Below are 144,179 nucleotides of genomic sequence, written 5' to 3' on the forward strand. Positions count from 1 at the left end.
TTCCCAAATTTCCAAGTAAGCAGGAGAAGTGTTTATCATGATTTGGTTTGAAAAATTACACATGAAGTAGTTGCCTCCTTAATAGGGGCAAATCTCATAGGTTGGTTCACTTACCATCTATTCACAACAATGCTCTCCTCAATCACAAGGGTAGAAGGAGCCAAATACTTGATTTTCTGGGTCAGCTTATGAGAGAGAAATAAAGTCTTCTGGAAAGAGTTCCCCTTCCTAAATAAAAAGACAAAGTCCATTTGGTACCAATATTTGTTCTTTTAATGTCATTCTCCAAAGAAAGGGACCAGGGAACCTTAAAGAAATGGCTCATTCTAGAGAACATACAAGGTGAGGAGGGAGCACATTGCCAGAAAGAAAGGAAGGGCTCAAAACAAAAACAATGGGTGTATATCAAAGGGACCCAGGAGTCAACTGAAAAAGTTCCCAACAGCCAAAACTGAAACCACATCAACAACAAAATAAATAAAGTAGTATTGGGTAATAATCCAAAGCATAAAATAAATTTTCATGAATACACACACACACACACAAACACACCTGTGTGTGCGCGCACACACATGGCATATATACTTATATTAGAGACAGGATCTTTCTGTGTTGCCCATGCTAGAATGAAGTGGCACGATTATAACTCACTGTAACCTCAAACTCCTCGGCTCAAGTGATCCTCCTGCCCTCAGCCTCCTGAGTAGCTAAGACTATAAGCCTGCACCAAACACCTGACTAATTTTTAAAAAAAATTTTTTTTGTAGAGACAGGTGTTCTATGTTGCCCGGGTTGGTCTCAAACTCCTGGTCTCAAGCAATCCTCTTGCCTCAGCCTCCCAAAGAGACTGGATTAGAGGCACGAGTCACCATGCCCACCCTATAGAGATATTAATAAAGGATTGCCCATATAAATAAACTGAAGAAACACACCTCTTGTGCAGAATTTCAGTTAACACTGCATGTGCCTTCAGAGATGGCCTTATATTCCATAAGTATCTGTGGATTATTATTTATGACAATAACAATGGTGCAGGACTGAGACTGGCCCCTGTTTGAGCTTGAGATTTCTCAGATTGTATCTGCTCTGCTCTGACCATATCACAGTTTCAGGGACTTTTCCTTCCATACATTCTCCACCTCTTAATCTCTTAATAACCAGGACCCACCTTCTCTTTTGTTGGTGAAGGACGAAGGCAGTGAGGGTGGTTGTTCCACAGGGTAAACAAGGCAAGGACAAAGCAAAGGCCTAAGGCAGACATGGGAACCACTCCTGCCCAACAGTTCACAGGCGATGTCCGGCTGTGCTATGGACACTAGTGATGGCATCATCAGTGCAGCCCCTCAAGATGCAACAAGAACAGCACTCACTCATGAGAAGCCGAGCTCTCTTTGGCTGCTTACTCTACTTCTCCAAGACAGTCTGCTCAGTTCTGGTCCCTCAATTGGGGCCACACATTCCCCTCAACCTTTGCACATTCTACTCCCTCCTTCCCCTCAACGAAGCCTGGGGAAATTATCTGGTCTCATTATAGAAGCCTTTCTCTTGTCTTCACATATTCCAGTTTTATTCTTTAGGCCTTGGATTTTTATTTATTGGCAACTAAGTTTTAAGATCTTGAATCTCAAAACCATTTCAATGCTGCCATATCCTTTATTGGAGGCACTTAATGAACAGTTTAAAGAGAACTAAATGATGACAGAATTGGGAAAAAATAAAAGTTAACATTTTGAAAATATTCTACTTCATTCTCTCTCCTTTTTCTCCTCCTCTCCCTCCAGTCCTGAAGCATCCATGTATTCCAGTCATTATATGCAATGTAGAATTTCCCCAGTGTTTTACAACACGTATGGATAAGATGAAGAGGCACATGAGAGAGTATGGTCAGCTTGTAGATAAGCCTTGAAGGATGGGGAGCTAGGCACACAGGAAGTGGGAAAGGGCATTCTTGGAAGAAAAGGCAGCCTGGAACTAAGCAGGCAGCAGAGGAGGGCCCATTTGTAGCAAGAATAGCTTGGCAGTTTGTTTGAAGCACAGGCTTATAATGCCAGGAAAGCTAATTTGTACTTTGCACCCATGTTAGGACATCTTGGAGTCTTGAGAGGAGGGGAGGGGAGGGGTATGGTAGGAACAGGGCCGAGTAAGACATACTGCTGATCATCTGACAGGCAGATGGACAAGAATAGAAAATAGAAACAAAGTCTGGTCCAACAACTTTTATAACTATCAGCTGAGAGATAACAAGGGCCCAATCTGGAAAACAGCAATGAAGAGGATGAATAGTACAACCAACACAGGACCACAAAACAGTCAGAGCTCATCCAGCACCCGCCACTCTATGCCAGACACAGGGCCTCAGGTTTCACCAGGATTACTTCATTCAATCCTTACTGCAGGTCAATGAAAGTTACCTTATTATTACCCATATTTTACAGAAAAGGAGACTGAGAGTGGGGTTGGATGGCAGTCCCTGGGGTAATCCTGGGTTATGTATTTTTTTCCTAATGTAATTATTGAAGTAGCTCCCCTCTGTGAGCACCACCACCAACTCCTTTCCTCTTGTATGAAAGTATCATTCTCCCATCAGGAAGCATTGTCTATTCATCCTGTGGACGCCAGGCTGTCTTTTGGTCAATATAATTTTGTGGAAGTGATACTGTGCCAGTTCCAGGCATCACTTTTGGAGGACTTGTGATTTTCACCTGTGCCTCTTATAGAGAATGCTTGTTGGTACGGATATCCTTTCTCAGAGCCCAGTGCCACGCTGTGGTTAATCCAAGCCACACAAAGAGGTCACACATAGGTGCTTAGTCCCAGTTGACAGCCAACACCAACTTCCTGTCATATGAGAGGGTCATTATAGAGATATAATCCAGGTGAGTCTTCAGAAGATACTGTGTCCGGAATTGGTAGGTTCTTGGTCTCTCTGACTTCAAGCATGAAGCCACACACCCTCGCAGTCAGTGTTACAGTTCTTAAAGAGGGTGTGTCTGGAGTCTGTTCCTTCAGATGTTCAGATGTGTCTGCAATTTCTTTCTTCTGGTGGGTTCATGGTCTCACTAACTTCAGGAGTGAAGCTGTAGACCTTCCTGGTGAGTGTTATAGTTCTTACAGGTGGTGGGTCTGGAGTTGTTCATTCTTCCCAGCGAGTTCGTGGTCTTGCTGGCTTCAGAAGTAAAGCTGCAGACCTTCGTGGTGAGTGTGACAGCTCATACAGGCAGCGTGGACCTAAATAGTGAGCAGCAGCAAGATTTATTGTAAAGAACAAAAAAACAAGGCTACCACAATCCGGAAGTGGACCCCAGCAGATTGCCACTGCTGGCTCCAGCACCCTGCTTTTATTCCCTTATCTGACCCCACCCACATCCTGCTGCTTGGTCCATTTTACAGAGAGCTGATTGGTCTATTTTACAGAGAGCTGATTGGTCCATTTTGACAGAGTGCTGATTGGTGCATTTACAATCCTGTAGCTAGACACAGTGGTAGAAAAGTTCTCCAAGTCCCCACTAGGTTAGCCAGATACAGAGTACTGATTGGTGTATTTACAAACCTTGAGCTAGACAAAAAGTACTGATTGGTGTGTTTACAATCCCTGAGCTAGACACAGAGTGCTGATTGGTGTATTTACAATACCTTAGCTAGACATAAAGGTTCTCCAAGTCCACTAGACTCAGGAGCCCAGGTGGCTTCACCTAGTGGATCCCGCACCAGGGCTGGGGGAGCTGCCCGCCAGTCCCATGCCCTGCGAGCCCGCACTCCTCAGCCCTTGGGCAGTCGATGGGACTGGACGCTGCAGCGCACGGGGGGCACTGGTCAGGGAGGCTCAGGCAGCGCAGGAGGCCACGGTGGGGAGGGGGTGGAGTGCGAGACTCAGGCATGGCGGGCCCTGCCCCACGGGGAGGCAGCTGAGGCCTGGCGAAAATTGGAGCGCAGCTCTCCAGGCCTGCACTGCTGGGGGATCTGGCACACCCTCTGCAGTTGCTGGCCCAGGTGCTAAGTCCCTCACTGCCCACAGCCAGCGGCCACGGCCGGCTGCTCCCAGTGTGGGGTCTACCGAGCCCACGACCACATGGAACTCGGGCTGGTGCAGCCTTGGTTCCCACCTGCGCCTCTCCCTCCACACCTCACCGCAAGCAGAGGGAGACTGCTGCGGCCTCGGCCAGCCCAGAGAGGGTCTCCCACAGTGCCATGGCGGGCTGAAGGGCTCCTCAAACACTGCCAGAGGGGATGCCAAGACCAAGGAGGCACGGAGAGTGAGGGCTGCTAGCATGTTGTCACCTCTCAATACCACTCCCAGCCAACAACCACACAAAAGAAGACGAGTGAGAACCACCCCTTGAGCCAAGCCTGATGAACACAGAGAGAATCATAGGTGATAATAATAATGCCTGTTTTAAGCCACTAAGTTTTGGAGTCTTTTTCCACAGCAATAGGTAACAAAAGCAATTATTAATAATGTTCTCTTTGTCTCTCAAAATAAGTCTGCTGTGGACAATATATTACATGACTTACCTAGCTAAGTAAGTGTTGAATAAGTATAAATGTTGAATTAAAATGTTTAAGTGAATAATTAAATAAATGAATGGGTTTAATGGATACATTAGGGTCGACTGCCCTTAGTTTGTTTAATGATTGGGGAGGCACTTCTCCACATTGGCCAGCAGCACCATTTGCAGAAAAAGAGACAGTGGATGCACTTACCAGGTCACAGCATGGCCTCATTGCCTGTTCTTAGCCTAATCTTTAACCACCATGGGGAAGTAAGGGTGGCGGGGGAGCGGGGGTGCAGGGGGAAACCTAAGTATGAGACAAAGTCTATTATGAGGTCTTAATAAACTCTAGCATGGACACTTTAAAAAATGATCTAACTTTTTTTCTAGAATAGAAATTCTGTCTAGCTTTTATAATGGCTCAGGCTTTCCTCAAGCACTTTTCCCATAAATTTTAACATTAGCATCCGTGGTAATGCTTAACTGCAGGTAATATATTTTTTAAACCATATTTTTCTCCTAGAGCTCATTAAAAGCACTCACTCTGCTAATGATTTCTGAGCCTCAAGTTAGACTTAGTAGTGCACAAGGAGCAATAGATGCCTAAATGTCAGGCCTGTTTACCAGATCAAAGTGTGGTTGCTGTGGTGGCATTTGTCTCTTGTGGGACATGCTGACTGTAGTTAGTTCACTCTATTTTTTTCCTGGTGGGAAATGATCGTGAATCCAAAGCTGTTTCGTTCAACCAAACTTCAGCACAGAGAATTACACTCTGAATCAGCATCTTGCCAGTGTGGATTTAACTGAAGGAGTTATTGCTGATGCTGCCTTGGAGTCTTCCCTGCCTTCTGGGCAAACTCTAAACCTGCAATTTTATTTATCCTTTTGTTAGTAATGCTTGTTATAGTGCCTAGAGCGAATATCCAAACCAATAAATGTTTGTCTGCCTTAGTTTTGCCTCTTTTTCCTTCTTTCTGTATAATCTGCTTCTATTTGATCAATGTTTAAAAATTTTAGATTCAACCTCCTTAATAATTCTCAAACCCAACCCCTCTCAACTCCATTCTTTCACTTGTTACCTGAGTCCAAGGCTACATCATCCCTCAACTGGAATCTTGTGCAGTCTTCTAATACCTCCTCCTCCATCCATTCTCCACATTGATGCCAAAATGACAGTGAGCTTTGCTCCATTCATACTTAAAGCACCTCAGTGACTCCTCGTCGTCCATCTCTTATCACAAGAAAAATTCAAACTAATCTTGGTACGTAGTCAAGGTCCTTTTGATCTATTCTTTCTGTGAGCCCAGAAAATTTGAGACAGGTCTCAGTTAATCTGGAAAGTTTATTTTGCTAAGGTTGAGGATGCACACTCATGACAGCCTCAGGAGGTCCTGACGACATGTGTCCAAGGTGGTCAGAGCACACAGCTTGATTTTACACATTCTAGGGAGACATGAGACATCAATCAACATATGTAAAATGAACACTGGTTTGGTCCAAAAAGGCAGGACAACTGGAAGCAAAAGCAGGACAACTTGAAGCGGGGAAGGGGCTTCCAGGTCACAGGTAAGTGACAGACAAGTGGCTACATTATTTTGAGTTTCTGATTAGTCTTTCCAAAGGAAGCGTCACATACACATTTATCTCAGCAGAGGGGTGACCTTGAATAGAATGGGAGGCAGGTTACCCTAAGCAGTTCCCAACCTGAATTTTTCTTTTAGCTTAGTGATTTTGGGGCTTAAGATATTTTCCTTTCATGTCCCAATATGTTCTAGCTTCATTTCTTGCTCAACATATCTAGGCAAACTCTGGCTCAATCAAGCCAGACTCCTCATTCTCATAATATTTCATGCACTTTTCTTCATTTTGTTATATTGTATGGTTTTCTTCCGGAGCCTAGAATATTCTTCCTGAGCCTAGAATATTCTTCCTGCTGTCTCAGCAGGTCAAAATTTATGTTTTCTTTACAACCTAGTGAAAATGCTTTCAACACCCTCAAATTCTTTTCTACCACTTTCTTAAGACCCTCACGTTTAAATATAATTACTCCCTTCTCTGTCACCTCCACAACCTCCCACACTCACATCCTGTTTGTGCTATTGAAACTCAGCAGGAAGGCAGCAGAGGATAGGGGTGACAACTCAAATTTGGAGGTTGCCTGCTGGGTTTAAACCAAAGCTCTGCTGCTCACTGGCCTTGTTACCTTGAGCAAATTATTTTATCTCTCTCAGTTTCCTCAACAATAAAATGGGAATAAGGATGGTGTCAAATTATAGCATTGCTATGATAATTAAATGACTTTATTATCTGATCCATTGAAAGTGCTGTGTAAGCATTCTTCAATAAAATAAAATTCTCCTAAATCACTGATCAGAGGTTCTCCAAGCATGTCTAGCAGCATCAGTCTCACCTAGGAAAGTACTAGAAATTCAAATTATCAGGTCTCATGTCCAGGCTACTGAATCAGAAACTCTGAGCATGGGACCCAGCAGCGTAACAACCTCTCAGAATAATACTGATGCACCATCGAGTTTGAGAACCACTCTACAGATGATCTCTAAGAAGTCTTTCAGCTCTCACCACCTATGGATTGATTACAATCCTCCTGTTCAGTCATTGAAAACTGGAATATCCCATCTGAAGGCAATTTTAAATGATTGGAAAGGGAAGTAAGAAATTAAGTAAAGAAATTAAAAGTGAAAAGGGAAACAACATATCCATTTGCAGGAAGGAACAAATGAGGCAAGAGGAAAAATAACACTTAAAGGGGAAAAAAAGCCAAGGGTGTTTTTTCTTAGTTCTTTCTTTTCTCATAAAAGCAAGAAGCCTCACATAGACTACTGATCTAAAGATTTATTGATAACTTTTTTTTTTATTTCTATACTCACATTAGCAAAACTCTCTTTCCTTCTTAACTTTTCTTGACTTGGGAATTGTATCTTTGGGGCAAGAACACTGAAAAAACTTGTTTAAAAATGCAACCAACTTAGTGTTTATCACTAGACATAAATATGTGTGAAAAACTAAAATAAGACACAAGATGGGTTGCACATAGCACCAACCAGCAAAATAGTTCTTTGCAAGGCTGAAGTCATGCAGCAGAAACTGTTGCCAAAAGAAAAGGCATTCTGAAATATTTTAGACATACAAAAAGGTACAAAATATATATCTGTGCATCTAACAAGAAGCTGAAGAACCTTCATGCACCCAGATATTCCTACAATTGGTTTTCAAAGGATGAAAAAACATTTATGTATTTAAAATGGTGTGTGGCTATTAAAAGTAATTTTAAAAGCATAGCACAGGGCTTATCACAATAAATGTCCACTCCCTCCTTGTGACCCCTCCTCTCAAAATGTGCAAGCAAGTTGTCTGGCAGTGGGACTTCCAGACTGAAATATGCCTTTGTGGGTAAATTTTGGGATGGTGAAATTGTTACAAGTGAATAAAAACAATTACTGCTGTTGTATTCTCCAAATGAAATAATGTATTCTTACAGGAGGTGTATTTTACCCTTTAATAAATAAAGATTTGTGCTAAAAATGCTTTGGAAAACTCCTAGGGAGAATTCCACTATTCATGTGAAATATTACAGATTCTGAGGGTGAAAAAATCAATGCTATTTAACTCTGATGATTGTGAATGTTTTTGTAAGCAGGAGGGAAAAATATGGCCATGAAAGCCTACAGAGAAATTACACAAACATGTAAAATCAACTAAATATAACTTCTACGTGCTCTTTATTGATTCCCCTGGAACTCTGGCTTGCTAAGATAAAACAGAAAATGTAAAAGGTTATCTGGATTTTCTCCCTTCTTTTATTGGTTCATCTTACTATTCGTCTATCAATTTTATCTTTTCTCAGCAAAATCGGCATACAAAGGACATACCTCAATGTAATAAAAGCCATCTATCACAAAACCACAGCCAACATAATACTGAATGGGGAAAAGTTGAAAGCATTCCCTCTGGGTACTGGAACAAGACAAGGATGCCCACTCTCACCACTCCTCTTCAACATAGTACTGAAAGTCCTAGCCAGAGCAATCAGACACAAGAAAGAAATAAAGGACATCCAAATCGGTAAAGAGGAAGTCAAACTGTCACTGCTGACAATATGGTCGTTTACCTTGAAAACCCTAAAGACTCCTCCAGAAAGCGCCTAGAACTGATAAAAGAATTCAGCGAAGTTTCTGGATACAAGATTAATGTATACAAATCAGTAGGTCTTCTATATACCAGTAGCAACCAAGCAGAGAATCAAATCAAGAACTCAACCCTTTTTACAATAGCTGCAAAAATAATACAATACTTGGGAATATACCTAACCAAGGAGGCAAAAGACCTCTACAAAGAAAACTACAAAACACTGCTGAGAGAAATAATAGATGACACAAATAAATGGAAACACATCCCATGCTCATGGATGGGTAGAATCAATATTGTGAAGGTGACCATACTGCCAAAAGCAATCTACAAATTCAATGCAATCCACATCAAAACACCACCATCATTCTTCACAGAATTGAAAAATACACACACACACACAATTCTGAAATTAATATGGAACCAAGAAAGAGCCTGCATAGCCAAAGCAATACTAAGCAAAAAGAACAAATCTGGAGGTATCACACTACCTGATTTCTAACTACACTGTAAGGCCACAGTCACCAAAATAACATGGCCCTGGTATTAAAATACGCACATAGACCAATGGAACAGAATAGAGAACACAGAAATAAACCCAAATTCAGCCAACTGATCTTTGCCAAAGCAAACAAAAACATAAAGTGGGAAAAAAACACCCTGTTCAACAAATGGTGCTGGGATAATTGGCTAGCCACATGTAGGAGAATGAAAGTGGATCTTCATCTCTCACTTACACAAAAACCAACTCAAGATAAATTAAGGACTTAAATCTAAGACCTGAAACTATAAAAATTCTAGAAGATAGCACTGGAAAATGCCTTCTAGACATTGGCTTAGGCAAGGATTACATGACCAAGAACCCAAAAGCAAATGCAATAAAAACAAAGATAAATAATTGCGACCTAACTAAACTAAAGAGCTTTTGCAAAAGGAACAGTCAGCAAAGTAAACAGACAACCCACAGAGTGGGAGAAAATCTTCACAATTCTCCCATTCTGACAAAGGACTAATATCCAGAATCTGCAATGAACTCAAACAAATCAGTAAGAAAAAACAAACAATCCCATCAAAAAGTGGGCTAAGGACATGAATACACAATTCTCAAAAGAAGATATACAAATGGTCAACAAACACATGAAAAAATACTCAACATTACTAATGATCAGGGAAATGCAAATTAAAACCACAATGAGATACCATCTTACTCCTGCAAGAATGATCAGAATCAAAAAAATAAAAAACAGTAGATGCTTGCATGAATGTGGTGATCAGGGAACACTACTACACTGCTGGTAGGAACGTAAACTAGTACAGCCACTGTGGAAAACAGTGTGGAGATTCCTTAAAGAACTAAAAGTAGAACTGCCATTTGATCCAGCAATCCCATTACTGGATATCTATCCAAAGGAAAAAACGTCATTTTTTGAAAAAGATACTTGCACACGCATAGTTTATAGGAACACAATTCGCATTTGCAAAATTGTGGAACCAGCCCATATGCCCATCAGTCAATGAGTGGATAAAGAAATTGTGGTATGTATACATGATGGAATACTGTTCAGCATAAAAAGGAATGAATTAACAGCACTTGCAGCGACCTGGATGAGACTGGAGACTATTATTCTAAGTGAAGTAACTCAGGGATGGAAAACCAAACATTGTATGTTCTCACTGATATGTGGGAGCTAAGCTACGAGGACGCAAAAGCATAAGAACGATACAGTGGACTTTGGGGACTTGCAGGGAAGGATGGGAGGGGGTGAGGGATAAAAGACTACAAATAGGGTGCAGTGTATACTGCTTGTGTGATGGATGCACCAAAATCTCACAAATCACCACTAAAGAACTTACTCATGTAACCAAATACCACCCGTACCCCAATAACTTAAGGAAAAATAAAAGTAAATAAATAAACAAGAAAACGTAAAAGAACATAATAATGTTTACTTTTAATGAGCAACTTTCAGATGAAATCATTGTGCTAAGTACTTTATAGATGCTAATTTGTTTAATCTTTATAATGATTCAAGTTGGTAGGTATTGTGAGGCACTTCTTCTAACTAAGGAAATCGGTCATAAGAGAAGTTACGTGACGTGTCCAGAGTCAATGTTAGGAAATGGAGGCGTTGGGGTCTAACTCCTGTATTTTAACCAGTAGCCACTCAGAGTATATTGCCAAAGACTGAGGACCCCTAGTCATTTAGGAAGCAGTTGACCAATAGATAACTCATTTAGTCCAATCTCTTCATCTCAAGGGTAAGGAAACTAAGGCTGCAATGGGAAAGGCACTTCTCCAAGGTTACAGAGCTGAGGCTAGCATGTAGGATTCCTAAATCTGTTACCCATTCTCACTGGTCCAAATGAAATGGATCTTCTTTCCCTTCAAAACCTGGTTATTTGTTCAGCCATATTCTAACTCCAGAAAGGAGTGTGTGTATTTGTGTGTGTACACATAACATGCACAATTTTAAAAGATCATACCTTCCAAACAAGAACCCACACTGAGACGCACACAGTAAATGCATGCATTTCTCCATCTAACAAACATTTACCCAACATCTGACTCAAACTGTTCCAGTTGTGTCTGACTGCACCACAAGGTCATTTGAGGAATTAAAAAAATACCAAAGCCAGAATACCACTCAAGAAATTTTTATATATTTTGGTCCAGGGTGGGGCCAGGACTCTACATTGCCTCAGTTTGTACATATTATAGGGTTCTGAAAACTAACATGGACACAATAGCTCCCTTCATTCTGTCTCCATAACTCAAAGAAACCCAAGTGAACCCTACTGGGATCCAAATCTTTTGCATCTCAGTAAATAGCACCACCAGGTTGCCCAGGCCAGAAACTAGCATTTATTCTTTATTCCTCTTTTCCTTGTCCATCTATGTCCAATCCGTCAGCTTGAGTCAGGTGTTGGGTAAATATTTGTTAGATGGAGAAATGCATGCATTTACTGTGTGCATCTCAGTGTGGGTTCTTGTTTGGAAGGTACAATCTTTTAAAATTACGCATGTGTACGCACACACATACACACACTTCCTTTTTGGACTGTTTCTCCTGTCATTCCTTCATGTGTTTGAGGGCTCGGAGCTCCTCTTTGAGTAGGTTGAGCTGCAGACAAATTATTGGACTGCTTTTTGAGCTCTCACATTTTTCAGTTATATTCTTCCCTTCTATGCTTCATGCTTTTCTCATAATTGGCCTATCTAAACAAGCATTTTTGTGGCCCTAGAGGAGAATGTTCTGCTCTGGAAAAAACTGATAAAGTTTCATTACTGTATAATCTCCATCACCTTTTAGCCAAACAAGAAATAAATAGTTTCAAGATTGAAACAAGCAGAGGCCTCTGATCGGTCATGAGTCCGATCTGTCTGGATTATACTGTCACAAAGAAAGGGTACCTCTTTGGCCTCCCATACCTTAGCCTCACTTGCAGTGGTGTGAACAGACCTCACATTCCAGGGCTGTGACCTCACATGTTGGGAAGAGTCAATGACCAATAACAATTTTAAAGTCGGAAAGCCATAGATGATTTTCTTCTTTCTGATGATCACACAGCAGGTAGAGTGCTTCAAAGTTTGGGCTTTGTATTTTAACCAAGAAACAAAAGTATTCTAGAGTAGTGCTGTCAAATAGAAATAAATATGAGCCAAATATGGATCTTGAAATTTCTAGCAGCCACATTAAAAATAGTAAGAACAGATGAGATTAGTTTTAATATTTTATTTGTCCTAATATATCAAAAATTATTACTTCTACATCTAATAAATATAAAAATTGTTAATGAGATATTTTACTATTTTTTCATACTGTCTTCAAAATCCAGTGAGCATTCTATGCTTATTGCACATCACAATTTGGATGCTAGGTTTATAATAGTTTAAGTAAAATTATACTTCTACCAAAGCAATAAAGTTATATTTAATGGAAAATAATTAAAATTAAAATTTAGTTTCTTGGTCACACTATCCACATTGCAAGTGCTTAATAGTGCTGGGTGGCTCATAGACACCATATTAGACAACTCACCTTCAGATGCTAGAATATGGCTTTTATGATTTTTTATTAATAGTATTAAGGACCTTGTAAAGTATCCAGTCTTTTTTAAATGTTATTGAATTCTTACTAATTGATAAAATTATTTTTAAAACCACTGAAACAAAAGAAAGAAAAATATTAAGTATGGAATCAGAAAGAAGGACAAGTTTGTTTTACATCTCACAACTCAAATGTCCTTATCTGTCAATGAAATGTTAAGTTCTTCAGTACTACCTAAAGCGTATCTGTGGACAAATGATTCAAGAGCAAGCAAATTTGGGAAATGCTGCATACAAATCCATCTCACCAGATATTCACACAACAGACTACTATTATCTTTTACATTCATGGATCAGAGATTCAGAGCAAGCTTTGTCTTATGCTGTGTGCTCATCTTTGGTCTACAACTATCTTTCTTCTCTCTCTCTCTGTTTCTTTTGTCAATGTAGTTAGCAAGTATGAGCCCAAAACAATATAGAAAATGCAGAACTTTAAAGTAGCTTACAACTTTGGCCTGAGGTAATCATTATTCCAGCCAAATCCTATGCTTATGATTAAGATTTCCTTACTTTCACTTGATAAATATTTATATCACATATGCTTTAGCAAAATGTGATATATAATTTATTACACACACAGTCATACTATAGTGAGTTATATTATATATAATTTTGAAACCTACTATACATTGAGTCAGATTGAAAAATCTATAAGATACCTCCTCAATCTTTGTTCAAGCCTCTGTCATCTCTAAATCTATCTCTAGACTATTTTATTAGTCTTTTAAATGCATTTTGCCTAACTTCAATCTTTTCTCTCTTCAGTTCATCATCCATACTACCTTCATAGTTACCTGTCTAAAACATAAACTTGACTATATAATTCCACTGTTTAATACCCTTTAGAGATGCCTCAATCATTAAAAGATAAAGTTCAAACTCCTTACAAGATTGTATTAGACTTTTTAAAATTTCCATAGTTTTCCTATTCCAGTAGACACTGGTATACTGCAATGTGACTTTGCCATTCCTGTCATCAGTCCTGGGACTCTTTCTCCATTCTCTTTAATCTGGGCTAGCTTTATAACTTGCTTTGATTAATAGAATGTGGCAAAAATGACAATTCAATTTTTTTTTTTTATTTTAAGTTCTGGGATAAAAATGTAGAATATGTAAGTTTGTTACATAAGTATATGTGTGCCATGGTGGTTTGCTGCATCTATCAACCGTCATCTATGTTTTAAGCCCTGCATGCATTAGCTGTATGTCCTAATGTTCTCCCTCCCCTCACCCGCTAACCCCCAACTGGCCCTGGTGTGTGTTTTTCCCCTCCCTGTGTCCATGTATTCTCATTGTTCAACTCCCACTTACCAGTGAGAACATGTGGTGTTTGGTTTTCTGTTCCTGTGCTAGTTTGCTGAGGATGATGGCTTCTAGTTCCATCCATGTCCCTGCAAAAGACATGATCTCATTCCTTTTTATGGCTGTACAGTATTCCATGGTATATATATACCACATTTTCTTTATCCAGCCTATCATTGATGGGCATTTGGATTGGTTCCATGTCTTTGCTATGGCAAAATAGTGCTGTAATAAACATATGTGTGCACGTATCTTTATGGCAGAATGATTTGTATTCCTTTGGGTATATGCCCAGCAATGGGATTACTGGGTCAAATAGTATTTTTGGTTCTAGATCCTTGAGGAATCACCACTGTCTTCCACAATGATTGAACTAATTTACATTCCCACCAACAGTGTAAAAGTGTTCCTATTTCTCCACAGTCTCGCCAGCATCTATCGTTTCTTGATTTTTTAATAATCACCCTTCTGACTGGCATGAAATGGTATCTCATTGGGATTTCAATTTGCATTTCTCTAAAGATCAGTGATGTTGAGCTATTTTTTATATGTTTGTTGGCTGCATACATGTCTTTTTTTTTTTTTGAGAAGTGTCTGTTCATATCCTTCGCTCACTTTTTGATGTGGTTTTTTTTTTTCTTGTAGATTTCTTTAAGTTACTTGTAGATATTAGACTACAATGGATATTAGACCTTTCTCAGATGGGCAGATTGCAAAAATTTTCTCCCATTCTGTAGGTTGCCTGTTCACTCTGATGATAGTTTATTTTGCTGTGCAGAAGCTCTTTAGTTTAAATAGATTCCATTTGTCAATTTTGGATTCTGTTGCCATTGCTTTTGGCATTTTTGTCATGAAGTCAGCCCACGCATATGTCCTGAATGGTATTGTCTAGGTTTTCTTTTAGAGTTTTTATGATTTGGGTTTTACATTTAAGTCTTTAATCTATCTTGAGTTAATTTTTGTATAAAGTGTAAGAGAAGGGTCCAGTTTGTTTTCTGCATATGGCTAGCCACTTTTCCTAGCACCATTTATTAAATAGGGAATCCTTTCCCCATTGCTCATTTTGGTCTGGTTTGTCGAAGATCAGATGGTTGTAGATGTGTGGTGTTATTTCTGAGGTTTCGGTTCTGTTCCATCGATCTACATGTCTGTTTTTGTACCAGTACCATGCTGTTTTGGTAACTAGCCTTGCATAGGTTGAAGTCGGGTAGCATGATTCCTCCACCTTTGTTCTTTTTGCTTATTATTGTCTTAGCTATACTGGCTCTTTTTTGGTTCCATATGAAATCTAAAGCAGTTTTTTCTCATTCTTCGAAGAATGTCAATGGTAGTTTGATGGGAATAGCATTGAATCTATAAATCACTTTAGGCAGTATGGCCATTTTTATAATATTGATTCTTCCTATCCATAAAGATGGAATGTTTTTCCATTTGATTGTGTCTTCTCTTATTTCCTTGAGCAGTGGTTTGTAGTTCTTTTTGAGGAGGTCCTTCACATCACTTGTTAGCTGTTTTCCTAGGTATTTTATTCTCTTTGTAGCAATTGTGAATGGGAGTTCATTCATGATGTGACTTTGCTCGTCTGTTGTTGGTGTATAAGAATGATTGTGATTTTTCACACAGATTTTCTATCCTGAGACTGCCTAAGTTGCTTATTAGCTTAAGGAGTTTTGGGGCTCAGACAATGGGGTGTTTTAAATATAGAATCATGTCATCTGCAAACAGAGACAATTTGTTTTCCTATTTGAATACCCTTTACTTCTTTTGCTTGCCTGATTTCCCTGGCCAGAACCTCCAATACTATGTTGAATAGGAGTGGTGAGAGAGGGCATCTCGTCCTGTGTTGTTTTTCAAAGGGAATGCTTCCAGCTTTTGCCCATTCAGTATGATATTGGCTGTGGATTTTTCATAAACAGTTCTTATTATTTTGAGATATGTTCCATCAATACCTGGCTTATTGAGAATTTTTAACATGAAGGGATGTTGAATTTTATCTAAGGCCTTTTCTGCATCTATTGAGATGATCATGTGGTTTTCATCATTGGTGCTATTTATGTGATGGATTAGGTTTATTGGGTTTGCATATGTTGAACCAGCCTTGCATCCCAGGGATGAAGCCAACTTGATCATGGTGGATAAGATTTTTGATGTGCTGCTGGGTTCAGTTTGCCAGTATTTTATTGACGATTTTTGTATTTATATTCATCAGGGATATTGGCCTGAAGTTTTTGTTGTTGTTGTTGTTGTGTCTGCCTGGTTTTGGTATCAGGATGATGCTGGCCATATAAAATGAGTTAGGGAGCAGTCCTTCCTTTATGGTTGTTTGGAATCGTTTCAGAAGGAATGGTACCAGCTCTTCTTTGTATCTCTGGTAGATTTGGGGTGTGAATCCATCTGGTCCTGGGCTGTTTTTGGTTGGTAGGCTCTTAATTGTCTCAATTTCAGAATTTGTTATTGGTTTATTCAGGGATTTAACTTTTTCCTGGTTTAGTATTGGGCAGGTATATGTGTCTAGTAATTTATCCATTTCTTCTAGAGTTTCTAGTTTATTTGCATAGAGGTGTTTATGCTATTCTCCAATGGTAGTTTGTATTTTTGTAGAGTCAGTGGTAATTAGCCTTTTATGATGTTTTTATTGTGTCTATTTGATTCTTCTCTCTTTTCTTCTTTACTGGTCTAGCTAGCTGTCTATTTTGTTAAGTAAAAAAAAAAAAAAAAAAAAAAAAAAACAGCTCCTGAATTCATTGATTTTTTGCAGGGTTGTTTTTTTTTTTTTTTTTTTTTTTTTTTTTTTTTTTTTTTTTTTTTTTTTTTTTTTTTGTCTCTATCTCCTTCAGTTCTGCTCTGATCTTAGTTATTTCTTGTCTCCCGAGAGCTTTTGGATTTGTTTGCTCTGCTTCTCTAGCTTTTTTAATTGTGATTTTAGGGTGTCAATTTGAGGTCTTTCTAGCTTTCTGATGTGAGCATTTAGTGCTATAAATTTCCCTCTTAACACTGCTTTAGCTGTGTCCCAGATATCCTAGTACAGTGTCTCTTTGTTCTCATTGGTTTCAAAGAACTTCTTGATTTCTGTCTTAATTTTGTTATTTGCCCAGGAGTCATTCAGGAGCAGATTGTTCAATTTCCATGTAGTTGTGTGGTTTTCAATGAGTTTCTTAATCCTGAGTTCTAATTTGATTGTACTGTGGTCTAAGAGACTCTTTGTTATGATTTCAGTTTTTTGCATTTTCTGAGGAGTGTTTTACTTCCAATTATGTGGTTGATTTTAGAATAAGTGCTATGTGGCACTGAGAAGAATATTTATTCTGTTGGTTTGGGGTGGAGAGTTCTGCAGATGTCTATTAGGTCTACTTGATCCAGAGCTGAGTTCAAATCTTGAATATCCTTGTGAATTTTCTGTCTCATTGATCTGTCTAATATTGACAGTGGGGTGTTAAAGTATCCCACTATTATTATGTGGGAATCTAAGTCTCTTCATAGGTCTCTAAGAACGTGTTATATGAATCTGGGTGCTCCTGTATTGACTGCATATATATGTAGGATAGTTAGCTCTTCTTGTTGAATTGATCCTTTTGTCAATATGTAATGCCCTTCTTTGACTTTTTTTATCTTTGTTGGTATAAAGTCTGTTTTGTCAGAGACTAGGATTGCTACCCCTGCTTTTTATTTTTTTTCCATTTGCTTGGTACATTTTCCACCATTCCTTTATTTTGAGCCTATGTGTGTCTTTGTACATGAGATGGGTCTCCTAAATACAGCACACCAATGGGTCTTGACTCTTTATCCAATTTGCCAGTCTGTGTTCTTTAATTGGGGTATTTAGTCCATTTACATTTAAGGTTAATATTGTTATGTGTTAATTTGATCCTCTCATAATGATGCTATCTGGTTATTTTGCACACTAGTTGATGCAGTTCCTTCATCATGTCATTGGTCTTTATATTTTGGTGTGTTTTTGCAGTGGCTGGTACCGGTTTTTCCTTTCCACATTTTGTGCTTCCTTCAGGAGCTTTTGCAAGGCAGGCTTGGTGGTGATGAAATCCCTCAGTATTTGCTTGACTGGAAAGGATTTTATTTCCGCTTCACTTATGAAGCTTAGTTTGTCTGGATATGAAATTCGGGTTGAAAATTCTTTTCTTTAAGAATGTTGAATATTGACTCCACCACTCTTTTGGCTGGCTTGTAGGTTTCTGCTGAGAGGTCCACTGTTAGTCTGATGGGCTTCCTTTTGTAGGTGACCTGGCCTTTCTCTCTGGCTGCCCTTAATATTTTTTCCTTCATTTTGATCTTGGAGAATCTGATGATTATGTGTCTTGGGGTTGATCCTCTCGTGGAGTACCTCAGTGGTATTCTCCGTGTTTCCTGAATTTGAATGTTGGCCTGTCTTGCTAGGTTGGGGAAGTTCTGGATGATATCCTGAAGTGTGTTTTCCAACTTGGTTCCATTCTCCCCATCTCTTTCAGGTACTCCAATCAATCATAGGTTCAATCTTTTTAAATAGTCCCATATTTCTTAGAGGTTTTGTTCATTCTTTTTCATTCTTTTTTCTCTAATCTTGACTGCATACCTTATTTCAGCAAGACGGTCTTCAAACTCTGATATCCCTTCTTCTCATTGGTCAATTTGGGTATTGATACTTGCGTATGCTTCATGAAGCTCTTGTGTTGTTTTTTTTTCAGCTCCATCAGGTCATTTCTGTTCCTCTATAAACTGGTTATTCTAGCTAGCAGTTCCTGTAACCTTTTATCAAGGTTCTTAGTTGCTTTGCATTGGGTTAGAACATGTTCCTTTAGCTCAGTGGAGTTTGTTATTACCCACTTTCTGAAGCCTACTTCTGTCAATTCGTCCATCTCATCCTCCGTCCAGTTCTGCACCCTTGCTGGAGAGACTTTGTGATCATTTGGAGGAGAAAAGGGATTCTGGCCTTTTGGGTTTTCAGTGTTTTTTCAATGATTCTTTCTCATCTTCATGAATTTGTCTGTATCAATCTTTGAGGCTGCTGACCTTTGGATGGGGTTTTTGTGGGGACTTTTTTTGCTGTTGATGCTATTGTTACTGCTTTCTGTTTGTTTCTCTTGCAACTGTCATGTCCCTTTTCTGTAGGGCTACAGAAGTTTGCTGGGGATTCACTTCAGGCCCTATTCATCTCATTCATTGCTGCTCCTGGAAATGTAACTTGAGGAGGCTGGAGAACAGTATAGATGGATGCATGCTCCATCCTCTGGGATCTCTGACCTCGAAGGGCACCAATCTGATGCCAGTAGGAATGCTTCTGTATAGGTTGTCTGACAACCCCTGTTGGAGGGTCTCACCTAGTTGGGTGGCACAGGGAGCAGGACCTGTTTAATGAAGCACTTTGACTATCCCTTGGGAGAGGGGATGTGCTTTACTGGGGAGAAACCCATTCATCTGGGTTGCTTGGATTCCTCATAACTAGCAGGAGAAAAGACTAAGTCTGCTAGTCTGCAGAGACCACAGCCACCCCTCCCACTAGGGGCTCAGGCCCAGGGAGGTCGTGAGCCCCTGGCTGGAGTTGTTTGAGTTCCTCTTGGGAGGCCCCACCTGGTGAGGAGAAATGGGTCAAGGTCAGGCCTGAAGAGGCACTCTGTCTGCAGTATGTCACAGCCAATGTGTTGGGCTGTGGGGGATACCTCTTGCGACCAAGTCATCCAGCCTTCCCAGCTCCAGCAGGGGAAAAGTGCAGACTGGAGCTATAGAGATGACTGCTGCCTTTCCCCACCCTGGGAGCTTAGTGTATTAGGAGACTATCAGTTCCAGTGTTGGCTGTCACCCCTCCCGCAAGGAGCTCAAACAGCTTAGGCAGCAGGCAGCTGCAGCTGTGGTGCTGGTCACCCCTCCCCATGGGAGCTTGGAAGGCTTAAGCAGATTCTATATCCGTGGCTATTGGGAATCTGCAGGGCTTCATGGTTGGGACCCTAGGCCCGGGTGGTGTGGGCTCACGAGTGGGATCTTCCGATCCATGGGTTGCACAGTTCCACGGAAAAAGCACGTTTTCCCAGGCTGAGTAGCACGCTCACTCACCACCTCCCTTGGTTTGGGGATGGGGGCTCCCCTGCCTCATGTGGCTCTCAGGTGGGCCGCTGCACCACACTGCTCTTCCTTCCTCTCCGTGGGTCACACCAGCCACCTAGTCAGTTCTGATGGCAGAACATGGATACCTCAATTGCTAATGCAGAATTCGTGTGCTCTTATGGTTCTTTTTGATGGAGCTTCTGATCGCTGCTGCTTCTAGTTGGCCATCTTGGCTGGCCCCCTTGAAAATGCAACTTTTGAGGTTAGGTTTAGGAGGCTTTGCATTTTCTGATTTTGTTCTCTTGTAACACTTCCCTGAGTCAGTCATGAAAATAATCTTAATTCACCTACTGAAAGATGACAGGCCATGTGGAGAAAAACCATGCTATCCCAGCCAAAGAACAGAATCAGTGGCCAGAAAGGTCATCTTGTACCTGCCAGTCTAGTCAAATCTCCAGCTATAATGAATCACATGAGTGAATCCAGGAAAAATCTGTACAAGACTCTCCTAATTGACCCATAAAATGATTAGAATTTTTTTAAAATAATGATTGCTTTAATTCACTAAGCTTTGAAATGATTCATTACATAGCAATGGATAACTACAAAACCCTTTATTAAGACTTTAGACATTGAAGACTGTGCCTCGTAGACCCTCTCAGACAAAAAGGACTTCTAATGATCTTTGCATTTTCACAGACAACAGAAGTAGATGGAGGCTTTACTTAAAAAATAATTATGGATATGTTTTTTGAGGCATAGGGAAAGTCGCCTATCAGATTCATGGAAAATTCACAGAGCTTTTAAGAGAATTTTCATCAGTAAAAATACTGGCAGTTTGAATTAAAAAGGACAAAGATAGCTTGAAAACGGTTCAAATTTACTGTATTCAGAAAGCAGGCAATCAAAAAGCTTAACACCTGCAAACATGGGTCATTTGTTTTCTTTTTTTTTTTAACAAGTATATTGAGATACAATTCACATACCATACAATTCATGCATTTAAAGTATATAATACTGTGGCTTTTAGTATATTCATATATTTTGAATCTATCATCACAGTTTTAGAAAATTTTTTTACCTCAAAAAAATTACGGTTTAGCTATCATTTCCCACACTACCCATTAATCCTTCCCATCTCTACGCAATTATTAACCTACTTTCTATACCTATAGATGATGAAATCTATAGGTTGCTTATTCTGGACATTTTATATAAATAGGTTATAAAATACATGGCCTTTTGTGATTGGCATCTTCACTTAACATAATGTAATCAAGGTTCATTCATGTTATAGCATGTATAACTACTTGATTTCTTTTATGGGCAAATAATATTCTACTATATAAATATATCACATTTTGTTTATTCACTCATCAGTTGATATGCATGCGGGTTGATTTCAACTTTTAGCTTTTATGAGTATTGAATATTAGAGCTGTAAACATTTGTTTACATTTTGTGTTTTTATTTCTCTTGACTATATACATAGGTGGGAAATTTCTGAGTCTTAGGGTAAATATATGTCTTATCATTTGAGGAAACTGCCAGATTGTTTTCCAAAGTTCTTGCACTATTTTACATTTCCAGCAACAGTCTATGAGGATTCAAATTTCTCCACCTTCTTGTCAACTCATATTATTATCTGATGTTTTGATTCTAACTGTCCTTGGGGGTATTGTGGGTATACTACTTTATCTCATTGTGGTTTGGATTTGTATTTACTTGATGAGTAGTGATGCCATGCATCTTTTTATATATGTGTTGGCCATTTATTTATCTCTCTTGAAAGAATGTGTCTTTAAATTATTTATCACTGATAAAATTAGGTTATTTGTCTTTTTTTATTATTGATTTGAGGAGTTCCTTATATATTCTACATACAAATTCCTTATCAGATATATGTCTTGCAAGTATCTCTATAGTCTGTTGGTTGTCTTTTGACTTTCTTGATAATATTCTTTGAAGCACAAAAGTTTTTAATTTTGATAAAGCTCGATTGCTAGATTTTTATTTTGCTGCTTGTGCTTTTGGTGTCATATCTAAAAATCTATTATCACATCTAAGGTCATGAAAATTTACTCCTATATTTTCTTCTAAGTTTTTATAGTTTGAGTTCTTATATTTAGATCTTCAGTCCATTTTGAATTTTTCAAAAAGATATTGTAAAGTAAGAATTCAACTTAATTATTTTGCTTTTGGCTATTCAGTTTCCCCAGAACCATTTGTTTAAAAGACTACTTTCCCCCTTGAATGATCTTGGCACCTTCATCAAAAATCAGTTGTCCACAAACACCTGTAGACATGAATCTTACTGGAGTCATGAGGAAAAGTAGACAGGAAGACTTATCTAAGTCGTATGAAGCAGGATGTTTTCACTGAAGTAAGTCTTTCTCAGGAACACAAACGATGGAGGGATTTCTTAATCATCAGTGTCACTGTTTTCCAGGAACACAGAGCTCAGGTAAAGTTCCACAGTGTCAGGCGCTTCTTTTGTCCAAGATGAACAAATATAATAGATTGCTGAGCAAATAAAAGACAATATAAACTTCCTGAGTGGGATGAAGCAGGATCTAATAAATAGTCTCTCCAGGGCTTTTGTTGGTGTTCCTCCTGTAAAATAAATTGAACCATCTGATGAGAAGTGTTAGAAAAGGTCAATTATTTTAGAATCCTGAAGTGCAAGTGTCTTAAACAAGCATTCCTGAAATGAAAAAGAGAAATGTTAATGTAAAAGATTGAATTAAAGCAAATAGCCAGGAGTCACACCCTGAGGGAGACAAGTCGAGTGGATTGAGTGGGTTGCAAGAGGTTGGTGAAAAAAAAATCTTTTGATACAAGCAGCACTGGTGTGAAATTACCAGCTAACCAGAGAGGTTACATATTTGGATTTCTATTTGTCTCTTTCAGATGGCAAGTATTTAGCCCATTGCCCTCAGAAAGTTGTTGAATTTAAAATTAGAATTACATAGTATCTGATCAATAGATTATAACAATTGAGTTTTTTTTTCTAGGAAAGGTGGATATTAGTAAAGTCACAGACTGATTTGTTTAAGATCGTTTTTCCATGAAGGTGCAAGTAGAAAAACTGTCAACTATAATTTCTTATGGTCTTATTTGATAAGGCAGGAATTTCCCAGAGGCTTTTGTAATAGGATCAGGAGATGAATAAAATATCTAGCCATCAGTATGACTAAGAGCAGTGATTACTGTTTGGGATAAACTAGGAACAACATTAGGATCAGTATCTTGTGACCTAACAATTATAATAAAGAGGATAGGTCTATTATGAGTAGATGACAAGCAATGGTCTATAGAAAATAAGAACAAAAATGATTATGAGCAAGTAGATAAACAAAACAGAAATTAGAAAGAGGTCTTGGTTCCAGCATCTTGAGCAGAATCTGTCCACTGTCTGAAATCATCTGCTTGTTCCAAAGGTGTTGGGTCAGTCATTGCTTTCAAAGATCAGCTGTATCTACAGGATCACCGAGCATCCTCATATTGAAGTCCCTGTTAGAGTAGTCTTCCAATTGTACAAAAATCTGAATCACCAAACATTGACTCACTACTGTTTTTATTGTTGACAATACCTGACAAGGTCTCTTCCAATGAGAACAAGAGAAGTTTTCCTCTGATGCCTCTTCCAATAGATGAAGTATACTGTTCGAAGATCAGAAAAAAATGTACTTTAGGAAAACGTTCTGCAAGGGTATCCTTAATCCTTTAGATAGGACAGAGTATAGTACGTGAGCCGCTTACAATATTTTGCCATGCCACCATGCAGTAGGAAGTCTAGCAACAGACGTAAAATCCCTAAATGCATAGGCCTTCCGGTTACCAATTCATAGGGAGATAACCAATGTGCTCCTGAGTGAGTGGTCTGTATGGCCGTGAGAGCTAGGGGGAGTATCTTTGGCCTAGGGAGCTTAAAGGTTTTAAAAAGTTTTGTAATTTTAATTTTAAAATGTAGTTAGTCTATTCAACCTTTCTAGAAGATTGTGGGTGGTAAAGACAGTATTGTTTTTTGAGTAAGAAATATTGTTTTACAGAGTTCTTTTATAATGGTTTTTGTTAAGGGAGGGCTCAATCACTTGATACAAAATTTGGGCTGTCCCAGTTTGAAAACACAAAATCCAGCAGCTTTTTTGGTGTCTATAAGGATTATAGCTTTTTAGCAAGGACATGCTATAGCCTCTCCTGAAAATAGATATACAAAAACTAAAACAATTTAAATCTCACAGAGGTTGTAAACTGGATAAAATTCGTTTGAAGATATTCAGAGTGAGACATTGGGTCCTGGCCATGTTTAATCTTTATAATTTTTTCCAGGATTATGTTGCTGACAGGTGACACATAACCTGAAAATAGCCTCAGCTTCTTTTTAAAGTTTTCTCACTAATGGTGATTAAAAATACTAACCGATTTTTATATTCCATGATGAGTAGTTTCATGAAGAAATTTAGTTAATATCCACTTGAAATGATCTGGTGCCATAAGCAACCACCTTGAGCATTTCAGAGATTATATCAATGAAGAGTACAACTAGAATTTTTCCACTCTTCGTTTTCACAGTTTCACCAGAGATTTATCCTTTGAGGGTTTAGCTTGTTGAGCATAATGATCTGCTTGAGTATTTCCTTTAAGTGGTCTCTCTTTCCATAAGTTCCAACATTTATAGTCATCTCTGTAGGTAGTAGGAGTGCATGTAAAAGTTACTTCACTTATTGTCCATTTTTAGAAAGGTCCAAGCAGAGATAAGAAACCCCCTTGTCATGAAAGCATACCAAAGTCATGTACTACTCCAAAAGCATTATCTGCTATCTATCCATCTATCCATCTATCTATTTATTTTCTCTCTGGAATTTAGCTAGTTGACAAACACTAGTAAGTGTAAGAAGTTCTGCAATATGGGATGATTTTAATTCTAGTAGAGGACTATATTCTAAAACCTATCTTCTTAAATTATTGATGGCACATCCTGTTTACTAACTTCTAGTTTCAGTTTTGAGATATGATTCACCAATTAGATCAGGTTTCCCAGGAGGATCTTTAATGTATCGGAGTGAGGCAAATAAAGTTCCCTAACCGAAATTAGACAATCATGATGTTGCACTTATTTCAGGTGGGGCAGGAGAGCAGTAGGACTCAGTGTGTCGGAGTGATAAATAGTAATGTGAGAGAAAGATAGAGTATTAGATGCTAGTAAATTGGCTAAAAAGTGTTACATATACTCAGTCAATAGTAATGTCTGTGCTGCATGAGGAACCATGAGGTCAAGCAGAGAGCCTAGAACTAGTTTAGCACAAGCATTGAAAAGTTTTGTAGCTGTTACCTGTTGTCTTAAGTCAAGAAGGATAAGCCACCACAGCTGAGTCAAAATTGAGGCTATGGTGATAAATAGGATTTTCATGAATCCCATGAAACTAAGCTAAAACCCTAAGGGCATGTCCATAACACTCATGCACAAATTAATGGAATGACTTTTTATATAATAGTTAGGGATGACTAAGGAAGGAGGCTGTTGAAGGGCTGTCTTCAGATTACAGAACACCTGCTCATGTTTGAGCTCCCACATCAGAGACCGGGATTTAGCCAATTTGTAAAGAGATATTGCAATCACAGAAAAAATTTGGTCCCCATTGTCTGCAATATCTAGTCATATCTAGAGGAGCTCTCTGTTGCCACCTTGAAAAGGGTCTAGAAAGAGTTTTGATAATCTAAAAGGAGATAATGCTTTTTCCTCCTTAAATGGGTCATGCCACAAATAATGGGCTGTGCTCTGGAAAATTTATAATATATCTTCGAAATATTATGTTATTTTTCTGCTAGGGCTGAGAGCAATTAAGTGGAATCCTTTTTATAGGTCTCCTTGTTTAGTGAACAAAGTAAGAGATCATCTACATATTGTATCAGAAGAGAATCACAAAAGAAATTTATGAATCATGTAAATTTGGATTGAGGATCTGGGGAAAACAGGAGGGGGCTTCAGTGAACCACTGAGGTATGAATGTCTAGGTATATTGTTGTTCTACTCAGAGGAAGGCAAAAGGGTATATCCTGATCTACAGTCTACAGGCACACTCAAGAAAGGCCAAACAAAGATCCACAACAGTGAAGCAAATGTTGTTAGGCAGAATGGATGACAAGATGGTAGTTGAGTTAGGAACTAAAACTCACTGGTCTCTGAAACTAGCACTAACAATAGTCTTAAAAGACCCATGCCAGTGTTCTACCCTGTGATTCTCCTTATGACAAACTACACTTTTAGGGAGCATAACACAAAAGAGTAACACAAATGAGGGCAAAAAAGGGATGAAAAGAAGGGCTTGGTTTTGCCAAAAATGCAAACAAATGGTAAGGAATAACAAAACCAGGAAATCAAACACAGAATAAATAGTCAAAGAACTCACCACAAAGAGAGTGGAGTTCAGACCTGGTGCTGACTCGACAACATCACTGTGGACTTGATAAGTGGCAAACAATAAGGCACAAGGGGTTCTGCCCCAGTTGAAGGCTAGGGTCTGTGGTGATAGGCAGAGCAGATCTTATCTTGATGGAATTTTAAAGAAAACTGTGAAATAAATAAAAATCACTCAAATGAGAACAAATGTTATTTATTCAGAGTTTGATAAACAAAAGAGTCACCAATCATTTATGTTTGGCAGAGACTAAAATGCAGGTAAAGTGACAGGAAAGCTGTACAGTGGAAAAAGGGAAGGTATTAGGTATGCCTAATTGGAGGCTGTTGGCATGGGGAAATTAGAAACAGGCTAATTAGAAGTGGATCATCCTATGTGATTTGTTAGGAGTGCATATTTGGCTTCCTATGATTGGTTCTAAGTTAGAAATACAAGCAAAAGGGAATCTGGCAATTATTGACCAGGTCCTTACTGATGTTGAAGAGGTTGTGGTTGGGCTTCATAGACTGGTTGTTACAGAAGTTATAGTCAAAGTTGTATTTTTACGTATGGCTTGGCAATTGTATATTCACTTTCCCACCACTTACTGAGTTTTTGAAGACAAGATGTTGATCATATTGGTAATGATGTCCACAGTGTTGGTTACTTCTCCAATAAGGGCGTGCATGACCTGAGCATTTTGCCAAACTTTCTAAGCAGTCCAAAAAGTGGCTTATCCAAAGAGATAGTTGGACCATGAATGTTTAGCTGGAATGGTAATAAGTTCTTCTAGGCTTATAACAAATCCTCAGACTTGAACTTGCAGTGATTCTTCAAATCCTAGGGGATAAAGACCAGCAACAGGGCAACCTAGAGTCCTAATAAGTATCTAGGCAGTCAGATTTTAGTTCTCAGTGACTACAAGTTTAGAGGAAGAAATAAAAATAGAATCGTTTTTAAGGCTGTTAGTTTGTAGCCAGATGCTGAAGGAAACTGGAATAATTGAAAATTTAGTAAAGGTTGACAATCTGTGCCAGGTTAACAATCTGTGCAAGGTAAATACCAAGCTGAAGTTTCCACAATGATAGAGAAAGCTTGGCTACAAAGTTTGCATATTGATGAGTTACTAGCAGTTTACAAAGTGGCACTAAATAGCTCAAACACAAATTAACAGGATCAGAATCTGATAATCCAGAAAGATGTGCTGTGATTTCCCATGGAAACACAAATTTTCTTTCTACAGTTACTCCTCCTGTTTTGATCAAAGACAATCTCAAAGAAAGATTATTCTTGATCACAAATTAAAGTTGGTCTCATGAGATTCGGCCTGGTTATTTGCATAGGTGCAGCAAGAGTGGCAATTTACATATAGATCATATTATAGTTGCTTTGCTGGAAGTTTTCATAAAGAATGTCAAATTGGACTTTTCAAAGCCTCTTGAGGATAAGAAGCCAAGCCAACAACTCACATCAGATTACGCATGCAGTACCTATCGATTTGGCAGGCATTCCTTTCTTCATGAGATCCCACAAATATCCTAAGATTCCAGAGCCTGCTGGGAAGTGATATTCCTTGCTCATCTACAAAGCTGCGAACCCTGCAAAACCAGGTTTCAAGCCAGTTTTCACAAGAGGAGCTTTGTAAGCATCGGCCCCATAAGGTCAACCTTAGTTCCTAAAAGTGTCTGGTCATATCTGATCAAATAAACGTCATTCTCAAATGTGACATCCAGGCAAAGCCTTGGTTGTATTACCAATGTTTTTGTGCCCTGTTAACAAAGAGGACAGACTCTTATGGAATCTATGCAAATAACCATATTGCCAGGAAGATTCAATGAGAGTTTCCAAATTGTGAATGGATGAGTCAGGGAAGAAAAGAAAGAAGTTTCATTTCTGTTTACAAGAAATTAGCATAGTTTATAAAATTGTTTGAGTGATAGCTTAAGAGAAAAAGAAAAGAAATTGTTATTTCCAGAAAATAGAACAATAAAACATCAACAATATTTCAAATAAAAATCATAACCATCTGCTCATTCAGTTCTATAAAATTAACTTTTCTTCCACCTGATCTTGTGTTACTTGTTTCATGAATGCATCCGCTTCTCAATTAGAAGTCTGCAACTCCTGACTCAGTCCAATGGTATGGTTTCATAATCATTTGAAAAATGCCATCAGAAATCTGTTCCCCAGAGTGTATGGCATGATCCTTTTCCACCAGACTCTAAGATTGTTCTTTTTTGCTGAAGATAGAAAACCTTAGCCTATAATTGATTGCAAGGATTTTATGGAAACATCAGTGTAAAACAGAACAAACAAAACTATCAGTAAATGACAAAAGTCTAAAAATGGCTATCATGTACATATTATTGATAATTTTCTTTATTTATTTTATTTATTATTTTTTTTTTTTGAGACGGAATCTTGCTCTATCGCCCAGGCTGGAGTGCAGTGGCGCGATCTCAGCTCACTGCAAGCTCCGCCTCCCGGGTTCACGCCATTCTCCTGCCTCAGCCTCCCGAGTAGCTGGGACTACAGGCGCCTGCCACCAGGCCCGGCTAAGTTTTTGTATTTTTAGTAGAGACGAGGTTTCACGGTGTTAGCCAGGATGGTCTCGATCTCCTGACCTCGTGATCCGCCCACCTCGGCTTCCCTAAGTGCTGGGATTACAGGCGTGAGCCACCGCGCCTGGCCTATTGATAATTTTCAAAAGTGAATAATCTGAGTAGAGTTCATTATAAGAATAACACAATTGACAAACACATCTGGTTGTTTCTGTTGTACAAAATAAAATAAATTCAATCCAAAAAACATTTTAGACAAAATATCTATAAATACAATGTATTAGCAATATTTTCAAAGAGGTTATATCTAATTTATAAAAATGCTTATATATAACCTTACAAAGAAAACATTTTCATATATAACATAAAAATACTGAAACATTAGATGCCGCAAATACCTAGCACTTCATTAGAATTTACTAAAAATATATCAGTTATCAAGTAGAGTCAGTAAATCTGAAGTAGATTCTGAACATTAGAGTATTAATAAAAATGCAAAGATAAGTGAAGTGAATCCCCAGTGTAAAACTACCAGCCTAGCATATATTGGTTCCAAGTAAAAGAAGTAAAGTTTTAACCAAGTTACATTTTGAAAATATAATGAATTATGACTGATAACACTATACTGTTTTTATCTAACATCAAGCAAAGCAACACCAGGAGTCCGATAAATAGAAATATATCATGGACAGTGAAAACATTAACAATTCTGGGGTTTGTGTTGTCATCTCTTACAGCATTTCCTGTTTCCCTGGCAATCCTCAGAACTCAGACAGGAGGGTGGCCCCATCAGTGCATGTTGAAGGGCGAAGGCCTGGTACAGAGAATTATCCATTTCAAGCAGAAGGAAAATGGACAAGTTGTGGTGTTGGGACACATTACAGGATTGCCTGAATGTCAGCAGATTCCATGTTCATCAGTTTGCAAATATTATACAAGGCTGTACTAGTGCCGGTCCTCACTTTAATCCTCTATCTCCAAAACATGGTGGACCAAAGGATCAAGAGAGGCATGTTGAACACCTGGGCAATGTGACTGCTGGAAAAGATGGTGCGGCAATGTGTCTATTGAACATTCTGTGATCTCACTGTCAGGAGGCCACTCCATCATTGGCCACACAATGGTGGTCCATGAAAAACCAGATGACTTGGGCAAAGATGGGAATGAAGAAAGTACAAAGATGGGAAATGCTGGAAGTTATTTGGCTTGTGGTGTACTTGGGAATTCCCAGTAAACGTTCCCTTGGATGAGGTCTGAGTGCCAGTAACACATTTGTTATCCTGCTAGCTGTAGAAATGTAACTCGATAAACATTTAACACTGTAATCTTAAAAGTGTAAAGAAAAAAAAAAACACACATTCACAATTCTCCAGAAACTTCTTATGTAGAATACAGTTTTAAACATGTTTATGGTAATAACATTTTACCCATACAAATTTAACCTGTGCAAATCTAAGCATCTCTTCTGATTGGACAATACTTCCTAGACATCTTATCAATGATAACATATCAAATCATCCTATTTCCAACTCTCATCTTTTCCCACAGTAAAAGAACACATCTTTGCAACTTTCAGAGATCCTCTGGGAAATCTCAAGGGCAATTTTGGGCACTGAGGAGGCTAGGAAGACTGTGCTTGATTGTTAGCTGAAACAACTTTTGGCTGTTTTGCACAGGACTAACAGGCCCTCTGCTTTATGTGAATTTCTCACTTTAACTTGTTTGCTCCATTTTGGGTGCAGACCCAGCCCCATGTGCCTGACCACAAACCAACATTTCCTGTCTCAATTCTCCTATTCATATAATGTTTGAGGATGTTTGTTAAGTTTTAAGAATTCCCTCCCCTCCCCCCAGATTTAAGCAGGGTTTTGTTAATTTCCCCTCAACTTCCCACAGGTATCTTAAAAACTTTGCTCACTCATCCCTTCTCTGAATTAGGATTTGAGCATCTTTCTGTTATGCTGTTGCCCCACTCTTATTGCAATACTCCCCTTCTTCAGAAAGTTTTTCTAGACTAATGTCCAGATTAAGCTTCTTTTCTTTGACAATAATGATGCCACGACTTGGGCAAAATGCCCATTGCCCCTGGCTCCTGCTTTCTTCACCCAGTGCTGCCTTATTGGACTCCTTGTGCCTCTCCATGACTGGGGGAATCAGGATCCACAGTGGTAAGTCATGATTTCTAATCCAGTGTTCCAGACATCTGTCTGTTGTAGCACAGTGAGAAGTTGACTTATATTTCTCTCATTTTTGTCATTTTCTTCTGTTTTTCTATCTTTCCTTTCTGCCTTTTTTGAGTGTGGTGAAAGCCCCTCATTCTCTCCTGAGAATCATAACTGAGTTGAAATCCCAAGGCCTCTAGCACTGGCAGGTGTCCCTTCCATTATCATGAGAAATCGTCAGTTTGGCTGTTGTTCTCCAGACCCCTCAACTGTGGGGTATACTTTGTGTTACTATGGTAATAATTCCACCCACTTTCTTCAGAAAAAAATGGTAATATTTTACAACTTAAATTTCAATGGCCTCTTTGGAGAATGTAGAATTTTTCTAAATTGTCTCATTCTGCAAAGGGTTATTGAATCCTGCACCACCAAGATCTCATCGAAGCGATAGATGCTTTGTTGATGGTGGTGGGCATTTGGTACAAAGAGGCAGAAAAAAAAATGCTCTCTCTCAAAAACTTTTCAGTGACCATTGCTTCTTTCAAAGACAGTCTTCCTTCCGCAACACCTCCTGTGACCTGTGTCTTCCATCACCTATCCCCCAATCTCTCTTTTCTACCGTCTTCCATGTTCCCTTCAGCTCCCTTTAATTCTTGGATCTTCCTCTTTCAACCCTCTATCTCCTCCACCTTTCTGTCCACTCCTGCCAGACCTTTCCTCTCCCACTCTGGCCCCTCAATTCCTTATAATCACTTGAGCTTTAAGTCCTGTCCCTTCATAGGAGGCTCTAGAGGAGCCCGGGGCACTGAGAGCAACAGCCTGGGGCTAAAAGGGCTCACTGGAAACAGGCTGAATGTTTTAACCACTCAGGTGGACTCTGAAGACACCAGATGACTGCTTGGTCTCTCCTCTATGCCTCCCTTAAAATTGGGTCCACAACTTCCCTAGAATTATACACCAGAGCCAAGGGTAGCTTATGGGTCTCCTACACAAATATTGGGGAAGATGCTTCAGTTCTCATATTGAACACGTTACTTCAACTTGCCCATCTACCAAAAATATTACCCTTATAAAAATATAAAGGCGAGGCAATGATGATACTTTGTTTCTTTGTTTGTTTTTTGAGATGGAGTCTCACTGTGTCACCAGGCTGGTGTACAGTGGCACGATCTCGGCTCACTGCAATCTCCACCTCCCAGGTTCAAGTGATTCTCCTGTCGCAGCCTCCAAAGTAGCTGGGATCACAAGTGCATGCCACCATACCCAGCTAATTTTTGTATTTTTAGTAGACAGTGTGTTTCACCATGTTGGCCAGGATGGTCTCAATCTTCTGACTTCATCATCTGACTGCCTTGGCCTCCCAAAGTGCTGAGATTACAGGCATGAGCCACTGTGCCCAGACAATACTCTGTTTTTTTATATGAATCAGTGAGTTTTGCATTTCTGTGATTATGCCTAAGTCATGGCTAAAATTTAAAAATTAAAGCTGTAAGTTGGCTATGTCTGCCTATATGTTTATGTATGTGTGTTTCTGCATGTGCACATACATTTTGTTTGTGTAATATTTTCCTACCTCCAGATGGTATTACCACATTAAATTATAATACACCTTAAATAAGCTCGTTTTGGGTTGGCTTAGAGATGAATGAGAGCCTACATAAGTATTCTTGAACTTCCTTGAAATTAGGATAATCAAATTTCTAACATCGTCAGTGTGAAAAAAGTATTTTTATAAAAGTTTAACAAAATGTTAAATAAAATACAAGTTCACCAAATTTAGATAAACCTTTGGCCATTGAGAGTAGTTTGATATAATTGATTTAATAAATAAAGATAGCTATGTCTTCTGAGTTGTCCACATTATAAAAATACATTTTTGTTCTATATGAGTATTTTTTTCCTAAACTTATACAAATATACTGAATCTCTGTGCTTGATAATCTAAATGCATTCTTGATATACTCTAACTGTATGTTTGATATATTCATGACATATTATGTCTCATGATTATCATGTATTTCTTTTATTTTTATTTTATTTTATTTTTTGAGATGGAGTCTCACTCTGTTGCCCAGGCTGGAGTGCAGTGGCACGATCTCACCTCACTGCAACCTCCACCTGCTAGGCTCAAGGGATTCTCCTGCCTCAGCCTCCCAAGTCGCTGGGACTACAGGCAACTGCCATCACACCCAGCTAATTTTTGTATTTTTAGTAGAGACGGGGTTTTACCATGTTGTCCAGGCTAATCTCCAATTCCTGACCTTGTGCTTGAGATCCACCTGCCTCGGCCTCCCAAAGTGCTGGGATTACAGGCATGAGCCACTGCGCCCAGTTGATCATGTTATATCTGAAAATGTTTTCTCTATAAAAATTATGCCCATCCACTTTCATAAATTTGATGTAATATCCACCCTTTTTAGAAAATAAAATTAATTATTATGTTTACACATATTTTCTCTGAAACTTTCTGTGGCAACTTTAAGTGCCATAATGACAATTAAATTTTTCTGCCAATTGTATTATTTTTATAGCAAACTTCATCAGATCTTTTACTTTCAAAAATTATCAAAAACATGTTAACCACGGCAATTTTAAGTCTTTTGTCATCTATGGAGGACTTAGTTTCAACCAAAAAGGACTGACTCAGAGATACATGGAAAAGGATTATGCTAGGTACTCTTGTGTAAAAGTTTCTAATTACGTTGTTTAAATAACTTTGGGACCAAAACAATGAACCGAGTCAGGAATTCTAGAACTCTAGTTGAAAAAGAGATGGGTTCATAAGACTACTAATCTGTGATCAAGTGGGACAAGAACTAATTACTTAGGAGTGAATGAACTGATGATGGATAATTATGGGACTTTTTTGGAATAGGGCTATTCCTTTAATGTACTATTTTCCTATTTTCTCTTTTATTTTTTTCTTTTCTTTCTTTTTTTTTTTTTTTTTTTTTTTTTTTTTTTTTTTTTTGAGACAGAGTTTTGCTCCTGTTGCCCAGGCTGGAGTATAATGGCATGGTCTCGGCTCACTGAAACCTCTGCCTCCCAGGTTCAAGCAATTCTCCTGTCTCAGCCTCCCGAGTAGCTGGGATTATAGGGGAGTGCCACTACACCCGGCTATTTTTGTATTTTTAGTAGAGGCAGGGTTTCACCATGTTGGCCAGGCTGGTCTCAATCTCTCGACCTCACGATCCACCCGCCTCGGCCTCCCGAAGTGCTGGGATAACAGATGTGAGCCACCACGCCTGGCCTAATATTCTATTTTCTGTACATAAGAAAACCCCTCCTCTTTTTTTTAAAACTATTCATCACTCATAACAATTTCATAGACTATGCTAATTTCTAGTAAACAGAAATGAAACTTCTTTCTTTTCTTACCTGACTCACCCTTTCAAAATCTGGAAATTCTCATTGAGTCTTCTTATTTTCATGGCAATATGGTTATTTGCATAGATTCCATAAGAGTCTGTCCTCTTTGTTAACAGGGCACAAAAACATTGGTAATACAACCAAGGCTTTGCCTGGATGTCACATTTGAGAATGACGTTTATTTGATCAGATATGACCAGACACTTTTAGGAACTAAGGTTGACCTTATGGGGCCAATGCTTACAAAGCTCCTCTTGTGAAAACTGGCTTTAAACCTGGTTTTGCAGGGTTCGCAGCTTTGTAGGTGAGCAAGGAATATCACTTCCCAGCAGGCTCTGGAATCTTAGGATATTTGTGGGATTTCATGAAGAAAGGAATGCCTGCCAAATCGATAGGTACTGCATGCGTAATCTGATGTGAGTTGTTGGCTTGGCTTCTTATCCTCAAGAGGCTTTGAAAAGTCCAATTTGACATTCTTTATGAAAACTTCCAGCAAAGCAACTATAATATGATCTATATGTAAATTGCCACTCTTGCTGCACCTATGCAAATAACCAGGCCGAATCTCATGAGACCAACTTTAATTTGTGATCAAGAATAATCTTTCTTTGAGATTGTCTTTGATCAAAACAGGAGGAGTAACTGTAGAAAGAAAATTTGTGTTTCCATGGGAAATCACAGCACATCTTTCTGGATTATCAGATTCTGATCCTGTTAATTTGTGTTTGAGCTATTTAGTGCCACTTTGTAAACTGCAGGTAACTGATAGTTATGCAGACTCTCTCTTCTCTGGTAGAGATTTAACTGACTTTCTCTCACACTATGGAAAAATTAGTAGTTTTTGTAACTACTAATAAATTGTACTTGAATCTGTTATCTTGCCCAAATTGTGCACTTTTACTAAATTTTCAAATCTTCCAATTTTTCTCAATATCTAGTCATAAACCCCTAAAGTAACCTTCCAGTGTTTCTCCTTTTGTATTACTTATAGTCACTGAGAAAACCTTACTATCCAGATCCCATTTGAGACCCTAGGTTGCCTTGTGGCTGGCCCCCAGGCTCTGAAGAATTACTGCAAGCTCAAGTCTGATGACTTGTTACAAACCTATGAAGATCCATCATTGCTAGCAGACTATGCATGGTTCTGTTTTTCTCTGGACAAGCCCTGACTGGACCACAAAAAAAGGATGGGGAAATGCTCAGGTCATGCATTTCTGATAGAAGAGGTAACCCAGACTCTGGGCAGCATTACCAAGAGCATCAAAACATTCAAAGATCAATGCTACATGATCAAAAGGGCTCATCCACTAACCTCTTGAAACCTCTGGAATGGATACCCTTGGGTTCAACTTCTGTCTTTCTCACATTAAGATCTCCTTTTATATTAACATTTCTTTTTTTTCCTTTTAGGCATCCAACTTTTAAGATGCCTGATCTGAAGGACACTAAAACAACTGACCTTTGCCAGCATGCCAAACAGATGGTTTAACTAGTCCTCTAGGAACAACACTGAGCAATCCTGACCTGGGACTATTTAACTCTGCCATCTCCTACTTGAGGTTCTCCTTGTCTCTCTGTTCAAGGATACTTTTTCTGAGCCTTCCTTGAACAAGAGTGGAGGATTGATAGGGCGATTAAACTCTGTCCTTGACACAACTTTAGGTTGGTTTGCCTAAACCACTAGGTGGTCAAATCTATATGAACCTCCTCCAGCATTCTAATTTGTTTTCTCTGTCTTAGACCCAGAGTCCCACTCCATGTGCCTAACCATAAACCAATCTTCATGCCTTAACTTCTCTGCTACCAATATTTGATGTAGCCCAGTAAGTTTCAGCATCATCCCTCACCTCCACACAGTCTCCCACCCCCTCACCGCCCCCACCCCCTCACCACCCCCACCCCCCCCACACACATATACCAGCTCTTAGCATCAAACTCCCTTCCACTTTCCATAAGCATCTCTCCCAAGGTCTCTGCATATAATAGCTATGTTTGCTCACCCCATGCCTGAGACTTTCCTGGCTTAGATCTTGAGCATCATTCTATTGTAAGATTCTCCCTTAGTAATGTTTTCCTCACTTAGCTTCAGATTTGTAAATTTTTTTTTCCTTGACAGTGCAAAAAGATACCATTTAGGATTTGATTTTCAGAAGGTAAAATATAAAACGTTGTCAGGAAATTTGAATACTTAATTAAGTAGGATAATGGATTACTGAGAAATAGTACTTGGTTATCTATTTAATCAAATGATGTCAAATAATTTTAGAGTAGATATAGGAGGTAACGTAATTGCAAAGAACTTCATCTCTTTTATATGAAGACTGTTCTCTTCAACAATCAAGGACTCGAGAAAGTCAGTACAAAGCACAGAAAATTATTCTGATGAGATTCTGAATGTTTATCTTCTAAGTAGATTACTCAGAAGGTAAAGAAAAATATTTTACAAACTCTTATTAAGAGAATACACTAATCCAAATAAAATATTTTAATAGAGAATAAAACAAATGCTAGTTTTGCATCTGCATATTTGATACTAACGCTTATATTAAAAATTTTGTAAACAAACCCATTAAGCTTTAGCCAGCTGTGACTACAAGAAACAAAATTTCCTATCCATGAACCTCGTACAACTTTATCTAGTTAGGGTTTTGTAGGGTTTTGCCCTACACTTTCCCATTTCTCATCCTGGAATAACTACTCATTTGACTTCAGAAAAAAATTACTCTTGTTTTCCTTAACAAAAAAATATCCTGCATACCTTGCACTCAAAATGTTCCTTCCTGCCACAGTCACTTCTACTAGAGTCTCATTCATCTCACTGATATATATTGGTTATAACTTTTTTTTTTTAATGTTTTTTTGAGACAGAGTCTCACTCTATCACCCAGGCAGAGTGCAGTGGAGGAATTTCAGCTCACTTCAACCTCCGCCTCCTGATTTCAAGCAGTTATCCTGCCTCAGCCTCCTGAGTAGCTGGGATTATAGGCATACGCCACCACACCCAGTTAATTTTTGTATTTTTAGTAGAGACGGGGTTTCACCATGTTTGTCAGGCTGATCTCAAACTCCTGACCTCGTGATCCACCCATTGGCCTCCCAAAGCGCTGGGATTACAGGCGTGAGCCACCGTAACCGGCCTTGATCATAACTTTTAACTACAGTAACTCCTATTGCATAGAGAAACCTTGGAGGTAGTATAAAAGAAAAGTTACTGGATATGTATTAAAACTGCCAGATAGATCTTATTCAAACTGCTGCAGTAAGGGAGAGAGGTTTCTGTATGGAACTGAGCTCAACTTCTAATACAGCAAAGACAGTTGTGGATTTATAGCCAAGGAGTACAGCAAGGTGGTAAGCAGATGGAAAATTAACTAGATATCCAAGGTAGAGGGATTCTTGCTAAACTGACTTAATAAAATTATTTTTAGTAATAAAACTGTTAATTAATAAAACTATTAATAATAAAACTACTTTCTAAAACGAAGATATCCAGAGAGGAGAGTGAGAAACTTGATCAAATATCCAGTGGTCTAATATCAAGAATTAGTAAATTCTTAATAAATTCACTAAGCAGGAATCTTTGCTAAAACTGGACTGGGCAAACCAAGGTCAAAGTCTACTTAGGAAGAATGCTCCAAGGAGCCTGACTCAAGTTTGGTCAAGGGAAGAGTCTTTTTCAGTGGATAATTTTGAATTATTTTCATACACACTATTTCGTAGCAGACTAACATCTTAGGAATATACATCTTGTAATTTTTGCTGTAATAAACATCCCTATAATACAACTCACTGTAGCAAAAAAATAAACATGTTCATTAACACACCCAAATATATAGACTCTCCGTATTATATAAAAAATAATAGGAAAAAGTCTATAAGCAGAAAATTATACTTAGTAATTAATGCTTCAGTATTTTATTCTAGTTAGATAATCTAGATATCTAATGAATGCCCATTAATTTACCAAATTTGGCATCAGTGTAAAGTTTTATCTTATCAAAAGATCTTGGTCTTGAGCCAAGATGACACACTATAAGATGGAATTAGTTACTTTTGAATTAACATTTGTCAAAACAGTGATTCAATTTAACTAAGTGAAAATTTGTATTTTTATAATTATAAATATATAGTAACTAAAATGATAGATTATTAAACCAAGAAACCTGTATAAGCTGAGGAAGAATGTGCCCAAGTAGATTAAATTGTGTGCTTGTGTAATACCTAATACTGAGAACTCAGAAGACATAACTGTTTTAATTAAACCAACAATATAAAGCTAGTCTCATTTGCCAAAATTTACCTAAATTATGTGAACTTAAATTCTTAGAATATTTTAGTTAGTATATATAAGAATATTAAAAGTAGAAATGCAATTACCTTAATTTCCAGAAATTTTTGAATATTTTATGTATATAAGACCTTAGTAAGCTCTAAGTCAATCAGAAAATAGTACCTTTAAGAATTTTGATAGTCTAATTTAGTAATACCATCTGGAGGCAGGAAAATATTACATACCCACAGACACATAAATATACATACCGATCTAGAAAACTTATCATTTTAATTCTAAAATCTCAGCCATATGTCAGGCATAACACAGAAATACATAACTCACCTGTTTCTATATAAAGGGCTCTTTTTGTTCCACTGGGTAGAAATTCCTGATTGAGTTCAAAATAGAGAAAAAATAGACAACAAACAAAAATCACAAACCCAATTTTCTGACATCTTTCTGACCTAACAGAGACACAATATCTGCAAACCATTTAATTCATTTACAGAGATTACCAAGTGACCACACACACACACACACACACACACACAGAAATTCAGCACTAGAGATCAACTGCACAGTCAATGAAAATTAAATTCCTACCATGCTACCAACAGACAAGAGTCTGGAACACTGAATTAGGAATAGGGCTCACCTTTAGGTCCTCGTATTGCCAGTCACAAATGGAGCATAAAGGCTCCAAGTGTCCTTATTACCTGGGTGGAGCAGATGGAGATCTGAAGGCATGGTCCCATTTTGAGTCATGGCACCAATCCTGTCAAAGAAACAGACAAGTTAAAAGATTGCTTTTATTTAGGCTATTGCAATAGGGAAACCACTCTTATATGAAGATGATGGGAATGGCTCAGCCTCTTAGGCAGTTTGGCTTTTATAGGGAGGGGTAAACACAAATGCAAATGATGTGGTTTAACACTGTTCAGTTTGCAAACTGCAGATGTCACAGTTTGCTAACTTTCCAAAACATTTGGAGATGTTTTTCTCGGTAGTGGTTGCGGTTTTTCTTAGTCAGCTTCGGAGAGCAAAGTTATTATCTCAGCTAATCAGCTATGAGACAAAGAACAGAATGTAGATTTTTTGCTTTGTCAGCAGGTTTTGTCAGCAGATGAAAGGGTACAGTTTGTGGTAGGTCTTGTCACACTTGACCAAAGATCTTCTAGAAGAGTTTCACACAGAGATAACATCAGACAGGAAAATCAGAAACAGGAAGGAGGTTGTGGTCGTTCCCACCCCCACCCCCCACCCCAAGTAAGGTTAAGAGGCTGAGACATACCTCCTTGCAGCGTAGCTCACTTACTTGCATGTGATGCACTTCCTTCCCATGCCTGCCTGCCCTACCCCACCCCACCTTCTTACACATAGCCTTTCTTGCCCTGTGAACACCCATTTCTACACCTCTCTATTTGCAGTCATGCTGACTCAATCAGTGTGTCACCTCATCCCTCCAAGGCTACTGTACTACCTTCCAAAATGGCCGCCTTCCTTCCACTCTTTTTTCTCACAATTTAGTTTCCACAGAGAAGCCGGAATGAACAAAAGTGAAAATCTGATTTTGTTACTAACCTGTTCAAAATTTTTTTGTCACTCCCTATTACCCTTCAAGGAAAGCCTATGCTACATAGCACAATATTCAAGCCCTTCATGTTCCAGGTTACCCCCTTTTCTTGCCAGCCCTTAGCCAACTCTACATTCCAGCTCTGCGGAACCTCCAGCTGCTTTCCTACACCCCCTGAGCTTCTCCATGTCTAGGACTTTGCTTGCGCCTTTTCTTTCACCTCCAATGCCCTCCCTCCAACTGACTAAGTCCCAATGTATGTATATAAGAATTTAGAGGATACCTCTTCTGAATTTATCCCAGGCCCCAACTTCAGCCCCCAGCCTTCCCTACCACCTTGAAGCTGAGTCTGGTTGAAATTCCTCTATTCCCTACCCTTTCCAGTCACAACACTTACCACACTAACAAGTTCCTCCTTCTTTTTCTGTCTCTGCAGCTAGACCAGGAGCTCCCTACAGGTCAAGACCATGTGTTCTCTGTTGTTTTTTCATGGCAAGGGGAGACATAGGGTTGCAGTAGTGAGTGGGCATCTGTTCTCAGAAGGCAGTGCCTAGAGCACTATAAGTACTTAATAAACTCTTGCGAAATTAAAAAGTGGGTGAAGTCATCGTATATGTTTAAAATTGTACAATACACTGGATTTACAGAACACATCTCAAATCCTGTAGAAACAAGACAAACTCACATAAAGCAATTAGCAAAAATTGAAGACTCTGAGAGGTAGAATGTGAAATAGAATGATTTATGTTAATCAATTGTGTTACATCTCATGAAACCTAATGAATGTTAGAACATAGTAACCAGCCACTCTGGGGGTCTGGATATTCACTTATTTCAGGATTGACTTCTTTAACTCAAACCCAGGAGAGAATTCCTCCTTAAAAGCTAATTCTTGGGACATCTTCTGAGCAAGCCGCATACTGAAATCAGTTTCATTCCTTTTTAATTAACCAATGTGAACATCCTCTTTGCTTTCATGACTATGGGACGTATTCCTCAAAGTCACATCCACACTCACAACTATATTGGTTCTCACACAGTACCCTAAGCATGCTCAAGACTTGATAGATACTGCCTGAATTGGTGACTTGCAGAACAGCTGTACACCACTTCTGGGATGGTTTATGATTTCCTTAATATGAGTCTTGGTTTTCTTTATCCCAAATGTATTGTCTGCAGTATCACTCAAGATTGTTAAGATCATAGTCACAATTTAAAAAACAAAAGTATGTATCCTTACTAACTATATTCATAAATATGAGTTACAAAGTGTAGAATAACTTCAGAAGAAGCACACCCCAAAACTACAGAGTAGTGCCATAGGTAAATTGCCTCTTATAGATGCTGTATCTCAGGAGAGGGCACTCAAAGGAGTAGGAAAGCTCTGAGGTGGAAACTGCATGGTTTAATTTGGGTTTCCCCAGAGGTAGACCCTGACACAGGATTATTGCAAATAGATTTGAAATGGGATCCCAAGAAACATCAGTAGGGGGCTGGAGAATGAGAGAGGCAAGAAAAAGAAGCTAAAGGGGAATGTCATTGTAGGAAACAAGGTCTCAGTCTCCAGGAGATGGAGCAGAACAGCCTCAGAGATGACTCACCTGAGCAGTAAGACATCTGAAATATTTAATTTAACAATTCCCATTAGCTATTAGTTGACAGCTGTCCTGAGGGTATTAATTCCCTGCATTTCAGCCCACCTGACATCAGGTCAAGCATATTATCATGGCAGAGGGCGCCCTTAGGTAGAAAGTCATGGGTTCTTGTAGCACAAAGAACACAAACTCTATTACATTTCAGTTGAATCTAAGCTGTTGCATATGTAATAAGCTGTCTCAGCTGATAGGCAGGCAAAAAATAATTATGAATTTATTTAGTTTCATTAAGTTTCTGCAATACACCATCCAATAACTGGATTTCCAAACTCATTCTCAGACTTTCATTCACTCCTTTTCTACCTAAATGAGAACAGTTACCTCAAGCAAATTAAATGTGCTGATTCTGTCCTTTAAACTTTTGCTCAATCCGCATCCAATGCATGTTTCTTGTAGGTCCAGAAGCAGATCCTGATGCAGGAATCCCAGTATAAATGATGTATTAAGGATGTTCTCTTACAAGAAGGCAGGCAGGAAGCAGGAGAGGGAAGGGAAGAAGCGAAGCTGACGTGTGATTTCTCAGGAAGCTCCAACTGCAGCCTGTTCTACAGAAGGCTCTGAAGTATAAAATATACCCTAGAGTGTTCATGACTTAAGACAAAGGAGCTGGGTTATTCTATTCCCAATAGACAATCAAGCATTGGAAACACTGCCCTGAAATGCTCTAGGTGGGGCACGTTAAGTTTGTCCCATCTGTCACAGATTCTTACATTTTCTTGTTAGTCACAATTTCTGGGAGAAAATTTATAAACAGAAAACTTAGTGGAATAAAGTAATCTGTTGTAGCATTTAGAGCTGAGGCCACAAATGATGGTCATCATCTCCCTTCTCTGACACTGTTTTAGATTCCTTGTGAAACTTTGGCTAGTGCCTCTGTCAGTGTAGGTGACCTTCCTGGAGGGGCTACTAAAATCACCCTCCCTGAGGAGTCTAGGTCGCTAGTTACCACATTTTATCAAGCCATAGCATGATAATTCTAAGAGATGCCCCAGTAGGTTTCCCAAGTACAGAACATTATTTTGTGTGCTCACCTTATATAGCAGACTATTCTCATGGTCCTGGCAACTCAGCTCTTTCATGCATCTTCTGCTGCTGAGCATCCACTGAGTTTCAGCTCAAGATCTCACCTCTTCCATAAAACCTTCCCTGGTCCTTGCATTCCTCAGTGCCTTCTTGTCCCCATAACTCAAAGAAGTTACTGCTTATGCCTCTCATCTGGCCTGAATCTCACTCTGCATTGTAATTCCTCATTACAGAATTTTTATTGACCTTGGACAATGTAATTTGGTTGACTTGTGAGTGTATGTGTTGTCTTTTTGATGGGAACCTGGGCACCTGAACAGGGTTCTACCCCACCCTTCACGGGCTGCCTCCAGGGCCCGACACAGGTTGCTCTGTGTCCCCAGGCCTCAGGGAACTCACGTTGAATTAGCAACTGAACGCCTCACAGAATAGCATCTCTGCACCTTAGAACTACTTGTGATTTTTCTCATCATAAGTCTTGCTTCCAAGAGTTCTCTAACTTATTTGGTTGTCAGTGACACTCATTATCATTCAGGCCACAATCATCTTTCAAAAAAAACAAAAAAAAGACAGCTTTCAGAGGCTTAGCCTTATTACATTTTAAAACCAGCCCTTAAAAGCATATATTTCTAGATGCTTTATTATTAATCCAAATTATGTGCAAATGAATGCCATAACTTTCCCCTACAAAGGACAGGGTATTTTTGTTCTTTTTTTTTTCTTTTTTGGCATTACTCAGACCTTGAGGTTGACAAACATACTTTGGGGATATTGGATATTTGTGGAGAAGGCATAGAAACATTTACATAAAGAAGCAATTCAACCTATATTGAACACGTTTTGGGTGCCAGGAATTGCCCAAGGGACTTTATATAAACTGCATTGTCCACAGGTTTTTTTCTTCTCTTTTTTTCTGAAGTACATACATTGGAATATTTTGAGGCATTTTATAGCCTCTTGTGGGAGCTTAAAGGGAAAGGAGGAAAACTCATGTCACTTCGTTTTGCAATTAATTACTTCTTCTGGGAAGACTTTGCCTTGTAATTGTAGTATTTATGTATTTATTATTTCTGATTGCTCCTGTCTTGTATTCTCTATTCAAAAGCAAAACTTTGATACAAAAATAGTACTAAACTTGACTATGTATCTCCAGGTATCTAATCTACTCTCCACAAATAGTATTGAGATGACATAAAATGTTACTATTAATAGAGGTTAAAATCTATTGAATGTTTGCTGTAAACCAGGCACTCTGCACAGCCCTTTATACACATCATCTTATTTAATACTCATAGCAATTTTCAGAGGTAAGTACTACTATCATCTCTGTTTCATAGATACAGAAATTAAGGCTCAGGGCAGCTGAACAACTCCCCAAAGACCACGCAGCTAGTAAGTAAAGAAATTGAGCTTATGCTGCACAGAGGACAAAAAGCCTCCCTCCTTGGCTCTCTCCTTGGAGATGGCAAAAGAAGTTGTATTCTCAGCCTGTGATCTTGCTAACCAAGAGATCACAAACTCTTTGGGTCTCAGTTTCTTTATTTATTGAATTGATACTCTAATGCCCACACTGCTATGCTCATCTATCTGTCCATCATTTGTTCATCTTCAAGCATTTAACTTTCACTGCTTTATATTTTGCTTATAGGAGTTACTGATAGCTCTCAAAGAACATAAAGTATGTCACATTCATCTTGATACCTATTCTTGATACATCTTGATACATCTTGATATACTTGGCCACTATGCTAAATGCTTTAAATATCATTTATTTAAATCATTTATTCCTCACGATACCATAAGAAAGGTAGTCCTTTCATCCCCACTTATTTCAGACTTAAGGAGGTTATTTGACCCCAATCACAATTACATTAATGGTGTCAGATAGATTTGAACATAGATATCTGGCTCCAGAGTCCATGGTCTTAGTTACCGTGCTATACAAGAAAGCAACTTAATTTTCTTCTCAAATCCAGGTGCTGTTTCAGAAGAGAATGTCATATGTGTTTTTATCTCCTTTTTCTCTTTACTCTTTAGCTCTTGTTTTTATTCCATGATCTGCATTTATTTTTGTGTAACTAGAGATGTGATTTTTCACTGCACATTACTTTTAAAATCCCAGATATGAAATCTCATATAGACATTAATTTTAATTTGCCATTGATTTTATTCTTAGAAACAATATTGGAAGAGAAAAAGTTTCCTCTAATTTTTAAGTTTTATGACCTTAAATGTCATGGGTAGCAAAAATGCCACTTTAGCATAATAATAATTTTGAGTAAAAAAATTGTGAAGATATAGATACCAAAAAAAAAAAAAAAAAAAAAAAAGAAGAAGAAGTGCTCTGTCCTCCACCTGTTTTCCTAAAATTAGGAAGTAAATTTGCAAAAGTGCACCTCTTCACCTCTGTATCAGGAAAGATGAAAGTTAATCACCTTTAGATAGAGACAACTTTAGATCCTTGTCAGCCTGGAGATGGGATGGTACCAGAAGGGTCTGCAGAATAAACTTTACCAACTACACTTCGTCCACCACTAGCTTTTCATATATTTGCATTTCCACAATTTACTATTCCTAGAGGTTAAAGGTCCCTTTCTTCTATCTTGTCACTTCTCTAAAAATTTATTGTTCCTTTGCTATGTAAGTCCAAGTTCTAACCAAGCCTTTAAGTTACTTATCCCTGAGTTTCTCTCATGTACATATGAGATATACACATTAGTAAACTTCTGTTCGTTCTTTGCTCATTAATCTATCTTTTGCTGCAGAGCTTCAACTGAGAATCTAGAAGAGAGTAGACAGAAAAATACTTTTCCCTTCCCTCCAAATGCAAGGATAATCTTACGTGAGTCCAGGAGGAAGGTAAGTAATATTAAAGATACAAGAAGATGAATAGCTTCAGATTTTGCCTTTTAGAGTTTCAGAAGATAAGGGTTTAGATGAAAATCAACACAAATCTAGGATAAAGCAATTACAATGAGTGGTAGGTCTCAGATATGCTAATTTTGGTCTCTGCAGGTCATAGAAAACAGAATTAAGACATAGGGACTGAAAAAGATTGTTAACTAAGTCCTTCACCTTTAAAAATGAGAAGTAACAAATAATTTAAGATTCAAACTAAGCAGAACATAATTTTGAAAAATGAACGCCATGACGAAAAAATCAACAGCAGTAAAATGTCTAAAAAAAAGAAAAAAGATTGGTCAGTTAAGCTATTCATTGTGAAAACCTTGAGGTATAACCAAAGAATATCCAAAAGCATTTCTGCCATCAAAACATTACCCTTAAGATTAATATTAAGAAATAAAGCAAACGAAGCCTAAAATATAAACAGATTCATTTCTTAATGTGACTTTTATTATTTACTTAAAAATCTGCAGTCAGAAAACATAAAAAGAACATTCACTAACCAGAGCCAAGGGACTACTCTCCCACAAGTTTTTAACACTTTGCAGTAAATTGTTATAGAAATAACCATCACACACACACACACACACACACACACAGAGAGAGAGAGAGAGAGAGAGAGAGAGAGAGAGAGCACACACATTCTTCCCAGCTTTCTTGCAATTGGTTTGGGATCCATTAGTGAGAGATGTTTTTGTAGCCACAAGTAAACAAATTTAGAAAAGAAAATAGAGTAACATAGCATTTAAGCATATGACCTCAAACTGAGGAAGCAATAATATACAAAGTAAAGATAGATGATGATGGATGGGTAAATCATAGATAGACGATAAACAGGTGGGTGGATGGATAGATAGATAGATACATACATACATACATACATACATAGATTTCAATTATTGTGCATTCAAAAAATATTAATCACAATATTCACTCAGAATATTTAACTGTAGAAAGGTTATATTCCAAGGCCATCAACAGGCCAATGCAGGTCTGCAAATGTTTATCTCTGACAAGATGAGTACTGAAATTGAGAGTAAGTCTTTAGAAACTTTTATAGATGTTTGGCAAAGAAATTTCAGGTCTGTTGAATCTAATGATAAAAAAAGAGCTGCATTTTATGCCTTTTTAATAATTTTTGTAGTAATTGATTTTTATTCTATTTTATGAAACAATCAGCATTAGAAATTAAAAAAAATAAAATTATCCTTTTCCCACAGGTAGTTTGAGAAGCTTGGAATAAAATTATATTTGGTCTTTGGGAAACTAGGGATTCTTCCTTCTGTTGTGGTTATACAAAGCATACATTTAACGGGCCTATCATTTTATTTTTGCGGAGATTGTAATTGCTCACTATCAATGTAAGATAAATTACAGGAGGTGAGTGAACTGAGAGAAAGGAAAAAATACCTTCCTGTTTAGTAGTTACAAGTTAGAACTGTAGGCACAGTGTAACATTAGGAAATACAGCTGCTGACACACCAGTAGTTTGCCCTTTTGTACAAATAGTCCTGAGGTTATTATTATTTTTTGTATCTATACAGTTTTTCAAAACTCTGTTGTGGACTTTATTCTGTTATTCATAGACATGACAAGATAACTTGTCCCATTAACTTCTGGGCTAAAGCTACCTTTTAGACTAAAGGACAAGGAAAATGTAAGCATCCCTTTTAGGTTTTGGGGAATTCGTGATATCTGTGACATTAGCCTCACTTTGTTTTTGGTGGCACTTTTCATGTGCTGTGGTTTGCTGTCCATGCAGGGCAAAGCTGAGCTGGATGTATGTAAGCAAAAGGTGCCCAAGAGTATAAAGAACTAAAATCTTTATGCAAAAACAAAAGAAGATGTAAACCTCAAGCGTACCTCCACCCATTTACACTTCTTAGCTCCAAACCACAAAGAGAACAAAAAGGTACTTTCTCAGACTTGTTTTTTTGTCACGTTTTTTGAGAAAAGTCATGGTTAACTCTTAAACGTACTGTCCTGGCCTTACTCTTAGATGTTGATCTTTTCAAAAAATTGATAACAGTTGACTGCTCTTAGAGAGCATCTACCTTGCCCCCCGCCCCAAACCATATCCCTGTTTCTTGGTCCACTGGTCCTATGACCAGCCTTGAACTACGGTACCTGTAATGTACAAAATCTTTGCAAATTGCCAGATGTCAAGGCTACTTCACATTTAGACCAACCTTCATGCTAGCAACACATATGTTTTTTTTTTTTCTCACCTCTGTAACCTCTAAGAAGTTTTTGTAAAATTAGGGCACAGTCCGTTTTGCTGCCAGGCAGTTGTCTCTCCAGAATTCCTTCACGTGGACTGTGTCTATGGGTGAAAGTATATGGCTAATGTGAAATTCAAAGCCGCAGATAACACTTACCTTGAAAAGGAACTCAGAATGGAAGTGATATTAACGTGCCCTCTAGGTGTTAAATAGAACAGCTGGAAAACAGTTTAAATTATCATTGACTGAGCCCCATTTTCGAACCCCATTTTCCATTGATCTGGAGCCGGCATGTCCATTAAGGTTGTTGGAAGGACCTAAGAACACCTGTAGCCAGATTTGCTAAAATTGACATCATCTGCTAACAGAGGGCAGGCCAAGAGGCTGCCTAGATTCCTGTTCCTCAAAGAGTAGAAGTACTCTGCTAATTTTAAAACAGAAAAACTTAGGAGGGAAAATATGAAGAGTCCTAAAACCCCATGTTGCTTTGTTTTGTTTTGTTCTGTTTTTTGAGATGGAGCCTTGCTCTGTTACCCAGGCTGGAGTGCAGTGGCACAATCTCTCCTCACTGCAACTTCTGCCTCCTGGGTTCAAGCAATTCTCCTGCTTCAGCCTCCCAAGTAGCTGGGACTACAGGCACCCACCACCATGCCCAGCTAATTTTTTTTGTGTGTGTGTATTTTTAGTAGAAACAGGGTTTCACCACATTGGCCAGGCTAGTCTCGAGCTCCTGACCTCAGGTGATCTGCCCACCTCAGCCTCCCAAAGTGCTGGAATTACAGGCATGAGCCACTGCAACTGACCCTAAAAACCCATATTAATGTTAATATGTTCAAGGATAAGGAAAATTAGATGAGTTACAGTTATCTTTCAAATGAGTTTAAAGGAGGAAGAGTTTAAAAGCATCTATTACACATAAGATACATAATAGAACATAATAGAACTCTAGGAATAGCAATAGTAAACTTGTCAGATAAAAAGGAAAATCCAGCATGTGTCAGAAATAACCATTTATTGTGGACATCCTAGTGGTTTCTATTAAAAAAGATCTCCTCTAAATTTCAAAATAAAACACAATAAATTGTAGCCTACAAAGATATGTTTACAAAGAAAAAAACAAGCACACAATACAAAGTAGTAGTATTAAATGAGTAATCACTCAGCAAAAAGAATATTAATTTATGCTATTACTATTACTAAGGAAATGCTAACACAATAAACTCACCGTCAAACTAAAATACATACTAAATAAATATTTAAAGCCATTAGAAGAGAGAAGGAAGACAACAACACAAAATCACAAATAAAACAAGGAAAAGATAAAATAATTTTTTGATAAAATAGCAGTAATATTAAGAGTGCTTTGGAAAAAAATAGTGAAATTTATGCATTTGAATTTAAACAATTTATCAAACACTGAGAAATATGTTAATAAAATTTGGAATAAAAAACTAAGAAACCCAGCAATTTACTTGTGTTTATATAACATTTGTTATTTTATTCAATCTTCAATGATTTAAACCAGTGTCCAAATTTCCTAGGAAATTGAGACCTTCAGTGGGATGGAGGGTAGGTCCTGTTCATGTTTCAGTTACCTATATAATAAGTGTTCTGTAAATGTTTTTAAATGAAAGAGAATGTTGAGAGAGTTCTAGGTTATAGGAAAAGAAAAAGAGATTTAAAACAATACAAAAAGTAAATAATTACTTAAAAATAAAACTACCTTACTTTGGCATATTTACTGGACAATTTTTCCAAACACTGAAAAAGAGATAGGGAAGATAAGAATGAAGTATTATTTTTTGAGAGATAAGTGCTAGGCACCATGCTCAAAGCATTACATTAAAAGAGGAGAGAGAGAGAAAGAGAGAGAGAGAGAGGTGAAAATTATAACAGAAGACACTGATTTATCAATGCTTATGAGTAATAAAATTATGACACTAGAAAATAGGATAAAAGTAAATACTAAAACAAATTAAGCTCTTTTTGTTGTAGAATCTAAGGAAACCCCAAGCATTGCAGTTAAATTCTTAAATATTAGTGACAGCTAGAGTGTGAAATGAATGCATTCCATTTCTGGCAGCAAAAACTGAGTACCTACAAATCAATGCATTAAGAAAGAGATGTTTTTTAAACACACACATACCCCACCCTAAATGTGCAAGCACACACCCATCAGTGGAGAGGGAAAGCCTCTATGAGACTGAAAAGGCTTTAAAATACCTACATTATTCTAAGTAGCAACCCATGTCAGTGGTATTATTTCTGAGTCCTGTCAACCCCCATCCACACGCCATCTTAACTTCCACCACTAGATTGAATTATCCTAAAATAGAAACCCCATGATACATCCAAAGGTCTAAAACCTCTTCATCCCCCAAACTCCACCCTTGCCATAGCACAGAAAAGATCAAATTCCAAAGTCATACAAGTGGCCCCATCCATTCTTGATGTATCTCTACTTACTTTTTAAGAAATTCGTAATTATTAAGTTTTTGTTGTTATTTATGGCAGTAAGAACATTTACCATAGGACCTGTCCTTTTAACAAATTTGTAAGTGTACAGTATCGTTAACCATAGGCATGATGTTGTACAGCCAATCTCTAGAACATACTTTTCTTGCATAATTGAAACTTCATATATATTGAACAGTAACTCCCCATTTCATCCTCCTCCCAGCCCCTGGAAGCCACCTTTCCACTCTCTGCTTCTATGAGATTATTTTAGGTATTCGTGTAAGTCAAATCATACTGTATCTTTCCTTCTGTGACTGGTTTATTTCACTTAGCAAAATGTCCTTCGGGTTCACCCATGTTGTTTCACTTACTTTTTATATTCATTTTCTGTTATCCTCAAAGTTGCTCATTTATTGACCTCCAATGTCTATGTCATAGGCTCCCCAACCCTGCACTTTCTTATTTGTGTGCCTTTTCATGAAGCTTTTCTACATTTTTGCAATTTAGATTACTTATCCTTTCATCACAGAGCATTTAGTCTTGTATGCTGCCATTTATTGAAACTTTATACTTCATTTTGACATTTCTTGTTGGCTTTGTTTATACTGCAATTTACAAGTCTGTGTGTTTCTGTCTGAAGTTTCCAATTAGGTTAAACACATATCTTACACCACATTTATATCTCTCATAGTATTTAGTACAGCGTCTTACACGTAGTAATTGTGCAGTAAATACGGTTTAATCAATTGAATGGTTGTAAACTCCTTGAGGGAACATTTTATTTGGTTTACTATCCCCAAAGCCTGGGAAGTACTTGACATGTAGTAAATGCTCAGTAAATATTGTGTTGTGCGTGAGGAGAAACCGAAAGAGGAAATTCGATGATTCTGCTAAGACCACACATTGCTGAATACAGGGGTCAATTCTCAGTTCTCTTCTTACTTGACCTAAATGCTTTTGATCCAGCTGATGACTTCTTCCTACTAAAAATGCTTCCTTTGCTAGATTTCCAGCATATTCCTTGTCTTGGTTTTTCTCCTGTGTCACTGACTGTTCCTTCTCAGTCTAATTTGCCAACTTTTTGTCTTCTCCCAGTTGCTTTCTCTGCAATGTGTTAGGGGTCAGTCAGTCTTCTTCTCTTCTCTTAACTACATTCACTCCCTAGGGGATCTCATTAGTTCATGACTTTAAAAATCCCACGTGTTGCTGACTCCTGTATTTACACCTTCAACCTTGACACCTTTGCCAGCTCCAAAGCTATGGTGTCCTATTGCCTACTTGATGTTTCTACTGAGATGGCCAACACTGTTTCTAATGAATATACCCCTGGTCTGCCTCCTTGAGCCTGCCCTCCAACAGTATTCTCCATCTCAGTTCAAAATGGAAACATCCTTTTCTAGTATCTCAAACATTATTGGCAATCTCATTCTCTTATGTCTCAATCCATGAGGAAATACTGTTGTGCTCTACTTACAAAATATTTACAGACAGCAACACCTTCTCACCTCCCACCCCTCTACCTGTCCAACCTGAAACATAAATACCAGCAAGGTGTTATTTACCTTGTTTACCTGAATTTTTACCAAAGTATCCACAGTTTATTCCCCACATGGCAGCCAGAGGGGTCCTGTTAGAATGGAAGTCAGATCATGTCACTCCTCTTTCATAACCCCAGAACAGTTCTCTCTTTCACTCAAAGCAAAACTCAATGTTGTTACAAGAAAATATCCAATTGAACTTCCCAAGTCCTCTCTGACTTCATCTCCTGCTAATTTCCCTCTTGCTCACATTCCTCTAGCTACCATGTTCCTCTTTTCATTTATTTTAGTCATCTATTGTTCCATAACAAGCCACCCCAGAATTCAGTGGCTTAAAATGATTTGTTGTGTTCTCTATTGGGTCTGTGGATTGACTGACTTCAACTTGAGCATTTGTGCTTTAAGACTTCTTGTGTGGTTACAGTCCAGTGTCAGCTAAGTCTCAAGTCATCTGAAGGATCCATGGGCTGACGTCCACAGTAGCTTGCTCACTCCAGTGACTGACAGTTGATGCTGAGAGCTGAGCTGGGATTGTGGACCAGAGTACCTACATGCCTCTGGCCATGGCCTTTCCACATGCCTTGGGCTTCTCATAGCACAGCAACTATGGCATTCAGTGTTCTGAGGGTCAGAGTCCCAAGAGCAAGTGTTATAGGAGGCAGGAAGTAGAAGTTACCAAGCCAGTTAAAGACTATGCTTAGAACTGGCCCATCAACACTTCTACCATATTCTACTGGTTAAAGCAGTTACCAGACCTGCCAGAATTTGAGGGCATGGAGTAATAAACTCCACTTCCTCATGGTAACATGGCAACATCACATTGCAAAGGAGTACATGGAATAGAAGATATTATCAGGGAAGTCTTTGGGAAATACAGTCCGTCATCCTATTCTTTAAACACAACAGCTGCACTCTCACCTCAGTACTTGCACTAGCCTTTCCCTCTGCCTAGAATGCCTTTCCCTTGATATAAGTATGTTTTGCTTCCTCACAGCTTTCCAGTCTTTGCTCTCTCACTTACTTCAACTCTGCTATTATGTCACCTTCTCGATGAGCTCTTCCTGGACCACTCTACTGAACATGGCACATAAACAGTCTCCTTGGTGACCAAGGGCTCACCATTACCCATGAACTTTGGCTTGACCGAACTTCAGCAAGACTTCTCCCCTCCCTGCAGGCCCCTACGTTTTGACTTGCCCTCAAGTTTACATAAGCACTAAGCATCTCAGGTGCAGAATATCCTCCTCAACACTCATTCCGAGAATCAGCCAACCACAAAGAAAAACAATTTCTCTGCTGAAGCAACCTGATTTTGCCACCTTCTTACACTGCCCTCTTGCCTTTTGCCCCAACAAACTTCCCTGCCAGTTTTACCTCTCCCCCTCTCCAAAAGATATGTCCCCTTCTGTTTGATTTTGAGACACTTGAGATTTCTGAGATGGAAGTGTTCTCCCTGCTGTTTAAGTTTCCATTTACCTAAGTCTGCATTGATTTTGATTGAACACCTAGCACTCTCAATACTGTTTACCCTACCCCCGTTTTTCACATTACACATTACCTTTTACATACTAAATGTCGTCTCTATTTAACTTCAACTATTTGTTATGTTTATTATCTCTCGCCTTCCATTAGGATATAAACTGCCTGAGAGCAGGATGCCTTTCTGTTTCATCTACTGAATTCCCATCACCTACTACAAACATGATAAGTGCTCAAAAAGCCCTTGTGAATCTGATGGATAAACTTATTCTTACCTGTGATGTGGTAAGAGCAGGTTTCGTCTAATACATAGATACAGAATAAAGAAATATTTGTTACTGGTTCTGCCAGGATCTCATTCTCCACTCCAGTTAACTGAACCTCTGACATGTTCCTTGAGCTTGTTTTAAATTCTTGTTTTAATCATCTAACTCCTGTAATACTGTCCTGTTCTTTTTAGCCCTTCCTAACTTCCTTTCCTCTGCCCTTCAACTCAGCTCAGAAACTGGGGCCTCATGATTTGTGGACAGTTGTCCCTGATGCTGTTAACCCACAGGCTTTTCAATCATTTCCTCTGAGTAGATTCCAGTGCTTTTCTGTTGAACTCAGATCCCAGCTGTACCAGTCACCTGTCTAGCCCTTCCCTATCAGATCCCAGGTATACCAGCCATCTGTCCACCCCAGCTTTCCCTCCTTCCTTGGGCAGGTACCATTCCTGTTTCTGACACCTCCAATCATCCATGTCCTACGTTAGTGAACAAAGTGCCTTATAACCACATCCTAGACAGAAGAAAAGAAGTATCATTGCTTCACGATCATGCATAGGTAATATTTGTGGAGTGAATTTGTGTCAAAAACATCTGGAGGCACAGTGGTTTAACATTCTAAGTTATTCCCCTATTCCAAGGACTTTGGCAAAGGGAGGGGAAAGAATCAAAAGTTTTATGATGATTATCATGAGTTTCAGGTCATGACCACATAATTCACCTTGTTATTACACACTTCTGATCCTTTAAGTAAAATACCAGAGCCCCAGTAAAACGAATGAGATACCAGTGCCTAAGGATTTCACCCAAGCATCGCTAATTAAGGGTTATCTTCAAATGCATTCAAGCTACACAAGTCTCTTGAGTTTGCATAATTGAGCTGGAAATCAGTTGAAGGAAATTTATGGGATTTTTAGCCCAGGAGAGAAAGCAAGAAAGTTGGGAAACTCAAAACCATGGGGAAACAAAACAAACACACACACACACACACACACACACACACAAACTTCCTTCACATTGAAAAATGAAGGTTTTGTTTCTGACAATTTTTTTGATGTTAAAAAAAAAAGATGTATAAAAGATATATCTTTTATATCCTCTTTGTCTTGTTTTCCAATTTTTAGACCTCCAAATGAGGTAGAGGGTGAAAGAGCCTGAGAATCCAAGTCCTAAGTCTTGGGTTATACCTTCCCCTATTCAATATCTGACTCTCATATGTGAAATATTAATAAAAATTACTGTATCTACTCCATGGAGCGATAATGTGGATTAAACAAGAGGATGAATTGAAAATACAACAAGTCCTCAATGTCATCCACAGGTTCTTGAAAACTGTGACTTTAAGTGAAAGGATTTATAACAAAATAGGTTCATTGATACAAGCAAAGTTAAGTTCCTACAGCATATTGTTGGTCACAGAAACATCACCGAACTTCTAAACAAAAACCAAAGCACTTCTAATGATAAACATTGAAACAAATGTAAGCACTCTCTCACTCTCTCTGTCTCATATATACTTTATATATATATATAAAATATATGAAAATTATTTTATATATATAATCTTCCATATATATGAAAAATCTTTCTCATATATACATATAGTCTTTCATATATATATATATACACACACATATATATATATATAGATATATATGAGAAAGATTAACAAAAACAAGATAATTATTTACCCGATTATTTCAGTTCAGGGTCATGGGTGGCTGGAGCCTATCCCAGCACTTGTGACCTGGACATAGAAGTTCATGGTGGCCTGCAAGCTTGTTTGGAATTAGAATATGGAGCTGATCCCATTGTTGGCCTCAAGGGAACCTTGGATAGCCTTGCAAGTGAGGAGGCAACAATGAAAGTGGAAAGTTGGGGCTCTAGAAAGCTCAAGGCTCTCTATTGGAACAAAGAGAGCAGAGGGATGAGATGTTATGAATTAAATAGGATGGAGATATGATGGTAACTTTGACAGCATGGCCTGTTGTATTTCAAAGAACAAAGAGCCTTCTAAACCTTTGCACAGAAACACAATCAAAGGGTCTAAGCAGCAAGGGTTTTTTCTCTGTATAATAAGTATACAAAGGTTATACAATTGACAACACAATCTCTATAAAAAGCTTTTTTAGCCACTCCCATCTTCAGTCTCTTCTATGAACTGTCTACATTATTTGCCCAACCATTTATTTTTTACAAAACTTCCTTAATTTTTTCCATTTAAAAAATTTGAGTTGTCATTTAATTTTACATGTAACTTTGCCTGACCTTTATCTATGTTTTGAGCAACTTGAGCACTGGAAATTTGTTTATTTTGTAACCTCCAGAGTATGGAGGATGATTATTTTCCCTAAAATCGTAGCACTTGTGATTTTAAATTCTATCCGCTGGATGAATCAATACAAGTGAATAGAAGATAGAATAATACCTCATCTACAAGAATTCACTGCACTAGCAGTCTTATCTATTAGAAATACGTGAAAGAATCAATGAGTAAGAAAAAAAAGCTTTCAAATAACCAAAATAAATGTTACTAAATCATTTTTGCCATCTTAAATGAGTATTAAATACGTAAAGGCAAAACCTAAGATGATTACATCTAGGAATTATTTTACAATATGACACAGGAATTAAGTATAGCATCAATAACCTTTGACCAAGTGAAACAGGCTTTTTTAAAGATAACATAAACTTGTATTATTTTTTCATCCAAACCCTAGCAGCCTAATCCCCTCTCCTTGCTATAGAGAGAAGCCATTCTCAGATAACAAGAGCTTAAGCAAAGTAATTTTTACAGAGTATACTTTGAATGAGGGAAAAAAGTCCTTTAAATTTCAGCATTTTTATGGATGAACGCAATAGGCAATAGAAACAAAAATAGCTTTTGTAAAAGTGCAATAAATGAAAGCTGTTCATAATTGGTGTTCTATAAGGAATTACAAATGAAGAATTTGAGAAGTCTCTGGAGTTACACTTTCCACACAGATACAAGGTAGTGACTTATCTGAAACAGAATTATTTGGCACACCTGGCATGGACAAGCATGAACCACAGAAGAGATTCAGCAAAATGTGTAAAATCAGACATAAATTAGTAAGAACATCTAATCAAGCACAAGAGAGCAGTATTACCCAGAATATGTTACTAAAGTACTCACTGTCACCTGAGTGGGCACAGACGGGAGGCATCGACCTGTTAGAGATTTATCAGGATATCATTTCACTGTGAGATGATGACATTGTGCTTAAGTAAACCAATTAGTAAGTCATTCACAGTTGACCTTATGTATTAAATTAGTCATTTGTAACTAGTTCTTTATGTTATCTTTAAAAAAAATCAAGTAAAAAGCACTGTTCAGATATTGTTAGAAAGAGGTTTTATATAGCAATTGCAGGCACAACTTAGTTGCTCGAAATGATGGAAGCTCACAAATGGCAAAAAAAGATGATTTAATAATTTTTTCTTCAAAATGTATAAACAGAAATAAATCACAATTAGATAGGCAAAGAAAAGTTACATTAAAAACCTAAAAGATGGCCCTGGCAAAAATAAAATAAGCACATTTAGGAAATTTAAAAATATGCATTTTAAAACCTAAACTTCCAGAACCCACCTGGTTATGTCAATATTAACAACTTAAATAAGATTAAATTAAAAAGTAATATTTTGGGTTTGGCTGCAACAGAGTATGGGTGTTACCTAGACTGTTCTTCCTCCCTTCACAAAGGTAAACAACTATGAAACAGAACAAAATAGGTGAAGCATTTTTTGGAGGAGGACTGCAATGCTAGCAAAAAAGCAAACACGTGTGGTGAGATCAATGTTTCTCAACTTTCTGCCGTAGGGAATTTTCAGGGATCTGCATGTCACGAGGAGATGGAGCCCAAGGAAAGCACGGCAGTGTTGCTGAGCTGGGGTGGCAGAGATTAAAGTTGAGGGCTGCGAATGCAAACTGGAATTTGCAACGCAGATTAACAAAGACAAGGGCACTATTCAGACAAGAGTCCTCAGAATGCTGGATGGGGAAATGTCAGTGGATCCTTGGCCCAGAGCTAGGTTGTACATATATAGAGCCAGTCTCTTCGAGAGCTCGCAGGAAATACCACAGTGCTTACCAACTCTATTTCTGAGTACAAAGGAAATACATTAGAATTCAATAACTAAAAACATAAAATATGCAAATATTTAGAAATTAAACAACACACTTCCAAATAGCACATAGGTTGAAAAAGAAATCACAAAGGACATTAAAATATTTGAAACAATCATAGTAAAAATACAGCAAATAAAAAAATATTCACAGCTAAGGCAGTGCTAGAGGAAATTTTACAACTTTATAAAAATAAAAGACTAAGAGTGGTTCATGTTTCCACCTTCAAAGGTTGGAAAAAGAAGTGCAAAGTAAACCCAAAGTAAATATAAGGAAGAAAATAATCAATATGAAAAACTACATCAATAAAATAGTATACAAACATTTTAGAAAGTAAGAAAGTCAAAAGCAGAATTTTTAAAAGAACATCAAATATTTTCAGAGCTCATCTTATGCACCACGCTTTCTGCCACGTGTTGATTACACAGATTAAGATATTGCAGTCCATCTGCTCCTGTCCCCAGGTTCACCATATTTGAACTTTCAGTCATGTATTTCACAAAATGATTTCAACATAATGCATCTGAGAGTTCATCTCTCCAGCAGTGCCTGGAACACAGTAGAAGCTCAATAAATGTGTGTTGAATGGATGAATGAGCTTTTTGCTTTAACACATGGGGAAGGCCACAGAGAGGAAGGGACTTTACTTAAGGTCACTGATGTCTTACTTGGTACAGCCTGGATTCTGTCTTCCACACCAGACAACATTCTCTGCCTTAGCCAACTCAGACTGTAGTCTCAACTCTCTTATGCCATTAGAGAGCCTTAATAACTAGTTCGGTGTTTAAATTGCCTGGCAGCCCATCTTGGAAAGGCATTTCATTAGCATTCCTGTTTTTGTAATGCCAGCTTGCCAGCTAAGGAGCCCACTGAGAGATCAGGGGAGAGTGAGTGAGCACACAGACTCACATTGAAACTTGCAGCTCCACTTAGCACAGGGGAGCTGAACTGTATTGACTGTTCATTGCTGGTATGAACCAGCAAAAGCCACCTTTCTCAAGCTCTCCCCCACTAGCATTGCTCCTGTTGCCTGATTGCACCTGGTCAATCAAATTTTCTTGGGGCAGAGCCCAAGTATAATTGAGACAACAGGACCATTTCCTACTAGTGGAGAACTAAGCCTTTGCAATGGGAAATAGAGGGAAAAAGCAACCAATATTGTCATAAGCCAACACAGATTACGAGTAAGACACCCTCAATTTTTAGCAACTCAGATTAGAAGGGAGGCAGAAACAGCTATAGCTACTGGGGAAATGGGAGGATGCCTAGGAAGGAAGTGGTTATAGGGGCTGGCACTTGAAAAGGTATAGCATGTGCCATCTCCAAAAAAAATAAAAATAATAGAAATTACTTATATAGCATGTACTATATGTCAGGAACTATTATAAACACTTTGTAAAATAAATATAAATTATTTAATCTTAACAACAACCATACAACATAAATACTGTAATAGCCCCCACTTTACAGATGGCAAAACTGAGTCAGAGACAGGTTAAGTAAGTCACTTAAATTCACAGAGCTAATAAGTAATAGAATCCCGGCGGTCCGATTCCAAAGTCAATGCTTTTACCAATCCCACAACTCTATACTACATGAAGAATTGATTTTACTATGAACATGGGCTCCTAGTTAGATAGGTAGACCAGCTCTGGAATTCTCCTCCAGAGGTCAAAAACTCACAAAATAACAAGAACTCTGCAGCTCAAGTCTTTTTTTTTTTTTTAATTTATTTATTTATTATTATTATTATACTTTAAGTTCTAGGGTACATGTGCATAATGTGCAGGTTTGTTACATATGTATACTTGTGCCATGTTGGCGTGCTGCACCCATCAACTCGTCAGCACCCATCAACTCGTCATTTTCATCAGGTATAACTCCCAAAGCAATCCCTCCCCACTCCCCACTCCCCATGATAGGCCCCGGTGTGTGATGTTCCCCTTCCCGAGTCCAAGTGATCTCATTGTTCAGTTCCCACCTATGAGTGAGAACATGCGGTGTTTGGTTTTCTGTTCTTGCGATAGTTTGCTGAGAATGATGGTTTCCAGCTGCATCCATGTCCCTAAAAAGGACACAAACTCATCCTTTTTTATGGCTGCATAGTATTCCATGGTGTATATGTGCCACATTTTCTTAATCCAGTCTGTCAAGTCTTACAGACAGCTAAGCAATGATAAGACCAGTTGTGTCTACTCCTTCCTTCTCCATTCATTCACTATGACCAATTAGAGTTTGTACTCTGAAGAAATGGCAAACAGTTTTTTGAAAGTGAATCACAAATTTTGATTTGCCAACCACCATAATCTCGTTTCACACAGAATGGAGGCTATCTGGGATTCAGAGAGGGCAAGCAAATGTTTAGATAGTAGCTGCCTGGGAGTAGACAACACGATCTGTGCCAGCCATGCTACGCTGTCCCTGCTCTTATGGAGATTCCAGTCTAAAAGGAAAGACCAATATTAATTACCGAATCCATTAGCGAATGCTACCTGCAAAGCAAGTGAGGTACTCTGAAGGAAAGGAAGACCGGGACTCACAGCGGAAGGTGAGCTGGCCCTGGGGCAGCAGAAGGGCTTGCCTTGAGAAACGCTTGGGTTGAGAGCTAAAAGATGAAAAGGCTTTATTTCAGGTGGCACAAGAGAGATGAGAAGAGAATTCTAGGCAGAATAAACAGCACTTGCAAAGGCAAGAGAGAACAGGCTCTGAAGCCTCCTGGTATGCCCAGCCCCAAGGCAGGGAGCAGGGTATGGAATGAGTTGAGGCTGGAGTGGGAAGGAGAGGCAGGCCATGCAGCAACTGACAGAGTCATGATCTCTGTGCAAAGAGCACTGGGGAGCCATGGAAGGACATAGGCAGAACAGTGGCATTAAGCAAGAAATACCCAATGCATCCAATAGGTGACTAGACTAATACTCAAACTTAGATCCTTTGCCCTTCTTCCCCCCCCATCTCCAACCTCACTGCATTTTGCCAGCCCAGGAAGTTTAGCCAGTAGAGGTCATCACCAAGCCACACAGATCACAGAACCTCAGGGTTGGCACGGACTTGGCTATCTTGGAGACACATCCACTAGCTAAGCACTCCCATGTCCTCTCTGAATCCCAGCCCATTCCCAGTCTGTGTGAAACTGGACATCTGGACTCAGCATATGCTTAATAGCTGGGTCATCTCTAGCAAATTAAATCACTTCTGTGGGTCTCCCTTTCTACACCTGCACTACGGCAGTGCTAGCGTCAATTGGCTATTAAGATAATGTAGGTCATGTTTTCAGGACCATATCCAATCTTTAGTAGATGCCCAAAGAGTGATGATTTAATCTGAATTCAGCCATTCATCTTGAGCTATATCTTTCTCTCAACTCAGCTGTGACAGTTCCAAGACATCATTCTGCATATCAGACAGAGCTTATCATTAAGTCTAATAGTCCACTAAATAATTATGCATGTTAATTATGCAGCCCATAGCTAACGCAGAAATAAAAAAAAATCATAAACTTACCCACAGTGGAGAAAGGAGGAAGTGAAGAAATCTCATCTTTCTGGTATAATTTTCCATTGTTTTATTCCTTGGAAAATAGCCAGCATAATTTTGCATGGTGTTCAAAAAATGAATGTCACCTCACAAAAAGACAACGAGTTCAATATTTCTGTTGAAAATAAACATTTGAAAACAGTATCTATTTTTATATTTATGTATATTTATTCATCTATTCAATTTATAATTTCAGGCTCATTTCACACTAAGTGTTCTGAATCAAAAAGATGAACAAAATACAGTGCCATTCTTCAAGGACTTCACAGTCTACAGGAAAGGGATATAGTTAAACAAATAACTGCAGAATTGGAAATTGGAGCTGATGTGCTTAGAAGGGTTTTGAACAAGGGGCATGACTGTGACTTCCTCTGCTTTTGCAAACTTCAGGAAAACCTTTACGCACAGGTGAGTTCCACATGAGGCTAATTTGAAGCTTGTGTTCTGATTTTGCCAATTAAGATAAGAAGGAAACATATTGATAGCAAGAAGAATAGCCTGGGCAAGAAAATGAAGGCCCAAGAAGGATGTGTTTTCTCAGTAGCCTGGAAAGGCATCTCCTCTCAACCTCCAGGGAAATCAAAATAGACACTCAGTGATGGGTCCTGAGCATTTTCAGATACAATGAAAGTTCTAAATTACTGGAATTAGATATGTTAAATCAAGACTATCATGACAACCTGACTTCCAGTCTTATTTGCTGAAAGTGCAAAGTAGAAGAAATGACCATTCTGTGTGTGCGGCACCCTTGTGATCTCACAAGGACGATGCTTAATGACATATGGAAACCCGCTGGGTAATTGAATAGTCTGAGGCTAATTGCATCTGACTGTGTTATTCTAATGTGATGGGTTGAGATGTGCAATGGGTAGGAGAAAACAGATTTCTAGAATTGCAATGGGTGACTGTTTGCTCTGACCTTCATTGAATTTGAACATGGGGAACAGGATGCAGTGGGGCACAAGTTGACAGCCAGCACGTGAGGAGTGGGGCAGACTAATTTGTCAGTGTGGCTCACAAAGGTGTCTTGTATTCATTTCAGAACAAATCCAGCAGCTGTGATTCTGCCTTGTCCTCCAAGTAAAGGCTTATCTTCTTCTTCCCAGGCTAAATGCATCTGCAGAGCCCTCCAGCTCAACATCATTATTTATATGGAACTTTTATATAATTCCTTCTAAAAACACAAATATTCTCATTTGCTCCTCACAATTGTGAATGGTTATTATCCCTCATCCAACCTCATTTTGCAGATGAAGAAATCAAACTCCAGAGAAACTGAGTAGCCTACTGGTTACAAAGTGATAGAATCATGACTCATGTCCATGTCATTCTACTTGCAAATGCAGTGTCCTGCTGGACTCTGCTCTCACATTTTAGTTGGGAGAGGCCTGGGAGAACTGTTTGTGCCTTTAGGCAGACACACAGATCCTGAGGTGGCCCAGGCTAATGAGAGCAAATATTAAGAAAATGGAGATGGTTAGACTTAATGACTATTATCATTTTCACTTTACAGTTGAAAATACAGAATCTCAGAGTGAAGCCCTAACTTCCCACAGCAGATGGGGTCTATGAGGAGGAAGAAGTGGATGCATGGACCAGTCCTGTTTTGAAGACAAGTCTCATGGTGCTACTGTGCCTCCATGAGCTCCTGATGCCCAGAAGCTGGTATCCTGTGAGTGGGTAGGCTAATGATTATACCAACTAACCCTGCAGGGATTTGCACTGATGTTGAGGCCCATTCACACATTAGTACAGCTCCATAGGTTGTAGGACATTTTCCAGGCTGGAGCAAATAAGTTATTGCTTTCAGTAAATCCCCTCCCTCCTTCCTCTCCTTTTATCTCAGATTTGCAATGATGGAGTGGGTTAAGTTTTAAGACTATTATCTGTCTGTTTATAATATTCTCTGGGTGACCACATCTGCAGAAACCTCTTGCAATATTCAAGTCCAAATCCAACACAACTCTATCACCAATCTATAAGCTCCATTTACCTCCATATCCCTAGTGAGTACATCATAACATCAGAGATATACAAAAAATTACTTACAGAAATAATATGGAATTATTTTATGAAGTCCAAATAATATATATTGGGTTTATTGCATGGTGTTATGTTTACAAGCAATTACTTGACTCGCAAAATCTGCTTGATATGAAGTGTGTTGTAATGGTTTTCTGCCGCTACTCCTCTGAAGTCTTGAGTGTTTCCACCCTCCAGGGGGAAACAGCTAATATCTATCTGCCTGTTCTAAAATATTGTGTGCAAGTACATACACACATAATCCCCTTGCATCTTCTGAGATTTAGCAAATGATTAAATGCTGAACAATTTAGCAATCTATTGAGTGACTTTTCATTTGCTATCAAAGTAGGCAGATGTATGGTCCTAGGGAATGTGCATGGACTTTAGTGGTATATCATGGTACCTACAATCTCTGGCATGTTAGGTAAGTTACTTAACTCTGAGGTTCTATATTTTGAACTGTGAAGTGAAAATGATAATAGTCATTGAGTTTCAAGGAAAGAAATTACAATGAAGTCATGAGGGGTCAGGTTTCCTGAGTTCCAATGCTTCTTTCACCACTGTAGTGGATGCTGTGGTGCTGCACTCAGATTCCAGAACTGAGAAACTCATGCCCACGGCTGCTGGAATTATGGGTTGTTGATATCTCACAGCCATGTTTCTTCTCAGGAAATGTCCTCTCTTGGCCAAAGAGAGATCCTCTGTCTAATGCTACACCCTTCTCCTGGGGACAGTCTGCAAGGCTTCAAAGTCTTGGCATTCCTTCTTCAATTCGGCCCTGAAGGGTTATTCCAACTCCAGAAATGCCTGGGAAGTCACCTGCAACCAGTATGACCCAATCCTGCTTCTCTGACCCCCTGACATATGCTGCTCCAGAAAACACCCCCAATAAACTTTACACAAATATATTTCCAATTCAGAGTCGGCTTCCTGGAGTCTTGGTAGTTCCATGAAATTTACTGCTTATTGTGTATAGAGGTCACATAGATAATTACACATGGTAGAATTGGAATTGAAATTCTGATAAGAACCCTGTGATTTCAAGTCCAGGTCTCCTATTGGCCTCCATTGTTCTATTTCATTCTGAAATAGATTGGAGGAACTCACAACACAATAGATCCCATATTTCAGCTAGTTAATAATCAACATATTCTGGTCTTAGTGGCCATTATTTTTAAGAAGTTGTATACACCATTATAATTAGTGTGATTTAGTCAGGTTTTTCTACTACAGTGGGGCAGTCTGGAACTCAGTCAGATATACTTGACTTCCTCAAGTCTTTATGAGATTCATTTTTATATTTTTAAAATTACATTTTGAACTGACACAGAGTGCAATGTTGAAGAGGTGATCCTATAAACAAGCAAAGGTCACTGCCATTTATTCCTTCATTCATGCTGTTTTTATCCATCCAACCAGCCACCATATATTGTGTGCTTCCCATGTACCATGACACATTCTGAGAACTTTCCACACATGCTCTCCTTTCATCTTCACATCAACAACATGAATCTTAAGCTGTGCTGAATTTTGTCCAAAATGACTCAGATAGGAAAAGGCAGAATAAGGAATACATTCCAGTTGTCTCCAAATTCCATGCTTTTCTAAGTGTCACATTATATTGTCCTTCCCACTGGCACACAGCTTAAATAAAAGTCAAACTATGAGAAGCAATAGAAAGTAATATCAGAGTAGAGGTGAGAAGATGCACTTACATAAATGATCATTCAAGACTTCCTGGAGAAGGCACTAGTTGGCCTTTGGAGTGACCTAGACTCACTTCCAAGTAGAAAGCTCAGTAATTTTGCTTGAGAGAGAGCGCGGAAAGGGCCCAGGCTTCAGTGTGTGGCTGACTTGAATTTGAGCTCTATCTTTATCTATTACTACCTATGTGGCTCTGGACATCTTACTTAACCTCTCTGAATCTTCATCTTGTCATTGTGAGAGACCTCATTGACTTGTTGTAAAGATTAAAGAAATCATGAAACACAACTAGTCCAATAACTGATACTATAGTATTTAACAAGTGATGTGTGATTTGAGTTAATTCAAGTCTCTAGGTTATAGCAAGAAAATGGCAAAAAAAATAATTAATCAGCTTCTCCAGTTTGTGCCTTTGAGAAGGGTAAGCCAAAGGAGGACTTTGTTCTCATATCTCATGTTACATCATTTGTCATAAAAATTACACATTCACACAAGCGCGCACGCGCGCACACACACACACACAGGCACAAACACTCAGACATGAGCCACAATCCACAATGGAGGAGAGCTTAGAGTGCTTAGACACCATAATAAACTTTCACATAAAGTAGAGCAGTAGTGTTCTTAATTAAAATCTCTAAAGAACTCTTGTTGTTGACAATATCACCACCCAAAGCCATATTTACCTTGTTAATTATTCAAGTTGCAGTGAATAAGAAACAATGCCCAGGCTTCCCATAAAATTTCCAAAAATTAAACCAGGGAAATGGGCAATAAATGTCATTTGAAATGGAACTGATGCCAGTTAATTACAAGACAACTGTAAAATAATAGGGCATGAGGTGCTCCAACAATACCTAATTAGTAACTATATGGGTATTTCCTTGGAAAAAATGGCAATTACATGGTGCAAACACTTAGCAGTCATCATCAAAGGCCCTTAACCGATATTAGCTAATTAATCTTCCTTACAACACTCCGGCAGGAGGCAGCACAAGTCCTCATTGAAAGAGGTAGAAGGGAAGGCCAAAAGGTGAAATGGAAAATCCTCTTCTGCTCAGCATCTCCAAAGAACCATTTGACACTCGCAGCCTAGAAGCACTCAAGAGAGATTCCTAGGCCAAGAGAGGTAGATTGTTTTCTTTTTTTTTTTTTTTTAAATTTATTTATTATGATTATACTTTAAGTTGTAGGGTACATGTGCATAACGTGCAGGTTTGTTACATATGTATACTTGTGCCATGTTGGTGTGCTGCACCCATCAACTCATCATTTACATCAGGTATAACTCCCAATGCAATCCCTCCCCCCTCCCCCCTCCCCATGATAGGCCCCGGTGTGTGATGTTCCCCTTCCTGAGTCCAAGTGATCTCATTGTTCAGTTTCCACCTATGAGTGAGAACATGCGGTGTTTGGTTTTCTGTTCTTGTGATAGTTTGCTAAGAATGATGGTTTCCAGCTGCATGATTGTTTTCTTGATGAGTGACTTGCCCAGGTGATGCCTAAGGTTAATGTGGTGAACGCCAAACTTCCTCCTGATTTTCTGCCATGGCTCACATCCTGGCTGTCCTCCAGAACTCCCTGCACCAAATTGCTGTTGCAGGCACACATGCACTCTTGCACTTATCAGCCCTTTTCTCTTTTTCTCAGCAAGAAGGCTTTTGACCTCAAATATATAAAACCAATGGGGGAAGAGTGAAGCTATGCCTCTTTCCACAAAGCCAAGCTCGTTATATTATAACGTGATCCACAGCCTTTGATTTCAACTTAATGTATGAGATCAGGAATCATTTCAGAAGTATGATTGATTTTGATTAGATGAAGGTATTTTAAAAGGAGTGAATTACCTCTTATGTGACTTAATTTAATCCACATTAAACATCTGTGACAAAATCTCATTTGGGTCTAATTTTGTATTCTTTTACCTAAAGAGGGTCCAAAATTTGTATAAGCTCCAGACCCAAGACAATCTAAGTCTGCCCATCTATCTGGTTGAGTTCTTCCAGCTCTGAGTCAGGGGCCATATTTTGTGGGATTCTGAGGCTTCAATGCCCTTTTGAGGTAGACTTAGTTTCATAAAGCAAAGTTAGGCTACATCACAAAATGAGGCTTGCACGAGTTTTTCTCCACCTAATTCCATTTGTCTTATAATACACCTGATTCTTCCCATTTAAAAAGTTACAAGTTTTAATTAGAAAATGGATAAGAAGGAAGGGGTATAATTACTCCTGCTACTCCATTTTATAGATGGTGAAACTAGGCTATGCAGAGGTTAAGTGACCTCCAAATATGGGACTTTATTAGCTATTCCTATAGCTAATGCAATAGTGAGCCTCGCCCGAACCCATCTCCATTTGATCCTAATTTTTCAGTTCTTTGTGAGTTTCCTTGTCACCTCTAACCTGCCTCTGAACTCATAGCTAATTGATACCCAGAAGGCATGCATAAAGAGCATTTGGAATGGTCCTATCCTAACAGAGTGTTGGATGAGCCGAGATCCAGTGACAGGTCAAATCCAAATATAATTTTCTTAAAGTAACACACACACTTCACAGAAGAGGAGTCATGATTTGTTCCTTCGGTATCCCCCAAAATGTTCTTGCTCCTTCAGTGTCTTGTTCTTCTTCTATTTTGGGGGATACTTGTTCCTTCAGTACCCCTAAAAATGGAAGAAGATCATATAACATTTGGAGGATAAGTTTGACAGTCTGATAAGCCCAAATCCAAAAATCCTGGACTCTATTTGTTATCTGTAAAATGGGCACAATAATAGCACCTACCTTGTGAGGCTAATGTGAGGAATAAATGGACAAATGCTTAGGACCTGGCATATAGAAAGCATGCAATAATTGTTAGCTATATTTTTAAAATATTTTACCCTATTAAGGATCACTCCTTTACTGAGACTATACTGTAATAATGAACTGTGTTGGCTTTGGAGTCACACAATCTAAATTTAAATCTTGTATCATCGAGTCACTCTCTGTGTAACCATGGGGGAGCTACTTGGTCTCGGCATGCCTCAGTTTCCTTATTAGTAAAAAGGGTGTAGTGAGAGCATCTACTTGATCTTTTTAAGAGGGTTGGTCATAGGGATTGAATGAGATAGTGTATGAAATCCTGGCACCTAGCCAATAACAAGAATTTGATAAATGTTAGCTATCAATATATTTTGAGTAGGCATACCTTACACCCAGAGGGGACTCGGTCCAAGTTTGAGCAATAGAATTAACCAAATTAATTTGACATTCACTCAACAAACATTTGTTGTATACCTACTCTATAGTAGGCAGTGTCCTATGGGCTAGGGATTCAGAGAAAAATAAATACATAGTCTCTGCCCTCAGCTGAGATAACAGTGTCTTCTGGCACAGACAATTCAATCAGAATTATAGATACCTGTGGAGAACTATTCTTTTTAGTGCATCCAGGAATGTTGAATAAATAGTGTTCTGTAGTTTCACAAAATTTCAAGAAAATACATTTTATCCAAATTCCTACATTAGAGTTTATTTAATCTCAATTCTTACTAATAAGGACGAATGATGAATGAATGATGGCTCCTCCTCTTGAAGTGAAAACCTGTCCCTAAACATCTCTACAGACTGGACTTATTGTAAAGCAGCTATTTCCACTGTTCAGTAGTTCTAAAGTCCCCCCAGCTATTGATTATACTGAAACCTGGTCCCCTCAACATATCCACCCTTGATGACTTTCCTTCCTCTAGTGCTGGGTGAAGAGAGTCTAACCCTTCTTCTACCTAATGGGCCTTTCTCATATGTCCACTCCCACTTCTGAGTCATCATTTCTTTAAGCTAAACTTCCAGATGCACCATGATAAAAGTCTAATAGACATAAGCATCTCTTCTTTTTTTTTATTTAATAAAGTTTTATTTTTCCAAATCTACAGTTGGTTGGACCTATTCATTCATCTTCACCAGCAACTGGAGCATCTCCGCCCTTGGTATTTCTGGTGTAAATTACTTGAGCTCTGTGCTTTGAAACCAGTTTGATAAGTCCTTTACTAAGGAGCTCCTGAAGGGCTGCCCTGGCCAGGAAGCCTCGAATCTTCAGTCTCTCAGAGACCACAGTTGGGGTTATAAGTTTATAGTTGGAAACTTCCTTACAGAATTTGTCATAGGTAGCTTTGTCAAACAAGGCTAAGTTATTGAACTTGTCTCGAACTTTGCCTTTAGACCACTTCTTCTTTTTGGCCTTGCCCTCAGATTTGTTCACTGGGTCTTTGTCTTTCTTGGCCGACTTTCCAGTGTCCTTCTTCTTCTTGTCGTCCTTGGGCGGCATTGCAAAGCTCCGAGAGCAGCAGCGGACACTGCAGCCTTGCTAAGATGTCAGCATCTCTTCTTAAAGGTGAGCTTCCAAATGGCAGGAGTGACAACTAGGGCCAAGCTGTGGGTACTTGGCACCCACAGCTCTTAGTTTCAGAACCTCCTCCTCCCCAGGCTTCATATCAGCCTTTGCCATGCTTGTTAATTTGGACCAAATCTACCAGAGTCCCCTCTCCTAAGTCCTAACTGTTGGACTAGGCAGGGATCGGTCTCAGCCCCTGGATAAAAGACTGCTATCACATCTGTCTTTGAGGCCTTCAAAGAGTTGCTAACTAGAAAAATGACTAACACAAGGATTTCAGGGCCCAAAACAGGGACAGTGGGAGTCCTCAAAGTATTCCCTGTTGGCATAAGGCCAAGGCCATTCTCTTCTAATTCATGGGTCCAAAAATTACTCAGTTGGCTCCCAAATTACTGGGTCTGCTGACTCTTGCGACTGAAGGGCTTTCCTGCTGAATTTTGACGTTCTTAACATAGTGTTCTTGAACACTTCTGAAAACAGGGGGTTTGTGAAGCAACTGCTTCTACTGCTCAATTCTAATGTTCTTCCATATCAAGATAAGCTGGAATTTTCCCCCTTGTCACTTCCACCTCTGGTCATTTTCCTTCTCTCTGGAACTGGACAGAACAAGCGTAACCCCCTTTTGCACAAATAGATGTTTGCATATTTGACTTTATTGTGCTTGCATTTGCATTTCTGGGTCTCTGCTGCTTTAGGTTAAAACTTCACAGCTTCTCAATTGTTCTTTAAAATGATGTTCACATTTATCATATGAATGTTTTCTGCTGGATATATTCCAATTGATTCATGCTTCTCTTAGGCTATGGCACCTAAATCTGACAGTCCTAATAAAGCTGAGCATTTAGGGAAAGGACAGACAATTCCACAGTGCCATGGTGGGATATTTAGTAAGAGTCTTCTGTCTAATAGAGAGGCCATGGATCATCTGGAAGTCAACCACTGAGTGGATTCTCTGCTATTGTGGGAATATAAAACTTACAAGCTACCCGGGAATATCTTCCTATGCTTATTGACCCTAAAGGATGCCCATATCATTTTGGTTCTCCACACAAGGAAGATATTCACCCACGCTTGACTCCCTCACGAGTCAACTCTCCAAATCTGCCATAAGGTTAATTCTTAAAACATGTTCATGATCAACTATCTCATGTGCCAGTCCTAATCCAGATGGCATTTGGCTTCACACTCTATTAGCTGAAAGAATGGAGATCTCTGAAAAATAAGACTCGTATGCCTTCTTTACATACATTTGGACTAATTTTCACTCCCCTCATTAAAGCTCTCTGTGATTGACAGCAGTTGATGACAACCAGATCTGCTGATAGAACTAAATGTTTTCAGTTTTTTCTTCACAGAAATAGACATCCAGAGCAATTTTAGAGCTCACCATTTTGGTGAAAGTTAGAAGGAGAGCATATAGAAAGAATATATACATTAAGACTGGAGCAGAAAAGGCCTTTGATTAGGTGGAGGAAGTATCTCAGGAAATGTGTAGACAGAAATGATCTCTACTCACTCTCTCAGAGATAAAATCTCCAAGACAAATGCACAAATATACCGTAAGACAAATACCTTCACTTATGCATTCAAAATCTACCACTCTTTTCTGAGCCCCACGCCTAGCATAAATGAGGCAGTAAGCACTGATCGTAGAGTTCCCTAGGCTTGGATATGATGACTTATTCTGCTTCATATTGGCAAAGCGTGTTAGTCTCCTCTCTGAACTTCAGATAATGATAGCTAGCTGCTTGCAAATCTCAAGAATTATTGGGTTATATAGCTTAAGTTATATAAGTTGGTTAAAATGTTTTGTGTTACTGTGAAATGTTATAGAAAGGTAAAAGATGAATAATGCCACATTCTGCCTCATCTGATACTAAGTTGTACACACTGTCCACTAGAATATAAATGCTAGGCAGCTGGAATTGCTCTCATCTCTGCCGTTTCAGTATCTAGCATAGTACCTGTCATGTTCTAGGAGCTTGATAAATGTTTGCTGAATTGACTTCCATTAAATTGAATTACTAACTTGCAAGGTCTTTGGGGGCAATTGTGGAATCTCATTTTACATCATCACCATTTCCTTGCTCAAAGCTGACATGAGGAAGTATGCAATAAATGGTGAGTGAATGAATGAATGGACGGAGAGGAACTGAAAAGATGATTCTCAACCTCGAATGCCCTTTAGAATCACTTACAGTGCTTTCAAAAATTAATCTCTGGGCCCTTATCCCAGAGAGTGATTTAAAAGTTCCCCAAAATATTCTAATGTAAAGTCGAGGTTGAGAATCAATGACTTTGAATGACAGGAAAATATAAGGAAGAGTCCACTCCCTCCTTTTTTTTTTTTTTTTCTCACCAATGTAGGTTTTACATTCTTAAGTGAAATAAAGCATTCTGAAAGCTTTTTTTTTTTTTTTCTGAATAAAGTACTCTAAAATGGAAGAGTGATGTTGCTACTGCTTTTTAGAAAATACTGTTAAAAATTGGTTTTCTAGACTTCTAGAGGCTGGTGGACCTCGCAGTAGCTATCACTGGGCAGACACTTGACCCTATTATCTCAGTATAACTGAGCTATGAAGCCCAGTTCAACCGCCAAGGCCAGGACCCAGTAATTCCGCTGGCCTAATGTTCTGAGACGCTGCCACCTTGTGGGCACTCTGGAGCGACACTTACACCAGCTTCCTTAAAACAGGTATATATATATATCTCAGATGGCCTTAGGTTTTCCTTGTTATGTATATTCTGATATTTCTGGAAAATAAATATTTATAAGGAAAAGAGAATTCTGGATGCTCCATGAAGACGATGCTACAGATACAGACATGAACAGTGGGTATGGTGTGGAGTTTACCTGAGCAGGATTGATTTATCTCTGTTGAATAGCAAGTGGCAGAGGCCATGAGAGGACAAGGTACTCAGGGACAAAGAATTGGTTATGTCAAATCCACTTATAATGGAAGCCATCATCCTCAGCAAACTAACATAGGAACAGAAAACCAAACACCACATGTTCTCACGCATAATTGGGAGCTGAACATTGAGAACACATGGACATAGGGAGGGGAACAACACACACCAGGGCCTCCCAGGGAGGTTGGGGGAGGAAGCACATCAGGAAAAATAGCTAATGCATGTGGGGATTAATACCTAGGTGATGGGTTGATAGGTGTAACATGCACATTCTGCATATGTACCCCAGAACTTCAAATAAAATATATATTTTAAAAATCCACTTGTAAGTCTTTACTTCCATGAGAAAAAAATATATATAAAAACAGTAATACAGCTTTCCTTCCCATTTTTTAGGTGGACAACTGGAGGGCCCAGGAATTAATTGTCTTAGTCAAAGCCACAAGGCAAGCTGCTAGATAAACTCAATTTGAAAACCAACGTTTTAAATCAGTATCTTCAGAAAATGAAATTCCTTTCCATCCTAAAAGAAAAATTCAGGAACAAATATCAAATTTCAAGACTGGACTTATATGTGTGTATATGGGAAACAAAATACCCACATACATATATTATACAAGCATACACTTTTTTTTTTTTTTTTTTTTTTTTTTTTTTTTTTTTTTTTTTTTTTTTTTTAGGCAGAGTTTCACTCTTGCTGCCAGCTAGAGCGCAATGGCGCGATTTCGGCTCACTGCAACCTATACCTCCTGGGTTCAAGCAATTCTCCTGCCTCAGCCTCTTGAGTAGCTGGAATTACAGGCATGTGCCACCACGCCTGGCTAATTTTGTGTTTTTAGTAGAGACGGGGTTTCTCCATGTTGGTCAGACTGGTCTCGAACTCCCAACCTCAGGTGATCTGCCCACCTCGGCCTCCTAAAGTGCTGGGATTACAGGCATAAGCCACCGCACCCAGCTGCATATACATTTTTTTAACTTCGTAATGAGGATGAATTGGCTGATAGAAATTTTTACTTCATGAAAAATTGGACTTTGTGATACCATTAAAGAAATACATTTTCTTCAAAGACACAAACTAATTCAGACAAATATCTTAATTTCCAAGTCTTGTCAGGTCGGCTATAATGAATAGATTAGACTCACTGGTAAAGGCACCTGGAATCTAAATATCAGGTATGAATGTATGAATCACATTCTTCACATACGTCTGCTTTTTCAACTGGATTAAATGTGTGTTAAGTTGAAATATGTGTAACTGGGGCCAGAGAGACCTGGTTTTGTGTGCCAACTCTACCACTATATGCTGTGAAGTCTTGCAGAATTTACGTAAACTCCCTACACTTCAATTACCTTATCTACAAGGAAGGCTAATAATGAAAACTCACTAATAATTTTTATTGCTGTAAAAAATGTGCCCAGACAGAAGTTCTAAAACAGCACCAAAATATTAATTTAATGAGTGGAGATTAGTTTTCTTTATCAACACTACAATTTTCTTTAAATGTTCAGCTAATTGATCAAATTGCTCATCAGTGAGTGATCAGTGGAGCAGAAATTATTTTGGTACCACACCACTCTAGATGTGAAGGATTTTATGAAGGTACAAAAAATCAGACTGTTCAGACCATTAGAAAAAAGCATTAAAAAGGATCTTTTAGGCAGCTAAGAGGAGTTGGCAACATTGCGGAATGGACCAGTGCAGTCATCGTGGTAAGTTAAATGGTACATTTGGACACCACTTTAGGGTGTAATTGATTGGACTACAGCTTTAGACAACAGCCCTGTACTCAGCTCTCAAGAAGGCTCTGACCTTTGATTCTTACTTGACGGAGCGATGAGCCAGCTAGGGTCTAGAAAGCCAAATCTTGATGGAACGGAGCTGGTCTTCAATGATACAGGTCATGTACTCAAATATCAATGTTCAAGCGAAGGCCAGGGTAGAAGGATCACTTGAGGCCAGGAGTCAAGACTGGCCTGAGCAGTATAGTGAGACCTTATCCACAGACACACACACACACACACAAATACTGTTAAAGGATTGACTTCAGAAGCAGAGATACAAAAATTTCTCCCCGCAAAAAATCTCCAAGCCAGACACCAAACATGAAAGAGAGAAATTTGTACTGAAACTAGGATACCGTTCTAAGGGCTACACCCCAGAAAACGCATGCCGGTGTTCATCTTGTTTCTTTTTGTTTTCCTACAGTACTACTAGAAGGAAGTGTGGTGTTCCTGCAGTGAATGAGCACAAGATTTAAAGAAACTATTGTGGTGCAGGTGCTATCTGTATTTACGTAACTCATGGGAATGGGGGACTAGAAATGGATGAGCAGAGCTGGAAAAATGAAATTGTTACCTGTTTTTAGAATACAGTCTATATTAGTGTGTTCTTGCATTGCTCTAATAAAATACCTGAGACTGGGTAATTTATAAAGAAAAGAGGTTTAATTGGCTCATGGTTCTGAAGGCTATACAGGAAGGATGATGCTGGCATCTGCTTGGTTTCCAGGCAGCCTCAGGAAAGTTACAATCATGGCCCAAGGCAAAGTGGAAGTAGGCACATCACATGGCTGGGACAGGAGCAAGAGAGGGATGGGAGGTGCCACACCCTTTTAAACAACCAGATCTCATGAGAACTCACTATTGTGATGACAGTACCAAGAGGGAAATCTGCACTCATGATCCAATCACCTCCCACCAGGCCCCACCTCCAACATTGGGGCTTACATTTTGACATGAGACTGGAGGGGGACAACACCCAAATTATGTCAGAGTCCCATCCAAGTGCGGTGGCTCATGCCTGTAATTCTAGCACTTTGGGCGGACAAGGCAGAAAGATCACTTGAGGCCGGAAGTTCAAGGCTACAGTGAGCTGTGACGGCATACCACTGCACTCCAGCCTGGGCAACAGAGTGAGATCCTTTCTCCAGAAGAAAATAAAATAGTAAAAGCTATTTGTCTTAAAACATATATCAGATTATTTAAAGAGGGTAAGATATTACTATAGCAGATCAAGAAATATCAACATCAATAATAATGGTGATGCTCAACTAGGCCTGTGTTCTAAACTGGCAGTGAATAATTATCCACAGGTGTGGTTTGAGGGACACAAGATAACCACTTTAACCTCAAAGGATTTTCCCTACCAGGATTCTACAGAGCTTGAAATTCTTGTTTTTCCAGTTTAGACTGCCCCAAAAAGGATTCCATTAAAAAGCACATATGTTTCCTTGGAATAATAATAACACTAGGAATGCTATTTGGCCTAGATTACTTTATCATGTAGACAAAAAACTTGAAGTAGAAAGAGGTGAGGAAAGTGGGAAGAAAGGGCGATAGAGAACCAGGCTACCCATATATCTCTACTCAACTTGTAGACCTGCACTGTACCATATAGTAGGCTCTATTCACATATGGCTATTTAAACTTAAATGTAAATTAAATAAAATTAAGCATTCAGCTCCTCCATCACTGTAGGCATATGTCAAATGCTCAATAGTCACATGAGGCTAGTAGCTAACATAGTGGTCAGTGCAGACACAGAACATTTCCATCAAAGTTCTATTGAACAGTATTGCCCTGGTAAGTGACTCTCTTTGAAGGAACATATCATATACTTCAGAAGTGCTAGACTTAAAAAAAAGAGCTAAGCACATTGTGCCAGAGAGAGAGAGCTGTAGTATCTTGCAGGCTTTTTAAACTGTGACATACAAAGAACTAAGAAGCAGGGTTTTTGTTACCTAATAAGCTACATGGAAAAAGAGCAAAGTGGGTCACAGAGATAAAGATTCAGACAGAACAAGCCAGCAGCCTCTTCCTTAGCAACCCAAAATGAAACAGTTCACCGGTGGGCACTAAATGAAAACCAATTGTAAAACACGTTTTGTTCTGTAGAGCTATTGACTATAATCATGTGTTGTACGCTTTATAAAGTTCTCATGGCAGAGTGGGATCAGTGTCTCACAGATTTCCTTTGTCATCTTTAGTGTTTTGCTTGATGGTGTCCTATAATTCCCACAGGCTTTCTTTACTCTTTTTTTTTTTCCTTTTTGTTCCTCTGACTGGGTAATTTCAAATGACCTGTCTTTGAGCTCATTGATTCTTTCTTCAGCTTGATTGAGTCTACTGTTGAAGCTCTCTATGGAATTTTTTAGCCCTTTGTCATCTTTATAAGCTCCAACTGGTAGAAACCCTCCATGTATTTTATAGACAGGAAAGTCACTACCTGATCATAAGAATTAGATGAGCATCAAGATTATGGAAGTTAGTTGTTGTTGTTGTTTTCAATGTAAGTAATCCAAACTTAAACCAACATCTATATAACCCAGAAGTCCATATTTTTAAACCATACCATGTCATCTCCATAAGGAAGAAAAAATATTATGAAGGGGTTGTTTTGGCCAGAAATATGTTCAGAGAAGGCTGCTATGATGTTACATTGGGGAACACATGGCCTGATCATAGTTAACCATAGGCTTAGGATATTTATGATTTATCTGAATCTCAATACCCATTTCTATAAGGTGACGTATTCAGACAAAATTATCTTGGGCCCCTTTTACTCTTGCATAATTGTTTAATTCCCTAGGATTCTGTAAAGAACTCAATATGAAGCCTCTGTAAGTGAGGATTACTTTATTATCCACTAAAATAGTTCTATTGGTACATATTATTTTAGTGTTAAGAAAGGACATCAGTGCACATTAGCTGGCCGCAAAATTGATAGTTAACAAATTGACTCGCTAGCCAACTTTTTCAGTGCATTGAATGCTAAAAGGTATTTTTTTAATTAAAAAGAAATTACCAGAGAAAAAGGACTATAGTCAAATTTTTGCCAGATTCATCACCACAATAATTTTTGCATATGTATGTCATCACATTTGCATTGTCTTTGCCCCTCCCTTTCCCCCAAGCTAGACATGTTTATGCTTGAAGCTGTTTTGTGAATCCCAAGAAAGCATTTGAAGAAAATTAAAAATCTCTGCCAAAAACTATAACCATCTCTGAGCTTGGTTATAAAGTTTAATTGGAAAACTGATATTAAGTATGCATCTTCATTACATTTTGAAAACATGAATAATATATGTAATCGTCCAAAGACTGTGCTAGAAATGTTGCCACATTATTCAAACACAAATGGAAGTACACTGTATTATCAATTAGTGTCCAGTTTCTTTGGAAGAACAAGAAAAAAAAAATCTGTTGAACCTCAGCTTGTGATTTACATTCTCAAATATGTTTATTCACAAGCCTAAAAAGCACGTTAGTAACAGTTGCCAAAGCAGTTGCCAAGACAACTTATCCCTGGATTTAGTATTATTGCATCAGGAAAAACGCCTACAAGGAATTTAATTAACTAACGCCTCATCCTCCTTGGCCAAAGAAGGATGGATTTTCTTTCAACCCAATGTCCCTAAAGAATGAGATTCGATGGAATCAAGGTAGACACAGACACGCAAATAGACTCACATACACACACACACACACACTCACAAATGCTGGATGAGTGTACAATAACGAGGCTAGTTTCCAGATATGGTTTTTTAAAAATCTGCCTCAGTAGTTCCTACATGTTTATTGAGTGAATGTGGATAAATATGTAGCTAGGGTTTTCTATGTACATATATATGTACATGGAAATATACATATATACATGTAATATATATATAACATGCAATTACACATATATTTATAATGTGTATACATTATTTTTTCTCTCTTTTCAATAAGAAATAGACAGTTTATAAGAAATTTAACTGAAACAAAAAACTAGCACCAAAGGAAAGATACATCAGATATCTACACATCAGATACACATCCAAACCACCAGGCTTAATCTGGATCCCTCCCACCAACAACACAACCTGGAAATTCTCTCAAAGCACTTAGCTGAAATAATTGCAGGGCTCACCTCATTTGTTTTCTGTCTCTCAGGAGTTATTGCCTTCTGTTGTCTGATATCTACTGTTTTAAAAATTATTGTGTCATGTTTTGTCTAGTTTTTTAGTTTCCGCAGCAGAGCTAATATAGTCAGATATAAAATTGATAGGTATTTTATAATTATAAAGAGTATAATTCATCATTGACTCTGAGCTTTCAGCTAGCCACAGCAGCAATGGAAATAGAACAAATCACATAGCTTGCATTATTCTCCACAGAAAGAAATGTTTCTACAATACCAAATTCTAAAAGAAACCATGACTTGGAGGAAGGGGTGTGCTTGAAAACCATGTATATTTTTTACTAGCATTACAAAATTCCCAATATAAGTGTCATACTTTGTTCCTCATTTTCTGCGCATGCTTCTATCTCATTTAATAATCAACACTCACCACTAACATCCAATATCTACAGAGCTAGTAGAATATGCTGTGCAAATTTTAAGAATATTATTATATACTTGAATATATTATTATATTCTTCTTCCTACCTGCTGCTCCTAAGTATTTCATGTTTATATGCTGTTAATAATTATATTTATTTCAATTTCCAAGTATTTATTGCTAACATATTTAAATACAATTGAATTTTGTATGTTAGTCTTCTATCTTGCAACTTTGCTAAACTTAATTATTAGTTCAAATAACTGTTACATAAACTCCATGAGATTATCTACTTAAAAAATGAGGCTGCCTGCAAGTAAAGACAGGTTTACCTCACCATTTTCTTTCTTCCTTTTTTTTTTTTTTTTTTTTTTTTGGTGTGTAGTGATATCTCGTTGTGGTTTTATTTTGCATTTTCCCATGGCTAATTATGTCGAGTATCTTTTCACATGTTTTTTTACTATCTGTATATCCTTCTTAGTGAGATATCTGTTTGTCATTTGCCCATTTTCTGATTGGACTGTTGCTTTTTACTATTGAATTTGAGACTTTTTATTTTATTTTATTTTTATTTTACTTTAAGTTCTAGGGCACATGTGCACAACATGCAGGTTTGTTACATATGTATACATGTGCTATGTTGGTGTGCTGCACCCGTTAACTCATCATTTACATTAGGTATATCTCCTAATGCTATCCCTTCCCCCTCCCCCAACCTCACGACAGGTCCCAGTGTGTGATATTCCCCACCCTGTGTTCATGTGTTCTCATTGTGCAATTCCCACCTATAAGTGAGAACATACGGTGTTTGGCTTTCTGTCCTTGTGACAGTTTGCTCAGAATGATGGTTTCCAGCTTCATCCATGTCACTATAAAGGACATGAACTCATCCTTTTTTATGACTGCATAGTATTCCATGGTGTATATGTGCCACATTTTCTTAATCCAGTCTATCATTGATGGACATCTGGGTTGGTTCCAAGTCTGTGCTATTGTGAATAGTGCCACAATAAACCTACTTGTGCATGTGTCTTTATAGCAGCATGATTTATAATCCTTTGGGTATATCCCCAGTAATGGAATGGCTGGGTCAAATGGTATTTCTAGTTCTAGATCCTTGAGGAATCGCCACACTGTCTTCCACAATGGTTGAACTAGTTTATAGTCCCACCAACAATGTAAAAGCATTCCTATTTCCCCACATCCTCTCCAGCACCTGTTGTTTCCTGACATTTTAATGATCGCCACTCTAACTGGTGTGAGATGGTATTTCTTTGTGGTTTTGATTTGCATTTCCCTGATGGTCAGTGATAATGAGCGTTTTTTCATGTGTCTGTTGGCTGCATAAATGTCTTCTTTTGAGAAGTGTCAGTCCATATCCTTCGCCCACATTTTGATAGGGTTGTTTGTTTTTTTTCTTATAAATTTGTTTAAGTTTTTTGTAGATTCTGGATATTAGCCCTTCGTCAGATGGGTAGATTGTAAAAATGTTCTCCCATTACATAGGTTGTCTGTTCACTCTGATGGTAGTTTATTTTGCTGTGCAGAAGTTCTTTAGTTTAATTACATCCCATTTGTCAATTTTGGCTTTTATTGCCATTGCTTTTGGTGTTTTAGTCATTAAGTCCTTGCCCATGCCTATGGCCTAAATGGTATTGCCTAGGTTTTCTTCTAGGGTTTTTATGGTTTTAAGTCTAACATTTAAGTCTTTAATCCATCTTGAATAGATTTTTATATAAGGTGTAAGGAAGGGATCCAGTTTCAGCTTTCTACATATGGCTAGCCAGTTTTCCCAGGACCATTTATTAAATAGGGTATCCTTTACCCATTTCTTGTTTTTGTCAGGTTTGTCAAAGAGCAGATGGTTGTACATGTGTGGTATTATTTCTGAGGGCTCTGTTCTGTTACATTGGTCTGTATCTCTGTTTTGGTAACAGTACCATGCTGTTTTGGTTACTGTAGCTTTGTAGTATAGTTTGAAGTCAGGTAGCATGATGCCTCCAGCTTTGTTCTTTTGGCTTAGGATTATCTTGGCAATGTGGGCTCTTTTTTGGTTCCATATAAACTGTAAAGTACTTTTTTTCCAATTCCATGAAGAAAGTCATTGGTAGCTTGATGGGGATGGCATTGAATCTACAAATTACCTTGGGCAGTATAGCCATTTTCACAATATTGATTCTTCCTATTCATAAGCATGGTATGTTCTTCCATTTGTTTGTGCCCTCTTTTATTTCATTGAGCAGTGGTTTGTAGTTCTCCTTGAAGAGGTCCTTCACATCTCTTGTAAGTTGGATTCCTAGGTATTTTATTCTCTTTGAAGCAATTGTGAATGGGATTTCATCATGGTTTGGTTCTCTGTCTGTTATTGGTGTATAGGAATGCTTGTGATTTTTGCACATTGATTTTGTATCCTGAGACTTTGCTGAAGTTTCTTATCAGCTTAAGGAGATTTTGGACTGAGACGATGGGGTTTTCTAAATATGCAATCATGTCATCTGCAAACAGGGACAATTTGACTTCCTCTTTTGCTAATTGAACATGCTTTATTTCTTTCTCTTTCCTAATTGCGCTTGCCAGAACTTCCAACACTGTGTCGAATAGGAGTGGTGAGAGAGGGTATCTCTGTCTTGTGCCAGTTTTCAAAGGGAATGCTTCCAGTTTTTACCCATTCAGTATGATATTGACTGTGGGTTTGTCATAAATAGCTCTTATTATTTTGAGACACGTCCTATCAATACCTAGTTTATTGAGAGATTTTAGCATGAAGGGCTGTTGAATTTTGTTGAAGTCCTTTTCTGCATATATTGAGACAATCATGTGGTTTTTGTCTTCGGTTCTGTTTATATGCTGGATTACATTTATTGATTTGCTTATGTTGAACCAGCCTTGCATCCCAGGGATGAAGCCAATTTGATTGTGGTGGATAAGCTTTTTGATGTGCTGCTGGATTCAGTTTGCCAGTATTTTATTGAGGATTTTTGCAATGATGTTCATCAGGTATATTGGTCTAAAATTCTCTTTTTGTTGTTGTTGTTGTGTCTCTGCCAGGCTTTGGTATCAGGATGATGTTGGCCTCATAAAATGAATTAGGGAGGATTCCTGCTTTTTCTATTAATTGGAATAGTTTCAGAAGGAATGGAACCAGCTCTTGTTTGTACCTCTTTTCAATCTGGATGCACTTTTTTTCTTTTTCTTGCCTACTTGCACTAGTTAGAACATCCAGCACAGCATCAAGTAGAAGTGATGAGAGCAGATAATCCTTTCTTGGTCCTGATTTTAAAGAAAAATAATTTTTCCATTTTTAAGTATAATGTTAACTATAGGTTTTCACAAAGGCCCTTTAATAAGTTGAGTGTGTTTTCTTTTTCATTCTGGTTTGCTGAGAGTTTTTATCAAGAGTTGATGTTGCCTTTTTCCTTGTCCTTGTATACTTTTCTACATGTGTGCAACCAATCAGTACTCAAATGAAGACTAGAGGGAGAACTCTGCAGTTTTTCAGAGTCCTCTCTGTGTACTACTTTCTCTTCTCTGGTACTTTACCCTGTAAACTCTAGACACTTCAGCTTCCTTATATTCCCAAGTCGACTTCCCCAATGTGCAGAGACCACCAGGCTCAATCTGGATCCCTCCCACTAGCAATACAACCTGGAAATTCTCTCAAAGCAGTTAGCTGAGATAATTGCAGGATTCACCTCATTTGTTTTCTATCTCTCAGGAGTTATTGCCTTCTGTTGTCTGATATTTAACATTTTAAAAATCATTGTGTCATATGTTTCATCTAGTTTTTTAGTTTCTGCAGAAGAGTTAACATAGTTTCTGTTATCCCATCTTGGTTGGAAGCCACAATCTCTTCTGGACGATTTTTATACATGCACGTTCCTAGGGCTTACTTCATACATAAATTGTGGACTAATCATTCTTGAGAATCTGCATATTTTCAAAACTCTCCACTGAATTTATTAATAATTCCAGCTTGTGAAGTATAGATTTATCCACTATCTTATATCTAACAAAATCTGTGGTCTGTGGGGTGAGTTTTAGGACATGACAAGGATCATAGACCCAGGTTCTATGACCCTGTAGCCACAACATTTTCCACTCTCTCCCGTGTGTACAACCAGTGTGTCTGCTACATTAAAGCCAATGCTGAGAAGCCAAATTTAATTTTCTATACGTTTCATTAATTATTAATCATCTAAATATTAGAAAGACTATAACAGAAATTGGGATACTCAGTAGAAACTGGATACTTCTTGCCCTGTTGTAAATATCACACACTTGTACCAGAGGACAAAGGAACAATGACAGTTTTACTGCATATGTAAGATGTGATCATCATCCTAAAGAGAAAGCCATCAAAGTTTTGATGCAGTGAATATCCACCAAGATTGTTATCATCCTTTGTTCTTTAAGTGTTACTGGATACCTTTCCAAGGCAGCACCACTTCAGTAATGGTGTTTCCTAGTAGTATCGGATAGTCTTAGAAATGCTTTAAAACACAGCCAAGTAATCACCTCCTCCATGTTATCTTCTCACAAAATTCTGGGCAACTTTAATTGCTCTCACTTCTGCATGTTTATTGTGGAGGACATGTAGCATTATTTTAGCCTTCTTTATTGTATACAGAGAATTTGTATTTGTATGAATAATACTTGTATCAGTACACAAGTAAAGTTTTCTATTTCATGAAAATTATTGATTGGTAATCCATTCCTCCTTTTCAGTTATTCTAGAAATGTTCAGAAAATTAGAAGATATGATAATATATATTACATAATGTGAATGTATAATTATGAATAAATTTCAATAACATAATTTAACTATGTATCATATGAATATAGATTTATTTCTTCTTTTCTGGAATTCTGCCTGGGAATATCTGAAAAATATATAACTGGGTTATATTAAATTTAATTAATATTAAACAGCATTAAGTTGGCAAGCTCCCTGTCTGCTGTACTGCCAAATTTCTGATCTCATGGGTATCTAAACTGGCTTACAATGACTACGTATGTAGAACATTGTTTCCGCTTGGGATTATTTTATCCTAAGCATGCCCTGACACTACAGCTAAAATCCCCAGGATGTTTCAAGTTCCCTCTGACACCACTGATTTTTAGGAAGTCAAGGAAAATAACCCTTGGCAGGGCTTAATAACTCCACACAAATGTTGAACTTATAATTAAATGTTATTCCTTTGTTCTTCAGATCATCTTCTAAATTATTCATAGCCTGTCAAACTTAATTTCTAAATAAAGTAATGAAGTTTTGTTATCATTCAACAGTCTGATTTTAAGCCCCAGTGCTATATTTTACCTGTAAGCTTTGACTGACTCTGAAGATGAAAAAGGATAGGTGGGCTATGTGTACATGTGCAGCCTAAACTATGACTGTCTTACCAATCTCAATAAGGACCTGATGAGGTACAAACTCAGCTGACAATGAACTCAAGCTCCTGTAACTGAGGTTCATGAATATATTTTCTCTGCAAAGGGCTTTCTAATATTATATTTCTTATATTAGTTGAGGGAGGGGTGATGGTGGTAATCAGAATTACCTGGGATAGTGAGGAAGAGAATGGAGAAGACTTCAGCATATATAGTTTGACAAGACCCTCAAGAAGATCATTTTTAAACTTCCCAAAGTGACAAATCACTGACCCAACCAATGCCCTATTAGCCATGGCTACAATTCAAGCTCCAAGGAGCTTTCAAAAATCCTTACTACCCAGGTCACATCACAGGCCAGATTAGAAGATTTGACTTGGACCCAGCACCCATACTTTAAAGAAGGACCTTGGAGAGGCAAGATCCACTGAGAACATGGGACTTGCTAAGACTGGAGTTAGAATAAATAGCTGCCTCCCATTAGAGTGGCCACAAGGAGAGTCCCTCTCCACTTCTCTCTAGACATGTTTAAAACAAAGGATTGGCTATGCCCTACAGGGAAGGTGTTATCTTTACATAAACAATTTTTAAAATTGTGATAAAATACACACAGTGTAAAATTTACCCTCTTCATCATTTTTAAGTATATAGCTCTGTAGTGTTAAGTATATTCATATTGTTTTGCAACCGATCTCTACAACTTCTTCACCTTGTAAAACTGAAACTCTATAACCATTGAACACCAACTCTAGTTTTCCGCTCTCTGCAAACCCTGGAAACAACCATTCTACTTTGTGTTTCTACGAGTTTGCCTATTTTTGATACTTTATATGAATGGAATCACACAGTATGTGTCTTTTCTGTGACTGGCTTATTTCACTTACTATAATATTCTCAAGATTTATTCATGTGGTAGCACGTGCTACACAATAAAAAAGGATGGTATTTCCTCTTTCTAAGTTGAATAATATTTCATTGTATGTATATGCCACATTTCTTTATCCATTCACCTGTCATCGAACATTTAGGTTACTTCCACCTCTTGGTTATTGTGAATGATGCTACAATGAATATAGGTATGCAAATACCTCTTCAAGATCCTGCTTTAATTTATTTTGGATATATTTCCAAAAATAGATTGCTGGATCTCATGATAATTCTATTTTTAATTTTGGGGGGAACCTCCATAGTATTTTCCATAATGGTTGCATCATTTTATGTTCCCACCAACAATGCAGAAGAGTTCCAAACAACAACGAATGCTTCGTGAATTTCCATGTCATCCTTGCACCAGGGCCATGCTAATCTTCTCTGTATCATTCCAATTTTCATACATGTGCCGCCAAAACAAGAAGTAATTAAACAATTTTTGATGCAATTTTCAGAACTTATTGACAAATCCCATGCTGTTGACAGACATTAAAAAAAATAAATCTGTATGATTTTTAAAATGCATGTTTGAATAATTTCATTTCATTTTAAGAGGAATCAGATCAATGGTCAAGAAAGTTACCAATAGGAAGCCCTCACAGGGTGGGCCCAGACAGCAGCATTGGCCTCAGCTAGGGACCTGCAAATTCTCAGGCCCCATCTCAGACCGACTGCATCAAAAATTCTGTGAGTGATGCTCAGCAACCTATGCTGTAAAAGCCTTCCAGGAGATACTGATGCATGCTACAGAAAAAGGATTTATTTCTTATAGTTATGGGGGCTGAGAAGTCCAAGACCAAGGAGTCACATCTGGTGAGGGCTTTCTTGATGGTGGGGACTGTCTGCAGAGTCCTGAGGTGGCACAGGGTATCATAAAGTGAGGGGACTTAGCATGCTAATGTGCTCACTCAGGTCTCTTTTCCTCTTATAATAAAGCCACCAATTCCCCTCCCATGATGACCCATTAATCCATTATCCCACTAATCCATTAATCCATGAATGGGTTAATCCATTAGTGAGGGCAGAGTCCTCATGATTCAATCACCTCTTAAAGGCCCCACCTCTCAATGCCACCACATTGAAGATTTAATGTTAACGTGAGTTTGGGAAGGCACAAATATGCAAACTATAGCACAGCCCTACCAAAAAAAATTACAGTTAAGACATGAGATGCAATACATTTGACATCAGTGTCTAGACAACCTTGATTATCTCATCTAGTTCTGTTCTTTTCAAATAGTTTGTATTCTAAACACTGTCAATTCAGTGGTGTACTCTGAAGTTGTAAGTATTCTGTGAGCTTAGTTTCCTCATCTACAAAATGCTACTAATATTACCTACCTCCTGGAGTTTCTAGGAAGTTTAAATGAAATAATATATTTGAAGTAGCTAGACCAGTCCTAGACACAAAGTTTTAAAAACATCCTTAGTTTTAGACCTTAGTTTCTGCATTCTCTTCTCTTCTTTACATTGATTTTCTAGTTTGTCTGTTTGTTTTGTTTTGTTTTGATTGTTCATCTTACACTGGGCCAGGGCCAGGGCCAACCATAGCTGAGCAAACTCAGTGCTGCTCTGAGAGGTATGAGTGCTCCTGGTATTGGCTGGGGAGTCATGGGAACTGACTGATTTCTCAGTCAATGTTTCTGCTGCAGCATTTGTTTTCCTCATCACCCTGTTTACCAAGTCTACACATTTGTTCAAACTAGTAACAGATGCATGAAAAGGGAATTTTTTCCCTTGTTGTTTAATCTGCTCTCACAACAGCAAAATCTAAATAACCATCTTCCCTTGCACAAAACTAAGTTCTGCATAGATATAACAAATGTTTTAGTGCTCCCCTGGTAAGGCATTAGTGAAGAGGTTTCCATCTAGATTAGATGTAAATAGGTTAAGATTTAGTGAGGACAAATCTTTTGTGCGCATGTACAAAAGCTTATTAGCCAATTTGCTATTCTGATTTATTCTTCCCAAGAACACTTTGAGACATGGATAACTGTATTGGCTCTAATTTACAGATGTGAAAACTGAGGTCCAGAGAAATTAAGAAATGTAACCAAAGTCCTAAACTTATTAGCAGAACCAGCTAATTCATTTACAGAGCCCAGTGTAACATAAAAATGTAGGACCTGGTGTTCAACAGATTATGAAGAATTTCAAGACAGAGACAGCAGAGCATTAAACCAAGTACAAATTTCTCGGGGGCAGCATCCTGGGCAAGTGCATGGCTTGTAAGCCCATAAAGCCAACCCTACTTGTGTCAAAATTGATTCCAAAGCCTATGTCTTTTTTCTATTTCATCACATATGAGAGCCAACAGACTTAACAGAAAACATATATTGGATCTCTGGCTTTGGATGAGAGTAAAAGGTACAGGGAATAACAGTGAAAGCCCAAAGACAACTCCATCAACTTCATGGTTTTGATAAGGGCTGGTTCTGATGCTGAGAAGCAGCCTGCAGTCATGGAAGCAGCACCAGTTTTGAGTCAAAAGACCTGGGTTCAAACCCTTGCTTAGCAACGTTCACTTGCATGACCTCATGCAAGACATCCAGGCCTTCTTAGCCTGCGTCTCCTCCGCTAAAATAATAATAATAATAAGAGCGCTGCCATTTTTTCTTAATTTACTGAATGATTACATGGATAGGAACATGTAAATGTATGCAGTATGCAAGCATGTTTCCAAAAATACTACTGTAAAGCTAACCTCAAGGCCCTACCTGCTAAGCCCTACCTGAACTATAGCCTCAAGGCCCTACCTGCAACCTCTCCCTAACTTTGTTTGTATCCACTGATTTAATAGGTGCTAAGAGGTCTCTAGGCAGAAGGAAAATCTGAGCTGCGTCCAGAAATGGGATTGTGACATAGAGTAGCAGATGGTTGAACTACAGGGAGGTCAACCAAAGACTTCAAAGACCCTATAGAAGAATTACTTGAATACTTGATAGGTCTTGATTCAATAGTTTGAGAGCAAATTATTTTTAATATTAACAATGAATGACTCTGAGATGATATAGCATCTATTTCAAAAATGTCTTTCTTCGCCTTGTCTTCCTCCCTCCCATGATCACTCTAAGAACCCCATAATCATGTTGGGGAGAGAGAATATAAGGGCTGTCCAGTGTTCCAGGACATCATCTTCTCCTTAGCTACTGTTATTGCCTCTGATCTATAGCACGTCTTGCAGTTCAACAGTTCCTTGCTGTAGTAGTGACTGAGACACAACCATTAACGTTGGTTTAAGAGGAAGGTGTCCTGTTTCAAAGAGCAAGCCATTCTCTCTTAATATAACCTGCTATGGTCACATAAGATGGGTGTCTTTAAGTCCAGTGCCACAGCTCAAGTGCTCATGGCCTACATCTACACACAGAGGAGCACACACTTATGGAGATTCTTATGAGATTCATCAATAGGACAGATTGGCAGGATTAGAACAGATTCCAGCATCAGCCACACCTTGTACTCAGAATCTCTCCAAGTATCTCCGTATCTCTCTAAGATAGGCGTGGGCAGCAAGCATAACACAACTTCATTCTGCTCCAAAAGGTCAGTTCAATTTCTTCTTACCATTTCTTAGCAAGGCAATAATAAATAAAGACTTTCCTGTAAGAAGCTGGGGCTCTACCACATGAGGACTTCTGCCACTACGTGCTCTGCCACTGCACTTAGCTGGAGGTGGCTCTGCTCATCTTTGCCTGTCTCCATGAGATCAAGGCTATGAGATCACCTGCCTCTGCACGGTGTAGAGACTGTTTCTTGACTCAGTCTTGAACAAGCCTCTCTGGCCAATGAAAGAACAACTGCGTATAAACCAAAGGATGGCAACAATGGGACTCAAGCAGCAAAGTCACAGAATCCTTCTCAGAGTGTGCAATCTATTGGATCAAATTAAGTGACAGAATCCATTATTTCACTTTCTTTTCCTCCAGCCCACAGCAATTCCAAGAACCCCAGCTTGGTTCTTTTAGCTTCCAAAATCAGTGAGGGCTTAGATTTGGATGAAAGGATTCATCCAAAAATCTATTCAGTGATGATGAAAAAAAGAAAGAACCTTGGCGGCAGGAGTCCTGTGACCCACACACAGAGAAGCTACAACAGTGGTATGGTCAGAGCATACAGCATGCTGCAGTTAAGAGCTTAGGAGCTGAGAAACAGCAAAGATAGGAATGATGACCTAGGGGGAGCACTGAAAGTAGAAATTCAGACAGATTCCATGAAGCATTGTGAGTTGAAACCCAGCCTGACATGATGAGTCTATGTGAGAACCTCCCGCCTTCTCATCCCACCATGAGAAATCCAGGGGACCAGACAAAGAAGACAGTAAGAAAAGTGGTGAGGACTCTACAGTTATGCAGGTTATGGTTGGGACCTAAGTTGCAATTTTGAAATCACAGTGTGATCTCACCACCTTGAAGACCATAGAGTGACAATTATTTATGTAGCCACAATTATCCTGTATGTTTTGCCTTAAAAGCCTAGTCTTTTCTGCCTCTGCCCTTCCGAAAACGATAGAAACTCACTGAATCATTTGTGGTTGCCTCAGTTTCACAAATGCCATTGTTACTCTGTTCTCCAAGTCACTCCACATTTTGTTCTACTTGGTGACTGGTGGATGAGTTGTAGCTGACAGAAGAATTTAAATTGCCATCTTGTCAAACACAAATTTCAGTAAGTCTATATGACTTTGCCAGTTTAGGATAAGGCTTAAGAAATATCTAATTTTATCAGATGGAAAATTGCAGAGGTGGTAAGAGGCACAAAATCCTTATTACTCAGCAAAGGGTCTGGGTAAGACATCAAAAACATCTCAAGGTTTTAATATCTTTTTAAAAATCACTTCTCTTCATGTTCATGTACTGTCTGATCTTATTTATGGTCAAACTGACCCAAAGTAGCGTCTCAACTTTGCCACTAGCCATGTGACCTTGGTCTACTCATGCATCTTTTCTGATTTTAAATTTCTAAATAAAGAAAATAATAACTATCTTTCAGGGCCAATGTAAATATTACATAAAAGAATACAAGTACAATAATTTCAGAGTCTATGGTCTTTTGTGGCTTCTCAATAAATATTTGCAATGATAAATGATTGCATAAATGGGCAGTCAATAAACAGCCAAACCAATAAATGTTTGTTTTCTTTTCTTATGCATTCTCACCCCAGAGTCATCTAAGACATAAAAATGGAAAATAAACACTATATTTATACTTATATAGGAATTTAATTTATAAAATGAGACATTATCTGTCTCATGTGATCCTCATAAAATTCCTTGAAAGACAGTTCAGACAAGAGCTGCCATTTCATTCTAAAGAAAAGTGAACCGAGGTTAAGGGCAACACTTTGAATTATCCAAATCCATATAGTAAAAAATAAATAAAGGGAGATAGAGAGGGAAATAGGGAGCTATGAAGGGAGAAAGAAAGGAAGGAAGAAAAAAGAAAGGAAGGGAGGGAGGGAGGGAGGGAGGAAAGAAGGAAGGAAGGAAAGAAGGAAGGAAGGAAGGAAGGAAGGAAGGAAGGAAGGAAGGAAGGAAGGAAGGAAGGAAGGAAGGAAGGAAGGGAGGGAGGGAGGGAGGGAGGGAGGGAGGGAGGGAGGGAGGAAGGAAGGAAGGAAGGAAGGAAGGGAAGGGAAGGAAGGAAACAGAGAAAGAGAGAGGGAGGGAAGAAGGAAGGAAGGATTCTTAAGCCAAAGTCTTCTAATTCTAAATTCTTTCCATTTTAGAAAACCATCACTCTACATATCCTTGGATGCTGAACCAACCCATCTGCAATCATTGGACTAGTTATTAGCACAATCAAAATAGACATTTCCTTCCTGACTAAACCTGATTAATGGCTTAATCTGTCTATAGTATCATTCCTGGAAAACTCAAAAGAGGTTATTCTATATTAGGCTGTCAGAAAAGGTTCAGGCTCAGAAAAAGCAATCTTTTAATCATTTTCAGTTGGGCTATCTCCAAGATGACTTCTAGTAGAGCAAAGAGTAGGATACATAGCCATTTCAAAAGTGTCATTCTCATCATTCTGATCTGCCAGTCAGAATCTAGAACAATTACAGATGAAGCACTTGTTCTAGATTCTGCCAGTCAGAATCTAGAACAATTACAGATGAAGCTCTTTTTCATGTGATGAAAAAGAGCCTTTGTATTAGACACCAAAGAGGTGGAATAACTCAGAAATTCCAATGATGTCCTGAAATCAAGCAGAAAAATTAAGGAATAACTGGGCGCGGTGGCTCACGCCTATAATCTCGGCACTTTGGAAAGCTGAGGCAGTGGATCACCTGAGGTCAGGAGTTCGAGGCCAAGCTGGCCAACATGGTGAAACTCCATCTCTACTAAAAATACAAAAATTAACCAGGCATGGTGGTGGGCACCTGTAGTCCCAGCTACAGGAGGCTGGGACTACAGGAGGCTGAGGCAAGAGAATCACTTGAACCCGGGAAGCGTATGTTGAAGTGAGCCGAGATTGCACCACTACAGAGTGGCAGAGTGAGATTGCATCTATAAAAAAAAAAAAAAGAAAAGAAAAATTAAGGAATAGAGAAATATGCTAATATTTATTGAGTGTCTACTATGTGCTAAGCGCTGAAATGAAAACTGCAAATACAGTATCCCATTTAATCTCCCATATATACCTGAAAAGTAGATATTTTTCTCCTTGTACAAATAAAGGATTTGTAGCATATAGAATTTAGGTAACTTGTCCATAATTAGTGGCTGAGTTTCCATTTAAATCCTGGCTTGTCTGAACCTAAAGGCTTATCACCTGACCAGAATTTCTCTACGAGCAGTCCACAGATCAGTGCAGGGCTGACCAGAAAGAAAGAATACAGATATCCATGCTCCATTCTACCACCAATACTATGATTCAGTGCATCTGGAGTGGAGCCCATAATTCTGTAGTTTAACAAATTTTCTGGGTTATTATAAGAGACAGCTAGTATGAAAAATTATACCATGTTGCCTACTCAGAAGACAAAGACATAGTTCTTATAGCAGCGGTACTTGGCAATTCCCTGGTGTAATAAATATGGATTGTTCCTTGACACTCAAAGTGCAAGAAAGATCCTATTTCTTTATATTTGCAAATCAATTTTGTCCTATTCAAGCTCTCAATTATCTATGCTAATTGGCCACTTTTTATGACCTTGGAACATGCTAGGAGTTCTCAGGATTACTCAAAAAGTAGGAAGGACTGTTTTCTTCAGGTCATTTACCATCATCACCATTACTCAGTCTACCAAACAACTTTGGTTCTCTTCACCTGCACAAGCCACAGAGTCCCTGGCCCTTCACATAGACTGTCTATGACTTCCCAGGCTATAGACTTGAGCTCCTATCCTTTTACAACCCAGACTTTCTCTGTGTACTCTTAAGGGTAGTTCTCACTAACTCAAAGAAACTGAAAGTCCAATCATTCCTCCCAATCTCAGGGAATGTCCCCTCATCTCCTCCTAATCCACCAAGCAAAGCAGACCTTACTTTCAATTTCAGGACCCCTGTCTACTTGTCTTTCACCACATTTTTTTCTTTAATAAGGAGGTTTAATGGTAACCAGAATGCATAAAATATTTTAGGTCCAAAAATTATCAGATAACTTTTTTGTCTTTTGAGAGAGTAAGATCAGCCTAAAACAATGCATGAATTAATTTTTCATCCCCAAGGATGAACAGCTACTTCTTCAAAGCATGAAAAACAAAACACAAGTTTGAGTGTTCATATTGTACTACATTAAATTCTCATTAACCCACTTTGTCACACTGTTTACAAACTTAAATTCAAAATGAGATGGAATTCAAATCAATGTGCATATGGTTGGCCATACAGGTGTTCAATACCAAGTCAGCAAAACATGGGGGAAAAAACATGGTCCATTCCCCACAACAAATTTATAATCCTATTGTGAAGTGGAGTATATGTTAAAAGGAACTTGGACTCTTATTCATTGGGATTCCTTTCTTTGTTTTATTATTCACAACCTTCAGTACTTAAATCCAGGCTTTCTACTCCGACCAAAATAATTATTATTAAATATTTAAATAATTTTTACAATAATGATATTATTATTGTAAAACACTGACACCATAGTTATTCTTTTTAAGCAACAAAATAAGGTGTGTCAGCGTACTTTGAAAACTACCAAATGTTATCTACGGTACCAGAAACTCTAAAAGGTAAAAAAAGAATCAAGGGGGGCGGAGCAAGATGGCCGAATAGGAGCAGCTCCAGTCTCCAACTCCCAGCGCGAGCGACACAGAAGACCGGTGATTTCTGCATTTTCAACTGAGGTACTGGGTTCATCTCACTGGGGAGTGCCGGACGATCGGAGCTGGTCAGCTGCTGCAGCCCGACCAGCGAGAGCTGAAGCAGGGCGAGGCATTGCCTCACCTGGGAAGCGCAAGGGGGGAGTCCCTTTTCCTAGCCAGGGGAACTGAGACACACAACACCTGGAAAATCGGGTAACTCCCACCCCAATACTGCGCTTTAGGAAACAGGCACACCAGGAGATCGTATCCCACACCTGGCCGGGAGGGTCCCACACCCACGGAGCCTCCCTCGTTGCTAGCGCAGCAGTCTGTGATCTACCGGCAAGGCAGCAGCGAGGCTGGGGGAGGGGCGCCCGCCATTGCTGAGGCTTAAGTAGGTAAACAAAGCTGCTGGGAAGCTCGAACTGGGTGGAGCTCACAGCAGCTCAAGGAAACCTGCCTGTCTCTGTAGACTCCACCTCTGGGGACAGGGCACAGTAAACTAAGACACACAGACACCTCTGCACAGACGCAAACGACTCTGTCTGACAGCTTTGAAGAGAGCAGTGGATCTCCCAACACGGAGGTTGAGATCTGAGAAGGGACAGACTCCCTGCTCAAGCGGGTCCCTGACCCCTGAGTAGCCTAACTGGGAGACATCCCCCACTAGGGGCAGTCTGACACCCCACACCTCACAGGGAGGAGTACACCCCTGAGAGGAAGCTTCCAAAGCAAGAATCAGACAGGTACACTCGCTGTTCAGAAATATTCTATCTTCTGCAGCCTCTGCTGCTGATACCCAGGCAAACAGGGTCTGGAGTGGACCTCAAGCAATCTCCAACAGACCTACAGCTGAGGGTCCTGACTGTTAGAAGGAAAACTATCAAACAGGAAGGACACCTACACCAAAACCCCATCAGTACATCACCATCAGCAAAGACCAGAGGCAGATAAAACCACAAAGATGGGGAAAAAGCAGGGCAGAAAAGCTGGAAATTCAAAAAATAAGAGCACATCTCCCCCGGCAAAGGAGCGCAGCTCATCGCCAGCAACGGATCAAAGCTGGACGGAGAATGACTTTGACGAGATGAGAGAAGAAGGCTTCAGTCCATCAAATTTCTCAGAGCTAAAGGAGGAATTACGTACCCAGCGCAAAGAAACTAAAAATCTTGAAAAAAAAGTGGAAGAATTGATGGCTAGAGTAATTAATGCAGAGAAGGTCCTAAACGAAATGAAAGAGATGAAAACCATGACACGAGAAATACGTGACAAATGCACAAGCTTCAGTAACTGACTCGATCAACTGGAAGAAAGAGTATCAGCGATTGAGGATCAAATGAATGAAATGAAGCGAGAAGAGAAACCAAAAGAAAAAAGAAGAAAAAGAAACGAACAAAGCCTGCAAGAAGTATGGGATTATGTAAAAAGACCAAATCTACGTCTGATTGGGGTGCCTGAAAGTGAGGGGGAAAATGGAACCAAGTTGGAAAACACTCTTCAGGATATCATCCAGGAGAACTTCCCCAACCTAGTAGGGCAGGCCAACATTCAAATCCAGGAAATACAGAGAACGCCACAAAGATACTCCTCGAGAAGAGCAACTCCAAGACACATAATTGCCAGATTCACCAAAGTTGAAATGAAGGAAAAAATCTTAAGGGCAGCCAGAGAGAAAGGTCGGGTTACCCACAAAGGGAAGCCCATCAGACTAACAGCAGATCTCTCAGCAGAAACTCTACAAGCCAGAAGAGAGTGGGGGCCAATATTCAACATTCTTAAAGAAAAGAATTTTAAACCCAGAATTTCATATCCAGCCAAACTAAGTTTCATAAGTGAAGGAGAAATAAAATCCTTTACAGATAAGCAAATGCTTAGAGATTTTGTCACCACTAGGCCTGCCTTACAAGAGATCCTGAAGGAAGCACTAAACATGGAAAGAAACAACCGGTACCAGCCATTGCAAAAACATGCCAAAATGTAAAGACCATTGAGGCTAGGAAGAAACTGCATCAACTAATGAGCAAAATAACCAGTTAATATCATAATGGCAGGATCAAGTTCACACATAACAATATTAACCTTAAATGTAAATGGACTAAATGCTCCAATTAAAAGACACAGACTGGCAAACTGGATAAAGAGTCAAGACCCATCAGTCTGCTGTATTCAGGAGACCCATCTCACACGCAGAGACATACATAGGCTCAAAATAAAGGGATGGAGGAAGATTTACCAAGCAAATGGAGAACAAAAAAAAGCAGGGGTTGCGATACTAGTCTCTGATAAAACAGACTTTAAACCATCAAAGATCAAAAGAGACAAAGAAGGCCATTACATAATGGTAAAGGGATCAATTCAACAGGAAGAGCTAACTATCCTAAATATATATGCACCCAATACAGGAGCACCCAGATTCATAAAGCAAGTCCTTAGAGACTTACAAAGAGACTTAGACTCCCATACAATAATAATGGGAGACTTCAACACTCCACTGTCAACATTAGACAGATCAACGAGACAGAAAGTTAACAAGGATATCCAGGAATTGAACTCATCTCTGCAGCAAGCAGACCTAATAGACATCTATAGAACTCTCCACCCCAAATCAACAGAATATACATTCTTCTCAGCACCACATCATACTTACTCCAAAATTGACCACGTAATTGGAAGTAAAGCACTCCTCAGCAAATGTACAAGAACAGAAATTATAACAAACTGTCTCTCAGACCACAGTGCAATCAAACTAGAACTCAGGACTAAGAAACTCACTCAAAACCGCTCAACTACATGGAAACTGAACAACCTGCTCCTGAATGACTACTGGGTACATAACGAAATGAAGGCAGAAATAAAGATGTTCTTTGAAACCAATGAGAACAAAGATACAACATACCAGAATCTCTGGGACACATTTAAAGCAGTGTGTAGAGGGAAATTTATAGCACTAAATGCCCACAAGAGAAAGCAGGAAAGATGTAAAATTGACACTCTAACATCGCAATTAAAAGAACTAGAGAAGCAAGAGCAAACACATTCGAAAGCTAGCAGAAGGCAAGAAATAACTAAGATCAGAGCAGAACTGAAGGAGATAGAGACACAAAAAACCCTCCAAAAAATCAATGAATCCAGGAGTTGGTTTTTTGAAAAGATCAACAAAATTGACAGACCACTAGCCAGACTAATAAAGAAGAAAAGAGAGAAGAATCAAATCGACGCAATTAAAAATGATCAAGGGGATATCACCACTGACCCCACAGAAATACAAACTACCATCAGAGAATACTATAAACACCTCTACGCAAATAAACTGGAAAATCTAGAAGAAATGGATAATTTCCTGGACACTTACACTCTTCCAAGACTAAACCAGGAAGAAGTTGAATCCCTGAATAGACCAATAGCAGGCTCTGAAATTGAGGCAACAATTAATAGCCTACCAACCAAAAAAAGTCCAGGACCAGATGGATTCACAGCTGAATTCTACCAGAGGTACAAAGAGGAGTTGGTACCATTCCTTCTGAAACTATTCCAATCAATAGAAAAAGAGGGAATCCTCCCTAACTCATTTTATGAGGCCAACATCATCCTGATACCAAAGCCTGGCAGAGACACAACAAAAAAAGAGAATTTTAGACCAATATCCCTGATGAACATCGATGCAAAAATCCTCAATAAAATACTGGCAAACCGGATTCAGCAACACATCAAAAAGCTTATCCACCATGATCAAGTGGGCTTCATCCCTGGGATGCAAGGCTGGTTCAACATTCGCAAATCAATAAACATAATCCAGCATATAAACAGAACCAAAGACAAGAACCACATGATTATCTCAATTGATGCAGAAAAGGCTTTTGACAAAATTCAACAGCCCTTCATGCTAAAAACGCTCAATAAATTCGGTATTGATGGAACGTACCTCAAAATAATAAGAGGTATTTATGACAAACCCACAGCCAATATCATACTGAATGGGCAAAAACTGGAAAAATTCCCTTTGAAAACTGGCACAAGACAGGGATGCCCTCTCTCACCACTCCTATTCAACATAGTGTTGGAAGTTCTGGCTAGGGCAATCAGGCAAGAGAAAGAAATCAAGGGTATTCAGTTAGGAAAAGAAGAAGTCAAATTGTCCCTGTTTGCAGATGACATGATTGTATATTTAGAAAACCCCATTGTCTCAGCCCAAAATCTCCTTAAGCTGATAAGCAACTTCAGCAAAGTCTCAGGATACAAAATTAATGTGCAAAAATCACAAGCATTCTTATACACCAGTAACAGACAAACAGAGAGCCAAATCAGGAATGAACTTCCATTCACAATTGCTTCAAAGAGAATAAAATACCTAGGAATCCAACTTACAAGGGATGTAAAGGACCTCTTCAAGGAGAACTACAAACCACTGCTCAGTGAAATCAAAGAGGACACAAACAAATGGAAGAACATACCATGCTCATGGATAGGAAGAATCAATATTGTGAAAATGGCCATACTGCCCAAGGTAATTTATAGATTCAATGCCATCCCCATCAAGCTACCAATGAGTTTCTTCACAGAATTGGAAAAAAAAAAACTGCTTTAAAGTTCATATGGAACCAAAAAAGAGCCCGCATCTCCAAGACAATCCTAAGTCAAAAGAACAAAGCTGGAGGCATCACGCTACCTGACTTCAAACTATACTACAAGGCTACAGTAACCAAAACAGCATGGTACTGGTACCAAAACAGAGATATAGACCAATGGAACAGAACAGAGTCCTCAGAAATAATACCACACATCTACAGCCATTTGATCTTTGACAAACCTGAGAGAAACAAGAAATGGGGAAAGGATTCCCTATTTAATAAATGGTGCTGGGAAAATTGGCTAGCCATAAGTAGAAAGCTGAAACTGGATCCTTTCCTTACTCCTTATACGAAAATTAATTCAAGATGGATTAGAGACTTAAATGTTAGACCTAATACCATAAAAATCCTAGAGGAAAACCTAGGTAGTACCATTCAGGACATAGGCATGGGCAAAGATTTCATGTCTAAAACACCAAAAGCAACGGCAGCAAAAGCCAAAATTGACAAATGGGATCTCATTAAACTAAAGAGCTTCTGCACAGCAAAAGACACTACCATCAGAGTGAACAGGCAACCTACAGAATGGGAGAAAATTTTTGCAATCTACTCATCTGACAAAGGGCTAATATCCAGAACCTACAAAGAACTCAAACAAATTTACAAGAAAAAAAACAAACAACCCCATCAAAAAGTGGGCAAAGGACATGAACAGACATTTCTCAAAAGAAGACATTCATACAGCCAACAGACACATGAAAAAATGCTCATCATCACTGGCCATCAGAGAAATGCAAATCAAAACCACAATGAGATACCATCTCACACCAGTTAGAATGGCAATCATTAAAAAGTCAGGAAACAACAGGTGCTGGAGAGGATGTGGAGAAATAGGAACACTTTTACACTGTTGGTGGGATTGCAAACTAGTTCAACCATTATGGAAAACAGTATGGCGATTCCTCAAGGATCTAGAACTAGATGTACCATATGACCCAGCCTTCCCATTACTGGGTATATACCCAAAGGATTATAAATTATGCTGCTATAAAGACACATGCACACGTATGTTTATTGCAGCACTATTCACAATAGCAAAGACTTGGAATCAACCCAAATGTCCATCAGTGACAGATTGGATTAAGAAAATGTGGCACATATACACCATGGAATACTATGCAGCCATAAAAAAGGATGAGTTTGAGTCCTTTGTAGGGACTTGGATGCAGCTGGAATCCATCATTCTTAGCAAACTATCACAAGAACAGAAAACCAAACACCGCATGTTCTCACTCATAGGTGGGAACTGAACAATGAGATCACTCGGACTCAGGAAGGGGAACATCACACACCGGGGCCTATCATGGGGAGGGGGGAGGGGGGAGGGATTGCATTGGGAGTTATACCTGATGTAAATGACGAGTTGATGGGTGCAGCACAGCAACATGGCACAAGTATACATATGTAACAAACCTGCACGTTATGCACATGTACCCTACAACTTAAAGTATAATAATAATAAATAAATTAAAAAAAAAAAAAATTAACCAAACTCACCCTTAAAACATCTTCAATTAAAATAAAGATACAAAAAAAAAAAAAAAAATCTCAACATGTAGGTGTTCAGGACATGGCGTACAAATAATCAACTAATGAGTGATATACCTAATATTTATTGAAAACCTATTTGGGGCTACGATGTTTTGGAAGAAACTTTACATATGCCAACTAATTTCATTTTTATAGCAACTTCATCTCTTTTAATGTCCTGGGAAGTCGAGTTTCAGAGAGATGAAGTAATTTGCCAGTATATATGTAACATGATGAGTATTACCAAATACGTCTTAATCTAAAATGTTTATGTTCATTATTTTCATGCACATTTTACATGTCAACAATATGCTGAGCATTATATAAATCACTCGGTTTACAAGTAGCCTACAGTTCATGAGTCAAAAAAGGAAAATATATGAGTAAGAAGAAAAAAAACAACGCAGTTAAAATAAATGATCCTATAGAGATCTAAGCCAAATACAGACAACTATTTCTTTCCAGAAAGAATAGTAAAGACTTCCTGAAAAGATGATACCTGAAATAAATCCTAAATTGTGAAGAGAGTATGCCAGATAATATATTAAAATAAATTGTAAAATGTTCTTTTAAGAGAAAAAAAAAAAAGAATCAAGAATTTTATCACTACACTATGCAATAACCTCTCCTCTGGCTTCATCTTATCTTCTTTACCTTAATTTCTTCTTTGTTCTACTATCTTCATCCACTTAGGCTTATCTTTAATTTTGTGTTATCTCATTGAGTTTAATGTATTCAAGAAACATGTCTTAAATCTTATCTGTAATAAACTGAGATATTTTACAAACATAAAAACATAGAGTGTTATTTACAGAAAATCTACAAAGCAGTGCAAATTCAAGTGCTGCATAAAGATACAAACCTTTAAAGGAATCCAAAGAGAGAAAGACTGAAAAATAAAAAAGGAAGGGCTGGATGGAAGAGATAGGACGAGGGAAAGCAGATTTATAGAAAGGGGTAGGATTTGAACAAAATGGATATATAGTAGACAATGGGGTTGCTTGACCAGATCAGAGTTCATATTGGTGAGCAGTAAAATACAAAACTGGAAAACATAGTTGGCTAGTAGAATAAAAAAAAGTATATACAAAATTATACATCATGGCCAAGTGAGATTTATTCCAGGTAGGCAATTCTGATTCAACATTCAAAAATAAGTGTAATCTATCACATCAACATGTTAAAGAAGAAAAAAATTATGTGATCATATCAATAAATGATGAAATAGCCTTTAACAAAATATGACACACATTTATGACAAAAAATTCTAAGCAAACTAGGAATAGAAGGCAACTTCCTCAAGTTGATAAAGAGTATCTACAAAAAAATAGGTAATTCATATCATCCTTAATGGTGAGAAACTGGATTCTTCCCCCATAAGATTAAGACAAGGCAAAGATAATGTTCTCATCACTTCTATTAGATATTGTACTAAATATTGTACAATAAAATGAGAAAAGGAAGTAAATTATATCCAGATTGGAAAGGAAAACATCAAACTGTCTTTATTCACAGATGACATGGTTATCTATATAGATTTGACCCAAAACAATAAAGTAAGAACCTCCTGGAACTAATAACTTATTATAGCAAGATCACAGAATATTGGGTTAATGTACGAAAGCCATTTGCTTTCCTATATACCAGCAATAAAAACTATATTTAGAAAAGAAATAATAGATAACACAAACAAATAGAAAAATATTCCGTGCTCACAGATTGAAAGAATCAATATTGTTAAAATGACCACAGTGGCCAAAGCACTCTACAGACTCAATGTAATTCCCATCAAATTTCCAAGATCATTTTTCACAGAATTAGAAAAAAATAATTCTATAATCTATATGAGACCAAGAAAGAGTCCAAATAGCCAAAACAATCTCAAGCAAAAAGAACAACTTCAAATTATACTACAAGGATCTAGAAGCCAAAACAGCATGTTACTGGTATAAAAATAGACCTATAGACCAGTGGAACAGAATAGAAAACCCAGAAATACAGCCACATAAGTACAACTAACTAATCTTTGACAAAACTGACAAAGATATACAGGGGAGAAAGGACAGCATATTCAATAAATGTTGAATTTATTGAATTCAACATTTGAATTCACCTGCACAAGCCACAGAGTCCCTGGCCCTTCACATAGACAAATGGGATTTAATTAAACTAAAAAGCACAGCAAAATAAATAATCAACAGAGTAAACTGAAAAAAAAATACAGAATGGGAGAAAATGTTTGCAAACTATATATTCAACAGTGGACTAATAATCCAGAATCTACAAGAAACTAAAACAACTCAACAAGAAAAACAAATGACTCTATCAAAAAGTGGGCAAAGGACCTGAACAGATATTTTTCAAAGCATACATACAAGTGTCTAACAAACATAAGAAAATATATTTAACACCAGTAGTCATCAGAGAAACAAAAATTAAAACCACAGTGTAATATTATCTCACCTCAGTTAAAATGGCTTATACAAAAAGACATGCAATAACAGATGCTGGCAAGGATGTGGAGAAAAAGGAACCCTCATATGCCATTGGTGGGAATATAAATTAGTACAACCTCTGTGGCAAACAGTGTGGATATTTCTCAAAGAGCTAAAAGCAGAACTATCATTTGATCCAGCAATCTCACTACTTGGTTATCTACCCAGAGAAGAACAAATAATTATATAAAAAAGACACCTTCACTAGTACATTTATCACAGCACTATTCACAATAGCAATGTCATGGAATCAACCTAAGTGTCCATCAATAGATGATATATATTTTTATATATATATATATACACACACACAAAATTTTATACTTTGAAAACTGCCAAATGTTATCTAAAATACCAGAAACTCTAAAAGGTAAAAAATATCAAGAATGTTATCACTACACTATGCAATAACCTCTCCTCTGGCTTCATCTTATCTTCTTTACCTTAATTTCTTCTTTGTTCTACTATCTTCTTCAACTGAGGCTTATCTTTAAACATATATATTTGCCATGAAATACTACTTAGCCGTAAAAAAGAATGAAACTGTGTCCTTTGTGGCAACATGGAGACAACATGGATGGAACTAGATGTCATTATCTTAAATGAAGTAACTCAGAAACAGAAAGTCAAATACCACATGTTCTCACTTACAAGTGGAAGCTAAACAATGAGGACATATAGACATCCAGAAGGAAATAATAGACACTGGGGACTTCAAAAGGTGGGAGGGTGGTGAGGGATGAAAAATTACTTACTGGATACAATATACACTATTTGGGTAATGGGCACACAAAAAGCCCAGACTTCACCACTACACAATATATCCATGTAACAAAACTGCACTTGTACCCTCTAAATCTATAAAAATTAAACATTTTCAAAATTTTAAAAATATTATTTACAATAGCACACACAAAATAGACTTAGGTATAAATCTAAGACTACAGCCAAAAGAAACTATATGTAAGCACTATATCATGGCTGATAAAGATTTTTCCCATAGGCTTATGGGTTAAAAATTCTGATACCATTATCATGTATATCGGAATGGAACAATTGAGGAAATGGATGATGAATTGTAGGAACCATGTTTCTCACTGTTGGAATGAAAGGTTACAGATAAGCAAGGAGAAAAGTCTAGAATAATCCATGTGGTAATGGATTAGAGGTGGAGACACCCATATGCACTCATGCTTAGCTAAATATAGACACCAATCTTTACATATGAAAATATTTAAAGATATGTGCATATACACTGATTACTAAACATAAATATTCCTCAGCTCTATCAGCTTAGTCATTGCCTAGAAAAAATAACACCCAGGGGCAACACCACAGTAGCAACAATGTCAAAGCAACACAGAAGCCAAATGAATAAACTTCCAATGTCCAACCTTAGAATAATTTAAGCAGCACAATAAAAACTCTAGTAAAATTATAACTCAATTATAAAATACATATCTATGAGCAGCAAAGAAAGGAAGAAGGAAGGGAAGGGAGGGAGGGAGGGAGGGAAGAAGGAAGGAAGGAAGGAAGGAAGGAAGGAAGGAAGGAAGGAAGGAAGGAAGGAAGGAAGGAAGGAAGGAAGGAAGGAAGGAAGGGAGGGAGGGAGGGAGGGAGGGAGGGAGGAAAAATCTACAATGCAAAAGAATTCCAAATAATTAATGTAGATAATCTACCTTCAAGACAGTGGCACACACTTCTTCACACCTTAAGTGTGGGCTGCAATATAGTGAATTCCTTCCAAAAGGCACAGTACAGAAAGCAGGAAAATAGAGTCATTTTACAGTGGAGAAACTTGACAAGCCATATCTCAGCCAGATAATCAAGGTTCACCTCAAGAGTGGTAAGTCACGTTTATAGCACATACTGTGGTATGCACTAGACATACTAATGTGATGAGAATGGCACTTTCCCTCTGTGGTCTTCTGCACAAAGGCCCATAACCCCAGTCTAATCATGAGAAAAACATCCGACAAATCTGTTAGGTGGTGTGCTACAAAATACCTGACCAGCACTCCTCAAAACTAGCAAGGTTATTAAAAACAAGCAAAGTCTGACAAACTGGCAGGGCCAAGTGCTGCCTAAGAAGACAAGAAAACTAAGTGTAATATGAAATTCTATAAATGGGATCCTGGAACAGAAGAGGTGTATAGGATAAATAAAAACTAAGAAAATGTGAACACGTGGACTTCAGTGAATGAAAATGTATCAGTACTTGGTTTGTTAACTGTAACTAATGTACCCTATTAATGTAAGATGTTAATAATTGGGAAAACTGAGTAAGGGGTATGTGGGCACTTCTTGTACTATCTTCACAATCTTCCTATGAATCCAAAACTGTTCTAAAATAAAAAGTTAACCAGTAAAAAACAGACATCATTTTTTAAAAGATGTAATCCAGTGGAGTAGAGGCCATTGAATGTCAAAGAAAATTGGAGGTGTCTAGCCCAAGGTCATCAGCTAGTTATGGCTAAGTTCGAATCAGAGTTGAGATTGTTTAAAAACCCCTGGTGTAGCCGGATAAAGTAAAAAAAAAAAAAAAAAAAACTGAAAATAGGATAAGATAACGAAATACTATGTTTAGAATATCTTCTTCCAAATGCAAGCATAGAACTCAGCTTACCCACCCTTATGATATTTGGAGAATACTAATGAAGCTCAGACAATGACAATGTGCTAACTGATGATGATGCTAACAGGAAGAAAAGTATCCGGAATGTATTTCTTTTTCAAGTTATATAGGTTTTCTTGAGTTAGCTTAATATATATTCAACATTCCACCCCCAAACCCTGCTAAGAAAGTTATGTTACAGATATAAAATCTTTGTTCTTGCAATCATTTAAATGTTTCAAGATTTATAAGGAGTGTTGACTTGGCCAGAGCACAGGTTTCCTGAGTCTGACATTGGCTCTGATGATGGTTCCCATATGCTGGGCCTGCCAGGGGCCACCCACATTGTCTGCGTTGTCTGATTCAACCTCACAATAATACTATGAAGTCAAAATCATCAAGTTTTCAAGATTGAGCAAACTGTACTTCTAAAAGTTTAAATTACCTGCCCAAAATCATACAAGTGAACCGGAATTGGAACCCAGGTATGTTTATTCAGAAACCCATACTGCCTTTCCAATTCTGTTAACTTAAACAAGCTATTACATTTATTTTTTAAACACTCTGTGGTGTTTTCACGTGCTGGGCACAGTTCTAAATTCTTTACAAATATTAATTTATTTAATACTTCTAATCAAGTACTAGGTAGGCGTTACTAATGACTCCGTTTTGGAAATAAAAAAAACATACTTTGTCTCTCTGAGTCTGACTCCTTTTCAAAAAAAATAAAATGGTTTCTAAGAGTCACTGTCTTAATAATAAGCAATATGTCCCCCAAGTTGAACTCCCCAGCCCTGTGCCTGAGACAAGGGCCCTTTGAAGACTAGGTAAAACCATAAAACTCAAGTCAAAACAATGGGGAAAAACAGTCATCAAATTTAATTTTCCTTGGGAAAGTCATTTAAATAGAGAGATGTCATCAGCTGACACTTGTGCAAGTTGCTATTTTAATATACATTTATTTGAAAAGGGTGCCTGAAAATATAATGAAGTGAAAGGATCCAAAACTTCTGTCAATAGTACTCAGTCCTTCATCCTCTCACTCAACAAAATAAGAAAAAGAAAAAGCAGAGAGAAAAAGGAAGAAGGGAAGGAAGGAAGGGAGGGAGGGAGGGAGGGAGGGAGGGAGGGAGGGATCGAGACCAGCAAGAAATGCGGAGAGACAAAGAGAGAGTGGGAGAGAGAAAGAGAGAGAGAAAGAAGGAAAGAAAGAAAATTACTTGACCCAGTAAAACCCTTCTAGAAGCTAAGTGTGATATAATAGACTTGTCAGCTACACCTGGGATCAAATCTTTGTTTCAAGTCTTAAGAATGGAGTGACCAGTGACAAGTAGTCTCTAAATATCAGTCTTTTGTGCTTAAAAAAATTAGAATTATATACGCTTCATTGGATTTTTATGGGATGACTAAATGAAATAATATATGTGAAGAAGATAGTACTGTGCCTAGAACATAACAGGTACCAAACATAAGTTCACTGTTTCCATTCACTCTTCTTCCCACATGTCTCAAATAGTGGTACATAAGCGCTGAGACATGACTGTGCCTACTCCAATAAAGTGAGGCTTGAGAACATAATAAAAATGCAAATGGAGAACCTTACCTTGAACCATGACAACAAAAATTGTACTTTGATGTCCATTCTCAAGACCAGATGGAACCAGATGATCTCTGGAATTATAGAAAAATGTACTTTACTGCACTGAAGTAAATACTGGCAACTCCCAGCTGACCTATCCTAACTATTTGAGATTCCCAAAGACAATGATCAGAGTAAAAAGCGGCTAAGACCAGCACATCCTAGTTATTCTAAACATTGTCAGTATACATGAAAATAGTAAGTATGTCTTAAGTTTTCTCAGTGACATTTTTCAGAGTCACATAAAGTGCCAAGAGCAAAGCCTAAAAATAATGTCCCTCTTTCCATTTGTAAGACATAGCCTGTCTCCTAAGTGAAGATGCCTGAGACTTTATCAATCATTCGAGTATTAATCTATTTATTCAAGAACATTTCTTCTCTCTGTGCATTCTTCAGCCAGCATTTCTTTCATGATCACTATATTAGAAAAACTTTGCTACTAAAGTTTGGTGTTCAAATTCTAGCTCTTTTAAGCTATTGAGCTTAGACACATCACACTCTCTGAACCTCAGTTTTCTAATTTTAAAAATTTGGAGTTAAGGATATTCTCTTCATAGGGAGTTAAATAAGCTAATATAATGAAAATGCCCATCAAAATGCCTCTGCTCACATTAGTTACTCAGTATGTGTCAATTACTGATTTATTGTTTCATATCATTATTTATTGTCATCTCTGAGTCTTACTCCTTACTGATACTCTTGAAAAACTTCACTCTGAATTCATAGTGCCCCATGCCTTAGATGCTATGTCTAAAACCCCACCTTCTGGGATGGTTTGTAATTTCCTAATCTAGAAGACTTCTGATCAAGTCCTTCACCAACTCTGAACTTGGAAACTCTTGGAAAAAAAAAAAAAAAAAAAAAAAAAAAAAGCCCTGAAGTCCTGTCGTGGATTTGAGCAAGGCTAAGAGATAGAAATAAATGTGCTCTCACTAACCTTGAAAAGGAAACATGGCTCTTCAATATATTAGTTAATGATCAGGAAGAAGATGCCAGCAGCCAAGAGGGCTGATTTTCAACAATTAACAAATTACTCAAATTAATCAAGAAGAAGAAAGGCCACAAGAAGAATTAAGAAAACCAATATTGAACAATATGGGCAGAGGTGATGTTTAGCACAGAAATGAGCTCCTCAGGTCACTCACATTGTCAACAATAACTTGAATGACATGGACATTCTGAATATCGAAGAGATAATGATTCTGATCATGCATTCTTTTTTTTTTTTTTTAATTTATTTATTATTATTGTACTTTAAGTTGTAGGGTACATGTGCATAACGTGCAGGTTTGTTACATATGTATACTTGTGCCATGTTGCTGTGCTGCACCCATCAACTCGTCATTTACATCAGGTATAACTCCCAATGCAATCCCTCCCCCCTCCCCCCTCCCCATGATAGGCCCCTGTGTGTGATGTTCCCCTTCCTGAGTCCAAGTGATCTCATTGTTCAGTTCCCACCTATGAGTGAGAACATGCGGTGTTTGGTTTTCTGTTCTTGTGATAGTTTGCTAAGAATGATGGTTTCCAGCTGCATCCATGTCCCTACAAAGGACGCAAACTCATCCTTTTTGATGGCTACATAGTATTCCATGGTGTATATGTGCCACATTTTCTTAATCCAATCTGTCACTGATGGACATTTGGGTTGATTCCAAGTCTTTGCTATTGTGAATAGTGCTGCAATAAACATACGTGTGCATGTGTCTTTATAGCAGCATAATTTATAATCCTTTGGGTATATACCCAGTAATGGGATGGCTGGGTCATATGGTACATCTAGTTCTAGATCCTTGAGGAATCGCCATACTGTTTTCCATAATGGTTGAACTAGTTTACAATCCCACCAACAGTGTAAAAGTGTTCCTATTTCTCCACATCCTCTCCAGCACCTGTTGTTTCCTGACTTTTTAAAGATCGCCATTCTAACTGGTGTGAGATGGTATCTCATTGTGGTTTTGATTTGCATTTCTCTGATGGCCAGTGATGATGAGCATTTTTTCATGTGTCTGTTGGCTGTATGCATGTGTTCTTTTGAGAAATGTCTGTTCATATCCTTTGCCCACTTTTTGATGGGGTTGTTTGTTTTTTTCTTGTAAATTTGTTTGAGTTCTTTGTAGGTTCTGGATATTAGCCCTTTGTCAGATGAGTAGATTGCAAAAATTTTCTCCCATTCTGTAGGTTGCCTGTTCACTCTGATGGTAGTTTCTTTTGCTGTGCAGAAGCTCTTTAATTTAATGAGATCCCATTTGTCAATTTTGGCTTTTGCTGCCGTTGCTTTTGGTGTTTTAGACATGAAGTCTTTGCCCATGCCTATGTCCTGAATGGTACTACCTAGGTTTTCCTCTAGGATTTTTATGGTATTAGGTCTAACATTTAAGTCTGTAATCCATCTTGAATTAATTTTCGTATAAGGAGTCAGGAAAGGATCCAGTTTCAGCTTTCTACTTATGGCTAGCCAATTTTCCCAGCACCATTTATTAAATAGGGAATCCTTTCCCCATTTCTTGTTTCTCTCAGGTTTGTCAAAGATCAGATGGCTGTAGATGTGTGGTATTATTTCTGAGGACTCTGTTCTGTTCCATTGGTCTATATCTCTGTTTTGGTACCAGTATAAAGAGAATAAAATACCTAGGAATCCAACTTACAAGGGATGTAAAGGACCTCTTCAAGGAGAACTACAAACCACTGCTCAGTGAAATAAAAGAGGACACAAACAAATGGAAGAACATACCATGCTCATGGATAGGAAGAATAAATATCGTGAAAATGGCCATACTGCCCAAGGTAATTTATAGATTCAATGCCATCCCCATCAAGCTACCAATAAGTTTCTTCACAGAATTGGAAAAAACTGCTTTAAAGTTCATATGGAACCAAAAAAGAGCCCGCATCTCCAAGCCAATCCTAAGTCAAAAGAACAAAGCTGGAGGCATCACGCTACCTGACTTCAAACTCTACTACAAGGCTACAGTAACTGATCATGCATTCTAATAAAATCCTTGAGATAATTAAAATGTCTCAAACTGAGTGAACTACCAAAGCAGATAACTCTACAGAGATACCAGCTCTCTGTATTATAGTCACAACACAGTGTCAAAACAGTGATAAAGATTTTAGACAAAAACAATTCTCGCTTTCCTTGGCCAATAGGTGGGATGACAGTGACTTCTGACTAGTGTGTGCTCAATAAGGTGTAGGCTTGAAAAAGACAGAGGGGACATGAGGAGAGGGAAGCTAAGCTGCTGTAAGAACAATATCCCAATAAATTCTACCTTGAACTATTGCACAGATCCAATTTTACCACTTTCTTTGCCAGAAATAACTGTCAAAAATGCAAAAGGGATGCATGTTCTTCCCCTAACTAAAACTCCTCAGAAAGGTCACATTTCATGGGATGCATGGCTTTTTGTAATCTGAGCCCTCCCAATCATTCGATCATGAGATTTGCAATTTTTCATGAAGCTTGCAGGCAAATTGATTGATCTCTATGCCTCTATCCTCTATCCACATCTGTCCCTAGCATTTCTCCAGGCTATCTTTGAAAACTTTATGCCACAGTAAGCTTATTCTTACAGGTTAAACCATATATGATGACACAGTGGTTAAGAGCACAGGCAGGCCAGGCACGGTGGCTCATGCCTGTAATCCCAGCAATTTGGGAGGCCAAGGCAATTGGATCACGAGGTCAGGAGTTTGAGACCAGCCTGCTCAATATGGTGACACCCCATCTCTACTAAAAGTTGCCAGGTGCAGTGGCTCATGCCTGTAATCCCAGCACTTTGGGAGGCTGAGGTGGGCAGATTACAAGGTCAGGAGTTTGAGACCAGCCTGACCTACATGGTGAGACCCTATCTTTACTAAAAATGCAAAAACTAGCCAGGCATGGTGGTACATGCCTGTAATCCCAGCTACTCAGGAGGCTGAGGCAGGAGAATCACTTGAACCCGGGAGGTAGAGTTTTTAGGTAGCCAAAATTGAGCCACTTCACTCCAGCCTGGGTGACAGAATGAGACTCTGTTTGGGAAAAAAAAAAATTAGCCAGTTGTGGTGGCGCACGCCTGTAGTCCCAGCTACTTTGGAGGCTGAGGCAGAAGAATTGCTTGAACTGGGAGGCAGAGGTTGCAGTGAGCCGAGATCACGCATTGCACCCAAATTGCATGAATGTGAATGTCAGCCTGGCAGTTACTGGCCATGATGTTTTTGTCTAGTTAGTTAACACTCTGTAGCTTGGATTTCTTATCAGTAAATCAGATATAGTAATAGTACCTAACTCCTAAGATTCTTATTTAATTATTTAATAAGTTAATATTTAATTAGCTCATTTAATTAGTTAGTACATGTAAAGTGGCTAGTAAAATAAATGTTATTATTTCAAGTTTAATAAACACAGTCATCACAGATTCAGGTTATTGTGTTGGTTTTGTAGAAAGAACATGAACCTTGACGCCAGGAAGACCTGAGTTTGAAGCCCAGCTCCTATACTAACCAGCTTTTTGCCATTTAACAACATCCTCAGCATCCTTGCTTCCACCTCACTTATATATAAGAGATGAAAATACTTACCTACAATACAGAATTTAGGGAAATAAAAGGACCGTATATTACATTTGTTTAACAAATACCTATTCCCTTTCCTCCATCATGCCAGGTGTTCATCTCTAACACAGTACTTCCACCCCATGGTAAGTATGTCTTAATAGAATCATCTTCCTTATCACATTAGGAAATTTGGACAAGTTTATTTGAAGCATCTGGAAATCTTTGCATCTTTCACTGTTATGCAATGGACCATTGGTACATTTTTAAATAAATACAAGAAGGCCAGGGGTAGCTAAGTTTAAAAGATGTGAGAGCTGAAGACCTAGGATCTAGTCTCAGGTTTGTGGTTTTTAAGGAAGTCACAATTATGATTACCTTATCATGTAAATGGAGTTAATACCACCCACCTTAATGTAATTATTGTCAGGGCAAAATGAGAAAAGATTGTTGCAAACATGTTACTAATAGTTAACATTGATATCATGTTCCCCATTTTGATGCCTATGCACTTGTGAATTTACACTAAAGGAAAGCAAGTCACATCCATGCTAAGGTTTTAAGAGAAGCAAACCAGGGGTGCTTTGATGGAATGACAGCTCCCTTTTGGAAGATGGGATCCTTGCTCTTTGGGTATTGTTACAGGGCTTAGAATCAAAGCTCGGTGTGAATCTTAGCTCCACCATTTACTATGTGGGTAACCTAGGCAAGTTAATAACTTCATCTATAAAACGGGGATTAAAATACCTCCTGTGAGAGAATCAAATTATATAATGTGTGTGAAGCTTTTGGTAGAATATATAGCTCCTTAATTCTGATTTTTATATTAATGGTTTTATTACTGTCTTAGTTGGTGTGGGCTGCTATAACAAAATACCTTAGACTGGGTAGCTTATAAACAACAAAAATTTATTTTTCACAGTTCTGGAGGCTGGGAAGTCCAAGATTGAGGTGCCAACAGATTCAGTATCTGGTGAAGGCTTTCATTCTGGCTTATAGAGAGCACTTTTTTGCTGTGTCCTCACATGATGGAAGAAAGTAGCTAGCTCTCTGTGATTGCTTTTATATGGGCCCATAGGTCCCACTCAATCATTTCCAAAAGGTCCCATCTAGTAATATCATCACCGTAGTTATTAAATTTCAACATATGGATTTTGGGGAGACACAAACATTCAGAACACAGGAGTTATTGTAAGTGTTTTTCAGAATATCTAGATTTACAATATCCAAAACGATAAACACAACCTAAATATAGGCCTGTATTCCAGCTTTACCCAATATTTCCTTCACATTTCAAATTTTTCCACTTTTGTAATAACAGGAAATTAATTCAGAAAGTTGACCACATGTGAACCCCTATTGGTCCTCCTGCTAGGACCATTGCTAATTTCCTCTTAAGCAGGCTTCCCTGATTTCTTCTGCCCATACACATTTCTCTTGTCTTTGAACATATAATTGAAATAACTGCACCATAGTTTGTCGTTTATATTTTATCTAAATTCTTATGTACCATCTTGTCTTTGTCTTTCTTCTGTAGATTCTAAGACCCTCCAACGAAGACCATACTTCTCTATACATTTATTTGTAGCCAGTCCTCATTCCCCTGACATTGAAATATAATGCCCTCTTAGTAGACTCATAATAAACCTAGTGAATGGACGAGCCAATATATGAACAATGCAATTCTTTTGTAATCCCTTTGGTATCTAGCACAGTTATAGATATATAGTAGATCCTCAATTTAGTTAGGAAGTGGTTTAATTAAAAAACTGGACTCACAGGGATTAATTTTCCTCACATAACTAAGAGTCCAGGAAGGCAACTCAGGACTGGTGCAGCTGTTTGAAATGTCATCAAAACCCCAGGCTCCTCTGTCTAATTGCTCCTCCCTCTTGAGTGTACTTGACTTTCATCCTTAAGCTTGTAGCCTCATAGTTGTAAGATGCCTGCTGAACCTCTAGACATTACCTTCAGGATCTAAAAGAAAATAAGGGTAAAGACAATGGTAATTAAAACAAAATAGGATGTTCCAGCAGAGGTGGCCTATTTAATCAGGAAAGCAAATTTTTTCCTGGAATCCCCATCAGCAAATTTCCAACTACATGCCATTGATCAAAACTGTGTCTAATGATTTCACTAGCTGCAAGAGCACTGGAGAGAAAGGGGCTCAGGAAAGTTAATTAACCTCTTTTATACCACCATTTCCAAATCTTGAAAATAAGAGAAACAATGCCTATCTTGTAGGAATTTTCTGAGAATTAGTGGCTGTCTCACAGTGAGTGGAAAATGGCAGGTACTCAATAATTTTTTAAAAACAAAAGAATTAAAACATCGTGGAATGATCAACCACCTTCTATGATCTAGTCACAAAAAATAAGCATCATTTACAGAGTTCCCTTTGAGCTAATCACTATTCAAGGCCCCATGAATAAAAACGTATATTTAAAACTTGATCTTTATAATTAAGAAGTAAGAGTCTAGCAGGAAGAACACATATGTAGATACATATATTCAATGAAATGTAACAAGTTGCTGGAATGACAATATGTGCAAAGGGGAATGGCAGCATAGAGGAGAAAAAGATGGATAGTACCTGTTAGATTAAGGGAAGGCTTCATGAAGTGATAAATGACTGGGACGTAAAGAAGGTGTAGGAATCGCCCAGGTGAAAAACAGAGAACATTCAAGAGAAAGAATCAGCATACGCAGAGGCGCACAGATAGGAAAGAGCTGGGCAGGTTTGGGCAAGTCACAGCTACAAATTATTGGCAGAGATTAAGGATGATGCCCATTCTGTTCATGCAAGTCGCTTCAGTAGAATTAGTGTATGTGCTAGACAGCTTTTGACATGGTTCCCAATGATTCCCACTCCTGGATTTCACATCGTTGTGTAATCCCCTCCACATTATACACTGAATCTGGTGACTTGCTTCTGTCAGAGGAAATACAGCAAAAATGATGAAATGTCACTTCCATGATTAAGTTACAAAAGTCTATGTCTTTCATCTTGCTGGCATGCTTTCTCTCTACATGTCTTCTAAGTAATAGTAGAGAAGCCACATAGCAAGGAACCAAGAGCAGCCTATAACCAACAGCCAGCAGGAGATGGAGGACCACCCTCGGATAAAAAGCCCATGAGAAACTGAATCCTGCCCACAACCACAGGAGTGAGTTTGGATGCAGATCCTGGCCCTGTTGAATCCTGAGATGACTGCAACTCCTGCTGATACCTTAATTGCAGCCTGTGCGAGGCCCTAAAGCAAAGGACCCAGCTATGCCAGGCGTGGATTCCTGGCCCACAGAAACTGAGATAATAAACAGCCACCAGGTTTTGGAGTAATGTATCACACAACAGGTAATACAATTACCAAGATTTTATCAAACATCCACATGGTTCTTCACTATTGTCATACTTCCTATCTAGGAAACACTAATTGATTAAATTAGTCCCATTATCTTCAAATGCAATGCCTGTTCTGATTGGTCCCCCAGCACCCTGTGTACTGACTGTCACTGAATGCTCACCAGAAGTACCCTCCCCTCTCCCTCTCCACTCTACTAAATTTAACTCCTGCAAAGTCCACCTTAACTGCCATGACCCCAAGGAACTCTCTCTGATCCTTTTATACATTATTAGATTCCTCTGGAATACTGCCTCTTTGGCTTGCAGCTAACCCTCTAATACTTGATTAGTGGACTCCAGGTATTTCTGTATTTTAGTTATTTCATCCAATGCATTATACTCTACTGTGTACAATCTGGAGTTAGACCAGATTGTACACAGTAGAGTATAAGAAAAAGCCATTTTGACCAATCTTCTTTCTTTTGCAACCCCCTGAGACAATAGCAATATTGGTTTTCTAGACTTGTCCAAACATACAAATAGCAAGAGACTTTCTATCATATATTTACTCAACTAATATTTTTGAAGTATTTATACTGATGATCCAGGCACCATGAGGATTACAGATTTTTTAAATGACCTTTCTCTTGAGCAAGAAATAATCAGGCACACACTCACAAAAAATAATAACAAATTGCTCCACATGACCTCCCTAGAAGACTAATCATGTAGGTTCTTCATGAGAGATACATAAGAGCTACGGGTGTCCCAGCTGGGTTCCCTGAGACACAGACAAGGAGATCTTGTTTGGTATGCAGGATGTTTATTAAGAATCAAGCTCTGAAGAGAAGGAAAGAAGCAGAGAAGTGGGAGTGGACAGAAGGAGGAACTAAGCTACAATATAGGCCCAACAATGAACTCAGGAAACACCATAGGAAGCTCTGGAGTTAGTGTGGCCTTCCAAAGCAGTTTCGATGGGCCAAGATGACTTTGTCTATACATGCTGTTTCATTCATTCATTGACAGTGGACAAACAAGAAAGGGGGTGAACTTGGCTGAGTCAGCTCTCTGCCACCAAGGCAACCCTGAACTGACAGCTACCTGTCAATGGCTCTCCCAGGAGGTGAGGATGCAAGTCTTTTTTTTAAAAGGGATCTGAGCATTCAAGAGTCCACCAAACATGGGATGAAGCAATGGGAAGTGCAGACAATGCATCCGCAAGCTTGGTAGGTCAAGGAAGGAGAAGACGGAGACCAGAAGGTGAAGGCTTGAGAGGGATTTGGGTGGTGCTGCCTCGTTTCCTTTCTGTACCATAAAATATGACAAGCTAGGACAGAAAACGATGACCTAGGGGAAAAGAAAGATATAATCAGCAAAATTTCTCTTTCCTCCATGCCCAGATAGAACTTTTTACATTTCAATTATAGCCCTTAGCTGTCTCCCCCACTGTATTGCAATCTAGACACAAGCAGACATCAAAATAATTTTCCGGTGTTTTTCTCTGTGTTTAGAACTACCTAGAGAACATAGTAAACATGTAATTGTTTGATTCATGGGATGGAGCATTAAGAAAAATAGAAAAACCTAAATCCTTTGAATTTTATTTTTTACTTAACCTAAATAAGGATGCTTAAACATTATACTTTTTTGAAGTAATAATAATATTTCCTATGTACTGTGTAAATGCCTCTTTCCACTAGAGTGGGGCAGGGGAAAAGGCACAGATGTTTCTTACCATAATCATATTAGATAATTAACAGACCCAGATTCTTGTGGTCCCCAAGAGCTTGTCAACTCATTTTATAAATAAGAAAATCTAAATTGACACATATGCAGCCCAGGAGATCATATATAAGATGAGATTTTTGAGACATCTCAAGTTGTTGTAAAGACTTTCTTCTTCATAATATCTTTTTTCTCCTTTGATGTATCTGCTGTGAAAGATGATTAACACACAGCTTATTGGATTGGAAACCAAATAAATCAATGTTGTTTTCTTTAATCCTAGAGAGTTCACAAGGAACAGTTTTTATAAAATGTATTTATCTTTAATAATCTCCAATGGACAGACCTTTACAATTGATTTGCCAAGGGTCAGAAAAGAACGAGGGAAGCTCTTCTTACTGTTAACCTTCATGGAGACTTTATTTCCTGTTGATGTTTGTGTTGTTTATTTCCTCTGTAGCTAAAATGAAAAGCGGAATTACAAGAAAGATTTGTCTGTGGCTTTCATTCCTGGAACACTGGGGGAATGTAAAAGAAGGTGTGTTAATGGAAGAGCATCATCCCAGATTCTTGCAATTCTCCATAGATGCATCTAATCCAGTCTGGTCTGTGATAACAGAATACTGATTAGTGAAGAGAATCTTTAATATGAGCCTGTGCAACATGCACCCTTTGGAGACTTCATGATTATGTAAATTTCGGATTCTATATAGAGGGGTTTGAACGTGATGCACAACAGTAACATACTAAATAGATTGTTTCATTCCAAGTATTAGACGCTGAACACTTACATTTTAAGAAGGAGAGATTGCAAGGAAAAAGCTACAATGTATTTGGGGAAGTTTTGGCCACCACTGGTAAATACAATATAGGACATAGCTATTATAATGAAGGAGTTTGTTGAAACTTCTCCAAGATTGTTGCAAGATAGTCAGAAAATTATGTCATTTTATAATTAACACATTAGATTTTATACGTGTTTTTGGCCAATTTAAAGTGATCCCTTTGAGAAACTGCAAACTTATTTTCATAAAGTTGCTACTACTGAGAACATTTTGGGTATCTCTCTTTTGGAATTGTTTTTAGGACATGAAAAACATCTTTCTGAATAACCCTTGTGGTTGTAATAGATCATTTGCTCAAAAAGTGAGTTCGTTTTCTGATGTTTATCCATTTGAAATTGTCAAAAGTCACTCAGAGTTGGGCTTGAACACCTTGGATGACCAAGGTAGGTCACAATTATAGTCTAACTTTGATTTTACAGATTGAATTACTTAGTCGTGCTCTCAGAACCTGGCCAAAAAGGTATTAGCCCAAGGGGATTGCAGAAATAGCCTGAGCAAGGGAAGAACACCAGGAGTAAACATATGGCCACTCCAAGAGAAGTATTTTGGGAAAGGAAAAAAATTGCATTCATAAACATGAGTTCAGGCATGCTTGCTGAAAAGCTCTCTGGCTCATTCATCCACAAACTTAGAAGCTTGTTCAGCAAGCATTATTGATCACCTGCCAAGCCCTGAGCACAGTGCTAGATGTTGGGGGTATTCAAATAAATGGGACTTCATCTTCTCCCTGGACTGCACGTGATCTAGTTGGTGAGACAGACATCATAATGGAGCATTACAGAAGTCGGGAAAGTTCTTTGATAGAGATGTGCACAGGCATCACAGAATCACACAGGACTGTGATCAAGAGAGTTAGGGCTTCATAACCTATTTTGGGTCATTAACATTTTGGGCAGTCTGGTGAAACTTACGGATACCTTATCTGAATAAGGGCTTTAATGTATAATATAACATGCACAGGATTACAGGGAAACTAATTATATTGAAATATAGTTATTAAAATACTTTTAAATGTGACCTTATAATGCACATGCTTCTTAATTAACTTACAAAAAAAGATCAAGTGGTAGGCCTAATAACCACTGTAGTTATAAAATAGTAAAGGGCATAGTCAATATTCTGAGGTGCAAGCAACAACTATAATGTGGTGTGAAAATATCTGTGCTTTCTATTGCTAACAAATCACAAATACTGCTAAGACTAGTAGAATTTGTTAACTATGTGAAAAACTAAAGGAAATAATCAATTCCAGTTGAGTCTGGTTTTCACAGCACTACTGAGAAGAATTACACAAGAGGAAACTCCCATTCCAGTTCTGAGTTCTGACATTATTTACCTATTGTTGCAGGGCAAAATAATTATTCATGTATGCATGCATCAGTACTTCCTACATACCTACTCTGTGCCAGGCGCTGTGCTGGGCAATAAGGGTATCAAGATGAATAAATCACGGATGTTACCTTCAAGAAGTTTACCATCTAGCTGAGAAGACAAAACTTGAATGTAAATATCTGCAAGAGCAGCTAGCAATGAGATAATGCATGAAAACCACTCAGCCCAGTACTTAGTTCACAGAAAGCACTCAGCAAATGGCAGTTGTTCTTAAGTTCTATTAAATTCCTAGGAGAAGAGCAACACATTCTATCTGGACAGCATCAGGGAAGGCTTTTTGTTAAATATGGTTTTTCCTTTCTGAGCCTCATTTGCCATTTCTCAGAGACAATGGGATTTAGACTAAACTCCCAGTAACCTCAGAGAGCTTTTCCCACTATACCATTCTACCATTTTATGGACATGATATGGTTTAGGGTGAAAGAAACAGTGATGTACAGTAAAGGGTTAACTCATCAGGCCAGGATTGTCCAAACTCTGCACATTTCAGAGGTCTTCAGGACTGGTCTTCAACTTGCCCCTGTAAAATAGTCTGGGAGCCCTTGAAATACCTGCCAAATAAGAGTGTCTTTGGATATCTGAGGTCTGGGACCATGCCAGATGGTTTATGCTAACAATGGAATTTATGTTGAATGCCTGTTTTTGTATGCCTGGGCTTTGGGTCATGCTGTGTCAATTTGACCCCCGAGGGACTGGAGTCTAAAGAGCTGAGATCAGTCACACAGGTGCTCCATGCGTATGTAACTGACCGCTCCACCACCAATAAAAACCTTGGACACATCAAGTCCCAGGTGAGCTTCCCTGGTTGACAGTATTCTATACATGTTGTCACACAGCATTGAATGAAAATTAAGTTCTACCATATAACTCCACTGAGAGAGAACAACTAGGATCTTGTCCTTCGTGTCTCCTGGACTCCACCCTAGGATTTTTTTTTTCTTTTGAGACAGAGTCTCACTCTGTTGCCCCAGCTGGAATGCAGTGGCGCAATCTCAGCTCACTGCAACCTCTGCCTTCCAGGTTCAAGTGATTCTCATGCCTCAGCCACCTGAGTTGCTGGGATTACAGGTGTGTACCATCATGCCTGGCTAATTTTTATATTTTTAGTAGAGACAAGGTTTCACCATATTGGCCAGGCTGGTCTCAAACTCCTGGCCTCAAGTGATCCACCCACCTTGGCCTCCCAAAGTGCTATGAGTCTTTCTCCTTTTCTAATTTTAATCTGTATCCTTCCACTGTAATATACTATACAACTATGAGTATATATATATATATATATATATATTTTTTTTTTTTTTTAGTTCTAGGAGTCTTTCTAGGAAATCATCAAACCTGAGTGTGGTGTTGGAGACCCTAATACAGGTAAGAAGCTTTTTCTCACAAAGCCTTCTCTGGTTCCTTCAGTCCAAGTCATCCTCTTCTTCCAGGCTACTCTAGAACTTACAGAATACTCACAACACACATATGAGCTTAAATCAATGTTTAGTTACTAAACTTCTTCATGACTGGGTGCTCTGTCTGCCAGCCAGACTCTGAATTCTGAGAAGGCCTTGCTCTTATCTTACACTTCCCACAGATTGCACACAGCCAAGGCTGGGCATACAGTATACTCTCACTGTACACTTGCTGTAATAAATTGTCTGGCTATATATGAGGAGAAGGGAAAGAGAAAAAGAGGCGTTGGGGTGCGGGGAAAGGAAACAAGTGGGAATCTTGTAGCTAATCAACCAGATATGTCAAGGAAGAATAAACCAGGACCTTCATCTCGATAAAGAGGGCAAACAAGTTGGAAAGTAAAGGATCAAGGGAGATTAAACAAGTATGAGAAGGAATCGTCTGCCTAGAACAGACATAGGAAAAACAAATACAAAAATATGTAGCAGAGATGACACAAAGATTATATTGGAAATTGCAGGATGAAAGAAGATAGCAGAGGAACAAAGTAACATAACGGTAAGCCAGGTCCTGGGAGAGGGAGTTGTTCACTAAGCAGGAGACAGGAAAGGCCTCTGTTTCTAAAGATTAATACAGATGGGACCAAGACAATGCAGAAAGGCACAATAAACATGAACTGTCTTGGGGCCTTGGCTGTTTTCAGTGCTCTTGGGCATGCTAATAATATGTGTGCAATGAGAATATATTAACCAGGGGTAGAAAAAGGAAAAAGGGTCTCTGGTGGGTATACATTCTATTGAGGTCAGGTTTGGAGGACCCTGGCCAAAAGCAGACCCAAGAATAGGCTGAGAGAGGGTCTTCCTTTGCCTGTGAACATTAAGTGATTCCTACTGAGCTCTTGAGTATGTGTCAGATCCTGCCAGCCTGACTATATCTCCAGAGGTTAAGGAAATAAAGGGTTAGCATTTTTCTTTACTGAAGGGTCTCACTCTAACCTAGCACGATGTCCTGTTTCCATTCAATCAGCTCAGTTCAAACACAGCTCAGTAGTGTCAATAGTGTCTATGGTGTCAGGTATCCTAGAGCAGATGCTGGCAGTGCCCTGATGCACTCCTAGGTCTTCCCCGGAGGCTGGCTGCAGAGGGTTCCTGTGATGGTTAATACTAAGCGTCAACTTCATTGCATTGAAGGATGCAAAGTATTGTTCCTGGGTGTGTCTGTGAGGGTGTTGCCAAAGGAGATTAACATTTGAGTCAGAACCACTCTCAATCTGAGTGTGCACAATCTAATCAGCTGCCAGCTCGGCCATAATAAAAGCAAGCAGAAGAATGTGAAAAGACTAGGGTGACTTAGCCTCCCAGCCTACATCTTTCTCCCATGCTAGATGTTTCCTGCCCTCAAACATCAGACTCCAAGTTCTTCAGCTTTGAGACTCAGACTGGCTTCCTTGCTTCTCAGCTTGCAGATGGCCTATTGTGGGACCTTGTGATCATGTGAGTTAATACTCCTTAATAAACTCCTCTTTATATATACATCTATCCTATAAGTTCTGTCCCTCTAGAGAGTCCTGACTAATACAGTTCCCCTGCACCATTTCTGCATCAGGGTAATCTCCAGCAGCGGGAGTATGTGCCCAGCTCATGAAGCAAGTCTACTGCGGAGTTACCTCCTCAGAAAAGTGCAGGGTTAAAGTTGCTGGACAAACATCCCAGCTTCCCTGACCATCAAAGGGACAGTTCTGAGGTGGGTTTCATGGAGTTTATCAAAGGGTCTCCAGGGGAGTTACACCCCAGTTGCCCACAGTGGCAGCTTGCACAGTAAAGGGTTAATCATCAGGCCAGGGTTGCATAGTAGGATTTTTTGCTTTATTACTTTTACCACCTTCCTCATCTCAATCAGCGTCCCTCACCATGCTTTCTGAGATTACTGCCCAAATGAACCACTTGCATCTAATCCTTGTCTCAGAGGCTGTTTTTAGGCGAAGCACAAGATGTGAAACCTTGTGTGAAGAATGAATGAGAATAGAGAGATGGGACACTGATTGAGTGCAGACTGTAGCTGAGGACTTCATAGGCACTACCTCATGTTATTCTCATGACAACCTGTTGAGATAGATATTGTTAGTATCCTTATTTTACAGCTGAGAAAACTGGGATGTAGAGAGATGAAGTAACTTGGCCCAGAGCATCAGGTAGATGGTAACAGAGCTGGGGCTCCAATGCAGGCCTGTCTAACTCCAAATCACAACGCTCTCTACTGTATCACACAAGATCTCTGATCAGTTAGTGCCATTGTAAGACTGGTCTGACAGTGATATTCTGGGTGAATTAGAGGGAAGGGCATCACAGACCAGAGGCCAATTCGGAGACTTCCATGCTAAGCCAGGCTAGAAGACCTAGAACTGGAATTGGTCATATCATGAAAGTGTTCAGGGAAGAGAGGAATACAAGACTGGAAACGCAGGAGTGTCAGGATCTGATAAGGCATAAATGTGGAAAGGAAGGAAAAGAATCTGACAAGATGTCCCTATTTTAAGATGTTTCCTTATTTTATAGAGGAAGATGGTGCACTATTCCCAGATGGGGAACCATCTCTCTCCTGTGATCCTCAGGAATCCCTGGGTTTTACAAAGAAGAGATTTTCTAGATGGATGTGGGGAATGGCTTTGCCAGATGACTTGATGTTCTTCTGCTTGATCTTGCAACTGCACTGAAAGGGTATCCTCAATAAAGTGAGAAAAGAGATAGGTCATTCAGGACTCAGACCACTTTCTTCAGGTATAGAAACTCTCTGGGATTGGGGACACCGTCTTGACAAAGACTCCAAGAACCCCTTCAGTTCCTGTCATGTGTTGAGCAGAGATCCAGGGTGGTACAATGTCTGTTGCAAAATGACTCTGATAATAGAAGTACCAGTTTGCCCACTACCCCTCATAAATCTTGAATTCTCAGGCTTTGGGAAGCAGCCCAGGCTGCTATATTCAAAGGACATAGCAATCTGAGGCTGATTGAGGCTCACATTGATACCTAAATGAGATCCAAAAAAGCCAGCAAATGTGAAGTGTCATCCTGACTCTTACATAAATGAGCTGGGAAGCTTGAAGCAGACTGTTAACCTCTCATAGCTCTGGCTTTCTCATTTTGGCAATGAATTAAAATAAATTCTGATTGAATCATCTGATCTCGAAGGTCTCTACCAAATACCAGCCCCTATGGGTTCTTCAGGGATTATTCAAGTAAAGGAGCCTCTCAAATAGTGATTAATTGAAATAACCACAGGATTTATAGCAAGAATTTTGCTATTTATTGTTCAACCAAGGGATGACTGTGCATCAGACACTGGAGAAGAAACCCATCTCTGCAACAGCATCCCATATTTCACTCAGAAATTAAAATTAAAGCTCACTTAGTAAGGCAAAGCCTGGCATAAGACAGCACTCAGAAGGCACATCATGGCACTAGCCCAGGAAGCCCGCATCACTGGCTCCTGGAGGCAGTGTCTTACACACTGAACAGGGCATGGAATGGTGAGAAATGGGGGATGAACACTTGGTTATGAGTAGCAATATACGTACACATTCCGCTAAAATAGTCCAGGATCCTAATGGGGGTCTGTAAAGGTTTTCGTTCATTTGAAATTTTACCTGGCGTTAGGTTTATAGCACTCTACATAGTTCAAAACAATGTGTCAGTACCCCCAAAAACCTCCGTTGCAAGGCTTGCTGAGATGTTGGCAGCATAATCCAGGGGCCAGAAAGGAGCTAGACCTGCAGAACAACTCCACAGAGGAACTGACCCCTGTTGGGCCATTCTTGTTGGGACTGGAAGTTCAGCTCGTCAAGGCAAGTGCAAAAATGACCTGAATATAGTGGCAAATTGAGTAATTGTTGGAAGCTACACAACTTCACAAGGACCTATCCAACGAGTAGGATAATGACACAGTTTTCCATGGAAAATATGCTAGGGCAGGTGGATGACTGTTACCCCTAGAGAGTAGATGTCTGTTTCAGAACAGGATCCTAGCCAGCAGTGAGAAATAAGGACTCTGGGAAGGGACATGACAGAACTTCTGTAGGCAAGATGTAAAGAATCCTGTGATGTATAAAAGGTGTGAGGAAAGGACTCCAATCCCAACAGTATAATTGGTGTAAAAGCCAAGACTCTAAGCTTAACAAACAGAGCAAATGGATTGTAACTAAGATAAAACATGTCTCCTAAATTATGCTAACAGCAGGAAGATAATTGTTGCTAATCCTGCTGATATCTTACCAGCCTCAATGTGTTCAGTGGCATGGACCTGAAAAAAATAAAGATTGAAAAATCAGATGATTGCCCACTCTCCAATCCACTCCACCTTAAGTAGGGAAATCTCAGTTGGCATGCCATGGTATTAACTTTCAAATCCTACAGTGTCTTTATATCTATGAGTGTAATATCTCAGTGTGGGGTATGGACCTAAGAGGGCTAGACTAATTGTAAAATAGAAGCCCATTATAGTCTAGTATGTGCTCATATGAGATTTAATGTGAGATTGAATAATTTCTTCATTAATTTGTTCATCATATATTAATTTCTTCTTCATATATATTTTTGATCATCTCTTGTCTACTAAGAGCTTTGCTGGTTACCTTATCATAACCATACAGATGGAAAAAGCTTATGAAAATAGTAGCTACTATGTACTGAGTGCAAATTATAAGCTAGACTTTGTGATAAGTGGTTTGCTTTGTCTTTTTCAAGGCTCATAGCAAAACCTTTAAAGAGAAAACATTATTCCCAACCCAGTTTGTGTAAATAATTTTCTTGACATCACAAAGATAATAAGCAACAGAGTGGTATGCAAACACTACCCATTTGTCCACATGGTACTCTATAAGAGTAGGTTACTCTTGACTACATGGTGCCCTAATTTGCTACCTTATGTAAATTATCTGAAATGGTACACATGCATGAGGAATCCATCAAATATCGACACCTGTAATCTTTTTTTCCTTAAAAAGAAGTAAAGTCTATATATCAGATATTTGGGGGTGATTGATTATTTTAATAAACAGCCCACTGCCAAAGAAGAGAAGGAATTCTGAGGGAAAAATGAAAGCAGAACATGTCAAACAAAATTCTACCCTAGGACTTCGATTTGGGAAAACCAATATGATTTTAGTGAAATGGACAACAGGTTTGTAAAAAGAATTTGATGTGAGATTTAAGTGGCAAAGAAACAGTGCATTCTGAATCTGTGCTTAACTTCAAAGAACAAATTGTCAATCAGAGTCCAATTCCAAAAACATGTGAAGAAAGCTGAAATGCCATCTCAACAAATCTACAGAAACTGACATGTCCTTTTGAGAACAATCATCACAGTACAAACCCCAGAGGATATAAGAACCTAGAAATGTAAATCTTAATGTCACAGGGACATTTATACTCTGCAAAAGTCATCTCTAAAAACCTGCCCCCAAAATGACAGTGTAATACTTGGAAAAGTGAAGGTCACACTTCATCTCTCCATCCTGGATATTTTCAAGACACAGGAGGCTAAAAGTTGAGCTGGTCACAAGAACTTCAAGAAAAGGATTGGAGTTTTTTTCCTGATCTACTTATCCTTAAAGCTACATAGCTCAGGGTGCTCAAGGTCTAAGGAAGACACCCAGGAACTTGCCGAAAGAAAAGCACTGGGGTGATAAAAATGTCTTTCTGGTCCAGTGTGCTCCAAAGACCAGTGATTGGGAACCACTGATAGACAGAAATAAGGGCAAGAATGGAAGAACATGATTTAGGTTCAGACTGCAGTATCTACACTTTAACATACACAGGTTGTTGTACAAATTAATCATCTCTGTGCTTAGATCTCCAGTCGTTAAAATGATTTGATGATGTGAAGGCTGCCAAACTCACAAAATCCCCATGAAAACCAAATGAAATAGATTATGTAAAAAACATGCTCTAAAATAATGGGTTTTGTTTCATTTGACTATGAAGTATAATTATTTTGATGTGTTGTTAAATTCAATTTGCCAGTATTTTATTGATGAGTTTTGCATCAATATTCATCAGAAATATTGGTCTGTAGTTTTCTTTTTTGTGTGTGGTGTGTATCTGGCTTAAGTATCAAGGTGATGCTGGACTTATAAAATATGTTAGGAAATACTCCCTCTAGCTCCTTTATTTGGAAGAGTTCAGAAGTATTAGTATTCCCTTTTGGAAGTTTGGTTGAATTCAGTTGCAAAGCCATCTGGTCCTGGGTTTTTCTTTGTGGGGGTTTTTAATTACAACTTCAATCGCTTTATTTGTCATAAGTCTGTTCAGGCTTTCTATCTCTTCCTGATTTAACCTTGGTAGGTTGTAGTTTTCTAAGAATTCATCCATTTCCTCTAGGTTGTTAAATTTGACAGCATATAATTGTTCACAATACAGATACTCCTCAACTTATGATGGGTGTTATATCTCCAGAAAAAAAAATCTAACTCCAAAATATATTAAGTTGAAATGTACCTAATACCCCAAATAAACCTATCATAAAGTTAAAAAACCATAGGTCAAACCATCGTAAGTCTGCAGTCCCTTATGATCCTTTTTACTTCTGAGACTAATTTAACATATGCAAATCAATCAATGTGATATATCACACTAACAGCCTGAAAGACAAAATCACTCAATCCTATCAACTGATACAGAAAAAGCATTCAACAAAGTTCAACATCCTTACTTGATAAATACTCTAAACAGTTTAGGTATGGAAGGACAGTTCCTCAATCTAATAAAGCCCATTTATTAAAAAACCTACAGCTAATATAATCAATGGGCAGAAACAAAAAGCTTTTCCTCTGAGAACTGTTTTAAGGAAAGAATATCTACTCTCACCACTTTTATTCAACATAATACTAAAAGTACCATCAAGAGCAATTAGACAAAAAAAGAAATAAAAGGTATCGAATCAGAAAAGAAAAATTATCTCCGTTTGCAAACTACATGACTCTATATGTAAAACACACCAAAGATTCCACCAAATAACTGTTAGGTCTAAGAACTAAAATCAGTAAAGCTGCAGGATATAAAACCAACATACAAACATCTATGGCATTTCTATACACAAATAATGACCTAGCTAGAAAAAGAAATCAAGAAAATAATCTCATTTTTGATAGCATCAATAAAATAAAATGAAATATTTAGGAATAAATTTAACCAAGGAGATAAAATACCTGCATACTAAAACTATAAAACATTGATGGATGAAATTCATGAGGACACAAATACAAGGAAAGATTTTATGCACATGAATCTGGAGAGTTAATATTGTTAAATCATCCATACATCCTAAAGCAATATATAGATTAATGCATTTTCATATCAAAATTCCAATGTCATTCTTCACAGAAAAACAATTTTAAAATGTATACGAAACCACAAAAGACTGCAAATAGTCGAAGCAATTCTGAGAAGAAAAAAAAAAGTTGGAGGTATCATACTTTTCCACTTTTCAACATAAAATTATACTATGAAGCTATAGAAACAAAACAATATGGTACTGGCATAAAAACAGACACAAGAACCAGTGGGAAAGAACAGAGAGCCCAGAAATAAACCCAGACATATATTGTTAACTGCTTTTCAGCAAGGGCACCAAAAAGACCGGATAGAGTAAAGATAATCTCTTGAATAAATGATGCTAGAGAAACTAGATTTCCACAAACAAAAGCATGAAATTGGACCCTTGTCTTACACCATACACAAAAATCAACTCAAAATGGATAAAAGACGTCAAGGTAAAACCTGAAATCATAATACTCCTAGAAGTAAACATAAGGGAAAAGCCCCTTGACATCAGCTTAGCCTTGGCAATAATTTCTTGGATATCACAGCAAAAGCCAGGGCTACAAAAGCAAAGATAGATAACAAGGAATACACCAAACTAAAAAGCTTCTCACAGCAAAGGAAATAATCAGCAAAATGAAAATGTAATTTACAGTTTGTGAAAAAAATAAATTACACACCATATATCAGATAAGGGGTTAATAGCCGAGATTCATAAATAACTCATATACCTCAATAGCAAGAAAACTTACAATCCAATTTAAAAACCGGCCCAGGACTTGAATCAACATTTCACCAAAGATGTTGTAAAAAATAGCCAAGAGGTACATGAAAAGGTGCCTAAAATCACTAATTATTAGGGAAATGCAAATCAAAACCACTAGGAGTTACTACCTCACACCTCTTTGGATAGCTATCATCAAAATGACAAAAGATAACAAGTGTTGGCAAGGATGTAGAGAAAAGGGAAGCCCTGTACACCTCCATGGGAATGTAGATTGGTTCAGCCATTATGGAAAATAGCATGGAAGTTCCTAAAGAAGTTAAAAATAGATTTACCATATATGACCCCACAATTCCTCCTCTGGGTATATATCCAAATGAAATGAAATCACTACTTCATAAAGATATCTGCATTCCCATGTTCATTGCAGCATTATTCACAGTAGCCAAGATATGGAAACGACCTTGGTGTCCATCAGTGGATGAATAGATAAAGAAACTGTGGTGTACATAAATGTATTCAGCCTTTTAAAAGGAGGATGTTCTGCCATTTTCCATAACATACACGGACCTGGAGGATATTATGCTAAGTGAAATAAGCCAGACGCAAAGGAAGATATTGCCTGATCTCACTTATATGTATAAGCTAAAATAAAAAATCCAATACACAGAGATAGAGAATAAAATAGTAGTTACCAGGGCCCAGGTAGAGAGGGAAGGAAATGTGGAGATGTGGGTCAAAAGATACAGAGTAGCAAATACATATAAAGAACAAGTCCAAGGATCTAATGTGCAACATGAGAACTGTAGTTAATAATAGTGTACTGTATTCAGGATTTTTGCTAAATGAGTAGACTGTAACTATTATTGCTACATGGGGGGAAAATAGGTAACTAAGTGAGATGAATGGATATGATCTTTATCTTATAACACCATGTTTTATACCTTACATATACACAGTAAAATTTATTTTTAAAATTAACAAAATTATGTAAAACTGTATTATTAGTATCTTTCTTCTCTTTTAAGATTGAACCCTTTTCCAATTTATCTACTTTTTTTTTTACTAATTTAACTCAGAATCATAGAGATAACCATCAAAAGATCCAAATATCCATTCAGTTGTTAAATGTCGAAAGTAGATCCTTCAAGTTGAGAGTTAGCGGGAGATGGAGTAAGGAGGGGACTGGAATACTGTATTTTATTATTGCCCAGTAGTACTTTTGATTTTTTTTATATGGCCCACATCTAACCTGAGTAAATTATTTGTAGATAGATGAGCATCAATTCACACCACCTCAATTTCCATTTTACCCAATGCACTTATATCACAATTTTCAGTTTAATGATTAACCTTTAAACTTAATCACTATACTTGATCCTTCATTTTTTATTTATCAAATATTGACATTATCTTTCAACAAGTAACTTTTATGATGAATGCCTTAGCAATCCTGCCTTTCCTTCACTTCTCCTTGCCCTCATCCACATTTCCACTCATACACTGTGCAGTTTGGGTTTACACATTGTCGAGGCTGAAAGCATTTGTGTTGTGTATCAACATTATTCCAAGCATTAGCTCCTGAAGAAATGACATCCTTATGACTTTTAATTCTTTCAAGTATGTTTGAAATTCTTAAGTATCTGTTAACCTCAGCAATGATACAACTAAAGAAAAAACAAAAGTGAGGAGGAGACATAGATTAATGCGATTTATACTTGCCTTCCATGTAGTATAAATGTCTTGGCCAACAAAACTGTATAACAGATGTAACCTTGAGGGGAAAAGAAAAGGCCAAAAATATTATTTTCCCCAAGAAGTTCAGAATAGGATGTGTGGAGTAGTGGCCAGAAACAATAAAATCTAGTTTTTTCCAACTTAGGTTGCGTGCAGTGAACTCAAGTCATGGGTTCAAAGTGAGAATTGAATTAGAAAGTATTTTTCTGCTCTTCCATATTTTCTCATTGCACAATAATGACAGATAAGTTGTGTACACTGTTTAAATATCTCAGATGTTGGCTTTTTCCCATCACTGACAACCTAATTTCTCCTGTAGAATTGGCACATCTAGTGACAGCCACCCGGGGCTCCATGTCCTTAACACCTGCTGGGGTTCTCTTGCCAGTCATTGCTAAGATTTTTCTAGGAACATTGCACCAGCATAGAGCTGTTTCGTCAGCATTTGCAAACTTGTTCAGGATTAAGACTTTCCTTCAGTCATGATCTTAGCAATTTATATGTGTAATTCTCAGTTGCTTCTTGATCAACAGAAGCTTTTGTCACATATTTTCAAATATTTTACACGTGTTAAGTTTCTGCAGCCAACTTTCTGAATATTCATATTCACCTTCAATATTCACTTTTTCATGGAATAGCCTGGCTGGTTTCATGATTCATAAGCCAGTCCTTGGCATATGGTTACATGGTTGCTTTCAAATCTAATAAACGCAAAATCAAGATTTTCATTTCTCTGCCCAATGTAATATTTCCCTCACTTTTCTTTAGTTCTTGCTTGTTGTTGTCACCATAAAACATCAACAATTTCTATTTCACTAAGTTGTAGGTGGTGGTGATTCCTACATTCTAGTCTTTGGTAAGACACCTCACAGACTCACACCACTCCCATTAAGCTTTTTCTCAATGCGTTCCTACTATTTAAGTTTCAGTATTTAGTAATTTTTAAATTTAAATGATGTACTTGATCCTTTATTTTCTTCTCTGGACTTCATATTATGTTGATGCAGGACTTCCTAAACTAATATTCTATGCTCATACATTTTCTCTCATATTCTCTCTCTCTCTCTCTCACACACACACACACACACACACACACAAAAACACACACAAAATTACTTCTTCCCTTTCTTCATTTTAGCAATCTATCTTTAACTTCCAAGTTCTCTATTTGTTCACTAGTTTCCCTCTTCATAAGAGTCTATCTTACTTTATGAATAGAATATCACTAGCTTGTTAAATCTCTTAAGATATAAATGATGGTTCTGTAGTTGTTTTAAATTTATGAGATTGTCTTCCTTTCCCTGAATTATATGTGTTTCTTTGGGGATAATTTTTTCTATTCCTTTATGATCTTTCTTTTTTATCTCATTAGTTTTGTTCAAATATCTGGTGCTCCTTGGTTCTCAATTTCCCATACGAGGCCGGGCACTGTAATAACAGCTAATGGTGAGCTCTGTGTCCATGGAGGAGGCTTATAGACTGGCGGCCTTCCCCGCAGGACAAGCTGATATGTAGATAGCTATCATACTAGTGGCCTCTTAAATGCCATAGTATAGAGGTTTTGTTCTGAGATGCCAGTGTTCACAGTGTCTTCAAAGGCTCAAGTTTGTTGTTTTTTCTGAGGGCTAAGTGTGAGACCAATGAGCCTTCCAAATGTAGAAAACTGAGCGTAGCTAGGTCAAACTGTGCTATAAATAGGCTTTTTCTGAATCTTCCAGCCTCCAGCCACATGCCCTACTCTTCCCCTCCTCCATACCATCTCCAGAGCCTCTCCAGGGTTCATCAGATCTGCTATGTTCCTGGTCAGCGCACACACTTCCCACTTTCTAGCTGAGGGTTATGTGTCCTGAGCATTAGCTATCACTTTCTATTAATTCCTAGATGTATTAAATTTTCTTATCTTTTAATGGGCTTCATTCTGTTCTCTCTCTTTTTGAGAATGTATACCTCTTTTGTCCTTTATTCTCATTTTAATGAGGTTTCAGGAAGTAAATTTAAACACATATGGTCTATCCACTATTTCGCCTAAGAGTTTCATTTCTGAATTTTAAAATGCAGGTAGATGAAGGATTGAGGGGTAAAATCTATTAAATTGAAAAATGAAAGTTTTCCACCATAAAATCCTTTCCTTCATTTAATTCCATTTCCCAAAAATAAGTGTGTCTGTTTAAGTCCACCTGGAGATTTTCACCATAATTCTAAATAATGCAGTTCTGCCTCGACTTCTTGACTCAAAAAACTTACTTAGTATTTAGTGACGCTTCACCTTTGCACCTTTGCACACAAGGAATGCATCTCATCAAGTTGGATGTGCATAATGTCTTCTCACATTTCAATCAGGTAACCAATTTTGTTGGTTATCTTACTTTCGTTTTTTATTTGCTTTCCTTTACTATTTTAAAATACACTTAAACCTCAATTTCTATTTCCGAAAACTTCTAGACAAATCTCTTGGTATCCATGGTGGTACACCTAGGACCAGCCATGTAATTTGCAGGGCTTTGTTAAAAATGAAAATGTTGGTCCCTTGTTCAAAAATTATTAAGAATTTTAAGACAGCAACAGCAGAGCATTAAATCAAGGAAAGGACCCTTCTAAACAGAAGGCTTTGTATGACTACACAGGTTCCACACCTATGAAACTGGCCCTGCGTGTACTGTTCATACTCCCATCAAGAAAAATTTGCCATTCAGTTCAAGAAATGCAGTTAATTGACAGTCTTCGGTTGCAGCCTGTTCATGATTCACTTCGGCTTTTGAGCCAATGCCAAGCTTGTCCCAGCCAGGTCTCAGCCAACGATGAAGTGTATATAGTGGGAATCCTATGGTGGGCCATTTCTGCCCCTCTAGATCTCCTCTGTTGAGCAGTCTTTGCTCCAGAATGCCCTGTTGATTCGACTGAGCCATAGTCAGATCTGCATCCTGGTCTGAAGTTCTCCTTGCCTAATCCCGCTTCCACCCATCTTTCCATTCTCGGATGTCTTCTCTGTGTGACACTCTGAATGTTTTCCTAGCCCAATCCTGTTTCCACTCCCTCCATGGTTCACAGGCATTACCCTCCAATAAACTGCGTGTATCCCCAACTCCATCTCAGTGTCTACTTCCCAGAAGACCCAACAGACACAGCATCTTGATTTTACGTTATTTAAGATAATGAAATTCACCTTCTTATATCACCTTCTGTCTTCCTTCCCTAAGCCCCTGCCATCACTTTCTGATTTCTGATTCTTTCTACTATACCATGATTTCTATATTGCCAGTCCGTATTAGTGTTTATCTCCAAAATGTAGATTTAAATGTTATGCTTTGATTATGTAAATACATATAATATGCATGTTCTAAAAACTGAAAAACAATAAACAGTATTTGAGATACTATGCTTATGTAATAGTACATATTTTTAACACAGTGATATGGTTAGTCTTTAAAATAAATCATAATCCTAGGTTACCAAATCTACATGACTCAAAGGACAAAGCTCCAAAGGTTTGCATTCAATGGAGTCTCATTGCTTATACCTAACATATGTGGTCCAAATCCTGCTACATCATAGCTTGTTTTATATTTGAAACATGGCTTGCTTATAAAGAGTTTTGTTTTGCCTGAAGGTTCTAATGGTCTTTCTTTTTCTTATTGACAAAAGAAACACATGCCTAACTCACCACATCACTATTATCATGTGACTGGGACTAAATTAAACTACTCTCAAACTTTCCTAGGATTTTTTCTCATTAGCTGGGTGAATTCAGCAGTTTCTTGGATCTCTTTTCTTCCTTTGGGGCTATCTTTTGTTTTATTTGTGTTTGTGCATTTGCTGATCTGTTTTGAGAACATACTCTAATGCAATTTTTAAAGATACTTTATTTTTTTAAGATATTGAATTTCTGAATGTTCTTTTCATTGCTGTTACACCTGGGTAATAATTTAGCTGAACATAGAACTCTTAGTAGCTCTACTTAAAGAATGTCACTTAACCTTCTACCTCAGTTTCCTCATCTGGAAAATGTGTTTAATAATAATATCTATTTCAAAGGATTGTTGAAAGAGTTAAATAAAATAATTTATATAAAGCATTTATAATAATGCCTAGCACATGACATTCAATAAATGTTAGTTCTTTGTGTTAATAATATGTAATATTATTTCCTCTCAGAACTTTGAAGGCTCTTCGAGCATCTAGTATTGCTGTTTTGATGTTGGTATCATTTTGTTCCTCGGTAAGAGACTTTTTTATTTTCTCTCTGGAAGCTGCAGTTATATTTATCTTCGGGTCTATGAAATTTCATGAGAGTTTATCTAGGTATGTGTCTCTTTTTCTTCTTCCTAATTGGCATGTGTATATTTCTTTAGCTTTAAGATGAGTTTATCTATTTAAAAAAAAAAAAACATTTTCTTTCTCCTCTCCATTTTTCTTCATGTATTTTGAAATTTTATTAATAAGGTATTGGATACTTACTTGTTAATAACATTATATATCTCTAGCCTTATTCTTAATATTTTTTTCTCTCTTTCATTTTACTTTTTGCCCTGGGAGATTTTCTCAATATTATATTCCAGCCCTTCTATTGAATATTTTAGTTTGTAAATCAGATTTTAAATTTCCAAGAATATTTTTAGTCACAGAAAGTTGCAATTTCCCAGGAGCGTATTCTTGTTTTATGAAAGTAATACCTCCTAGAACTCTCTACGTATAGTATTTGGAATATTTTCAGTTGTAACTGTTCCCTCGTATATTCATTTGCTCAACTGCCATCACAAAATACTACAGACTGGGTGGTTTAAACAACAGAAATGTATTTTCTCACTGTTCTGAAAGCTAGAAGTTTCAAATATTGCAGTCAAGATGCGATAAGGTAAGGCCTTCTTCCGGGCTTATAGATAGCCACCTTCTCACTGTGTTCCCACATGATTTCTTCTCTGTGTGTGTGTGTGTGTGTGTGTGTGTGTGTGTGTGCGCGCGCAGAGAGAGAGAGAGACAGAGAGAGAGAGAGAGAGAGCACTGGGGTCTCTTTCTCTTCTTATAGGGACCTCAGCCCTATCAGATGAGGGTCCCATCCTTAGGATCTCATTTCACCTTAATTACTTCTCTAAATGCCTTATCTCCAAATACTGTCAAATTGCAGGTTAGGGATTGATATGGTTAGGATCTAACCCTCTGTTCTACCTCTAACCCTCTAACTTTTCTGTTCCCGCCCTCAGAAAAGTACCTTCTGCCCATGCTGTGTGGTCCAAAGACTGGAGAGTTTTCCCCAGGGGTTTTCTCCCTTCTTAAGATGGTTAGGACCTCTGTAAAAATGTGGGGCTAAGGAAAGGAAGCCCTAATAATGTCTGTGATTGAATTTATTATCGGCTAACTCAGAGGCCTGAATTTGTATGTAACATGATTTCAAGAAAATAAGTATTGACTATGTATTCTAAGGGTAAATGCAAAAAGAATAACTGTATATAAATATTATCCTCTAGTTAGTAGGTTTGTTTTCATAGGAATATGTGTTCACTTTAATATGATTTTTAAAAATAAGTATTGACTGTACTCTAATGCTAAAGATGAAAAGAACTATACACGAATATTGTACTCTAGTTAGGAGGTTCATTTTTCACAGGGGTATGGTTGGCAATTTTGAAACTACTTACGTGTATTCTGGGATTGAGCAAATAAGTTAATATATCATAGATAATGAGAGCCAGGTTTCTTACTGTTAGAAATAGGAGTTATAAATAAGGAAAGGGGGAAAGCTAGCATGAGTCCTGTGGTGTTGGGCTGAAATTGGAAGCATCAGTATAAACTCATGTTTTTAAAGATATATACAGATAGATAAGTATAGAAACAGACTTAACTGTCCATGGAGAGGATCAGAAACAAGGACACTCTAATCCCCATGAGAAGCCCTTGATTTTTCAATGCCATTCTTCAAGCCTCAAAGAAAAGGGTTGATCACAAGGACTGGGGCAGGGTGAAATACAAGATGAGAATGGAGCATCTTTGTAGTTCAGAAAAGCCAGGAAGTGCTCAAAAAAAAACGACCAGGAAAATTTAAAAAGACACAGAAGCCAAATTGATGGGGCTACCTATGGCCAAATCAGGGACAATTTGACAATCAAAATACACAATGACAGAATGGATTCTAATCAATACAAAATAATAATTCATGAGGACATAGTGATATAAATAAATAGTAGAGCAAATAAATAAAAGTGGAAAGAGAAAGCTCCATCTTAAAGTAGAATTTCAGTGAATAAATGTAGAAGAAATAAATACAAAATCACCATGTGACAAATATCACAGTAATCATTGTTTTAGGCAAGGATCATCTATGAATATAGTGAGTGGGTGAAAATATCCTGAGAAAGAGGGTAGTAATATAGTGTCAAAATATCTCTAGGAAAGATGCCCATTAATTATAAAGAGAAAACAGTTACTATAGAGGGGAGAAGTCTGGCAGTTACCGCCTTAGCAAAATGATCAAAGTTAATATTTTGGGGACAAATTGACATCATTTGCCTCCTAATTCAATGCCATAAGAATGACACATTATCACTTGTGCAGTGTTCTTGCCAAAAATGCATAACCTGAATTTAATTGTAAAGAAATATCAGACAAATCAGACTGAGGGGCATTCTTGAAAAAGAACTAGATAGGACTCTTCAAAAGTGTCAAAGTCATGAAAGAAAAGAACGAGGAACTGTCACAGATTGGAAAGACCAAGGAGACATGACAGCTAAATGCATTCTGTAATCCTAGATTCAACCCTGCACCAGAAAAGGAATATTAGTGGAAATACTGATACAATTTGCATAAAGTATGTCTATTAGTATTATGTCTAGTGTTCTCTCTGATCATCTGGCTTTTGTCCTCCTCTGCTTCGCCTCCCCTTTGGTTTTTTCTTTCCTTGTCTTCTTCAGTCACATTGTCCTTCTTTGGTCTGTAGTTCTTGCCATGCTTTCTGAAAACATGGCACCTTTGCCTATGCTGTCCCCTCAGCCTGGGACTCTCTTCTGTCTCCTCTCCTCCTAATTAACTCCTTTTCATTTGTCAGATCTCAGCTTGGGCTGGTCAACTCCAATAACCTGGGCCTTCATAGCATCAATCCAGTCTTCTTCATGTTACTTGTCACAGTAAGTACCAAAATCAAATTTTACCTTTGTGCGATTGTTTGAATATTTTCTATCCTTTTTTACCAGACTGTAAGTTGTATGAAAGCAGAGTCTGTGTGCACTTTAGTTTATCCATGTATTCTCAGAACCTAACATAGACTCTGGAACATCATAGACAAACAATAAAAAGATGAATGAATTAATGATTAACTAATGATAATTGTTTCTCTGATTTTATAATAAATATTCTTTCTTGCTGAAACTATTTTGAATGGAATTCTGTGACCTTTACTCAAAATAGCTTTGAATGAAACAATCATTTCATCAAAGACCAAAAACTTGTGGGTCACCATCTATAAAATGAAAACAATTATGTCACCTTGGCAGTCTTTTTGAGTTATTGTTAGAGTTAAATTCATTGATCAAAATTTTTCAAGTTTTACAAAGCTGGTCATTTCTCTCATAGCCTGGCCTGCTGGACCTTCTGGATCTTGTAGATACTGGCTGCATGTGCCCAGAGGCTGATCTTTATTGTAGGCTCTCTAACTGCACATGCAAATGCCTAGTTGTTATACAACTGAGGATAATGGTTCAAACTGGCACTAGTGGCTTGGTGGGAAATTTTACCCAGATCTTGACGAAATGATCCAGGTGATGCCTTGCACTGTAGCAGAGTTTACAACCATATGAGGCAACAAACTCAGTTTCAGGATGATGTAGTTGAAGATATAAGAGGCTAAATGAGCCATTATTGAACAGGTAGAATATCATTTCCACCCTCTAAGCATGTCACAAGTAAGAAACAGAGATTCGAGACTCACCAAACATGTGGCAGCCTGATGACTTCTGGTAATATCTGCTGACCATACCCAGTAGTTCATGGCAGTGCAACATGGCTTCTCTGAGAGCACAGCTTGCGTGTGTGCCAGAGGGTTTCTTTAAACCAAGCCTACAGCTCCAACTCTGGCTCTGATTCATACATTGTAAATGTGTAAAGTAGGATGGACACCAAGGGTCTCCCTTCAGTCACTGTCACCGCCAAGCATTCACAAGTGTTAGCCCAGATAAATCTGAGAAAAGTCAACTACACAAGATATTCTCATGTGACTGTGCATAATGCAACCAAAGTGGCCTGAAAAAAAGAAAAAATAAAAAGAGCAAGTCACTCCACTTATTAATACATTTCATTGCCTTCTCATTGCCATCATTATAGATACCAAATCCTTTATAAGTCCTTGGAGGTCTGTCCCCTACATATGTCTCCAGCCCTATTATATTCTCAAGTTCCATACTTGTGCCACCAAATTGCTCCCACCCCATTGTACCTACCCACTCCTCTGAGCTCCCAGACTCCCAGCTACATAGATTTCACTGTGTTCCTTATTCTCTTCATGCTTTTGTCCAGCCATATAGCCTTTTCACATGGTGCTCCCTCTCCTTGAAATGTTCTTCCTTCATTTGCCATCTGCTCACCTCCTGATCACCTTTCAGATATCAGATAAAGTATCACCTTTTCAAAGAAGGCTTCCCTGATCTTATGACAAGGTTAAATGCCATTTCCATAAACCTTCTTATTCTAATGCATTGCTTCTGATTTTCATTTCATGTATGTACCTATTTGAGTGACGTTTGACTCCAGTTATTTCTAGCGGGGCTAAGAGACTTACTGAGTTCTGTTCACCATTATGTGCCCAGGCATTAACATATCACCCACCTCTGGTAAAGGCTAAATAAACAGTTGAGAGTAAAATCAGTGGATTTTAAGCCATGCTCAATACAAAATGATTAATGCCTTTGTGACTTCTGATGTGCTTAAATTTTCCTTCTGCAGGATTATGGGTAATATAAAAAGACTAATCTAGCCTGTGCATGGGGCCTGTGTCTCTGGCCTACAAATGTACCTGGTCACCTCCCTTCTATTCTACTCAAGAGTATAAAGGCGCTGACACAGAGGAGAATTGCAGCTCAAATCAACAAGTTGATGGTCATTAACATTAATCTCAGTCTTTTTCCTGTTTTATTAGTTGGTGGACAATGCCTGTTTTTTGATGAGGCTATTAAAGCAAGCTCCAAGAACACTGCCAATGTGTTTTTGAGGTGATTTTTGACAATCTATTTCCATCAGCTTCATGTGGTTCTGCACCTATTAACATATTCTGTTGAAATTCAATGTCATTCTGAAATCCATCAGTTCAAAACCACAGGAATCAAATTAAATACCAAGCGTTTTCATCAAAATGGTTCAATTAATTTTAACTAATTTCATTCAGTCTGACAATTTGAAGCCCGAAAATTTATATCATATTTGCCAAAGGATACGTGGAAAGATTTTACATCCACCAGATCTTTTGCTTTTTACTCCTTTCCAAATTATCTCTGAACATGTTTACTACCATGCCTTTATAACTTCCACAGAATCTTCTCAATTCCTAGTAATTTGAGGGAGTCAGTGTGTTGTATGACCATCTCAATCCCCTTCCTGCTTGGTAGCAATGGGCTCTCTGATACCAAACAGTAAAATGGAGACCCAGGGTGGTCTTAGGGAAGTTTATGGATCACATAATTCCCCTGACTGATAAAGAGCAGACAATACGGCCCCTCAAGCCTCACTTAATGCAGCTTATAGAGACTAAGCTTTTTCTCTCATATTATGTCTTCTCCAGTCTCTTCCCTCTTTAACCTGACTCTCTGCCATCATAGCAATCCACATTCTACAATAATAAACTGGAGCCATTTTTCAGACTCTTTTGCTCCATCTGTGAATGAATTCATAACTTTTGAATCCCTCCATCTCAAAGAAGAAGCCATAGATTCATCTTCACAGCCTCTTCTCAAATAACCCTCAAAGTGACCTAGGCTCCATCCATCAGGTGCATTTGGATGATGGTTTACTTTGTAAGAGAGTGAGGAAAGAAAGCATCACACCAAGCCCACTAGAAGGAGGGATGTTGGAGTGGCATGCAGCGCTGAGAGGTGGCAGTGGCGGGAATCCGGGTGGTGTTGTCCATGGCTAGTGTCATCTATGAAAGCCACAATGTCTGTGTCCACTGGCAGCAGCAACTGAGCCTGAATAGGAAGCCATAGAGTGTAATTTGAAGGGTGTTTTTCACAATGATATGGCCTCCAATCATGATTTTTCTGACCTTCCCAGAGATTTTGTAAGATGCACAATATCAATTAAGATTGTCATAATTTCCTTAAGCCACTTAGGCTGATTAAGCTCTGTTATGTGTATTGCAAATATTGACTGATACACTATCATCACTTCTAATCATGAATTATTATTGAGGGGCAATCTATGTGCCAGTCACTATTCTAAGTTCTAGATAATCATCATTATATACCACTGTATAAAATAGGCTTAGTTTCTGCCTGATGAAGTTTTTTTATATCATATGAGACTGAGCAGAAGTGTTTATTTCTTTGCAGAGTTTGGGGTTTCCTGACAATAAGCACGTAAATCATATACAGGTTGTATTTCACTATAGTGAGGGCACTAGTTCATTTTGCATTGCTTTCAAGGAATCCTGAGGCTGGGTAATTTATAAAGAACAAAGGTTTATTTAAAAGGACAAAGGCTCATCATTCTGCAGGCTGGACGAGAAGCATGGTGCTGGCTTCTGCTTGGCTGCTGGTGAGACTTCCGAAAATTTTTTTATTCCTGGTGGAGGGCAAGGAGAGCCAGTGTGTCACATGGTGACAGAGGAAACAAGAAATAAGAAGAGACCAAGAGAGAGGAGAGGAGGTTCCAGGCTCTCTTAAACAACCAGCTGTTGTGTGAATGACTCGACTGTGAACTCACTCATTCATGAGGGGAACTCCCCTGACCCCATGACCCAAACACCTCCCTCTAGGCCCCACCTCCAATATTGGAGGTCAGATTTCACCATGAGGTTTGGAGGGAACAAACATCCAAACTGTGTCAGTGAGCTCAAGAGATACATGTTTTAAGAAAGGGATATGAGAGTACACCAGGACTGAGACGTTTAGTAAACACTTTTGCTATGTGTCCTCTGGTTTCCTGATAGAAGATGTGGTGCCAATAGTATTCTATGCAGTAGGAAGTCAGAGTGGACTTTTATGCCCAACCACATCCCTCTGAGACTCCTGCATGATGATTGTATATTGCTGGGAAGTTTCAGCACCTAAACATAGCACCATCTAAGTAGAAGTTCTCATTACACCATCAGATTCCCCTTGCTAAATTGTCCAGAGGTTGCATAGTTGTTGCTGGGTATTAAATATATGAAGTCTATGTAACAAGACCTAAATGTGGACCTATGGAAGAATCCTTTATCTCCTGCATTTTAAAGCCCCTATCACCCATCCATCTGCGGCTTTAACTTCCTCCTGTGAAATTTGGCCATAGGATTATCTTTCTACCAATGAGCACTGTAAACTTTTCATATGCATCTAAAAACTTCTGATAATGCCATCCTCACGTAACATAAGTTTATTTCTACATAATGTAGTTTATTAGTGGAGTAATTACATCCTTTCATCTGACTTCTTTAAGCCTCCATTTCTTTATCGATACAAAGTAGACGATAATTATAATATCCTTCCCATAGATAATCATATTTACTCTTATAACACAGGCAAACTAGGAGCAAGCAATTAAACTGCTTAAATCCATCTCAAATGGGAAAATTTTCATCAAAAGGGAAGAGAGCACCATCCAGATTATCATGAGCTTGCCCTGTCATGAGATTATCATAATATTTTACTGGTATCAATCTGCCCTTGAAAAGTTATGGTCCTTGGAGTTGCCATGGTAACATAATGAAGTTAAGCACCCATGATACTTGTGGTAACAGGATTTTCTTTCTCTTTTTTTAAATTTTACTTTAAGTTTTGGGATACAAGTGTGGAGCATGCAGGTTTGTTACATAGGTGTACATATGCCATGGTGGTTTGATGCACCTATCAAACTGTCATCTAGGTTTTAGGCCTACATGCCTTAGCTATTTGTTCTAATGCTCTCCCTCCCCTCGCCCCCAACCCCCGACTGGCCCTGGTGTGTGTTGCTCCCCTCCCAGTGTCCATGTGTTCTCATTGTTGAACTCCCACTTATGAGTGAGAACACGTGGTGTTTAGTTTTCTGTTCCTGTTCTAGTTTGCTGAGATTTTCTGTTTACTTGTTTCCTTTATGAAGCTAACAGACAATAACAGACAGATCAGTAACAAGTAGTAATGTCGCAAATCCATACAAATGTGTTCATTTTGGTCAAGATTATGTTATTTTACAAGTATGCCTTTTTTTTTTTTTTTTTTTGAGACAAGCTCTCCCTCTGTCACACAGGCTGGAGAGCATTGGTGCAATCACAGCTCACTGCAATCTCAACCACCTGGGCTCAACCAGTCCTCCCACCTCACCCTTCTAAGCAGCTGGGACCACAGGCATGTGCCACCACGTGCAGCTAATTTTTAAATTTGTCTGTGTGTGTGCAGAGTTGAGGTCTCCCTATGTTGCCCAGGCTGGTCTTGAACTCCCGGTCACAAAGTGATCCTACTACTTTGGCCTCCCAAAGTGTTGTGATTACAAGCATGAGCCACCACACCTGGTCAAGTGTTTCTTAATGGTATCTAGTAAGAGAACTGGCACATGCTAGGTTATCAATTAGTGTAAAATGAAAGGGGGGAAGGAAGGGAAGGAAGGAAGGAAGGAAGGAAGGAGAAGGAGCAGGAGCAGGGAAGGCAGGGAGGGAGGGAGGAAGGAAGGAAGGAAGGAAGGAAGGAAGGAAGGAAGGAAGGAAGGAAGGAAGGAAGGAAGGAAGGAAGGAAGGAGGGAAGGAAAGGGAAGGGAAGGAGGGAGGAAGGGAGGAGGGTGGGAGGGAGGGAGGAGTGAGAGAGGGAGGGAAGAAGGAAGAAAAGAAGGAAGGAAGGAAGGAAGGAAGGAAGGAAGGAAGGGAGGGAGGAAAGTTCAGACTGTGATTCAGAGGCTTAAGAACAGTTTATGACCCTTTTTTACAGCAAAAGGGTAGATATGAAACTACTGATACACTTTCCTGGACTGAGCAGGCCTAATTCTATAGGTATAAGAATTCAGTCACTCCAGGTGTGAGTAGGTCTGTAGACACAGAGGAGGTATGTTCTAGAATTTTCTATTCCAAATACTTTAACCTGAGAATTGCATTTCACATTTTTAATGGTCAGATCTTGTTTACATTGTGTTCCCAGTCCAAGTATGTTTTCTTACCTTTTTTGTTTTTGTAAAATCTGGAAATTCTTCAAAATATACCCAATGCCTTATCCTATATCCAAAATGTTACTGAATAGATGATGATTTTGAGCAAGATTTGGAGTAGGGCTCCCCCATTTGCTGAGTCTGTAATCTTGGGCAAGTTACTAAGTGAATCCTAATTTCCTCGTCTTAAAGATGAGGAAAATAATAATGCCAACCATATATGGTTAGTGTGAGGATTGCATGTCATATACACACCAGATATTTAGCAAAGTGCCTGATATTCTTAACATTCAAAAATATTGGTTATTTTTGTTAATACTCTTGTTTATATTTTACTGCAGTCAGTGTGTGTGTGTGTGTGTATTGGGAGAAGAATGCATGCATGTCTACATATTTCACTGTCTTCACAATTAAATTATATGTTCCTAAAAGGCAAGAAATACTTCTAACACTTCTTAGATATGTTTCTCAGTGTCTAATCCAGTGCTCTTCCCGTAACAGTAGCAAAAAAAAAAAAAAAAAGAAGAAGGAAAGGAAGAAAGAAAAGAAAAGAAAAAAACAAAAACACTTGCTCAAAGAAAGAACTCGAAGAAACAAGAGGATACAACCTGGGAGGTGACATTTTTCGCTTAAACCAAATACCTACAATTTTCCTCTTGATTCTAGACATTCCACTGAGAATTTCAGAACCCAGCACATGCAAATAAAACATGAGACATGGAATCGGAGAGCATTTTAGTCATCCTACCTAAGTTTACAATAAAAATGGGATTCTACCTCCCAGGCTCCATGAGAGGGAGTCTGTTTATTCATTGATTCATTCAAATGGCATTTATTTGGTTTTAACCATAATACAGTAAGAGGGGAAAAAAAAACAGATAGAGTCCTTAACAGAGCTTATGAAGGGATAAAGAAGAGCTAGAAAATGGGCAGGGTGGATGCTACTCTGGCCAAAGTTGTCAGAGAGAGCATCTCCAAGGGAGTATCACTCAAACTGAAACCTAAAAAATGAGGAAGAGCAAGCCATGTGAATGTCTGGAAGAAGATGCATAGGCAAGCAAAGGACAAGTACAAAGACCCTGAGATGGAAATGAACTTGGTGTGCTTTAAAATAGGAGACCAGTGTGCCTTGGAAGTGATGAATAAGAGAAGAGTGTTAGGGGATGGGGTTGGAGAGGTAGGCTGAGCCAGAACACGAATGATTTTTAGGCCATGGAAGGGACTGTAGATTCCATTTTAAATGTAGAGAAAAGGCTAAAGTAGATGAGTGTTATTATAATTATACTTTAAGAGATATGTAAAGAAAAGATTTTAGAAAAGGCAGGAGTGAAAGCCTTGGGACACCAGCAAGGAAGCTATTGGCATAATCCAGGCAAGCACTTATACTAGAGTGGCAACAATAAAACAAATCAAGGGGCATCTACTTGGGCACGG

The 144,179-nt window shown here is 38.4% G+C and overlaps 1 protein-coding gene, 2 long non-coding RNA genes, 1 other non-coding gene and 1 pseudogene across 6 annotated transcripts; 2 read left to right on the forward strand and 3 right to left on the reverse strand.

The window, feature by feature from the left end:
- Window positions 1–24,679: 24,679 nt before the first annotated feature.
- Window positions 24,680–27,470, reverse strand: LOC126961409 (uncharacterized). Its single transcript, XR_007728296.1, has 3 exons — window positions 27,089–27,470; window positions 26,493–26,653; window positions 24,680–24,766 (listed from the first exon to the last, which is right to left on the reverse strand). It is a non-coding gene; the product is annotated as an uncharacterized LOC126961409 (long non-coding RNA).
- Window positions 27,471–29,783: 2,313 nt separating this feature from the next.
- LOC126961402 (superoxide dismutase [Cu-Zn]-like) lies at window positions 29,784–30,275 on the forward strand (annotated as a pseudogene).
- Window positions 30,276–30,896: 621 nt separating this feature from the next.
- On the forward strand, window positions 30,897–83,688 carry LOC126961406 (uncharacterized). Of its 3 annotated transcripts, none has more exons than XR_007728292.1 (6): window positions 30,897–31,209; window positions 45,862–45,955; window positions 61,843–62,054; window positions 63,160–66,504; window positions 73,053–73,829; window positions 74,863–83,688. It is a non-coding gene; the product is annotated as an uncharacterized LOC126961406 (long non-coding RNA). The 3 variants fall into 3 exon arrangements; XR_007728293.1 differs by lacking the exon at window positions 74,863–83,688 and having other exon boundaries at window positions 63,160–63,326; window positions 64,341–66,504; window positions 73,053–74,743; XR_007728291.1 differs by lacking the exon at window positions 74,863–83,688 and having other exon boundaries at window positions 73,053–74,743.
- On the reverse strand, window positions 69,291–69,759 carry LOC126961404 (40S ribosomal protein S25-like). Its single transcript, XM_050801778.1, has one exon. It carries the CDS (start codon window positions 69,675–69,677, stop codon window positions 69,300–69,302), a length of 378 nt encoding a protein of 125 aa, XP_050657735.1. The 5' UTR covers window positions 69,678–69,759; the 3' UTR covers window positions 69,291–69,299.
- Window positions 83,689–85,615: 1,927 nt separating the features above from the next.
- Window positions 85,616–85,718, reverse strand: LOC126961872 (U6 spliceosomal RNA). Its single transcript, XR_007728458.1, has one exon. It is a non-coding gene; the product is annotated as a U6 spliceosomal RNA (small nuclear RNA).
- Window positions 85,719–144,179: the final 58,461 nt, after the last annotated feature.

Source organism: Macaca thibetana, chromosome 8, assembly GCF_024542745.1.
Source record: "Macaca thibetana thibetana isolate TM-01 chromosome 8, ASM2454274v1, whole genome shotgun sequence".
NCBI classification, from domain to species: Eukaryota; Metazoa; Chordata; class Mammalia; order Primates; family Cercopithecidae; genus Macaca; species Macaca thibetana.

What these genes read in the sequence shown, in the direction of transcription:
- LOC126961404 (XM_050801778.1), bottom strand. Translation starts at nt 69,677, where the DNA reads ATGCCGCCCAAGGACGACAAGAAGAAGAAGGACACTGGAAAGTCGGCC.